Below are 132,333 nucleotides of genomic sequence, written 5' to 3'. Positions count from 1 at the left end.
TTTAGAGGAAGGTAAAAGGGGTTCAGGGGAATTTAATTGCAACAATGACTCAAAGCAGATGTACACAGCGGAAAAAATACATAAGGGCAGAAAAAGTGGTTTACAGACTGTTCCCAGAATTGGGAGAGTGTCCTGCTGCTTAGGGTCTCAAGTTTTCAAGGTTAAACTGCTTAATTTTATTTCAAGCTTTCTAATTAAATGTCATTTAACTAGGCTTTCTATTTATCCTACAATTTCTTTCTAGTCCGAGTCTAATCCCCAAACCTGCTTATTTGTTTTTACTTTCATTATAACCTTATCAGTGATTAACCTGCAATTGCACTTAATCTTTTTAAAAGATTGCTCTGACTATAAATACAGAGAAGCTACCTGCTCTGTTTTTATCCAGAAGAAAACAACTTCCTCCACAGTCAAATGTCTATGGTAGGTTATATTATTCCATTTCTAAGTTAATTTTTTGTATCAGAGACATTTGTCTTCTCTAATTTCACACAGGACATTAAATCAGTATCAGTTTTCTGAAAGATGTAACAGCACGGGCCACAAGGAATATGAATACACCTTCAGTGTAAAAGTTATACATACATACATATATTTCAAAGTGTGTGTATATATATATATAAATATATATATATATTTAGAAGTGTGTATATAAATAATGACAGTATATATAAAGCCTCCAGTAAAGATGCTGCTTGTGACAGTGAGGCAAAACTTCCCGTATTTGTACAGATCCAGCAACAGCAAGCTCTGCTCCTTCCTCCAGCAGTTACCTGTTCCACTTACTTCACTCAAAAGGAGATACAGATAAAATATTTTGCAAGAAAACCTGGTTTCCATGGCTATGGACTTCTGAGAAATCCGTTAATCAGAAATATAAGTCAGGAGGAAGACTGCAATGCAGAATTTCCAGGGTGCTGGACTGGCAATAAGACTGCCCAGCAAAATCCCCCAAATAGTGCATTAATATTATTAGAGGATCTCATATCGGATCAATCCAGCGCTTAAGGACATCAAAGTCGAATGAGCAAAAGCTAGTAAGAAATGCAGTAAAGGTACATGGAGCATTACCAAATCCATCAGGAACGTCACAAGGGCAGTGGAAGGAACAGACCGTGATAAGGGCATGCTGCAAGGTATTTACGGAACCAATGCAAAGGAAGCTCATTGCAAACACAGCAAAACTGGTAAATAAATGGAATGACAAAATTCAGCAGAAAGCCAGTTTATGGTAACCCCCAAAACAAGAGGCGCTAACTGAGCTGCCCATCTCCTTAGCCCACAGCAAATCGACCTAAGCTCAACTCTCCCACCCTGCCTGTCAGCCCAACCCAGCCTTGTAAGCCCAGCCCTACCTTGACCTTAATTAATACCTGGAAAATAATCTCTCTAAAGAACTAAAGCCATAAACAGATTGCAGAGGAGGATAATTTCAAATCTCCCCACCATTCCAGAATTACTAGTTATGTATCCTTCACCATCTAATGCTGCGTGTTGAAAACTAAGATCTTCAAGCATTTGCCACTTAATAAAGCTTTTTTTCCCTCCTGGTGGTTCAAACAATATTACAATTCACTACTGGCATTATGTGACCTCTGTGTCTCCAAAAACTTTGTTGGAAAATCTGTGAACCACGTGCAGGGGGGCTTCCCTGGCTCCATCAGCGCACCAGTGAGCAAAAAGATGGAAAACAACTGAAATTTTGAAATAAATCTATAGCAAATGAATGGTAATCTATGTTGTATTTATTGTAGATATAGTGAATTATGAAACCCATTACAGCCCACTATTTATTTAAACACTTCTTCTAAACCATATCAAATTAAAGCAGCAAATCAGAAACCCAGTTTGACTTTTGCACATTTCCTGGTTTGATCATATAAATATTTATATAGTGAAAAAAAGTATTTTGCACTCTCCACTGAAACCTTCTACCTAGCAGGAAACCACTTGCAAATGACTGAGGATGAGAAATATTTAGTGAGGTGTGGGTGAGCCCAGGTTTTCCACTGCAGCGTGGTGGCTTCTGACCCTTCTGCAGTATATTTGAGCTCATTAAATTTGTTTAAAAGAGAGCAAGCCATCGTTAATTAACACTAACATATATTCTGGCTTTTTCCACCACAGAAACCCTTCTACTTTGCAAGATGGGGAAAAAATGCAACAAAATAAGAAGACCCTGAAGGAGGTGAAGATCAGCCCCAGGCTGCTGATGGGAAGAAGCATCACCCACATACCGGGGCGATGCCAGCACTGACACCCTTCACGAAGTGCCCAGCTTTCTCACGGCCAGACCCGTGTAACCTGCAGCACAGCTTGCAGTATTTGCTGAACACCTGAAAAGTCCTTCGGCCGTGGCTGCTCCCTGCAGCAAAACCCGCCCCAGCTTTTCCTCCAGAGGATGGAAACTGGCTCCTCTCGATGGAGCCAGGGGTGGTGTCACAGAACCATGGCCAGCCAAAGCCTTGGGGAGGATCTGTGTCGTCTCACCTGGCACCATCTCACCCGGCACCATCTCACCCACTGTTTCTCGTCACCTCTCAGCTCACCAGCAACTCACTCCAGTTAGGTTCTGAGTTTGAGGGAGATGAGGAACTGGTGGTGCTGGAAGAAGACTGGACACCTTGAGCCATCAGCTGGGCATGCTGGCTGCTAACCAGGCATTCCCATCCAGCGCCTGGTCCCGGCACGGTTGGCAGTGTCTTCACAAGCACCCTGTTGCAGCAATGAGCAATACCAGAGCAGCTCCTCCATGGGAAACATGGCCTAGAGCCTGCCAAGTGACCGAAAGGGGCTGGAAATTGCTGGCTGGAAATGTGGCAGGTCACTGGGATCCAGGAATGAACACAGGGGACCACCTGCATGGCCATACGTGCTTGCTTGCACACCACAGGCTCTGACCTGACTGAAACACTGGCTGGGAGAGGAGAGCACTTACTGCACTTCTCTTCCCAGTCCCAGCTGGAAACCAGCACGGCTCCTGCCTTCCTGCACTCCATTTGTCCCTCCTGGCAGTGGCAGGTTGGGGCACCCATGGAAACCCAGGGCTGGATGGGATCTCCAGGAACATCTCATTCAGGATTGTGCTTCTCCATCCTTGAAAGTCACCCATCAAATCTCTCTGCAGCAGCCACCAGGGATGGAGAGCCCACCGCCTCCCCGGAACTCCTCTTCTTTCCACGGACAAACACAAGGTGGTCTTGGCATCACGCAGGGACTCTCAGGCACCTTGTGGTCTATGCACATGGGGACAGACCTTGGCATTCTTGTGACAGTGTGATTTGCTCTGTGCTCAGCCTGTGAGCACAGTCCACATCCTTTTTGGCTGAATCACTCTCCAGCTGCTGCTGACAACCTTGAGCCCAACAGAGAAACCTTGTTGGTTTTATTTTATCCCTGGTTGCTTCTGGCCAAGTGGTGATTCAGCTGTCAGAGGTGAATAACTCTTCACACTTTATAGGAACACTCATTAACCATCCAGAGCCATAAAAAGCAATTTCTTCAGGGCTCCCTCTCCGTAAGGATGGATTTCAGAGCAAGGGGGCTGGCCTGAGATTTAGTGGGAATGTTTGTGAAGAAGCTTAATAAAAATAGATCTCCAGAGCATTGAAACCTTGTACGGTTCTGGGTCATATGGCAGAGGGTTTTATCATTAACGACTGAAGGTCTAGGCAGAAAAGAAAGGCAGATCCTACCTGCAGCACTTAGCAAACCTACAGCCACTGCACGGCAACCATTAACGACAAAAAGCTTCTACCCCAGGTATTTGCCCAACTCCTAGTCCTGCCCCAGGACCTGCTTGTTTTTCATTCCTCTTCTTTTTCCTCTTCTTTCTCCGAAATCTCAGCAGCAAGGATTTCTTCATCTTCTTCTGCTGTAGAAATCACCCGAATGGTGACTAAACCATCAGAAGGTTTTGAGATTATTTCTTCTCCCGGGTGGGTGCTTGCTCTGTGGGAGATGACAGGCGATCTCTGGTGCACTGGTGATTTTGGTGGGATCGGACTAAAACTGGAACCCTGCAATCCCCCCCAAAAAAGGCAAAATCAACCTTGGCAGACTCTCGTCCGCTACCCCCAGCCATGGCATCTGCGCTGGGCAAAGCCAGGCAGGCGTTTTGCAGGCATTTACCGCACTGGACCTCACCACGGGGGTGTCAGCTTGCTGCCAGGGGTGAGTCCTGTGTGAGGGGCAGTGGGATTACACCCGGCATGCCCCCAGAGCAGTGCACAGACGTGAGCGCACCAAAGCTTTCTCACACCTACTGCGCCAGCTTTTGTTTTGCTCCTGAAGCGCCTGGAGGGGTTGATCTTAGCAAAAGCTTGACAGAAATGTTGCTGTGAGGGAGCAGCCCCGGACTGCCCTGCCCTAAAGCCTCCTTCAGAGAGGAGCCGCAGAACCCTCACCTGTGGGCATGCCATGGAGAGGGGTGCCCTTCAAACAGGGTCCTGCTAACCCTGCTGGAGGGGTCAGCCCCTCGTGCATCACTCGCCAGTGATGGACCTTGCTGCTGCTACTGGTGGCACACATGGTGCCACTGGTCACTGCTGCCTTTAGCGGGTTATAAACCAGCGCTAAGCACTGTGCTGTGTGGAGCCTCGTCATGTTTCTGCGAAGGAATGCAAAAATGTGGTTATGCTCAGTGTCTCCCTGGATATTTACCCAGACTCAAGGCCACTGCACACTCCCTATCAGCTGCGCTTTCACCTCCCTCTGCATGTTCAGATGTGACAGTCTGCGTAATTCTGTGCTGGGAAGAGTAACAGCAAGGTCTGCATGGAGATACAGTCTTTTTTACAAGTTTAGCAGAGATACTAAAAAGAGGAGGGCTGTTTTTCAGTGGTTCATCACAAAAAAGCAAGGGTGATTTCATTGCCGCTCAGGCGGAGCGAGCAGGATGGCACGTCTGCTGCTGGGGGCCTCTACCCCAGATGCCCTGTGAAAGCTTTGCAAATATTGACTGGCCTGTGGGTGCTGGATACCAGCATCACACTCCATCCCGCCAGCACATCGATTAATCGGCTCCGTCTCTGTGGCATGGAAGAGATGTTAATCTGTGGCTATAGCCCAGCTAGAAATTAGACTCAGGTTTAGCACAGCTGGGCAAAAAGTCGGTGTATTTCCCTTTTGTGTTGCAAAACAAACCCATGTGGGACAGTAACATTCTCCCAAGATGGTGTGTAAGGTGCTGGACGCCCCCTGCCCATCTGCCTACGCTACATCAGACCCCAATGAGCTGAGCTCACTCCTCTAAGGCACCTTAACAACACTCGGTCTCTGGAGCTGGTGGGCAAGAGCAGCGACTTGGCACCTAATGAAGCAAAACCAAGCTGCGATCCTTCCCATGCTGACCTGCATCTCCTGCATCGCCTTCAGCTTCTTCAGCCTCCACCTGAGCTGCGCCAGTGGCTCTTTGCCCCCCATCCTCCCTGTGGCGGCCAGGGCAGCTTGGAAGAGCTTCGGGGTGTCAGCTTTTGGGGGGATGATGACTGGGTCTCCAGGACCTCCTTTCTCATCTTTGGGTTTATTGCTGTTTTTCAGCATTTTCCTACAGCAAGAAAAAGGAGAGATGATTTAAGTCTGGGGATACGTTATGTTAGCTGCATTCTATAATGCAGAAAAATCAGACTGATTTAATAATTCTGAAAAATCAGAAAAATCAGGGCAGGGATTTTTTTTCTCCTTAGGAGGGCCATAACAACAAATCTAAGCAACGCTAAAAACTAAAGCACGTATTTGAATAGATTTTTAAAGGAATGAACTTTGGGCACGTTTGCTCCAGAGCTGCATCGCTTTTAGTGGTGGAGCTTTGCAGCAGGGCTGGGCTGGCTCTGGGCATCTCCAGCCTTGCCAGCCCAGCGGCGCGGGGTGGCTGCCCTCTGCCGAAGCACGGCAGCTCCAGCCCGGCTCTCCTCTGGGAGCGTGTGCCTAACGCCCGGCATCTGCAGCAGGAGCTTTCCCAGGGCTTTGCACAGAGAGAAACGTCTCCTGTGATTCTGAAACCCATACTCTGCTTTTTTTTAAAAACCCCACAGGCTAGAAAGCAGCAGCCCGATACGCACTTGGCTTTCTTACGCAGCAGCTTCTGAGACTCTGGGTAATGCACCAAAATCTCGTTCAAGTCCTTCTTATCCAAAATGAAAAGGTTAGCGAAGCCGTGAGCTATGACGTTTGCTGTTCGGCGATTTCCCCCTCCTGCCGCCAGCAAGCTGAGAGAGACGGGGTGAGATGTCAGCGCTGTTATTCACAGGCTCAGCATGACTGAAAGTCTCCCTTTTCATGTCTCCATATCTCTCTTTCAGAGGACTCAGAGTTTAATTTTCACCCCAATGAAATTCTTCAAGCCCAGTTTTTAAAGAATGATGGGAAGCATTGGCATGAAGCAGTATATAAAAAATTATTTGCCTGTTTGAAAGGTTTAAATACTGCATTTTACACCAGTCTAGTGCGTGCTGGGCTCTAGGGAGGCAAACTCTATCACTGTGTTGCAAATTGGTACAGGACTTCACATGCCCATGAAATGGGCGGGTTAATGGCTGGGGGGCTGTTTTACTGAAACATCTTTTTCTTATTCTTTTTCACATCCCTCCATATACCTCTGCTTACCGTTACCAGCTCCCAAGACAGAAAACAGCACAATGACAAAAAGACCAGAAAAACTCCAAGAAAAAAGCTGTAATCTCTGCAGCTGATGCTGTTCAGTGCTTGTGGCTTTCAATCACAAAGATTAATTAGGGTGTTGCTGATCTCCCCACTTCCCAACCCCCCCACCCAGAACCCGCCAGATGTGTTTCCCTGGCTCCCTGGCAATGTGTCACTCACCTGATTTCCCCAAACACAGAGCCAGCTTTCAGAGTCACCAGCACGGTTTTGCCATCAGCTCCCCCCAACACCTGCACTTGTCCCGCCTGGATAATGTACATCTCACGGCCAATTTCTCCCTGCAGTGGAGATGGTTGCTGTGTGGGGTGCCAGAAACAGGAAGACCTTACGGATGCCCTAACATGCATTTTGCCGGAACCCCCCATGACCATACTGCTCTCTCCAGGTTCTCACAGTGCTTTGTTCTGACGGTGCTCACTCCCAAGCACCCTCAAATAACCATCCCAAAGTCTCCTGCAGCTCAGCAAGCTCTTCCCTGCTCTCCTGCTGTTGGTGGCTGCAGCAGAAGAGCTCAGTTTTTGTAAAAGACCAGCTGTAATTGAGGATGTTTTTGTTCTGAATCCCCTCCCTGTGAAGCAGCTTGATGCCACGGTGATGGGCCAGGCCTGGCTTCCCTGCTTTGCATTGCCCTGCCATGACGCCAGGGACAGGAGGCCACCTGAGCATGTCATTACCTTCTTACACACGTAGTCGTTAGGCAGGTAGACCACCGATCGGAGCCGCTTCAGCATGTCGAAGATCATCTGCCTGTCACAGCCCTGAGCCAAAACAGAGCCAAGAGCGCTGTTAGTCTGCACCGGCACGGCAGGCTTCCCCAGCCAGGGTCTGCACTACAGAGGGTACCTGGAAGAGAGCCACTTTGCTCACGATGTTGTAGTTCACCTCAATGGCAAGGTCCAGCCTCATCTTGTCTGGCAGCTGCACCAGCAGCTCTGACTCATCTGTGAGACAAAGCAGAAAACTGGCTGTTCCCAGCACTCGATCCAAGAGCACATCCTTGGTGTGGCAGTGGGAAAGCAGGCTGCATCCTAGTGACAGAGGGCAGGAGCCAGCTCACCCAGAAGGGTCTCCTCCAGCCTCTGCCCACCCACCAACACGCAGGTCTAAAGCCCCCAGGTGGTGGAGAGCTGCCCTTTGCATTATCCCCGCCCTGAGGCTCTCCGAGGCAGAGCAGTGAGCCTGAGCCACATCAGCACCATCCTTGGCCAGGAGGGCAGGTGCAGAGGCCTGCCTGTGATTTACTGGTAGGGTGAGCTGGTGGACTTGCTGGTGGATGAGCTCTGGCCAGTGATTGCCAGTCACTGCCCTCTCCCCAGGGACCGGTGGGTGGGATGCTGGACTCCACCTGCTGTGAGTGATGCTGGGTCACTAAGGTGCTGCAGACAGGTGGCAGCCTATGTATTCTCTAGGTGGGCAAACAAGTTCCTATAGTGAAAGGTAAAGTAACCCACCCCCACCCTGAGCCTGTAGTGCTGTTTGGCAGTAATGTCTCAACTCTGCAAAGCAACCACAGTAAACCACATGCAGTGCTGTGCGGACACAGTGTTGACCATTGGAGAGGCTGGATCTTACCTAGCATGCCTTGTGAGTGCCATGTGTACTCATACCACATTTTCACCCGGTTCTGAACAGTTCTGGGGATTTTGTAGAAGTTCATGTATTTAATGGTACTGTCCATGCAGCTCCGATAGTAAGTTTGCCCTGCGGTAGCAGCACCGACCACATCTCTCATCTGAATGGGAGGAAGAGGTGGAAGAGATGTTTTAACTGCTGCCACTTATCCATCATGCAGATTAAGCACTCTAGAGAACAAACACCGAGTCCTAACAGCATCTGTCAAAACCTTTTTGTCTTCCACCAATGCTGAGCACGTCCTCACATGGGGAAAACAAACCTGGAGATGCAAACCTGTGGACTGACCCCACCGAAACCTTTCCTACCTGAGGCTGGGATCCCCCTACAACTCCCACTCACCTGCCCTATCATGACAGAGAAAGCAAAGACGCCCGTGAAGTAGTTCAGCAGCTGGAAGATGATCTCGAACAGCGTCTTGGGGTCTGGCAGGCCTCCGATGGTGATGAGGGTTTTGACTGCCCAGTAGTAGCAGCGGATGTAGCTGGGAAGGAGAGAGGAGGCAGCTCTGAAGGGGTTTCGGGCACAAAGGCCTGTTTCACCCCTCAGAACCCAGCCCACATCCTCTGGCCATGGTAGAGTTAATTGTGGGTGACAAAGGGAAAATTAAGGGGCTGCAGACACCCCACCACAGCTGCAGGTGCTTCTGGAGATGCTACAGGAGCAGGGGGATGTACAGACCCTGCAGAAACCTCCACACAGGAGGCTCAGCTGCTCTGGCTACTCCCATTTTTTGCTTCTTACAGCTCCACTGTCATAAACATAAAAGTATTTTCAGCAACATTTACACTTCTAGAAATAGTCGGGGGAAAAAAGGGGTTGAAAGTAAATTGTTGGCATAGGACTCAGGAGATGTCAAGTGAATTCTTGATTCACTGGTCTTGGGCCCTCCCTTGGATGTCCTAGTTACACCTAGAGAGAGATGCAGATATGTATATGACACAAAGTATCTACATAGCAGCAATGCTAACATGGGACGCTGAGCGCTCAAAGGGAAGGGAACACCTGCACTAAGGCTGCATGCGTGACAGTCATTTGTCCCCCCCCACACCCACACCTCAGGGTAAGTCTTTAACGCACTTGCCTGTGCCTTTTGCAGGAAACTCTTGTTTACTGCATGATGATGTATCAGTGAAACATTGCTCAATATTTTATTTTGCCTGTGTTGTACAATGTGCAGGTGTGGGCATTGGCTATGAGGTGGTGTTCGGCTCATGAGGCAAGTACTCTCCCTGTGGCATCCATCACTGACAACACGAGGGACATTTAACTCTTGTGTCTTGGAAATGCCATGGTGAGGGGATGGGGTGGTCACTGTCCCTGTCTCGCACCCTGGGAGTGAGGGTGCTGGGCTGACACACGGCACCCAGGACACACAGCTTCAAGCCTCCATCCCGACTTGGCAGCGAGTCAACATGAACAGAAGCAGGGTTCACACTGCCATCCTACCCAGCCAGGGAGCATTCCCTTGCTTCCCAGCACCAGGTTCCCAGTTTTTCAGCTTCTTCAGCCTGCCTCTGCCTTCCATCCTTGCCCAACTGCAGCCTCTTGTCTTGCAGCACCATATATTACCGCATATCCCATCCCTCCTAGCACCATCATTCTCCCTGGTTCCACAGCTTCTCCTGGTACCCCCCAACCCTTTGCTTCAGGGGTTTTTACAAACTCAGCTGCAGCCTAGCACCTCCCTTCCTGCTCCAGCTCCTCACAGCAATCTGTGCTATGCAAGGACCCGAGCCCTGGTTTGTACCTGTTTCCTTCCCCATCATAGACCCAGGTGGTAGAGCCCAGTCCTTCGTAGGCTGATGCCCAGTAATAGAGGCAGGAGTTCACATGCAAGCTGTACAGTAAATAGGCTGTGGTCCGAATTACTCTGGGGAAAAAAAAATTAAAAAAAATGGAGAGAGCCAAAAGGGAAATGATAGGGTGTCTGCTGGGAGAAGCACGTCAGATCTCCACCAGCATCACAAGGAGCTTTGAAGTGGTGAGCCAACTGTTAACCATGCAGGTTCTGCCAACGCAGGAACCACAGAGCACCCAAATGTGCAGCCCTGCTCCTCACTCCTGCAGCCCTGCAGCTCCAGAAGCGCCAGGAAAAGCATCTTCTCCACTGCTGGCTCCTCTTTGCTGTCAGCACCCCTGTCCCTGCTGGGTCAGGGAGAGGTGATCCTATCTATGCAGGCTCCAGGACCCCCTCATCCCACTTGCATCAGCCAACGTCCATGTCAGCCCAGTCCAGGGACAGCAGGAAAATAAATCAGAAACCCAGAGTGGGTGCACACCAGAATAAACCTCCTTCCCCAGTACCAAACAGCAGCTCCACACTCTCTCCCCACTTCCCTCCCTCCCCCTCACCTGTAGATGTACGCCTTGCTCAGGATAGCCTCCAGGCGGTTGTTGAACTCAAAGAAGGCCAGGTACTGGGAAGAGAAGGAAGGCAGCGTGCTCCAGCTTGCTGTGCCCCCCCCCTCCCAGGAGAGTTATGTCCCTGTAAAACCCCGCTCCCCCTCCACTTCCCTCCTGCAGCCCCTCCGCAGTGCAAACGGCCATGCACAGGTTTGGCTCCACCTGTAAGGGCCCTTCTATTCAAATGTGAGCGTGTCCTAGGACTGAAACGAAGGGTTTGACCCACGGCCCTGCAAAGCCTTCGGGACAAGACTTCCTGTCCTTTTTACAAACCTCTTGTCATCACTGATGAGCCTAGCAAGCTATACCTTACCCCACCGGCGTAGGACTCCTCCGCATCCACTGCAGCTGGTGTTCTGCCTGATTTTGTCAAGCTTCAACTCACCTTCAGACAGCGAGGAAAGCGCAGAAGTGGGTTGACACCGACTTTGAAGTAGAAGAAATCCAGGGGCAGGAGGCACACCACATCCATCTGAAATCCACACAAAGAGAGAAACCTCTGTGGGGACCTGCAGGCATGGTGGGGTGGAGCTGCAAGCCACAGTTCACATGAAAGATTCAGATTAATAAATAAAGTTATGTCAAACCTTAAATCGTTGTGATCGCAGGTAGTTCTCTTTCATGGCCTTTTTATCGCTCTGGTTGGGAATAGGAAGGAGAGAGAGAGAGAAGATCATTGATCATTGCTTACAGAAAGGAAAGTCATGGCCAACGTGGTCATGCCTGGTTTTCCTCTTCATGCCCAGGAAGAGGAGCAGAAGACCTGGCCGTATGCCATCTTCCCATCCTCTCTCATGTCATCCCGTGCTCGCTTTGCATCCCAGAGAAAGCACATCGCAATGCCAGCACCACAAAAATCAGAGTTCACGGGAGAAACCTCCCTGCCTGAGCATTGCACAGGCCATGGAAAGGTTGTACCCTCAAGGTCTTACTTTTCACGGCTTATTTAATTGGATACGGAAACAAAATCAAGGGCTTGCACTTATCTGAGGCGTGTGATCTATGTGTTCAGATTGCAATCATTTTTGTCGTATTGCTAAAGCATCCTGCCTAGCTGAGCTCCGGAAAATTAAACCCGGAGTTTATTATGCCGTCTGCTCATGCTTAGCAGCGTACAGCTGTGCCGGGGCTGGCTGGCATGCACCCTTGGCAGGGCTGCCCTGCAGAGCAGCGCCTTTTGAGCATCCCCACCCAAGAAGGGGGCTGCCACGGACCACGTGCTTTCTAGATAGGCTGGTATTGACTTTAGGGGGAAAACAGCATGTCTGCCAGACAAAAAAGACTGCCAGCTTATCCACTACATAGCAGGAGAGAAGCTCGCTATGTCCTCCAAGGGTCAATGCAGCCCTGGTGGCCACAGCCATGGTGGGAGAGCTTGGAGAGCTCCATTCAGAGGTCAGTGACAGCTCCATCCATGCCTCTTGGGGGGTGGGAATGGGAGATCCCCACGATGGGTCCCCAGCTGTGGGGTGCAGCGCGCTGCCACTCACGATTATGTCTCCCCCCTGCACAAACTGCAGCCGGGTCTGAAAGATGATGACGTCCAGCAGATAGATGAGGTCGCAGAGGTAGTCCATGAGCAGCCAGCAGTGGATGTTTGCTGGTGTCTGGTAAGGGAAAGCCCAGCGGACGGGGATCAACCAGCAGTTCCAGTTCCAGGCCATGACAACGAAGAACAGCCACAGCACGTACATCAGGTCTGCGCACAGGGAACCGCACCACAATTAGCTGGGCATGTGTCCCTTGTCTGCAGGAATCCACTATGCAAAGGAGTTTTCATCCCCTGCCCTGCCCCGACTGCAACAGGGAAACATGCAGGACATCTCTTGGTGACGGCATTTAATTGCAGGTGAGCTGGGCTCTAGATGCAAAGTGAATACCACCAGCTGCAGAGCACATTTTTATCAGAAAGCCTCTTCTCATTTTGCTGATCCAACTAGGTTTGCTCTTGCTTTGCTCCCACAATACCAACTTTCTTGCTTTGCTCTTTTCCCCTTGAGGTTGGGCCAATGGCTGCCTGAGCCCAGGGGCTTTGAGACGACTGTGGAATAGCACAGATGAAGTAAGGAGCTGGGTTCCTATGTGGTGTCCACTGGACAGTAAATTTTTCTTTTGTGATTTTTATTTTTATTTTTATATGGGGCGTCCACATCACAGGGACAGCCTTTGCCCACTACAAAGCCTGAAAAGGAGAAGGCAGCTGCCGCTTCCTTGCCTGGTCATGCTCCTGACACCCACAGCTATCGGGAAGCATTTTGGAAAGCCTGTGCCTTGCAGGGGAAGTGAAACCTCTGCTTTTTCAGTAGACAGGTGTAATCTAAATTGTTCCTTGTTTAGTTGCCCTCCCTCCCTCCTCTACAAAGTCTCACCTTTTAAACCTCTTCCCCTCCTTACCCCTGCCCCCCAGCTGCCCCAGCCCGGGCATGCAGCTGTGCTCCACCACTTACCGGTGAGTGGGTCGATGCTGCTGGGGAACCGGTAGTTTTTCAGGCGGTCCAGCCAGGGCTGGGTCTTGAATGTGCAGCACAGCATCTCACAGTAGTGCTCACCTCCCCCCGGCTTATCCCCCTCCGGCTCCCCTCCTGGGGGAGGCAGCGGTGCTGCTGCAGGTGCAGGCTTGGCAGGGGCTGCAAAAGGCCACACAGTTATTTTACAAGGCAGAAAAATCTCCTTACTGTCGTTTGTTTTAAGGTCTTTAACCTGTTAACAAAGCAGCTGTCTCCCTGGAAACACAGCATAGGTAGGGACCCCCCAGTTAAACGCTTCCAGCCCCACTTGAACTCACATGCTGCAGGGCTCTCCTCATCCGAGGTGACATCGGGGTCGATCAGCTTCTCCTTCACCTTCTCGGTCCTCTCTCGGAAGAGCTTCACCAGCTCCTGGAGCCGGTTGTTGATGATGGCACTGCTCAGGCTCGTGGCTGAACCGATGCGCTCAGGCAGGCTGCGAGGAGACCACCAGGCATTTCATGCAGGTGGGAAAGCCCAAGGGCAGGTTCATGACCCATTTTTTAACCTACAGGATCCTGAATTAGGAATTTTTAAATATTTTATATTATTTATATTTATTTTATTATTTTTATTTATGATATTTCTTTGGCTACAATGTAATCAGAAGAACATAAGTTAATGTTGGCTTCAGTAAAATACCACCAAGCAGCACCAGCCTGACCCTCACCCTTCCCTGGGGTGTGAGGTGCCCTCAGAGGGACGTGGGAAGCAGCAAGATCCCAGGCTGGATTGCATGAGCTTGGGAGAAGATTTTGGAAGAGCTGCAGGGTGAAAATGTGAATTTATAAACTGTATTTCCTTCTTTCAGCCTCTATTAAAAGTCGGTTGGATTCAGACCAGGATGCTTTACCTAGCACGACTGGGAATCGTCGCTAGGAGGGAGGACAGAAACAAGCTCTTTTGCTGTAGCTCTGGGCTGGTTCATTGCCCAGTTTCTGCCCAGGAAGGCGGCAAATCCCTGCACTGTGTGGAGGTGCAGACCCTCCCCAAGGATTTGCTTCTGAGGGAGAGCATTGTTATTTTTGATTGTTATTTTTGGAGAGGGGGTCCATTACTTGTTACACAGCATCAGGCTCACTGTGGGCACGGCTCCCTCTCTCTTTGGTATCCCAGCAATTCTAGGATCTTTGTTATTTCCACCCAAGCCCCAGGACCTGAACCCCTGGGAGCTCAGCTGATCCGGAGCCCCTCGATCCCCCCCACCCCACACCTTTCCCTCTGCTCCTCGTCGCAGCTCAGCCATGCTCGGGTGGGGGACTGGCTCACTGGTCCCTCTTCCATACCATCCTCCTGGGCCAGTAGCTTCCTCCTGTGGACACAAACACAGTAACCGAGGCTTCCCTTGTCCCCCGTGCTCAGTCAGCTCCTCTCCCTCCTCCCTCTCCCAGGCCTTATCTGTTTTCCACTTCCCCTTCTCCTACCAGGGTCAGTTCCCCCCTAACTTTTGGCATTGCCTGAAGTAAATGGGAGCAAACCACCCTACTCCTTTGCTGCTAAAGTCCTGTTTCTTCTTGGGCATCACCAAGCCCATGGCTGCACGGGCACACAGCCGTCCAGCCCATTTCACAACCCACTCTGGGCACCTGGCAAGACGCACGGAAGGCAGGCACTGCTCTGTGCTCGTCCCCAGTGCAGCACTGTCACACTGCTGCGCTTGGAGAGGCAGGCAAGAAAAATGTGATACTGGTAAGGTGGAGCAAGGAAGTGGAACTTGGAAAAAGAGGAAGGCACTGGGGACACCGCCTGGCTCTGAGCTGGCTCCGTAGGGCCTTAAACCCCCAAGATAAAGAGTGAATCGCAGAGCTGCAGGTGCATAACATGGACCCTCTAAAGGCTGCCAATACCTGCAAAGCCAAGTGCAAAGTGCAACTGCTGAGAGCAGCTCCAGGTTCAAGAGGAGCCCTAGAAATGCTGATCCTGGCCACGCTGAGCCAGCGGCAGCTGATGTCTTCCTAGAAGATGTGTCCTAACACAGCTGGTGACTCCCTTTGGCACAGATGGGTTTCTGTGACAACTTCCTTACATGTGGGCAAGCAAGGTAGCAGAAGGAGAGCTGAATATGAAGATGACAATCATAGCAAAAAATCTGCACGGGTTTGCGAAACTGCAGCCAAGTCCAGAGTTTTAACTGTGACAAAGAAATTGTCTTCTGCCACCACAGCTGTTGCTCTAAATTAACCAGGATCTCACTGACCCTGGTGCAGAATGGCTCCGTGCTGCTTGTGGGGCAGGAGCAAGCAGGGTACTGAGGGAGGTTGTCCTGCCATCACAAGTCTCCTGAAGAAAGCCAAACGTTATGAACCCACCCACCTCCAGCCTCGCTGGCTCTCAGATGTGCCCTGCTGGGAAGGGGAACAGGTAAACAAGATCGATGAAATCTTCATTGCCCAAGCAACAGCCTAGGGGCAGAGAACACCACCACCACCACCCCCCCACCATTCAAGTACCCTCAGATGTGAATGGAAAGATTCCCAAAACCACATCAGTTTGGAGAAACAGTCCTGCCAAGGTCTGTGATATGCTGTTAGGACAACATCCATCACCTCTCACCAGTCTCCAGCTGCCCTTGCCCTGCCTCTGTCCCCTCCGGGCACCACGCTGCCCCATTGCCCGTCATCATTCACGAGCACTACACAGACAGCCCAGTGGCCCCTCGCTCTGTAAGGCAGACCCTGCAGAGAAGGTATCACCGTCCCCACTCGTTGCCTGTGGCGTGGCTTCCCATGGGCCACAGAGCTCATGTGGTTGTCCTCTGGGTGCATGAAAAGCTTCATGTGTTAGCATCCATCCAGGAAAATGCCTCTTTTTTCTTCAGATTAATGGATGCCCTTGGAAAGATGTAAAGGGAGATCAAAGTCCCCAAGAAGGTTGTAAATTCAGAGGAGCAGGAAACATCTCTTGATATTCTGTGGTGTCATCTGCGTTCCCAGCAGACACAGAACGAGAAGGAGCAGGAGCTACCCAAAAAGCAACCCAAACTTCAGTGGACTTTGGAAAAAGGGCTTAAAGAGAACCTGGAATGTCACATTAAGTCCCATAGAGAAGCTCACATATGTGTGCAAACCTAAGTCCAGAAAAATCCCAACAACAGCCCAAAAGCCATCAGCTTTCTCCAGCCTCATTTTTAAAGCTCAGTTTTAGTCCTTGTTCTCTCTGAGCAGCCTTGATCTGAAGGCACGAAACCCAGGGATGAGATGCTGCAAACCCTCCCAGCAAAAATGCAAGAAGAAAATTGTTGGTTTTTATGGTGAAGGCCCATATCCAGCACACAGACCCCCACACTCTGAATCTGGGACCACAGACATGTGGGGCAACAGACAAGCAGGATCTGACCACGGCAGGGGGATCTCCAGAAGCACACATGACAGGGTTGTCCCCAGCCCCCCAAAAGCTTTAAACAAAACGTAACCATTGAATTAAAAAATGCAAACAAGAGGCATCTTTTGCCTCCTCCCCTGCCTTGCACGGGGGTGACACCCACCGCACGCACATCACCCCTGCTCACTGCCCAAACCTGCCAGAAACAGGTTGCTCCATATGGTTGTATAAATTTTCCTGCACCAGCACTGGTGGGGGTGGAGGGGTGGTGAGACCCCCAGGAGCCAGGGACCATGCCTGGGCAGAGCCATACCTGGGGGATGCTGGCACTGTGCTGGGCACCAACAGTGTATTGGGAGCCCCAGCGCTGGGCACCAGTAAGTGGGTACCGTCACTCTCCACAGCATGGCCTCCACTGTCCGCATCCTTGATGTCCACGGTGGGGTAATTACCTGGCCCGTGGGGAAGGACAACAGGTGGAGGTGAGAGAGGCGCAGGGGTCTGCCTGCAGCTAGGGTGAGTCCCCAGGTCCCATCGCACCCGCGGAGCCACCCCCAAGCGCTGCAGCATGCTGGAAGAACTCTCCTTCTCCCTCCATTCACTTCTCGCCTGGAACTCCTTTCTCCTAATGGTTTGGAGCATTTCTTTCTCTTTTTTTGCCCAGTTTTTAACACTCTAAGAACTGCCACCCGCTTCCTTTCTATTCTCCCAGTTTGCAGGGATTGGAGCTACTCTGTGCGAATGTTGGGGTCCCACGGTTCAGAAAATGATGGAGACAAGGATTACCAGCTGCAGGTGTTAGGCAGGAACCCAGGATTTCCAGCAGCAAACCTGCCTCCAAGGGTTTAGAAAGTCTCCTGGGTTTTCTCAACATTAACTTAGGGAACGTGCAAGCTCCAAATTACATTAGCATTTGCTTTTCATGCAGAATAAGGCACAATTTAAATAAGCCCTTACAGCCTCTCTCTTTTGCAGAGGTAATAACTGCTTCCTGCCACAAGCAAGGTGAGAAGCAGGAGCACTGGATGTTTGTAGTAGGTGAAGAGAGATGCCAATTGCCCAAGGGATATCTTGTCTAGACCCTACAGCCAGCCGGCCTATGAAGCGTCATCTCTTTTCTTAGCTATATAACAAAAGGCAATGCGTTCCTGCAGCATTTCTTCTAAGGGGGAGGAGGTTCACACATCTGAAAGACCCCAGGTACCCCCTCCTGTCCCACGCTAACGTGGGACCTGTGGATCAGCATGTGGCTCCAACAAATCCCCGAGAAAAGGCCTGTTTGGGTTGCAAAGTTAAAATCCTGTTGTGCGTAAGGAAAAGCAGCAGAATTTGGTGTGCCGGTTGAAAACAAAGCAAAGCAAAGCTACAGAAAGATAATTTGTACTACTTCTGGGTTAAAAGGCAGAAAACTGTGAAGAGCAAACCTTCATCTTACAGTGCTCTTAGCATGAGTGGGTTGCATGAATACTAAGGAGAAAACTGCACGTGCAGCAGATGTTCAGCCTGCAGGTCCTCCGGGGGAGTTTCTGGCCAACATATAGCATACCATTTACGGATATTTACAAATGCTTTCTAGGGGTTAGCTAGAAAGGCATGTAGTGATGAGGTGGAAGCAGAAAAAAACATCAATTTTCTTCCCCAGCCTCTATGCTGCAACACAAAGGTGCTTTTATTTATTTATTTCCCCACCCTGAAAGCAACTACTCCAGGAATCACCCCTTGCCCCACTCAAGCTACGCAAGCCCATTGTCAAAGCCAACATCTCTAATACCTAGCGGGGATTGCTCCTCATTGCAAAAACTGGGGTTGACAACTCCAGCCTTTGGCTTGCTGGCGACAAGGATGGGGATGAGGGAGTCAGCAGTGGCTCGGTAGCTGGGGACATTGGGGAGCTGCTCTAGCATGCCATGGCCAGGAAGGGAGGCATCCCCGCCAGTGAGTGGCTCGTCATGCACCAGCTGATCTAGCTCAACATCTCGGGCACGCTTGGACATGCTGCTAGGCGCCTAGGTGCTTCAAGCAAAGTCAAGGCATCTGAAGCTGAAACAAAACAGAGTGGTGTGAGACAGGACAGTTATGTCAGGGCAGAGAAATGCATGGCTGCTGCGGTTTTTGTTGCTGCCTGCTGCTCACGGGTGTTGGTAGCACAGGATAGTGGCAGTGAGCATCCTACCACATGCTTTTCTAGCACTGCGGCAAGACCAGGGTGCTCTACAAGGGCTGTACAAGCAGAGAAATCTCCAGCCTGTACCAGGGCTCAGGTCAAGCCATCCCTTGTGCAACTTCCCCAATGTCAGTGGAGTTATGCCAGGACCTGCCTTTGCTCACTCAGGCTGCAATGGGAGCTCACCACCTAATTTTCATTACCAACCCATAACCTCCTAAAAGGTTACATTGCAATGCACTTTACACCACTGGTTATTTCCAAAATTGAGCAAAGTGGTAGAGAAAATCCTTTTTTATCCCCCCTATATTCTTCAGTTGAAGGAGAAACTCTTCACTTCAGAGGTTGCCTAATCAAGACTAAGTGCTGCGTGAGCATCAGCGTTTCAGAGCCGGCTCCAACTGATGACAATATTGTTAGGGAGCTCTGTCCGTGGGATGCTTAAGCAGCGAAAAGCCCCAGCTGCCCACGCTGCAGGAAACCCAGCTGCCCACGGGAAGGGAGAAGTTGCAGTTTCTCTTCGCTGGGCATTGCCTTGCCTGCTTTTCATCCTAATTTGACATTACACTGCTATATATTATACCTTCAGCATCAGTTTCAGCAGCTTCAGCTCTCTCCTCTTCCACCTTCAAAATGAAAAAAGCCATTTTAAGCAGAAAAAGACCTGCTCCACCAGTGAAAGAGCAGACTTTGCAGCTTGGTTGGGTGCCCTGTACCCCCTCCGCCCCCCGCCACTGCCAGCCTCTCAGCTTGTTGATCAGTGCCAACGTTTTAGGGTGGAAGCATCCCTCCCTTGGCACACAGCTGCTGCTGCTGCCTCAGGTTCAGAGGTGGGGACATCTTGGTGGGAAACATTTCCAGTTCTCATCCCGGTCCCTGCTCCTCCCCAGGGCGCTGCATCCCCCTGGGCAAGCTCTGAGCCCCGGGCACGTGCTGGCCAACAAGAGCTCATTGCAGACCTGAGCCCAAGCAGACAGTGAAGCCGTACCTGTACAAAAGCACCTCCAAGATCACTTATCTTAGCTTCTTCCAGCTGCTCAAACCTGAGGGCCTCCTCCGCCAAGCAGACATCATCCACACCCTCATCAGCAGTGAGACAAAGCGACCAGAGCAGGGGTCTGGGGTAGAGATCAAGCACAGACAAGCACCCGCGCTCGCTTTTGCCCTTTCTGAGGTGGGGCACGCTGTGGATGGGGGGCATCACGTCAATGGGGCCAATACACAGCCTCCCAGTTTCAGGGAGCACTGCTCCTCCAGCTGCACTGCATGCCTCATTTGCAGGCAAACGTCACCACAGAAACCTTAGTTTCATACAATAGTGGTACAAAAAAAAAAAAAAAAAAAAGAAAAAAACTGCTCCTTATGTTAGAAGGGCCTTGGAAAAAATACACTGTGGGAGCCCAGGTGAGAGGTGCATAAATAATGCAGGGTGCTACATATACATAAGCAAAAATTGCTTATGCAGAAATGTACAGGCAGTATGTTTCTTCTGCTGTGCATAATGATTTCTCGTATAATTAAAATATGTCACATGCCAAATAAAAAGCCAAGAGCCTAATTTCCAGGCAGGGCTGCCCCTGCAAGCACCATCCAAATTCTGAATTTGCCTGTGCAAGACAGCACCGGCACACATAATCCTCAGTTTCTTTCTGCAGCAAGCACAGACCTCAGCCCCGCAATTCTGACAAAGTGGGCTCACAAGATCCATTTTATTCATTTAATATAACTTTATAACTGCAAAAAAGCAAGCCTCATCATCTTGTTCTGTGTACTTATCTCCTGATTTGCTCTTTCCTGGCATGAAGTCCAAAGCAGGGATTGGGGATAATGAAAAAAGATTTAACACAGCTAAATGCATGAAAATTGAAAAAAACATCTTTCTGCATCCTTGGCACATCCTAAATCAGAAAAAGTATGTAACCAGCAGGGACTGCCTTTTCTCTTTTATCTCCATGTCTTGAAAAACTGCCATTTTCCAAGGTATTTTAAAAATTATTTTTAATAATCACCCTTCATCCCACCACCCCCTGGTTTTTTAAATTAGGCTTCCTTCAAACGCAATTGCAAGTCTTTTTATCCCAAGCTAGAAAACCTGTCGGTGTCTCTCTTTTCCCATAAACAGACAAACACATGGAAGGATGGAGCAGCATCTGACCCAACAACCGAAACTCAAGTTTCCATAGTGGAGCTCCAGGAACAGATTTAGAGGAAATAAAAATGTATGGGTTTAACACTGAATAATCACACGTTTTCAGCTTCTCCCTGAAAATCTAGCTACTTCAGAGAATTTAACAGAGAATAACATAGCACAAGGTAGTAAATCCCTAAATGTTTTATCTTGCGTGAAATCAGAGCAAACCACTAAACTAAGCAGAAAGATTTTTCTAAATACTATCTAGATCAAAGTCTCCACCTACAACAGCTGACAAGAACTCAGATATTTTCTACAACTGGAAGAAATGTAAAATTGTACCTACTTGTATTAAGTAGCATTTGCAGGTACAGCACATAATCCTGTATTTAAATTCAGCTCTGTAATACTCATAATACTCCCAACTGCCTTGAATTAATGGATATGGTTTTAAATAACGTGGACCAGCTCCTGATGAAGGCAGAAGGCAGGGCTCCTGCTCGGCCGAGCCGCCGGACCCTGTGGGAGGGGGTGGACAGGGGCCCGTAGCGCGGCTACGATGGAGATGGAGCCTGTGTCACCGGGAGACACTCGCCTGTCACCAGGTGCCGCGTCAGCAGCGCGCCCTGGAGCGAGCCAGCCTGCAAAAGCATCCCTCCTGAAGGCATCATCTGTCCTCCCGAACACATCCCTCCCAAACGCGTCTGTCCTCCGGAGCGCATCCCTCCCGAAAGCATCTGCCGCGCAGCCACCCGCCTGGCTGGGCAGCGCCGCTCCGCCGAGGGCAGCTGGCTGCTCCAGGGATGCTTCAGCCTCTCCAGCTTGTGAATCAGCTGAAACAGCAGCTGCATCCATGCTTGTTGCCAACAAAGCCATAAAGGCAACGGGAGCCACTCACCCTGCACTTTCCTCCACTTTCTCCTCCTCCTCCTTCTTCTCCTCCTCCTCCTCCTTCTTCTCCTCCTCCTCCTCCTCCTTCTTCTCCTCCTCTTCCTCTACCTCCTCCTCCTCCTTCTTCTTCTCCTCCTCTTCCTCTACCTCCTCCTCCTCCTTCTTCTCCTCCTCTTCCTCTACCTCCTCCTCCTTCTTCTTCTCCTCCTCTTCCTCTACCTCCTCCTCCTTTTCCTCTTCCTCTTTGGCAGTGCTCAGGGAGCACAACCACAGCCTGGGGAGAAGAAATTCGTTAGGTGAATTCTACAAGGTATGTTCGAACCTCACAAGAGGAGCACTGCCGGTCTCCGCAGCCCCTTTGGCTGGAGGTGCTCTCCCCACATCCTCCAGCCAAGATCTTGCCGGGGTGGACGCACTAGGGCACACTGGGCATATGCTGTTTCACAGCCCATGAGTGTCAGCAGCCCCAAACAGGTGGCAGGAAGAATAGGAAAAAGGTTTGGGAACACAAAACCAGAGTCCTTGAGCCTTCAGATTCCCCTTGTGGCACAGGGAGAGGATGTGCTTAGCGGTCACTTGTTGCTGATTTTGACCAAAACTTCCCTGCTAATGAAATTCACTCTCCAGCACAGGATGCACTTGCTGCCCACAGCATCCCAGGCTCATATACCAAGGGGAAAAAATCTGAAAAATATTTTTATAACATGTCCAGTATTTTCTGTCTGAGCAGAAGAGAGCTCTGCTGAGGAAACATAGCTCTGGGCATGGCTTGTGCTTAGTGCAGCTGAGCATCCCCGACACTGGAGCTGAGGAGCGCTGTGCTCACCCTCCCCTGCATGTATGCTGGGCTCAGGGAGCATCTTGGGGGGCTCCCAAACCCTTTGGCAGTCTGCATGGACATCTCTCAACACCTGCTGAAACGCAGCCTGCTGCCAGCTCTGAACGCATCGCCCAGCCCTCGGGAGGACCTCAGCAGGGGGTTCTTTTAGAAGAAGTAGGATGAATTATATAGAGAAGGCTACCATTTCCAAATATCATGACAGTGCGATGTGCAGTTGATAGGAATGAGGTCCCTCTTCCTTAGTGCCAAAATCTACTTACAGGAAGCCTAAAGCAGAGCATCCTTCAGCTGTCCTCTGCAGGGCAACGCAAAGCATTGCATTCATGGCTCTGCCACTGCCTGCTCCAACCCAAAATCTCAAGACCAGAAGGAAAGGCCGTTTGCTCAAACACCTTTTGGGTCCTTCTGGTGCTCCCCTCTTTGGAAACAGGCACCTCAGCTACCTGCTGCCAGCTCCACTGCCAGCTCTTTAAAGGAGATGACCAGAGAGCACATGGGGTTGCCCATCAACAGCATCTCCCTTCTCCTACCTGTTTTCTTCTTGAGCTTCCTCCTGTATGGGGGGAAGGGGATGAGCATCTGCCACCAGCTCAGCCTTGTGACACCAGGTCATCACCTCACACATGGTTTCATTAATCCAGTCATTGTTGATCTCTTCCAAGACAAGGTTGGTCTCCTCAGGTTCGCCAGGGACAATATGAACTGTAACAGGAACGAGGAAAGGGAGGTGAAGAAGTGGGAGCAACACATTTTCAAGGGGCTGGGGGCAGAGCCAGGGCAGATCCCACGTTTTAGCTACTTAATGGAGAGGTGCTGCCATATGCAAAAAGTGAAGAACCTCTCAGCCTGCACAGACCTGTGCAGCCCTGGTCCCCCCAAGCTGTGCCAGACAGATGCCTTGGGCCCTTTTGCCAGAAGGAAGAAGAAAATTCACCATTTTGTGCCAAACACAGCCAAAACCCTATGAAAACTGTAACCCTTTCCATATAGATGCCTGTTGGCTTCCCTACACACGTAGCAAGCTCCATCAGAAGACAACCTGGCCCATCTCCAGGCCACATTTTGGCTCTCCTTGTAAACAGAAGCAGCTGTGGGAAGAGCCCAAAGCCTTTCCCCTTGCCAACCCCAGGTCAAACACCGTGCTAGCACAGCCCGAGGGCCCTGGTTTTTGCAGAGCAAGACTCAGCCCAGAGCCCACATTGCAACACCCTGAGCACCACGCCACATCCTCTCCAAACAGTCCTCCAGGCATAGTGTAGGACAAATCCTGCATGCCCTGCCACTTCCCAGCATCACTGGGGGAAAACCCAGATCAGGTTACTGGGGAGACTGTAAGACCAGCTGCAAAGCAAAGAGCACAGGACTGACCCACAACAAGCCCTCTCCATGTCCCAGGGGTACCCATCCTACCAAGTCAGGCACACATCGGAGAAACAGGAGAAGGAAGCACATCTGCATACTGTACAAACAGTTTATTTTGAGGTTTGCCTGACAACAAAACTTACATGTCCACAGCGAAGCTAATAGGAAACATGCAAATTCGACTACAGAAGGCAGGAAACCCACCCACAGCCAGCTCTGTACTGTATTTACCCACCCCACAGTGCCACATTGCCTTTAGCCCTTTCCCTCTCGCGCTCCATTAATTAAAATGCTGGACAGCAATCGGCAGGATGGCTTTTAAAATGCACCACAGCTCTGGGATACATTATATGAAAATGGGGCAAATACTAAAACTGTAGCCTGGTACTCGCAGGGTTTGTTATAAACACAGGGGCTGGATCTCATGTTGGTTGCTCGGTTCATGACCCATTGTTACAGCTGCCTAGATTGTCCTGAAGAGATGCAAGGAGATGGTGGGACACCTTAACATGGCCTTTCAGTATATCAAGGGGGCTTATACAAAACATGGAGGAAGACTTTTTACCAGGACAAGGAGCAATGGTTTTAAACCAAAAGACAGTAGATTTAGATTGGACATAAGGAAGAAATGTTTTATGATAAGAGTGGTGAGACACTGGTTGCCCAGAGAAGCTGTGGCTGCCCCATCTTTGGAAGTGCTGAAGGTCAGGTTGGATGGGACTTTGAGCAACCTGATCTAGTGGCAGGTGTCCCTGCCCATGGCTGGAGGGTTGGACTGGATCATCTTCAGAGGTCCCTCCCAACCCAACCCATACTGTGATGGGTTCTGCACAGGGGGTCTCACCCCATGCAGCCCGGTGTGCCTGCGCTGGCTAAGCCTGCCTGCACAACTCCGGGCTCGAGACAACCCCTGGGATCCCTTCCCTGCCAGGACACTCCTGCCACCACAGTTAGTGCTGCACCCAAGCAGCCGTGAGCTTTGGGAGGGAGCAGCTGCAGTTGTGGGTAAGGAGAGCCCGGGGTAAGTTATTCTATAAGGAGAGCCCGGGCAAAGGCTTTTAACCATTAACTCCTACTTATTCACTTAAAGATTAATCTCACCCGCCTGCATTTGTTGCTGCAAACTGGAGTCCTTTCCACTTGCTGAGAGAAAACAGTTAATGGAAGAAAAGAAATGAGCAGCTGACAAGAGCTTAGAACTTTATAATGTTACACCTTGGAGGCAGAAGTCTACTAAAAGAAGCCTGTGGGCTTCAGCTGGAGATCTCAGTGGTGAATGTTTGGATGTTGGGGGCAGGGGCATTGAGAGGGCCAGGAGTGCTAGGAGGCTGCAGCACAAGGCTTTCTGCCTTCAAGGTGTCCTGAGTGATACTTTTCTACCCTCCTATAAATTGTAGCCTGTCTTATAGACATCACCCTGCAAAACCAACAGCTCTGGTTCCTGGAGCCAAGAGGGAGCTGGGACGGGACAGCCCTGGGACCAGGGACACGCAGCCAGCATCCCTGCACCAGTCTCAGGTCCCTGCCACCCTTGGGTGGGAAGGAGCTAGAAACCATTTGCAGATTCCCCTTTGCTTTTCCTCCCCAGCTGCGCTTTCTCCTCAGGCTGGTCTTGTTTGGTTGAGGGAAGGGCTGGCTCACCATGGTCTTCGTTTTCCATTTGTTTCAGAGGTGCTAAGCCCCTTTGCCCCCTGAAACAAAAGGAGAAGGAAAACATTAATGAGCGTGCTGGCAGTTTGATGCTGGGGCAGATCTCTTCTCAACCCAATTGCTCCCTTCCTTGGGCAGATTAAGTGACTTTGAGACGCCTCAAGGCACCAAAGCAAGCTGTAATGCAAGCAGCTGCGCACAAAGGGTGCGACTGCCCTGCACATGCAGCAGCTTCCCACTGACTTTGCCTCTTTCCAAGCTCCACAGTAGCACTCGGGTCTCCGGTTCGTACAACCACGTGGAGAAATGCCTTCCTGCAGGGTTTCACACTCCAAGATCCCACCAAGTGGCTGCTGTCTTGGTGGGAGCAACCTCGCGCATGCCCCTGGGGCAATGCACAGCCTCTGCATGCCGAGGCAGGTCCCTGCTGCCATCCTGCTGTGTGGCTGGTGCAGGGAGCCAAACCTGTCTGCCTGCAGAGCTGCCACTTGTTGCCCTTCAGAGGCAGGCAAGCAGTAGTGTGAACCCCACAATGGTTTCCTACAACCATGCAGGCTCACGCCTAACACATCTAACCCCATGATTTTGTTTTCCCAAAGTATCTCCCTAGATGTCTCACACGGGCTCAGCAGCAAACATGCCAAAGGGGGTGATGAAGGCGGCAGGTTTGAATTCCCTTGTAATTCTTTTATCAAATCACACTGTAATTCTTTTATCAAATCCCACCGGCCTGGCAAACATCTTCTGGCACAGCTTGAGGACAGACCTTGTCATCAGCACTAACAGCTGGGACCCGAGGATGTGGGCTGCTGTACTTGGAGACCTGCACAGCCTGGGTTTTACCAAGCCCACGCCACAACTCCGGGTCTGCTCCCACATCTCAAGCAGCAGCAGCCTGTCATGGCCTCCCTGGGGGATTTCAGGGGCTCCTGAGATGGCACCCAGGGCAGATCGGGGGTAGGAAGGAGCTGCCAGCAGCCCCTCTTCCCAATAAATTTTCTGACCTCAGCAAGCTAACCAGCACAGTGAGATAGAGCAACCACTTACTTTCTTCCACGGCACTTGAGTTTGCTGCGGCCACTAGCTGCCAGGAGGAAAAGGGAAAACGTGAGATATTGCCCATTTTCAGTAACCCTAAATTTTTACCCTAAATGCAGTAAATTCAATAAATGCAGCACTTGTGCCCTGAATACCCGATGTGATTTCTTGGGTCATGTTGGATGGCTTGGTCGTGGGCACAAGCATCCTCACACACGATGTTAAAGGGCAAGAGCACATCAGTGAACTTGCCTGTGTGCAAGGGAAGGAGAGGACAGTATGTACAACTGCTGCTTCTCCCCAGAGCTGGACTGTACCTGGGTGAGGTGCCAGGGCCTGCACATCACCCAGTGCTGCACAAAAAGGCAAGGAAATAGTAAAGAAAGCACATTCTGTGGGGGTCTTGCTACTTAGAAGCCAAATCCTGGGTTTCACCAGCTAAGCAGGCCGTGCGGATTTGTTTTTTTGAAGGAGGTGAGTGACAGCCCAAACCACAGCAGGTCCTGGCACTGGTATGTGGTGGCACCTGCATGGCAGCGAATGCCCTCCCCACCAGGGACATGGTGTTCACATGTCCTTTGCCTATCCAGCAGACAGCATACCTGTTCACCCTGCTTCTCCCTGGTCACTGGCTGTGGCATCACCTTCTCCATCCCTTGGAGCAACCAGGCAAACATCCTGGTGACCAGAAACCACTGTTAGACCTGGCTGCCAGAGCCTTTGCTCCCACAGTAGCCGTCCCTCTGGCCACAGTACCCATGCAGAAGTTGCCACTGTGGTTACCTGCTGCCATCCTCAGCCAGGGACCAAGGGATGACAGTGGTCACCGGCTGTGGCTGCCCCTTGGCCACTGCTGGCTCCACTGCTGCTGCGGTGCTCTGGGTGGCTGAAGCGTTGCTTTCTGACTTTTCCTGGGTTTTAGTCCCTTTTGTGCCTGCTCAGGTATATTCGGAATGAGAAGGGGGATTGGCAACACAGCAGTCATCTTATAAATTGTTGGGGAAGGGGAGCAAGCAAAGAAGGGTCACCTCCCACAGGGGGACAGGCTTAGGGGACCTCCCTGGCAGCCCCTACCCTGTGGACCCAGCCTGGGATGAGGACCCAGGTGGTCTGGGGACAGCTGTGGTGCAGGGGCAGCACTGTGATGCTGGGACCCGGCAGGCCCACCCTGGCCACCCTGGCACAGCCAGCACCCCTTGGGAGGGCAGTCCCCACGCTGGTGCCAGCCTGCACCTGGGTGCTCAAAGGCAGAGTGTCTCCTCCGAAAGGGCCACCCAGGGAAGGGGGTCGCTCACCTGCTGTGGCGTTGCATTTCTGCTCCTTTGGCTCTGCCTGCAGAGGGACAGAGGGATGTGGCAAAGCACTGTCTGCAGCCCCGTGCCACCCTGGGTGGGCACATCCCCCACCTCAAGGGGACCCACGCACAGAACCCTACACACCCTCTGCTGTGGTTTTGGCCCCATTTCCTTGACAAGGGCCATTAAACAGACTCCGGTGTTGTCAGCACCAGTGAGCCCCAAATGGAGGGTCCTCGCTGTGTGCAGCCAGGCTGGGGAGCACCGGCACGGCACAAGGTCTCTCTTTTGCTCTGCTGAATTCCCCTGGGATTTTCATCCCAGGGTCCCATCCAGGGTCCCACCCAGGGTCCCAAGACAGGGAGCCCACTCAGCTGTCACCTCTGCCCAGTAGCCCCCTGTCCTCCCCCAGCCAGGCAGTGCTCACCTCCAACTTTTTCAGCATCCTTGGCTGTGGCACCACCCTCTCGAAGCCCTGCACCAGCCAGTTGAGCACCCGTGCTCCCGCCCTGTGGGAGAGCACGCCATGGTTGGGGAGCTTGTCCTGCACCCCTTCTGATCGCCTGCACCCCCCTACCAGCCTCCCTGGGAACCCACCGCTCTTCCTTGCTGGGATCTGTGCCATCTTCAGAGTCATAGCCGTCCAGATTGTCCTCCTCTGGATCTAAGGGGGTTATCTCTGCAAGGAGAGCAGTGCCATGGGCATGGGGGAGAGCCACTGCTGGGAGCTCCTGGTCCCCCCACCAGGCAGCTCAAGGGGACAACAGTGCCAGCATCACCAGCTGGGGAGGTGAGATGTGGGAGTCCCAGAAAGGCCCCTGGGATGCTGCAAGCTGCGCGCTCCCAGCTCTCCTTACCCAAAGCATCCTCTTCCTCGTCCCTGAGGATCTGGACCTCCGTCTGAAAAGCCAAAGAGACCATCGCCTACCCAGCAACTGAAGGGGGGCTTATCCTACCATGTGGGGAGGGAAACCTGCCCTTTCCCCAGGGATGGATGAAGGCAGAAGCCCATGCAGGGCAGGTTTAAGTGCTCCCAGTTAGGATGAGGAGTGTGATAGGAAGGAAAAAAAAAAAAAAAAAAAAAGAAGAAGAAAAGGTAATAAAAGCTAGAACCTCAAATATGCCAGATAGTTGCCTGGATCTGTCACTTACCTGATCAGGAATATCAATGCTTGTCTCAAAGCTCTTCCCAAGATCCTGCAGTGTCCCTGGGGTTGGGACCGGCTGGGGAATCACCTTCTCTAGCCCCTGGGAGAGCCAGGACAACACACTGCTCCCCACACTGCCAGGGAAGGGGGTGAGTCAGGCTGGGACCCCCTGTCCCAGGCATCCAGTCCCCAACTGAAAGCAAAATCCCAAGCAAACCACGCTGCATGCTGGAAGGTGCAAGAGCAATACCTCTCAAACACAGAGGCTGAGTCCTCAGCGACTGTAAATCCCACCTTCTTTTCCACTTTTTCAATGGCAGCAGGAAAATAAAAAGAAAGCTCCCATCACCACTCTGCAAGCCCGGGTGTGCTGGATGGGGGGGGACCAGCTGGTAAAGTAACAGCTACTGCCCAAACCAGTGTATTTCCTCACGGCGGGGGCTTACCCTCAGTGTGTGCATGGTCACAGGCATCCCTGGGGTCACCAGCCTTCCCCATCAGTGCCTTCAGGGTAAAAGGCAGAAGATGTCAAAGAATGAGGCAGGGGGGATGGTGTCACCCACTCAAAGGCAGCTGCAAACCCCAGGGACTCCCCATCCTTCCTGCTGCCTCCCGGCAGCTCAGAGGAGAGGTGCATCCTGGCCCCATTCCTCCCAGGGATGCTGCAGAGCATCTGGGTGCCACTCACAGGGTCCCTGGTACCCCCCAACTGGCTCCCTGCTCACCTTGGCTGGCTCTGGGTCCCGCATCGGCGCTGGGGGTGTCTCCTCTGTCAGATGGGGCACCGGGGGCTGGGGAACCACCCGTTCGATCCAGCCCAGCATCCCTCCACCTGCAGGTAGAGAGGAGGGGTCTCCAGCCGATGAGAGGCCAGCAGCAGTGATGAACACTCCCCAGAGAATACCAGGTGCACCAGCCACTAACGCTGTCCCCAGGGAAGCCCAAAAGCTCCTTGGCATCCTTCAGTTTCCACATCCTGCTTGGGAAACGTGCCAGTGCAGCACAGCCAGACAAAACCTGGCTCGACCCCGACCCCTCGCCATCACCATGAGAAAACTACGCCCTCAATTTTAAGCTCACAGGCTCAGTTAAACTTGCTTTTCCTAAATGTAAACGCTCATCTAGGGGTTCTTCTGCACAGCCCTCCATGCAGAATGCCTTCAAATCCCTTGAGATGGTTCCTTGGGGGCTGCCTAGCATCTTAAATCTTAATGCGCTGAGGTTCCTGGGTGGCGTGATGTGTGTCCTCGGGTCTTTGCTTGCCCCCACCTTGTGCAAGCCCAGGAGCCAGATTTGGATGTGACCAAAGAATCATCCCATGTGGCATCCGCAGCCCCTGGTGCACCACAGGCAGGCTCAGCCCTCCCAGAGACCCCACATCCTGAAAGCAGGACAGGGTGGCTATCAAACACCTCCCAGGAGGCTTGATGAGCAGAAACCAGTTAGGAAATTGCCTTTAACCTTCCACTGGGTATAAGGGATTAAGGAGCTGCACATGCCCTGGGAACAGCACGGAAAGCCTGGCAGTGCTGTGCAGCACAGTGGCATTTCCACCCGTGCTTCAGGACCTTTGCAGGTCCCAGAGAAGCCTGGGGCTGACATACATCACTGCGCCCAAACGAGCCCAGAGAAAGCCCTCCAGGGCTAGAGCGAGCCCCCCACAACAGGTCTCCTCCTCTCTTGACATAAGCTTGGGCAGCTGCAGAAGCCTGGAGCTTAAGCCTGTCCTTGGTCTGAGAAGGAAACTGGAGGACCAGGACCACTCCTCCAGTGCACCTGAGCAAGACAGGGGCAGAAACATTTGCAGGTCCCTAAAAAACTAGTTGCTGGCAGAAACAGGAACAAGCAGCCAGTGTTTGCCTGTGATGGCACCAAAGAGCAGGCAGCCGTGTGCAATCCCCCCATGTCACAGGCAACGGCCCCTCGTGCCAGCTCTGCGGGGCTTGTGCCAGTGGGTGAAAGACCTTAGCCTCCAACAGCAACAAGTGAGGTGCAGACCTGCCATCCCCATTCAGAGCAGGGAGCACCGTGGCCTTTCCCTCATCTCCAGCATCAGATCAAGCCCCTCCACATCACCCAGCTCCATCGCCCTTGTGGCATTGCTCCCCATGGGCCTGACCCACTGCTCCCTCACCATCAACCCGCACCCCTGCTGCAGCTCATCCTCCGGCTCTTTTTCAGAGGTGGTCCTGCAGAAACCCCAGCCGCGTCCCCCACCTCCACTGCTGCCACTTACCCCAGTACATCCAGCACCACTTCTCCGGGAAGCCACCCCTGGCACGCACAGGCTCTCCCAGCCACTGCAGCTCACCACTGACCCCCACAAACCCACCCCAATCCGCTCAGGGCTCTGCAAGGATTAGCCCAGCGCTGCCTGTAAATGGGATTACTGGCACCCAGCTGTCCCGAATGCCTCAGCTTCCAGCAGCCAGCCTAGTTTTGGTGCAGGATAGTGTAAAGAAAACCCAAACATCCAGTAGGTTTGAGTATCCTCAAAATCCCTGGAGACACCAAAGCTACCCCAGGCACTCACCAGCTGGGTGCAAGCCCAGCAGTGCTGCAGGGAAGGTCTGCCTGCCACAGCCCAGGAGCAGGTGGGCGCAGGGACACGTGGATGATCAGCAATGGGGCTGCTGAAACCCCGTGGGGTGATGCAAAGGCTGAGGGTGATATGCCCAAGGATGCTCCACTTGCAGCTCTACCCCGATCCCAGAGGATATGGGGAAGGAGGTAGCAAATCTGTGCCAAGCTGAGCTAAGCCTCCCCTTGCTGAGCCTGCCAATTGCTGCCTGATCCGTTTACCTCCAGCCCTGCGTAACTGCCCACCTCTCCCATCACCCCTAATCTCGGCCATGGTCACACCCTGGAATCCTGGCACTGGATTCACTGCTTGATGTCTGGCCCGAGCTTCTGTCTTTGGCCAGAGCCCCCTGGCCCGATTCCTCCTTCCCCAGCCCTGCAGGTGTTCCCAGCCCAGCGAGCAACAAGTCTCCATCCTGCCCGGCCCCGGCACAGCACCTCTGCAGCTTTGATTCACAGCTAGGGAACCCGGGGCATGGAGCAGTGGTCTCCCAAATCGCACCTCATTCCCCGCCTGTCAGGCCCAGGGAAGCTGACCCACAGGCATCCCTGTATTTCTGAGGTACCGTTCACTCTGAAGCAGAGTGATGACTGCTTACAGCTCAGCACTGGCCACTGATTTTAACAGCAGAAACAAGACTCAAAGGTGCTTGCTGTTACCCAGCCTCGGCTCTCCAGATTTTGCTCCTTGTGACTCCAGCCAGCAGAGCGGTCTCTGCCCCAGCAGGAATCCGCAGCAAACCCTCCACAGTGGCCAGGAGAGGACCTCAGGGCTCCCGTACCAGGCCAGGCAGCCCCCACCACCCCAGTTTCCCCCTCCTTGGGGTGGGCTCAGAAGCCCACAGCTGGAACAGCACCCGCTTGCAAACCTCCATCCCCCATAGCCCAATGGGATCAGGGTTACCCCGTGTGTCCTTCACTCCCCCAGCCACTCACACCCCCTCCAGCCCTGGCACAGTCCCTGCGTGGTGGTGCCAAGGGGCGAGCGAGGCAAACTGTGTCCCTAAATGCGCCAGAGTCCTGTACATGCGTGTCACATGGAGCGGGCAGGCCACCGCCGCTCCTCCCCTGGCCCAGCCTGCCCTGGGAAACAGGCTGAGCCCAGATGTCCTGGTTTCGGCTGGGACAGTTAATTTTCTTCCCAGTAGCTGGTACAATGCTGTGGTTTGGGTTTGAGAATAACATTGATAACACAGTGATGTTTTTAGTTGTTAAGTAATTTTTATACTAAGCCAAGGATTCTTCAGTTGCTTGGGCCCTGCCAGTAAGAAGGCTGGAGTGGCACAAGAACTGGGAGGGGACACAGCCAGGACGGCTGACCCGAACTATCCAAAGGGATGTTCCATCCCACAGAGCGTCATGCTGAGCTGGCTGGTTGTGTGATGAGAAGATGGCACTGCCTGAAAGAGCAAAGTGATGCAGGGACAGTTTCAGGTGGACTTTTGCAGGCTCAGGCTTGTGAAAACCTGCAGCGAGGGGTTCAAAAAAAGCAGATCTGATGATGGCTAAACCTGCACCCCCTCCAGGGACGCTCTGGAGACACCTCATCTTCAAGCCAGACCTGTGTGCAAAGGTCTTCGACTTAGTTCTGCAAGCATATTCCCAGGAGGAACCCCAGGATGGAAGGGGAAAGTTCTGCTCCTTACCTGGGCAATGCTTCCAGTACTCCTGGCGCATTTGCTGCACTATTTTCCATCCGTTTCTGTCATCCTTTAATTTGCATACTGTGGATAACTGGCTAGCTGAAAAGGGTCACATAGACATAGTCCAGCTGGCTGGACAAAAATGCACATCGCTCTCAGCTTACCTGAAGTAAAGCAAAAATACACTGTCCTTGGCTGTTCTTGTTACACAATAACAGGAAGATCGCGGTGGGAAAAGAATGTTGCAGGTGGGAACAGATAACTACAGAAGAGAAACTAGGGGCGGGCTTGGTAATTTAGGCAACTAACCAATAATGAGCTTAACTTTTGTAATATGTATGAGCTAATTATAACAAGGCATAAAAGGTGACTGTAAGGGACAATAAACGAAGTCTGCTGATCACTCATATTGAGTGACTGCGTCTTCCCTCCGTCGCAACAGCATACCTACCTTTTACATTTGTGGGGTAAGGCAGGAGGGACTGGCAACGATACCTGCACAGAAAACAGTTGCCAAGCAGGCAACACCTTCTGGAAACGCAGCCAGTCCTTAAGGGGCTCTTGGCAAGGTGCTGAGAGGATGCTGCTCCCACCAGCCACTCCTGGTCCTCCCCTAGCCAGAGCCTGGGGCTCCAGCACGTGCAAAAGTTACATGGCTTTGCTGTCATTTGGGGAAATGAAAGATGAGAAGGTAAAAGCCTGTGTGAAGCACTGGTGGTGTCAATGCAGTTTACTTGCCTGCCCTGAGGATATGGAGTATTTCCTCAAACCACAAAGTTCAAACACAGGCATAGTTAGGACTGTTGTTGACTGTGCTTTAACTTTCATCTTCCCATGGAAATCATCCAGCCAGGAATAAGAAATCAGGGCAGCTGGGAAAGGTATCCCCCTTCTGCCACCAGGCACGATCCTGCTCAGTGGCACTAACACCCTCCCAGGGCTCAGCACAGCTGGCACAGAGGGACCAGTAACCTGGTATCAGCGTCAGCCAAAGGGACGGGGGTCCCGCCCCTTCCCTGAGATGTGGGCATCTCTCCTCTTCCTCCCGAGCACCTCTCCCCTGTAACTTAAGAGCTCTGAACACAGCAGTCAGCCAAGAAGGGATGCCAAGATGTCTCCCAGCCACAGGATCCTGGATCTCAAGATTTTGGTTTCCCATCCCATTCCCTTCCTAAACCTTCCACCGGAAGCACTTTTTCAGTGATCCAGAGACAAACACTCATCTCACCTGGCCTCGGCATGATCATCATCAAGTCAGGTCATCTGCAGATAGCAAGCTCTTCTCTTGCTATTGCAGGACTGGGGGATGCAAAAAAAACAAAACCTGGGAAAGCTGTAGAGTCATGCATGGGGCTTAGAGCACAACATGCATCAGCTTCTGCCTCCTGAACAGGCACTCCTTTTTCTGGCAGGCACGGAATCCTGCTTGCTTCTGCCCTGAAGCCCCAGCAGCAACCTCTGACGTGGGGAGGGAATGGTCCACCTCTAGCAAGAGGCAAAACCACACTACAGATTCTGCTTGCTGGGAGCCTGTCCGTACCTTGCATCTCAACTTCTGGTTATCAGGCAGATGGACCGTCACTTCTCTATCAAAAAAAGTTCAGGGGAAAGAAAGAAAACATGAACAAAAATATGAAGAGGAGCCAGACACAGCACAAAGACAGACAGGGGAGGCAGAGCTCAGCACATGGCCTCTGCTCCAGAAATCTTACACACCCACAGGAAGGTATAAATAACTATAAATTTATTAGTAAAGCAAAAACATTTGACACTCACACAGAAGAGCGGGATGTGTTAATACAATATATATACACACATACATGGAGTATCGTCTTAGAAACACACGGAGAGCAGTGTTAAAGGCACTGCAAGCCACACAAACCTCATCATCCCTGGCCACAACTTCCCATGGCCCTGGGAACTCCACCAGAGGCACGAGCACAGGTTAGGAGAAGCCCGAGAACTTCAGTGGCCATGAAATCCCTTGGATCCACGGCTCAGAGGCATTCAGAGACAAGCCCATCGTCCAGCTCCCACCTGGGGTCCTGCTCTCCCTGTTGAACATCCCAGGCATGCTGCGAGAGCAGCAGCTTCACATCCAGAAAGCAGTGGAGGTGACTGCTGGGAGGTGCCGCAGAGAAAGCCTGGCAGCTGGGAGAAGCTGTGCTCACCGGGGCCTGGGGGAGAGCCGCCGTTCCCGAACCTGGCTGCCCTGCCGTTATTGCATCTCAGCATTATGCCTGCATGTGCAGGAACCTTCCTGCCGGTGAACTGGCCACCCAATGGAGGAAGAGTCAAACTCTGAAGAACAAGGGGGTTTTTGCTTATTATTAATAGCCAGGCTCCAGCTGCAGCCTGGACTTGATGGTAAATACCCCAGGGAAGCATAGAAAGTGCTCTTCTCCCTTTTATCAGTGCAAGGCCAGGCTTGAGTGCCCAGAGATGGTCCCAAATCACTGCCAGAAGACCGTTTGCCCCTTGCCTCCCACTCCAGCGCGTGGGCCCCAAGACCAGAGTGCACACATCTTCCCACCCAGACCGCAGGGGTGGCATCTGCTCCCCAGAGAGCTGGCATGGCTGCCTCGACATACCCACTGTCCCAGGGGTGTCCATGACACAGCTAACTCAGCTCAGCCACCTGCCTGATGCACACAGCTGCTCTGCAAACATTCCCAGGGGAACTAGGGGGCCTGACCCTACTCCAGCGCTGCGACTTCTCTCCAGGAACATCTCACAGCCCTCTGCGGACTTAACTCCCAGCCCTGGAGATGTGGCAAAGGGACTCAGCACAGAAATGGCCACTCTCACCTCAGTGCCCATCTCCTACAGCTCTGCTCTGGCACCTGGTCCTGGCTCAGACTTGCTTGCCAGAGCCACCTGTACCACACACATGATCCAGCCAAGCCAAGCTGCCAGGCCACAGGCACTGCCCATGCCCAGCAAGACGGACAGCCTCATGGCAGGAAGGACCAGAAGCACCCACTGGATTCCAGCAACATTTGGGTCCCAAACACCTGATCTCATCACCAGTGGTCTGGCATCACCTGGATCCAGCCACAGCCTGGGAGAGGAATTTGGGGTGAGGGGATGGGGGGGAAAGGGGGAAGAGACCTTGCAATCAAAATGGAAAAAATGGATGAAAACCAAACCACTGCTTACAAATGAAGAATTTAACAAAGGGCAAAGAAGCCAAGAAGGTCTTACAAAGGTATAAGCAAAACAGCTGTGGAAGGGAAGGGGCTGAGACACAGATAAAGGCATCCTGTAGGTAGGGTTAAGGGGAAGTGAAAATCAGAGAAAAGCCCAGGTAACAGACTAGCTTCCTGGACCCAGGAAGCCAGGGGAACTGCACCCCTAGAAAGCGAGATTTATCTCCCAGACAACATCCATGCCATCTTCGGCCAGCCCAACCCTCCCCGCTGCCTCCCCAGCAGCATCCTATGCTCAAGCTGCCTGCCAAAGAGAACAACCCTTCGGGAGGGACCATCTTAAGTAGGGGCCACCTACTCAATGATACTCTAATGCCACATCACGATGTTTTCAGATCTGGAGACACCTACTCACAGGCACTGGCTAACGAACTGGACCTGTGCTTGTCCCTGCCAAGTTCCACGCAGCATCCCCTCTCCCCCAGGCACAAGGCCTCAAATGCAGAGCCTGACTATGCTCTCTCTACCTAGGGCACTGCTTAGCTGCTGCCACATCCTAAGCAGAGCCAGAGCTCCCTGCTGGGACACCAAGGGCTTTCCCAGCTGCTCAGCACAAGGGAAACGCTCCCCATCAGTCCCTGTGCCCAGCTGGTACCAAATGGGCATGATACGGCATTCTGTGGCCAGCACATGGTGTGGAGCTGTGTCCAGGGCCCCTCCCCTAACCAGCAGCTGCGCCAGAAAGAAGTACAGCCACAAAAGCCTCGGGAGGCTCCAGCAGCCTCCATTTCACACCTTCCTACTCAAGATGAGCCTCTCTGCAAGCTCCCAGCTCTGGGCACCGGTATCCTGGGTGCCACGGCAGTGCTCAAGCGTCAGGGCGACCACTGAACCCCTGGCTCTGTGGGACCCGCGGCAGCTGCGCTGGGCTGCTTCACACAAAACCGTGGCGGCCCAAGGCAGGAAGAGAGCGGGGGTTCAGGTGGGTGCCACGCTCCCTGGCTGGCCCCAGCCCCACGCTCACAGCCTCTGTCACCACCAAGCCCTTCTGTAAAGACAGGATTAGCCTTCCTTGGTTTAGACTAATTTATACCCTACAGTAAAGCATACACTGAACTTACTACATATTAAACAGCAAAAACCAGCTACCTAGAACCAAAGAGCTCTTTAAAAATCCAAATTATCACATCTTTTTTTTTTAAAAGATCCAGTATGACATCAAGTTAAACTATACAGTATTTTTTAATGAATATTAACAAACTGCTTAAAAAAAAGGAAAAAGAAACACAGAAAACTCAGTAGGAAGTTCTACATCTTTGAGGCAGCATGAAATAAGATAACCATCAGTCCCTCTTCCTTGGGCAGCAGAAAGCAAGGTCTGCTTTAATCTCTTTAAAGCTGCGTATGAAGAAGACTCAGCCTCAGGGTCAGACCTGTCACTGAACTGTCCCAGCCCCCGAAAATGCACCCAGTTCCCCCTCACTGTGCTGGAAATGGAAACGAAAGCCTTTCTCCACCTTTTAAATGGGCATCCCCTACAAGCAACGCAAGTACAGCCCAACTCTCTGCAAGGTTCATCTGTCTATACTTGCCATGGACAGCGTCTATTGAACTTGTCCTAAACACCTGTGCAGCACATGAGCAACTTGCTGGCTGTGGTTCACTAATCACAGCTCATCACACTTCTACCTCATACGAGGGCCAGCCAAGATCACAGAAGAGCTGAGGCTGGCAGAGACCTCTGGAGATCATGCAGCCCAACCCCCTGCTCACACAGGGTCAGCTACAGCATCTCGTCCAGGACCACATCCAGTTAGGGCTTGAATATCTCCACAGATGGATATTCAACATCCTAATATCTCCAATGGCATAATGGGGAAGGCTGGTGGGCAACCAGGTAAGCATGCCTTCAACCTCCAAAGCATCTAACTGGCATGTAATAGGTCCCTCAGAAGCCAGCAAATTCCTGCAGAGGAAAACACCTGAGGCTGCATCGACCTTGCTAGGGGAAATTTATTTTTAAGTGATGTTTACAAGAACTGTGCAAAACCTGAAAAATACAGAAGAGGTAAAGAAAGAGTAAAGGGGTAAAACAGGACTCCCACAAGAGGGGAAAAAAATACACTTCCCCTTAACCCATTGCTCAGCTTCGCCTCCCCACGGAGCAGGGCCTGCAGCCAGGAAGGATTCTCCTGGCTCGCTCTGGTTCCCCCCAGCAAATCAGACACCAAGGCCCTGGCCACGGGGTGGGTTACCACTGGCAATGGTAACACCTCCAAAGTTGCAGGTTATTACTAGTGTTCATCTCACCCCTTAGCGTTCCAACTGCTGGGACGACCTTTGCCTGACCCCCCTGGAGGTACGCTAACAGCCCAAGTGGTGCAGAGAGGGAAGGGGCCTGGGGACTGGAGGTAAGTCTGGCAGGAGAGCTAGGTCCCTCAGGAAGCAGCTCTTAACTGCCAGGCTCTCAGCCAGCAGTAGGGCACAGAGGCTCTCCTCACCACGCTCTCCGGTAGCAGTGCAGTGCCTGCTACTCTTCCTTGCGCTGCTGACAGGGATAGGGGGTGGGCAGGCTCACTCAGAACCCTTGCAGAGTGTGACAGCCAGCAACTGCAAAAGCAGCAATGCCAAAGTGCTTTTTGGAGCTGTGAAGCCCCATGGCTTTTCCCTTTCTACACTCTAGAAAAGAGGGAGAGCAGAGGAGGTCGGGGCAGTCAATCAACGCTAGCGATCTGAAATGGTCCTCTCAACTGAGCTCGGACCAGGAAAGCTGGGAGACCCCAGCAGTGGAAACCTGCTACTTCCTTGCCAAGCAGCACGCCCCGGGAAAAGGGAGGGCTGGCTCTGCCTTGCTCCCAAGCCCTCTCCGGGAGGAGGGCTACCCAGCCCTCCCTGCCAACCCCACCAGGCAGGGCAGGGGAAAAAGGCCGCATGTGAAGGGCTGGTGCCCACAGTGGGCAGCTGAGCTCCCAGCACTGGAACTGCAGGTACAGCGTGAACTACAGTCCAGGGGATGCGAGGCAGCTACAGGCATCATTTCCTCTCCCCACCTCCCTCCTTTCCACCCCTTCAAGATTTCCACATTGTCCATCGCCCCTGCAGTATAGGGGGCATATCAACCACAGAGGCCAGAGGAAAGTTTACCTGCCCACCCACCGTACCTCACCTTTCCCCCAAACTCCCTGGAGGCTGCCTACAACCAAGGACAGGGAAGGGGAGTCCGAGGCTCAGGAGCATCACATGCAAGCTGAAAGCCGCTGAGGGGCAAGAGGCTCACGGCAAGCAGGCAGCCACCTGGTAGGCGCCCTCGGCCGTGTGCTGGACGCTGTGCTCCTGCAGCAGGCCCAAGTCCAGAAACCGTTCCCCACACCACATGCACTTGTACTGCTGCTCCCGAGCGTGCACGCTGTGGTGTTTGTTGAGGTGCTCGCGCTGCTTGAAGGCCTTCTCACAGGAGGGGCACTTGTAGGGCTTCTCACCCGTGTGCACACGCCGGTGACGCTGCAGGTCCGAGGCGTACTTGAACCGCTTTTCACAGTCAGGGCACTTGAGGGGCTTCTCACGGGCCGGGTCGCAGCGGTGCTGCACAAACTCGGAGGAGGAGAAGAAACGTCTCTCACAGAGCGTGCATTTCAGTGGCTTCTCAGCACAGTGGGCCAGCTGGTGCTTCTGCAGAGCTGAGGCCCGCTTGTAGGACTTGTTGCACACTGCACACTTGAAGGGCCGCTCCGCATTCTGCACACATTTATGCCGCAGCAGCTCTGAGGATTGATTGAAGCCTTTCTGGCACACGTTGCACTTGAAGAGGTTTTCTATGCCATGCACGTGCTGGTGGTACACCAAGTGCGAGGGCTGCACGAAGCCCTTCTCGCACAGGTTGCACTTGAAGGGCTCCTCGGCCTTGTGTGTGCGGCGATGGCGCATGAGTGCATACTGCTGCTTGAAGCTCATCTGGCAGAGGTCACACTTGAAGGGCCGCTCCTCGCTGTGTGTGCGCTCATGCTGCCGCAGGTCCGAGGGGCGCTTGAAGGCCTTCTGGCACTCACCGCAGCGGAAGGGCCGCTCCCCGCTGGGTGTGCAGGGGTGCTGCAGCAGCTCCGATGACTCCTTGAAGTGCAGCTCGCAGACGTTGCACTTGAAAAGGTGCTCCCCTGAGTGTGCGTACATGTGGCGCACCAGGTGGGAGCGGTGCTTGAAGCTCTTCTCGCACACAGTGCACTTGTAGGGTCGCTCTGAGCTGTGTGTCCGTTTGTGGTGCACCAGGTGGGATGACTGGCTGAAGCTCTTGTCGCACAGCGTGCACTTGTACGGCTTCTCACCTGTGTGGATGCGCTCATGTCGGGACAACTCCGAGAGGTGCTTGAAGGTTTTCTGACAGATGGAGCAGCTGTAGGGCTTCTCCGAGGGGTCAATAGGCTGCGAATGCTCTGCCTCTGGAGGCTTGTAGGTCTTCTCACAGATAGAGCACTTCATGGCGTTGCCGTTGTGGACATTGTGGTGCTGCGCCAGCGAGGTCAGGAGGGAAAAGCCCATCTTGCAGACGCCACACACAAAGGGCTTCTGCTCCACCTGGATGCACTGGTGTTCGAGGAGGTCCGTGGCCTGGTGGAAGATCTTCAGGCACTGGGTACACTGGAAAGAGCGGTCATGGCCTGGCAAGCACTGGTGCTCATGGGGGTTGGAGAGATGAGCGAGGTCGTGGCCACACACACCACATTTGTGAGATGGCTCTCCAGCCTGAATGGGGGCGTGCTGGTGGTGCTGCAGACCAGGGTCCGGCTGGAGCAGGATGCCGTAGACGGCACAACCCAAGGGGTTTTCAGCAGTGCTGGGTGGGATGGAGTGCTCTGGGAGGGTGGCTGCCCCAGCGTGGTGCTGCTGCGGTGGTGGCGGCTGTTGTGGTTGCTGCTGTTGCTGCTGCCAGCTTTCTGACATGCTTGGGAAAAAAAACCGGGATTTTAGCGGTGACAGCTTCAGCTTCTCGGTTGAAAGGGTTCAAGTAAAAACAAAAATTGAAAGTATCCAAGATCCTGATATCCTGTAGCTAATCCCCTGAAGTCGAGGGCAGAAAATCCAGCCCACACCCAGGATCTCGGGAAGAAAAGAGGTGACTGAGACTCCAGAACTGCCTTCTTAGATGAGCACAAGTTCTTTGTCCGTTTTGGTTTGGCTGCTTCTTTTTTGGACAAAAGAACAGAAGGCAGAAGCAAGCGCCTTGAAGACAAGAGGAGGCCTTTCTCCGTGCTGGCTGTGATGTGTTCACATTTGGGATGGGCGAGGGAAGCAGCCCAGGGAACAGCTCTCTCTGCAAGGAAGAAGACAGCTCATGTCAGGTCTTGGAGGAAAGACGGGCAACCTCCTGCCACAGCTCACTTTGAAAACTCTCCTGCATCCCTGCAAAGCTACCCAGAAGCCAGCGTAGCAGAGCTAACCAGAAACGGAGCCCTCCTTGCTGCTGTGCAAAGGGCCCAGGACAAGGCGCGCTCAGCCTGCAAAGGGTTGGGCTCTGCCTGGCCACAGCCAGGTATGCATTCGAGTGGCATTCTCTCACAAGAGGCTGCACAACTGCCCAGGTACCAGTCAGCTCAGCTGTTATGCTGTACACCGTCAGTCACCCGACGTCCCAGCCCTGCTAGGGGCACTGGCTGAGAACATCAGTCTCTCTGCACAGGCTGTGGTACACCAAATGCTGTGCAATCAAGATGCTGCTGGGTTAGATTTTACCAATACCAAGGCAGATCCCACCCTGGCTGAAACACCCCTGTGAAGCAGTTCTGCTCAGTCTGCAGCTTGCACATCGGGCACATTACCCAAGGGGCATGTGTAAGCGATTTCCCCCTCTCTGGGCAGCACTGGTAGACTAGGAAGAGCAAAGGAGCTCACGGGAAGGTTTGCCCTCAACATTATCCTATCTGCAGACAAAACACAGAACCCACAGGTATCATGCACAGCACCCTCTGTGAAGATAAAAGAAGTGTTAGAGCAACGGCTCACCTGAACCTCCTACTAAACCATGAAATAAAAGCACGCTGGAGCTGAACAACCTACACCAGAGGTGCTGCCTGGCCTTACTACAATGCATTGCAGGGGGTTTACTCACTGAAAGGTTTGTCTTCTAGAGAAAGAAGAGTATAACTCACCAGTGAGCAGCAGACAGCAGCAGTGCCAACACACCTCAAGAGAGAGGAAGGGTCCAGGCCTTGACAAGCAGCAGCAGTTAGCACTCCTGGGCCACAAGCCCTGGACCTCGCAAGAGCACACTCATATCTGCATCAAACTGCCTGCCCTCACCCAAGGTAAGTAAAAACTCAGTACTCCAGGAAAATGTTTGTTGTATTTTAAATTAAGCAATAAGGAGCATCAGAGAAACCCATTTCCTAGCATCCCCACCTCCCCCAGTGCTCAGCCAAGACCAGACAGTGCCCCACAGCCTAGGCAGAGCTGCAGCTCGCTTCTGCCTATGGTGACACTGCATGACTGTCTGCCGGCACAATTCTGGGCAGTAAAATGCCCAAAGACCTCATTGCAGCCCTGCCAGCTGGCAGGATCCCTTCTTTCTCCTGCGCAGCTCACCTTAGCTGTCGCCAGGAAGGGAGGGCTCACAGTTACAACAGCTAGCCCCGAGCTCAATGGGACACACAACTTCAGCGCAGCACAGCCGCCACCTCCCCGCACAGGCAACGTCTACTGTGGCTGGCATGACCCGACAGTGACGGCACCCCAGACCAGCCGGCCCAGCAGGGAGGGGATGCTCCTGTCCCCCCGGCAGGGAAAAATAAGAAATACCAACCTTGGCTTACCGAGGGCTCTGCACGGGTACCCAAGCTGCTGCCAGCTCCGAGCCTAACTCATCCCTCCGTGGGAGGTGGGAAGCGACAACCATTTAAGGAGAGAAGACGGGAGAACAGAGGTACTTTCAAACTGGAGAAGCGGCCCGTGGCACGGCCTGCTCCGGCATGGTCCGGCCCGCCTCCCGCCTCCCACCGGCTCCCCGCCGTCCGGGCCTGCCGCTGCCGGGCCCAGGCCGCCTCAGGGAGAGGTGCAGCGGGCCCGCGGGGCGCGGGGGCGGCCGGGGAGCTCGGAAGCCAGCCGCCGCCGCCGCAGCCCGCGGTGAGGCCCGTCCCGCCGCCCGCCGCCCCCCATGGGACGGCTGCTCCGGCCCCGCCGGCCCGCGGCCGAACGCGATGACAGCGCCCCGAGGCCTTCAGCGCCGCCGCCGCGCCAGGAGGCCGCGCGGGGAGACGGGGGTCCCTGCCCGGCCGGGGCCGCCCCCGCCCCGGCGAGGCCCACACAAAGGGCGGTGGCGGCGACGGCCGGGCCCCTCACCTGCGGCGAGAGGCCCCTGTCAGCCCGCTCGCCGCCGGCGGGGCCGCGGCCTGCGCGCTCCGCCCGAGCCCCGCGCTAGCGTGGCGGCGGAAGCCGGGAGGAAGGGAAGGGGGCGCCGGTGCCGGAGGCGGGCGGGCGGCGGCCGCGGGGTGCCGGAGGAGGGAGCGGGCGGGCCGGGCCGGCCGCGGCGGCGGCGGAGGAGGCGGGGCGGGGCGGGCCGCGGCGGCTGCCCCCTGCCGGGCCGCGCCGACAACAGCGCCCCCGCCCGCCGGCACCGCCGGGGGGGGCGGTGGCGGGGCAGCGGCGGCCGCGGGCCGGCCATGAGGGCCGCGCTGGTGGGGTACAGCAGCTCGGAGGAGGAGGAGGAGGAGGAGGAAGGGGGGTGCCGGGGCAGCGGCGCGCAGGGCCCCCCCCGGGCCAGGTGGGTGCAGCGGGGGGACGAGGCCCTGGCGCGGGGGGGGGGGGGGCGGCGGCGGGACGCGCGGCCTTCCTCACCCGCCCTCACCCTTCCTCACCTTCCCGTCTGGTCCCCGCAGCGCCGGCCGCCCCCGCCTGCCCGCCCCCGTCGGCCTGCCGGACGGCCCGGAGCAGGCCACCAGCGACGACAGCTCCCGGCACGGCGGCCGCGTCCGCGGCTTCCCCCACGAGAGGGGCAACTGGGCCACCCACGTCTACCTGCCCTGTAAGTACCGATACCGGGAGGGGGCGGGGCAGGGGCGGCCCGGCCAGGTGAGGCCCCGGAGCCCCCGGGGCGCGGCGGGGACTGCAGCCCTGGGCCACCTGCCCGCCCCGGGGGCCCGGCCCTGACCGCCCGCCTGCCCCGCAGACAACGCCGAGGACGAGTTCCTGGAGCTGCTGGAGCTGCTGGTGGCCCACGCTCGCGCCCACGTCCCCTCGCTGGCTGCCATGGAGGAGTTCCACCTCAGCCTCTCGCAGTGCGTGGTGCTGCGCTACCACTGGATAGACCCCTTCGTCCGCTCGCTCCGGGAGCACCTGGCTTCCTTCCACAGGTGGGAGCGGGGCCGCGGGAAGGCTCCTCAAGCCCTTCCCTCTCCCTCAGGGTCTCTGTTTGGCGGCATCGCACCGAGCCGCCGCCTCTGGCAGCGGGTGCTGCACCAGCAGGGGCCTGGGCGCTTTTCCTCGCTGCCTGGGGCTGCGACGCCGGGCTAGTTGGGCCTCAGCTGTCAAGGACGAGGCTGGAGCCCTGCTCTCCTCTAAACCACCAGTGGTTTCATCGATCATGGCTCAGGCACCTGCTGAGCATCAGCCGCTCTGGGGCTTCTGTTGCCCTCCAGGCTTTGCCGGATTGGAAACCAGGGAGGACGGGTTAATTTGAGCCCAGAAATGTTCGGCTTTCACTGGTTCGGTCCGACATTTGCCATTATCTTTCCACAGCTCACTAGAAACCCTGTCCCCTCCCATTTTCTGCTTTCTTCTTTTCTTCTTTTTTTTTTTTTTTTTTTTCCCCACCAGCTGAAATAGGATCTTTCTTCTTTCAGGTTCTTCTGTGTGGCTGACCAGGTGAAAGTTTACACCAACCAGAACAAAACCAGGTGAGTGAGCAGTGGGGCATCCTGCCTGCCTTGGGAGAAGGCTGGGCAAGGTACTGTGTGGATGGGAAGTATTACCCTGCCTGCCTCATAGTGACTGGGCTGAGCTGTGTGACAGGGCAGTATGCAATCACCTTGTCTCCAGAGATTTCACACCTTTCCCCAGCCACTTGCACAAATTTTTAGCTTCAGTGCTGATTCTCTGCAAGCCGTTGGGTGATCCTCAAGCTGCAGGATTTCAGTCTTCTAAAGAGAGGTGATTTGCTCACAGCATGACCTGAGGCAGGCCCTTCCACTGGGGTTAGATTCATGCTATGGTCTCACAGCAGCTAAAGAGGCAGCCACATTTGCTGCCATCTCCAACCATTTGGTTGGTTCTGCGGTTTTGCAAACCCTTGTGCCAGTGTGAGCAGCTGGTGGTGAGCAGAGCTGAGGGCCGACTCTTCTGGCGGCAGTGCTGTTCATGAAATTGTAGTGCAAGTCTTTCAAGAGCTGGAGAGAAATAGTTCAGATGGTGCTAATTCTCATGGGTGTCAGTTCAGAAGACTGATTCCAATTGAATGCAATTAAGTAGTTTAAATGTCAAAGCAAAGGTGATTAAAATTGCAAAAAGTTGCTGAATCTAGCAGGAATGGTAGCCCACAATAGTCATGAGTGGGATGAAGTGGATCCTGGGTAAGACTTAGTCTTCTCCCCTTCTGGCATCTAGAAAATGTCATCTAGACAGTCCTTGAAGAGATACCTCTTTGTCACATCTCTCCAGCTTGGTACTTCCCATTCCCTGCTTCCTCTCCCGCCGCAAAACCCCTCCAGCGGCAACTACTGCTTTTTGCGTGCAGCTTCTGCACAGGCACAGCACTCTGCTGAAATATCTATCCTCAAGCATGTCCTTTGCCTGGAAAATGAGTTCTTATGTCCCAAAAGGTGCTGAGTTAATCTAGTAAATCTCTGTGGCCCTGCTTCTTTCTGCTACCACATCTTTATTTCTGTTTTTCTTCAGAATATAGTCCTCTCGTTCTTGAATGCTTAAATCTGGCATTCCTCAAATTGTCTTTTGTTGGGGGTTAGGGAATTCACCCAGCAGGCATGCAGGGCTAAGTATGCTTAAGGCAGCTGAAGCGAAAGGACCTCGGCTGTAGTGAAAGGACGGCTGTAGCATGAAAGGACAAGGACGTTTGCTGTCTCTCATCTTTCTTTAGGACTTTTATTGGCTTGGAGGTCTCTGCTGGGCATTTCCAACTGCTGGAGCTGGTCTCAGAGGTGGACAGAGTTCTGGAGGAATTTGACCTTCCCACGTTCTACAAGGTGAGGCGTCTCCCACTTAACTTCCCTGCTGATCTGGACATGCCAGCTGAGGTTCTTGAAATGTTCACCTCAAGTAAACAGGAGCAGGGAGGTCTCCTCTGGGCTGGTCAGTGATGTTCGTACTTAACACCCTGAACACAATCCTGCTGAGACTGGGAAGAGCACAAGTCTATGACTTCTGCGTCACATCTTGTGCAGGAGAGTAAGGATATTAACTATCTGGTGGTCTCTTGAGAATCAGGTTTCTGGGATGAAGGGCCAGAGCATACATCATGGTTGCTGCCCTGCTGTGCATGGAAGCAGTGTTGTACTAGGACAGAATGGGCTTAGGGTGAGCACTATGGGACTGAGGGCAATGCTTGTGCCTCTTCCTTGGGCAGTTTCCTGGAGCATCGGTCCAGCCTCTTTGCTTGGTACTAGCTTTGGGGACAGGTTTTGGTTTTTGAAGGACCAAACCCTGATCTCTGTGTCTCCAAGAGTTGAGCAGGGGGCTCCTGTGGGTTATTTGGAAGTGACCTTACCTGCTCCAGGACCGGCCATGAGAGGTTCTCTGTGCAGCTGGAAAAACTTCTGCAGAGTTGATGATGGGGAGGCTGGGAAGAAGGCAGCCTTGCCCACTGGTGTCCAAAAAGGCTGGGGTGGGAGAACCAGGCCTCGCCTCACCTCCAGCACTGTCCATATCAGCTCTGCAGCCACTGAGCACAGCTCCCAGCTGTGGGATCCTCCCACCCCTGCATCCCAGCCAGGGCAGCATCGCACCACGTCTCCCACTGAAGCTCTGTGCATTGAGCAAAGCACAGGTCCTTTAGTCCTTGTGATCTGATCCCTGTTTTCCTTCAGGACCCATCGTTCCATATCAGCTTGGCCTGGTGTGTCGGGGACCTGTCTGGAAGGCTGGAAGGGCAGTGTCTACGGGAGCTCCAGGTGTGTCCCCATGCAGCATGGAAAGCAGGGGAAAAGCAGAGCTGGCATCCAGCCACATCTCCCTGCCGAGTGCAGAGGGTGGGAGATCCTCTTCACCGAGAAAGGCAAACTTCACTGGGTTGAAAGAAGAGAAGCTTTTGTGAGGAGCATGAGTTAAATTACCCTTCTGAAGGAAGTCGGAGGCTTCCAGCTGCAAATGGCTTCGTCTCTGACTTGGTTCAGAGAGGGGAGCTGCTGACTCCATCCTCTGGCAGATCCACCTTCCTGGTACTGACTCCTGTATCTGTTTTCCAGGACATTGTGGATGGGTTTGAGGACTCTGCACACCTGCTGCGTGTCCAATGGGAGCAAATCCGCTGCAAGTCAGGGAACAAGTACTTCTCCTTCCCCTTGAGGTAGGGGCCGATGGGGCTGTGCATTTCAGAGCCTCAGAGAGCCTGATGTTCAACCAAGGACTGTTCTCCAGCACAGCTCTGAGCAGTACACACACCTCCCGTGCTCTTCTTGCCTGCTCAACATCTCTGGGGTGTTTGTGGCCAAAGTCGGGCTACTTCCAAGTGTGAGTTGCTGGCTGAAGAAATGTGTGTTTGTAGCAGGTTTTGTCCTTGCTGCTGAATATACTGCAGTCAGCACTGGCGGGTTCCAGCCATTCCACAGTTGGTAATTTTGCAGATTTTTTTTTTTTTTTTAAAGGAGGAAAAAAAATCTCTGTAAAAGCCACAGATGCCTTATGGGAAGGAGGAAGAAGGTAGCATGGGAAGCTGTTGCTAAAGGAGAGTGTGTCTCACATGGTTGGAAATAGCACTGCCGGATTGTCAGGAGACTCCGAGCACGGTTTGAGTAGCAAGAGGCAAGGACACAGAGTTGGACTGTCTTGCCAGAGCATCTCCCTACTGTAAGCCAGCTCAGACAAGTTCCTGAGTCATGTTGTGTGCGCTCTCACACTGCTGCTGCCTCTATATTCAGCATCGGATCCTTTTGCTAGACAGCAAAAGATGAAAGCTGGAGGGGAGAGGCTAGCAGCTCCTTGTGTTTCGGTGCTCCAGGCTGGGTGTAAAAGAAGAACTTTAAGATTGTGTATGCCATAAACCCAGGACTTTTTTTGGCTGGGCTGCTTCTCCGGGGAAGCTTGCTGCCGCGTGTGTGCGAGCCCAGGAGAGGGCAGTGTCAGCTTTGGCCTGGGCTGGAAGGGCAGTGCCCCTGCGCGAGAGTTGCTGCGTGCTTTTCCCCCGGGGAACAGCCCCTCCGCTGCCACGGTGACCCTGGGGACGATGACCCTGGGGACGGCAGGCTGGACTTTGGCTCTGGGGAGAAGCTTCTTTCCAACCCTTTTGTTCCTGTGGGGCGGTCTGCAGCGCTGCAGCCTCTCGGGTATTCGGAGCAGGATGCCTGTGTGCTGCCCTGAATCTTTCATTCCCCGTCTGTCTGATGAAAGACTGCAGGACTTAAGAGCAGTAAAAATCTCTCCTCATGCCATAAAGTTGTGCCTGTGGTGTATTTCAGCCGTGCCTTTCAGTCATGCCCGGCTCCCACACGGCTCGGCTGAGGCGGTACCTGCCAGCGGCCCTGCCAGCTCGGTGCCGCCCCTGCAACGGGAGCCGGGGGGGGGGGGGGTGTCGTGGCCGCGGGGGCATCTCGGCAGGGGGTCTGCCCCGCCACCACCCACGCCACGGCTGTTCTCCACAGCCGTGACCCAGCCCTGCGCGGACGGCAGCCGGTTAGTTTGCGGGCCTGGTTCTGCGTGAGGAGGCGTGTGAATGCGGCCCGGGCTCGCTTTAGGGGAAGGAAAACAGACCCGGCGCGGCGCGCTGAGCCCCTGGGTGAGGGAGAGCCCGGGGAAACCGCCTCCGGTACGACCGGGCCCCCCTCCCGGCCCGGCATGGCGCGGCACGCTCGGGCGGCTGGCGGGCGGGGCCACGGCCCGGGAACGGCAGGCCGCCCGACATGGCGGGGACAGCGCGGGGGGCGGGCAGCCGCGGCCCCGCCGCCGGAGCAGGTGGCGGGGGGCGGAGCGACGGCGCCGCGGCCCCCGCCCCCATCCCGGCCCCGCCCGAGCCGAGCCGAGCCGAGCCGCGCTGCGCCGCCGCGCCCGCGTCCCTCCGCCCCGCGCCGCGCCGCGCCGCCAGCGGGCAGGGCACGGGAGCCGAGCCGCGCCGCGGGGGCCGCCCATGCGCCCTGCGCGGCCGGCCTGATCTCGCACACAAAGGCGGGCCGGGAGGCGACGGGCCGCGCCTGGCAGCGCCGCCCATGCACCGTGTGCAGCCCCCCGCGGCGGCCCGGGCCCGGGCCATGAGGGCGGTGTAGCTCCGACACCGCCGCGCTCGGCCCGGCCCGGCCCGGCCCGGCGCGGCTTGGGGCAGCCGCAAACCGGCGGCGGCGGCGCGGCATGGCAGGAGGTGGCGGCGCCCCCTGCCGGGCGGGCGGAGCGCTGCGAGCGGGCGGGCGGGCGCCGCTGCGGGTGCTGCTGGCGCTGCTGCTGGCGGCGGCGGCGGCGGGCGAGGAGATCAACGCGGAGGTGAGCGGGGGGCGCGGGGCGGGGCGGGGGGCTGCCCCGGGACACCCGGCCCGCACCTGCGGCCGCCGCTGCTGCCGGCCCCTGGGGCGCCGGCCGGGCCCGCAGGTGCAGGCGGGGGGGGCCGGGTCGCCCTCGGGGGCGGCGGGCGGCAGCGGCGGGGGGAGGAAGCGCTTTGTGCCGACGCGGGGCCGCGGCGGGGGAGCGGGTGAAAGGGCCTTTGATAAAGTCTCCGCTCCGCCACCCTGCCGGGGGGGTGGGGACCGTGGTAAAAAAAAAATAATCATAAAAGATTAAAAATTTTTCAATATTGAAATGTAATAACGAAAAAATAACAAGTTAAAATGAGTATAGAAAAAAGTTGTGAAAATTGGAAATTAAAAAGGAAAAATACCCCCAACCGTAGAAAATTGAAAAGAGGAAAATGAAAAAAAAACCAAACAAAAGAGCAATAATAAAAAGAAACAATTTTTTTAAAAAGGAATTTAAAAAGACAAGAGAGGTGGAGGCTGGTGCAGGAAGGAAGAGCCCCAGCGCGCCCCAGCAGCCCTCCTGCCCCTGGGAGCCGCTGCGCTGCTGGCCCTGCAGCACAGAAGCCCCTTTGTGGGTAGAGGCCAGGGCGGGGGTCCTGGGCGGCCTGGCCCCACGTCCCTCTGCAGCTCCCGGGGGACACCCCGGAGGAGCCCACAGGCAGGCTGGTCCCCCGCCAGCTGTCTTCTCCCTGGGGTCAGGGTGGCCGACAGCCCCCCGAGATCGATCAGAGGGTCCCCCACGCACCTCGCGGGGCAGGGCTGGGGCTCTGTTCCCTGCCTACCAGACACTGCCCACATGCTCTGGCTTGCCTGTGCTGCCTGCCCTGCCTGCCCGGGTGTGGCATTCACCCCTGGCAGCTGGCACAGATGCCCCATGGCAGGGGATAGGGCTTGGGGGCAGCAGGCCAGATCCTGCCCCATTGGGGTCTCAAGGAGCCCAGGTCCCCCGCCACGGCCTCACGCTCGGCTCTCCCCGGCATAGGCATGGCTGCGGCTCTATGGCTACCTGCCGCAGCCCAGCCGGCAGATGTCCACCATGCGCTCAGCTCAGACCTTCTCCTTGGCCCTCGCTGAGATGCAGAAGTTTTACGGCATCACCGTCACCGGTGTCCTGGACGAGGAGACCAAGGCGTGAGTTTCTCCGTGTCCCCTTGCTCTAGCAAGAAGGCAGCTCCACTTCCTGGCTCCTTGGCTTTGCCTGCCAAGCCCTGGAGCACTGCCTGCATCTGGAAGTGTGGGTGCTGTCTCCCATGGGAGCTGTGTCTCCCCTCTTGGGGACTGCACCCCTGCAGCCAGGACACCACCCTTGCCGCCCATGGCTGCTGCAGTCCCTCAGGGACCTTGGCTGCAGGGGGCTGAGCCCTGGCTCCATGCCCTCCTGGCAGGTGGATGAAACGTCCCCGCTGTGGGGTGCCAGACCAGTTTGGGGCACGGACAAAGTCCAACATGCGGCGGAAGCGGTACGCACTGACAGGGCGGCGCTGGAGCCAGAGTCATCTCACTTTCAGGTACCCAGCACCTCCAGGGCTTCCCACCCCCGCAGGCCATGGAGAGCTGTGGACCCCTTGGGCAGCACATGCTGTCCTGGGCCATTGCCAGTGAGCTCTGTACCCTCAGCATCCAAAACTACACGGAGAAGCTGGGTCGGTACCACTCGTATGAGGCTGTCCGCCGAGCTTTCCAGGTGTGGGAGCAAGCCACTCCGCTGGTTTTCCGGGAAGTGCCCTTCGAGGACATCCGGCAGAAGCGGAAGAAGGAGGCAGACATCATGGTGCTCTTCGCCTCTGGCTTCCATGGAGACAGCTCCCCCTTCGACGGCGTCGGGGGATTTTTGGCTCACGCCTATTTTCCTGGTGCTGGCATGGGGGGGGACACGCATTTCGATTTGGACGAGCCCTGGACACTGGAGAACACGGATGTGTCTGGTGAGCTGAAGGCCAGGGAGGTGATGAAGGCAACCAGAGGAGCCTGGTGACCCCTGAGTTTGAGGGGGGGGGGGATGCACTGGCGTGGTCAGGAGTGGCAGGGAGAGCAGCTCTACCATGGGTGATGCAGGCAGCTCCCACCGGAGCACCCTCATCATGGGGTGCTGGGGTCAAGGACCCACCCCATGCATCATGTCCTTTACCCCGTCTTGCTGATGGTGCCTTTCCCTGCAGGGAACAACCTTTTCTTGGTGGCCGTGCACGAGCTGGGGCACTCGCTGGGCTTGGAGCACTCCAGCAATCCCAGCGCTATCATGGCCCCCTTCTACCAGTGGATGGACACGGAGAACTTCCAGCTGCCCGAGGATGACCTCAAGGGCATCCAGCAGCTGTACGGTGAGGAGCTGGGTGGGGGATGAGCCCAGAGGCAGGATGCTGGGCATGTGCATGGGGAAACTGAGGCATGGACAGTGCTGGTCTGCATCACCCCATCCTGTCTCTTGCCTGCCCGATTCAGGTACTGTGGATGGGCACCCTCAGCCCACCAAGCCTTTGCCCACCGTTACACCCCGGAGACCTGGCAGGCCAGAACAGAGACCCCCTAAGCCACCCCCTCCAAGGAAACCAGAGCGACCCCCCAAACCTGGCAGTCCAGACCGACCTGACCAGTACGGCCCCAACATCTGTGACGGGAACTTTGACACAGTGGCAGTGCTGCGTGGGGAGATGTTTGTGTTCAAGGTACCTGCTGGGACTCCCTCCTGCCCCTTCCCTGGGGATGTGGTGGGTCCCTGGGTGGGAGGACACAGACACAGGCGGACAATCCCCCCCACACACGCCCCCTGACAAGATGCCAGGCACTGGGGCTGTGTCCCTGTGTCCTCCCCATCTTCTGCCAACACGCCATTTCCCACCAGGGCCGGTGGTTCTGGAGGGTCCGGCATAACCGGGTGCTGGACAACTACCCCATGCCCATCGGGCACTTCTGGCGGGGCCTCCCCGGGGACATTGATGCTGCCTATGAGAGGCATGATGGGAAGTTTGTCTTCTTTAAAGGTGAGCAGGGAAGCTGGGTGGGAGGGCCAAGGTGGAGGGGGGACCCCAGCGTCCCCCTGCCAGGCTGCTGAGAGCTGGCTAACTTCATCCCATCCTGATCCAGCCAGAGCTGCTGTCTGGTCCCAAAGGGAGGGGTTGGCTGCAGGTGTCCTATCCACATGTGCACCTGCCACTGCAGCTGGGCATTGCTGCTTCACCCCCCTTCTCCATCACCTCTCCCTCCAGGTGACCGGTACTGGCTCTTCCGAGAAGCCAACCTGGAGCCTGGGTACCCACAGCCCCTGGTCACCTACGGGCAGGGCATCCCCTATGACAGCATCGACACGGCCGTCTGGTGGGAACCCACGGGGCACACCTTCTTCTTCCGTGGCGACAGGTGAGTGTCTGTGGGGGTCCTCCTCCCTGTTATGCCACCTCCTGGTCCCTGGCAGTGGGGAGACATGGCAGGCAGTGGAGACCCCCATGCTCCTCACTTGCTTACTGCCTCCCTCCCCTAGATACTGGCGCTTTAATGAGGACACCCGCTCAGTGGACCCTGGGTACCCGAAGCCCATCTCCGTCTGGGTGGGCATCCCTCCGTCACCCAAGGGTGCCTTCCTCAGCCCAGATGCCTGTAAGTAGAGGATGAGAAGAGGGGTGGGCAGCAGGGGAGGGGACCAGTGGGGATAGGGTCACCCCTCTGGCTGCCTGGCCATGGGCGATGGAGGCCGGGAGGCTGCCCGGAAGTCAGCAGTGAAGCCCCTTCTGAAGGGTCTCACCAGTCCCAGGGCAAAATCTGCTGTCCTGGGCAAACTGCAGAGGTGCCCAGGCTGCGGGGTGCCCTGCACCTGCCCACTTACCCCTTGCTTCCATTTTCTACCTCCACCCCCAGCCTCCACCTACTTCTACAGAGGCACAAAGTACTGGAAATTTGACAACGAGCGGCTCAAGACAGAACCAGGTTATCCCAAATCCATCCTACGGGACTTCATGGGCTGTCATACGGAGCTGGTCCCAGACCCTCATCCCCGCTGGCCTGATGTGGACCGACCCCCCTTCAACCCCGATGGGGATGAGCGGGCTGAAGGCAAAGAGGAGGAGGAGGAGGAAGATGAGGAAGATTACAGCAAGGGTGGCCGCCAGCCAGGCGGGGACGTGGATGTTGTGGTGCAGATTGATGAGTACACACGCACCATGAGCGTCGTTATGGTGCTGGTGCTGTTGGTGCTGCTGCTCTGCATCCTCGGCCTCATCTACGTCATTGTCCAAATGCAGAGGAAGGGTGCACCCCGAATGCTCTTATACTGCAAGCGCTCCTTGCAGGAGTGGGTCTGACCCTGGCTCCCTCCCCAAACTGCCCCCACCACCATGGTGCTAACAAGGGACCTGACCTCCCCCTCCCCATGGCCCACCCCATGGCCTTAGCACCTCTGTCCCATTGTTGCTTGATGTCTCCAGCCTTAGAAAAGGGGAGGTATGCCCACCCCTCCCAGCCCCCTCTAGAGCAGCCAAGCTGGGACCAGGGGCTGGTCACAGGGAGGGGGCTGGAAGGACAATTCAGGTCCTGCCTGCTCCCCGGTACCTGCACCCCCCACCAGCCATGACCCTCAGGTTGCCACCCATCATGTTGCACCTGCCTCTGCCACAGGGTCCCAGCAGGGTCCCTTCCTCCTGCTTGAACCTGCTGCGGCTGTGCCTGTGCGGCAGGGGGGGTGGCGAGCAGGTTGGGGGCTGCTAGTGAGTGCCATGAGCTGGCAGGTCTCAGCTGCCAGCACCCGCAATGGCACGGAAGAGCGAGAGGAAGGGAGGGCTGAGCTAGAGACCATGGTTCCTGTTGAAGTGGGGGATGTGGTGCCTAAAGACAGTGTGAGGGGCAAAAGACACCACTGCTGCAACCCCCTGTGGGCTCAGCTCAGCCTGGACCCTGCCGCCACTGTGGGGTGAAGCCCTGGGGACACGCAGTCCTGTGGGCAGGCGGTGGCCGTGGCCATGGCCATTTGTACGCGCATTAAAGGGGTCAGGTGCGTGGAGAGCCATGGTGCCGTCCTTTCTGCTGCGGGCTGGGGGCAGGAGCCACGGGGGCTGTTCTGTGTGAGATCTGTGGTAAGGGGGGCTTGCTTGGGGTGCCACCCTGCCTGGCACCCACAGGCTGGGTGCCATGCTAGGGGATGCGGGGAAGAAGCCAGCATTGCTGGCAATGATGTCCCCCTCAGTGTCCCTGCCCTGGGGCTACCACAATTTTTTTTTGGGGGGGGGGTGGGGTCGGTGGGGTGTCAGCAAAAGCATTACCATCTTCCGCACAGCAGTGGACAGAGCTGTCTTTCACCAGCTCCCACGGCAGTGGCAATGGCCTCACCGGGAACACAGCGTGCCTTGTTCTCCCCTGGCTGGCACTGTGCTCCAGCCCCAGGGCAGCCACCTCCTGTCCCCGGGGCAGGCCCGGTGGCCGCGGCAGCTGGGGGACGGGGCACAGTCCCTCCTGGAACCAGTTCACCGGGTGCTCCAGCTCCCTGTCCCTGTGCGGCCCCAGCCGGTTTCCTGGGGGGAAGGGGATGGCCATATCCTGCCTCGCTACTGTCTCGCAGAGGAAAGCGGGAGGAGTTGTGACCACTGCAGCCATCAGGGCAATAATCACGGGAGTGGGAAAGATGAGACCTGGGGAGTAGGAAATTGGCGTTATCCAGTGAAAAACATTGCTCAAGTCTGTAATGGGAAGGACGAGCATGCAGAAGTGATGGATGTGGCCATTTCCTGCCCCTGCTGGGTGATGCTCCCCAGGGTGCTGAGCCAGCGCAGGCTTTGCTCTGGAGCCACAGGGGCAGCCCAGGAAGCTGCAGGGTGGGCGGCAGAGGCCTGGCCCATTAATGTCACCAGTGGGAGGCAGGCCATGGCAGGCAGGGGTGGCGTAGGTCTGACCCACCCTGATGGGCCTGGGCTCCAGCCAGCATCCCCTTTCCTCCACCTGCCGCCGCCGCAGCAGGACAGGACCAGCACCCGTGACCTCCCCCTTTCCCTGTGGGGCTGGTGGTTTGGACACAGGGCTTGGTGCAGGGAGCATTAACTTGCCCCAACAAGGTCTCCCCTCCCCGGGGCCCTGGCTGCTCCTCTGCCCCCATCCCCACCCTGCCAGCCCTGGCAGGAGAGGAGCCCCCTCTGCAGGGGTGGGGATGAAGCTTTTGCGCCTCCTCACCATCCTTCCCCCTCCCCAGGACTCAGAGCTGCTGGCTTAGTGCCCAAGACTCAGTTACAGCCACTTCCTGGCACTAAATTACCTGTGAGCTGCTCTACCACTCATCAGCCACTAATTACTTTGAAAAGCGAAGGAGCTACGGTGGCTCTCACCCTGCTTTCCCGGGGCTGCCGGGGGGGCACGGCCTGGGCCACATGTCCCTTGCCCTGGTCTCCCATCTCTGCCCACACTGGGCAGAAATTCCCAGCCTTTAGCTGATTCTCTGGGAAACACGCTTGACTCGGACTCAGCACATTGCAGGCACCAAGCAAGCAGCCAACATCAGGGTCAGAAAAACCCTGAAGAATTGGGGGTGGAAGGCGGGGCGGGGAGGGAGCGGAAAGGTCTCAAGTGGCTCTGGGCTATTGTAGTCCATCAGCCAGGCTGTGCTGGGTCACACTCCTTGGCTTTTAACTCCTTTCAATTCGGTTTTGACCATTTTGCCCAGATTTGTGCTGGGTGGGTCCTCCGGGGGGACCTACAGCTCTGCTGGACTGGGAGCCCTGCCGTGGGGCAGCAAAACACCCCAGCCTCTTCTGGGGCACTTGGGGTGCTGAGGTAGCCAAACCGGCACCGGCAGCTACCAAAAGGCACGAACCTGGCCAAAAGGCAAGGCAGTGGGAAAGCGTGGCCAGGACTTGCCACTCTCCACCCCCGCAAACGCGGCTCCAGAGGCCGGCGCAGATGCATTTCCCACGCTAGATGCACTTCCCGTGGCAGATGCATTTCCAACACCGCATTTCTTTCCCACGGCAGCTGTGTTTCCTCTCTCTCCCAGGGGTGCTGAGGGCTCAGTGGGATGCAGGGGTGGGGACCCTGAAGCCTGGTACCTGGAGAGAGGCCTGCCTCACAGGGAAAGCCAGCTAGAACAGCCAAGGATGCGCAGGGCCAGATGCTCGCGGCATCCCCTTCCTTGGGCAGCCCTGCCATGGCAGGGTAGGGGGCTCCCTGCTGATTCGGGGGGGGGGGGGACGGGGGCTGGAAGCAATACCCCAGGGGGAGTTGGGGGTACTGGCAGCAGAGGTCCAGGCTGCCTCGGTTTGACGAGCTAGGACATCACTTCCCACCCCCCTCCTGCTTTTCCCCAGATGCTGCAGTGGAGCCCGTGCCAGAGCCTGGGGCCATCTGGGAACACTCAAGGGCAGCAGTGAGGGACCCCGCCGGAGATAAAGCCCAGCGTCTCGGCAAGGCCCCAGCTCTTCGCCGGAGGCTCCTGCTCTGCCCTGCGTGCCCACAGCAGGGTGGGCCTCCGGCCACCCAAGGACACAAGAGCCCAGGGAGGGCAGGGATGCACCTGCTGCAAGGGACAGGGCTTTTGGTGGCTGGGGGGAGTGCAAGCGCTGCTCAGTGCTGCCAGGCAGCTCTGCCAGGATCCACCCCTACCAGGCAACTCCCAGCTTCCCAAAAATAGTCTGGAGAAGCCTGACCTGGAAAAGACACGGAGTGCTCAGCGTCCTCCAGGCTAGGCCAGGCCAGGCCATGCCATGCCAGGGCAGTGCTGGCCACTGCAGGATTTGGTTCCACATGCTGCTGGAGTGTGGGTGACGGGGGTGACCAGGGCTGGCAGGGGCTCTCTCTGCCTCCTTGGCATCACCACAGAGAAACCACGCTTCCTCCTGCCTCCTCCTCTTCCTCTGCAAGCTAGGGCACAACCTCCCGTGCACTGCTGAGGAGACGACCCGGAAAGCGGAGAGGAAGCTGCGCTTGGTGCAGAGGAAGAACTGGGGCTGGGATATGTTAATTAGTGACCAGGCAGCCTCAAGGCCAGAGGAAACTACACTTGAGGACAGAGAGAACTGCCGTGGGGCACTCAGAGGGGCTGAAACCGCTGCCGGTGTGCGCTGCAGGCAGGACTGAGGCTCTGGGTGCTGCCTGGGCAGGGGTTAGCGCCAGCACAGCCCTGCTGGGGACACCCCGGCCAGCCACACTGAGCTCAGCACCCATCTGCGCTGCTCATGCCTGTCATCTCCCATCACACCCACTGCGCAGTCACCAACCTGCTCCCCACGGTGCCAGACCCTTCATCTCACAGGGAGGAAAACTGTTTCTGGGGCCGCAGGGGCGACATGTGAGGTGACGGCGCAGCAGAGGCAGGTCTGCTTCAGCACAACGTAGCATCCATAATCTCACTTCTAGCAGCTCCGAGGCTTTCCTCCTCATATCCCAGGGTAGCTCTCGGGGCACACAGCTCCTCCCTGATCCAAATAAAATCTTGCTTGGGTGGTCCCATTTTGCAGCTTACTACCAGGGGAAGCTGCCGGGTAGGTCCCCCTGCAGGTGCCGGCGGGGCAGGAAGATCGGTTCTCCCTGCGTGCAGAAGTACCCGAAGTCCCCAGCACGGTCACCCATCTTTCCGGAGCGGTCACCAACGGCAAAACTCAAAACAAGTATTTCCCTGCCCTCCAGCACTGCCTGCCCCACGCCGGACTAGCACAGCACTGGAGGTATAATCCCTCTACAAAGATGACAACATTTGGCCCAGGACATCCGGGAAGATGCAGAATGGGAGACACAGGTCAAGGAGCAGAGAGTTTGGCCCAGATGTTTTTTGATTCCTGCGTATCACCTCTGTGATCAGAGATCTGTGCTTTATGTCAGGATCCGCTTGAGAGGAAGGAGACAAAGCGCAAGGGGACAGTCACAGGCAGGGACAGAAGCCCGTACCAGTGTCCCGCCACTCCTCTGGGCTGGACTCTCACCCAGGCCGATTCTGCCCCAGCAGCAGAGCAAACAAGACAGCAAGCTTTCCAGGAAACCCCTGCTGTCTGTGTCGCCTGCTTCCCCTGCCAGCTGCTGCCACCTGCCCAGGCAGAGCTACCGGAGCTGAGGATGTCCCAGCCCCCGGAGCGGAGGGATGTCCCAGCCCTGGCTTGCACCACATGGTGACTGCCAGCTGCTCCAGCTCGGTCTGAGCACACGTGCTCCCGGGTCCAAGCCGGGGAGGGTCACCCTCCCACCCCTTGCTTCCAGGTGCTGCAGCCCACGCACTCGCTGTCCTTCAGTGGTCGAGATTCCAAAGGGAAGCTTTACCTTTGACGCAGAAAGCAGGCTCCCAGCACTGCGTCTTAAGAAGAAGGTGAAAAGCCAGCAGAGGCAAGGAAAATTCACCTTTGGGCAGGCCCCGCTCTGCCCTGGGTTGAGTACAGGGCTCCCTGCAAAGAAAGATGCCGTTCTCTCCCACTAGACATGAACTGCAGGAAGGACTTAAGCAGGAAGGACGGAGAAGGCCACCCACAGAAACGTGAACAAGGAGATACTTAAGACCTTTTCTCCACAGGCTGCCTGCACTGAACCAGGACTGCCACTCCATTCACCCCTCATACCAACAGCAGCCATCCTCTGGGCAGACTCCCATCTCTGCACCCTCGTCCTTCCTGCCTTCCTCCATGCTCTCCACATAGGAGAACGCTGTGTCCCAGCCAGGTCAAGAGCCAGAACCAAAGCAGCAAGAAGCTGGGTGCTCCATCACAGTTCTGCATACGTACACTTACTCTAGGAAACGACCGCTGACGGGATGCCCGTGACACTTGGACCATTCCACCAGCAGCGTCCTCCCATCCCGCAGGGAGAGCATCCAAACTCCAGTCATCTTCAGCCAGATGGTTGAAGTTTTGATGTGAGAGGGGGATTAGAAGAGGAAGATTTTTGAAGAACACCGTGTAAATCCACCACTGTCTGGCCTAAAGGAAAGGGCCAGTATCTGATGGTGCTCCACACTGTACAGCAAGTAAACAGGAAGATTCAGTATTTTGTTTCATATTAAAAAATACACAAGAGGGTCCAAATGGAGGTAAGGGTTTACAGCTGGGAGTTTATTCCAGCAAATCTGCTGGCACAGCTCCTACAGGTCAGGCAGGAATTGGCAGCAGGGCGCATCTAATCTCTCTGCAGAGGCAGCCAGCTCAGGCCCCGGGAAGCCCAGCCCCTCTTAACGCATTAAGGTCACTCAGAGCAAGCCCAGCTCCTTGAGGACAAGGGGTGACTCCAACACGGGCCCCAGTGGGGCAGGGAAAGGCAGCGACAGCTCCTGGTGGGTGCTCAGCCACCAACGACTGCCAGAAACACATGCTCATGAGCCAGGCCTTGTGGGAAAGGATGCACGCTCTAGCCTGCCGGGGTCTGACGGATTCCCTCAGCAGCTTCCCCCCAGCCCCGGCAAGCCTTGCAAACATGGCAGGAAAGCCTTGCCATGGACTTCATTAAGGCTAATCCTTGGCACACGATACAGCGTGATTCCACTTAACAAATCTCAAGTCCGGCCAAGCTTCAACAACGTCAAAGCACGAGAGATGGGGCCTTTCCACGTGGGCTTACTTGGCCTGACTCCTTAGAACTACCAAGCTATCCCACTGCTACAAAAATTGGAAAGATCCTCTCCAGAAAGCCTTCTGCAAGCGCAGCTCAGCACCACACGGCAGCATGGGGTCAGCACCTCCCGTTCAAAGCCCAGTAGCTTTCAAGGTGCAAATAAGGCAGCTGCACTACAGGTGTCCCAGGAGCCTTCACAGAGGTAAAGTGGGCTCTGCACAGAGGAGGGGCTGCCTGTCAGGGCGCACAGACATGCCAAACCTTTCAGCCAGGTGGAGCCAGCAGTCAGGATTAAACCCGCAATCTGGGGCAGATGTCCCCCAACAAGCTCTCCTCCTCCTGGGTGAGACCAGCTTTGTTTTCTGGGACAATAATGAAAGCGAAGCCTTCCCTATTCACTGCACAGGCCAACACTAGGGAAGGATCAGTACCCGCCTCAGGCACCCACCCACCAGAGTAGCCGGTGGGGGGGTGGGGGGCTTGGCCCTGGGGAGGAAAGGCATCAGCTGCTCCCAGACGCTCTCTGTTACTGGCGAGGGCTGCAGCCTCCCCTCAACAAAGGCAGGCTGGTTTAAGGCAGGGAAGGGCAGCTTCAGCACAGGAAAAGACTTCCGCTCCTGTTATGCTGCTTTGCTAAACCTCCCCTCGGATCCCTGGGGAAAGGGACAATTTGGCAGCTGGAAGACTATTGTGTGCCTCTGGCTATAAGTAGCTGCTACAGGCTTGGTTGAGAGCTAAAGCCAGTTGTTTAACTACACAGCGAACAAAGCTGTGCCAAGACAGACAGGTTAAGACCAATTTGTCGCTGCTGGAAAAATGCCTTCAAGTAAGAAGAGAAAGAAAAACCCATTTCCACGTACTAAAAGTGAACAGCACGAGTTTTTGTCATAGGTAGAGCCACAGACCCCATGGACTGCAGGCAGATCCTGTCCATGGAGGGAAACCTTACTATTTTTCCTCTCTCCAGACTGCTGCTGTTCACATCTGTGCTATCCCTTAAAAAAAAAAGTGAGACTCCAAACAAAGCCAAATGCAGAGGCAAATTCTACCATCTGGGTTCCTAAAGAAATTCTTTGGCACTTTCCAAAGCACTAACACGTGCAAGTTAAAGGATCCATCAAAAGAGGAAGAAGCTAGAAGCAGACATAGTCAAATGTTTAATAACTTTCCAAGAGTGAGTATTACATCCATATTTAGAGTATATATAAAATAAAAGATGGAAAATAAGGAAACAAAAAAGAAAACCTCTCTGTGCAACACAAGACTGGGTACCAGGCCACTTGCAGTGTTCAGGCTCAACACTTTACGAACAGCTAGGAAAACTCTGATTCTGTGCAACTCACACACCAACAACGTAGTCCCAGACCTGTTACACGGTTCATTGTGTCCCGTCCAGAAAAAGGATCCCAGATGAATCAAAGTTACCCTAGGCAAGGTGAGCTGATCTAAAACTTGGTCTCAGCAGGGCCTTCTCTTCCACCCGACCCCAAACATTTCTTGCATCTCTTCCCAACGCGGAGTTATTGCTGGACAGAGCAGGGAGAAGAAAGGACACACTTATTAGACTCGGCAGCACCAAGACAACTGTACCGGCAGGGCTCCAAGTGTTCCCCAGACACCCCCGGGAGGCTGCTACAGCCCAGAAGGCAGCGACAGGCTCCCCAGAGGTATTGCCTACTGTCAACACTGCCTTCCACCTCCCACTAGGATCAGCACCCAACACCCTCCCTCAGCTCCTTGAAATCTTGCCCAGGAATCTTCTCTGCTTAAGAGCAGCATCCGCACTGGGCCAGGCTGGCCCTGGCAAAGAAAGTGCCTCCTTACAAGCCTCCAGACTGCTGCCAATATGCCAGGGACTCCTCTCCCATCACCATTAAGAGCAGACCTTGGCACATCCTCCAGCTGGGCAGCCACAACCTCGCTTGTGCCCTTCCCACCGCACAGCACCACCACCTGCACTGGGCAGGGAAGAGATCAGAGGGCAGTACATTTGGGCTAGAGGGATACAAACAGCATCTCTCCTGCAAGACAAGCGTGGAGCTGCCACTAGCTCTGAAGAGCAAGGGCGCTGTGCTGAGTCATGGGTGAAAGCTCCAGAGAGATGCTGGGAGCCTGCCACCCTGTCCAGAGTCCTTCAACACCAACAGGGAGGACGTGGGGAGCAGGTGCACAGCTCACCCTGCTCCTAGATGGGAATGACAACTTCCACATGTTGTAGCAGGAAAGCCACCCAGCAAGGCACCCCTACCAGACTGCTCACCCTGACAACACTGAGGTGCTCCCTGGCTGACAGCCAAAGCTGGCCAGAGCTCTGCTGCTAGAAGACACTCTGCATTGTGAAGGCAGCAGGAGGAGGAAGAGGATGGCTGGCCTGGCCCAGCGGCTGCTCCCACCCTCCTCGCCCACAGCTAGCTCACCTTGGCCTTGTTCTGGACAGGCAGGTAGAGTTTGAACTCAGCTGGGAGCTCATCCTCAGAGTAGAGCCGGTCAGAGAAGTACACCCGTCGGATGCGACAGTTGGCATGGATCTGAGAGTCAAAACAAAGAGTCAGTTCACCTTCCCTATGCTCTTTCCACATCCAGCTTTGCTGTCGTGCAGCAGCATGGATTCCTTGGCTTAGCAGCTGGAGAAAAGACCTCACTGCTTCTCTCTGAATCTGGCAGGGCATGAGAAGAAAGTGGCCTGTCCCCTCTGCTTCCATTAGATGCTCTCTCCAGTGATGCAACCTGGCTCAAGAGATTTGGCCAAGCTCTGGCATCTCTGCAAACTGGCATCTGCCTTAGCTTAGAGGGTTCCTTGCTGTGAACCCACCTCTGCTTCTCCACTGGTATCAGCAACTGCCACCACACTCAGCCTCAGCTTGCCGCATTTTCAACACTCCCTCTGAGGGGCCTCCCTGAGGTCAGGAATGAGACTGTCTGGTCTGAGCTGCCTCCACTATCAGCTGGCAGCAAAGAAGTCGCCCCAGTCCCCCTCACGGCTATGTGAGAAGGCAGACATTTCCCAGTTGACTGTCTGTATCTCTCAGGGCAACCCCACTAGGAGCTGCAGCAGCCCCACCATACGAAGGCATGCTCCGCACACAGGCATTCCTCAAAATAATGCTGGGCACAGTGAACACGAATCCCTAGCACGTGGAACAAGTTTCACAACTTCAGCAGAAACAAACGCCACGTGAGCTCTGGCCCAAGGCACTCAGTGAAGGCAGGGTCACTCCACCCGCACTAGGAAACAAGCCTGACGGGAGATAGGGACCCTAACACCCTGGGTCCTTACCAGCAAGGCTCCTACCTGGCCAGCTGCTGTCTGGCATGCCTGAACAGCAAGGCAGCCCACAGCTAATTCCCAGCAGCCCTCCACCCAGCAGGATGCACGGCATGCCACAGGGAACGTCAGGTGGACAGCAACTCTTACCCTAACTGACAGCCAGCAAGAGAAACAAGATGGAAATGGGCTCCTTCGTCCCAGTCCAGTCCAGTGAAGTGAAGGACACCAAGACTGCCTCAGTCAGGCCTTTGCTCCCCTCCCGCAGTGCTCTGCAAAGAGCAGGACTGGCAGAGGAACCAGCCCGGGCTAAATCCAGATTCCCAATCTACAGCAAGGCTGTCCCAGCCAGCAGGAAGGCTACCAACCATCGGTTTCTGTGGGCAGGACATGCCTCCCTCTCACCTGAACTCTCAGGGTCTCGATGTAATTTGTCCCGTAAGCTCGGCGCGTGAAGTCCGACAGGTTGAGCTGGATTTGGTTCCAGCCATCATCCAGCCGCATGGGCATGGTACAGATGAAGGGCTTCACCCGAGTTGTCCTATGGTAGGTACTCGCCCGGAAACGCCGGCGCATGTTCTTATCATCCAGCACCTGGGGCAAGGAAGGCAGGGTGCTGACCCCAGGCATTAGGGGGCCCCAGCTCCCCAGGACAGCAGCTGCTCTAGACTCAGGTTCTTACCCATCTCTGAGAGAGGGCTCTCCTAGTCCCATCCCTCCATTTCACAGCAGAAGTATCTTTAACACAGGAAACAGACCCATTTTCAGGAATAGCAACAATGTGCTTGTGACCTGACCGATGCCCCCATAGCAGAAGAGCTGACACATCACACGGCCAAGAAAGCAAAACTGTTTTGGGGAAAGCCCCAGCCTAAGACTGCAGGCTCCCTGGCTCCTTCTCCTCACTGGCCCTGGCGGGCCTCCTTCGCTGCATAAGTGCTCCTCACCTGCACTTCAAAAGTGAAGTATTTCTTCAGGTTCTTGACGATCATCACTAGGAAAGGTAGTGCGATGCCCAGGGTCTCATTTGGGTCAGCAGGGCACGTGATGTATGTGGTACTGAGCAGGACAAAAAAACACATTAGCATCTCACATAGCACAAAGTGCACAGCCTGAGTCCCAAGTCTCTCCCTTGACCTAATGCAGTCTTGCAGGACAGGCAGAAAAAGACAGCTGTGACTGCAAGATCCTAGCAACAACCAGGGCCTCCTGTAACAGGAGGGACAGTTTCAGAGGTAGCTGCAGGGGGAACAAGATAAAAGGGCCACAGAATGCATTCCAAATGTCACTGTTCTCACACAGGGCGTGAAACACCTTCCTGGACAGCTTCACCTCCCCCATTTCAAGGTCATGTCAGCACTGTTTCTTAAGACAACCTCCTCCTACCCTTGACTGAACAGGTAGGGCCCTCCAGAGCACAGCAGAGGTCACGAACCCTAAAAGCACACGTCACGCCTGGCAAGTTCTGTATCAACACATGTTGGGAGGAAGCAAAGCCTTGGCTCAGCCTGCCTGCAGGAGAGGAGTCTCTGCGGCCCTTACAAGGAGCTCCCTGCTCTGAAACACCCCTGGAGAAGCCCTGGAGACTGGGAACCCACTCATGGAGCTGGCATCTCTCTTCCTGGGCGATGGAGACAAGGTTGCCAAGTGAAGCACCTTAAGCAACTCCCCTCATAAATCTCCCTTTGATCTTCCTGCTGTTGGGAGAACAGCAGAGCAGGCCAGGCCTAAGACAATACAAGGTGCAGGAGGCAGTGCTGCTTTCTTAGTAGTCAGCGGCACTGACTAGGGACCAGGTATCAAATACAGCTTTCTTTGCCCACATGATGGAAAAATAAAGGGACTTAATTTTTATACTTTAGCCTCAGCAAGGATTACAGAGCGCCCTACAAGCACTTCCAGGGAAAGGCACAGTACAGTGCCAGAGAGGGGTATCAGTGATCTGACCCCAGATCACGTTCTTCAATTTACTGACAAAGAGATTGTAGTAGAGTCTAGAGGAGACATCTGCTGGGCACCAACACCTTTCACGCTGCTCCAGGGCCAAGCCCCCAGAGCGCACTAGGGCAGAAGAACATGCCTTCTCCTACCTGACATTATCTCCTTTGATCTCCAGCACCAGCGACTGAATGTCATTGTCAGTGATTCGCTTGATATGGCCATTGCGCACCTGGACAAAAAGTGGGGCAGACAGCACAGACGTTACTTGAGAGGCACCCACAGCTCTACTGAGGGGGCAGGCGGGGGAAGATCCCAGGAGGGCACATCTACGTTCACTTGGCTCCCATTGTCCTGGACATTGCTGTTCCCAAGGCTTTGATCACTGCCCCAGCGTGCCAGGACTCCAAAACAAGAGTTCGTGACCCAGCATGCTGCATGGAAACCGAGTGCAAGACTTTGACCTATCAAAACACACTACAGCAAACACAATCACTCGAGCCTCATGTTAGAGGTCCAAACAACCATACAAGCGTCAGAGCAAGACCAGCCTAGCGTGGGATAAGGGGCAGAAACAAGTATGAGCTATCCAGGGCCAAGCAAAAGATGCCACCAGCCAGCCACTGGTCACCAAGGGGTCTTAGTCTCTACTGCTGGATATGCCTGACTGCCTCTGTGGAAGAGCAGGACCAGATGACAGCTTGGTTAAAATTTTTCATAATTACACCACATGCAAGCACAGAGCCAGCATCTCCTCTGCCGAGGGTCACAGGGATTTGGCTACTCAGATGCAGCCAGCTCCCCACGGAGCTCAGGGCCAGAACCAGAAGCCAACACCATTCATTTTTCTCTAGAAGCAATATGGCTGAATCCCAGGGTCTGAGGATTTTTTTTTTTAAAGGAAGCAGCTCACTTCCCAACAAATTTATCTCCATTTAAGACACTTTTGCTAATTAACCCCTCTGCTCTTCCCCAATGCTAGATCAGCAGATTGCAACGCTCCTTCCAGCTCCACAAATTAACTTCTTTGGCACCTATCACCACTGCTAACGTATAGGATACATTAAGCTTCTAATGGGACGGTTCCGGTCATGAGCTACAAAATGATTTACAGGTTTAGCAACTAACGTTCAAAGCTCATTCCAGGGCCAGACTGCAGCAGAACACTTCCTCCCAGGCCTACGTAGCTCAGTGTAAGTTTTCACAAGCTGCACTACCGCCCGGCTGCAGGGAGATGGTGGCCAGGTCACGCAGGCGCCCTTCTGCACAAAAGCCAGCCTGCCTGCACGTGCCTGCAGCCAGCGCGGGCAGAGCAGACACACAGACACCATCCAGTGTCGGCTGGATCAGGCAGCCAAGCAGCCTCACCATTTTGTAAGAGAAGGCTGAACGGCACCAGAAGCACTCGCTGCCAGTGGGGGCTCAAAGCGCTGCCCTCCAGGACTCTGTGGTGCCAAAGCCCCAGCTTGGCCCCTCGGCTTGCTGCAGAGCCCGGCTCCGTGTCAGAGGCTGAGCTCCCCTCCTGCCTGCCTTGGGGACCACCCCCCTGACAGAGGACATGTTTGGGTCACAGCCAGAGGAGCACATTTCTTCCCCCGCCACCTCCGAGGGCCCCTTCGCAAGGAGCTCGCACAGACCAAGAGGTGACCTCCAGCTCTACCAGGCACAGCTGCCAGCTCTGTGCGGCACAGGGTGGGAGGGATGGTCCTGCTGTGCTCACAGTGGCTGCTCAGCAAGAGCTCGGTCTTCAGGGGCTTTGCCTTACCTCATGGAAGCTCAGAAGGATAAGATTTCAGAAAATTTTAGGAATCTGAACAAAACACTCCACATTTCTACTTGGCCAATATTTTCTGGCTATCTTAAGGCTAAGAAGGTGGATTTTTGAAGCTAGCAAAAAAGGGTAACAGCCCTCTTAAGAAAATAAAAGTTCTTCAAAAGCCTAATAGTCTCTGAATCAGGATAACTGTGAAGTTACTTGCTGTCTAAAGACAATAGAAAAGCTTTTGCAGATGCAAACCTTAAATCCCTCAGGGTTTGGAGGGAATCGTGGCTACACAGACAGTTGCGTCCGAACATAGGCGTTTCTGCAGGCTGCCATTGCTGCTAGCAACACTAGTCAAATGCAACAAAGACCAGAGGAAAAGCAGCAGCCAGAAGCAATCCCCCCCAGGCGCAGGCACCCGCCCACCCACCGGCAGATGGGACACCACGGTCCGAGGCCGACCTCTGGAGGCTCGCTCCCGCATCGTTGCCAGCCACCAGTCGTTAGGCGACGGGCTTGTGCCAGCAACAGCAAACTGGCCATCACCCAGACTACTGGAGGCATGGGTGCACTTTCTCCTCAGCACAGGCCAGCAAGTCTCACAGCCAGCGGTGGATCCGGAACAGGCACGAGGCCTTTTTGCCACCTCCCTCCTCCAAGAAGGGAGAGGAGGGGCAAAACAAGAGGCAAAAGCAGGAGCTACCTGGCTCTGCTGTAGCACTCGGTACACACAGATTGGAGGAGTGAGCAGCATGGCCTGCCTGTATTGGAGGTGCGGAGATTTGGGGCACCACAGACAAGGATGCTGTGCGACAGAACTAACAAGTCAGAAGGGCTGCAAGAGAGGACCTGAAGACTGGTCAGTATGTCCCCATGCATCGCTGGGGGGACCGTAGTGGCAGGATGCTGCAGAAATAAACAGATGACTCTGACCAACAAAGCGCTGGAAGGCAAACACGTCTCCAAACCAGACACGCAGTGCTGGAAGGCAGAAGACAGCACAGCCCAGCAGTTACCGGCTCTAGGCAGATGAGAGTGAAGGAGGAACCTCTGCCTGCAGGTACGGTGGGACAGTCACCGTCCTCTTCCCAAGGCCCGGACACTTCAGCCCTGCCAGAGTCCTCTGGAACAGGATGCTGGCGGCCAGGACAGATTGGGCTTGGCTGGGTTTGCTGCCAAGGCCTACACAGAGCCTACCCACAGCCCCTGAGGGAGAAGGCAGAGAAGGGAACGACTGTATCCTACCGCTCAGAGGGAGGTTTACAAATGCTCACAACAAGGAAAGGCTTCCAGCAGCCCATTTCTATCGACACCTTTTTCAAATGAAGAAGCCTCTATGTCACACTGTCTCCATCAGCACAAGCAGTACACATCCTACTAGGGCTGAACAAAATACGGTTTTCCCCATGTCAGAAAAGCTCGAGTTTCCCCAGGAGCTGAAAACAAATAAATCACTGTCTGCTGGTACTTTTTGCAAAGATAAGAGTCTATGTTAGGACAGCTGTGAATCCAGTAGCCAGGGCATTCACCTAGGACGCGGGAGAACATCAGATCCCTTGTTTCCAGTTCGGACCAAAACAACAGGTGCGTTTCATGCAGCCCTGAAGAGGGCAGCAATCACTTACTGCAAAGTTCCGGTTGCTTTCCCAACTTCCAGAAACCCCAACCATAACCCTCTCCTCTAGTGATGCCAGAGCTGGACCATTCCTGGGATGTCTGCATTTGGACAGATCAGTATTTTCCAAGAAATAAACCCAGGGGGAAAACCCCTTACCGTTTCTGGACTTTGACTCATACCATGAAGGTGCTGCCCAAGCCAGCTGCCAGCCTGGCTCTCTGCAGCTGGCCCGGCAGGTTCTTGCACCAAGTCAGAGAGGCTTTGTTAGCAACTTAGCAGCCAGCTCCCGACTTGCAGCAGGCCATCAGCACCCAGACCATCAGTGGCACTTCCCCACACTAAGTTCACTCAGTCTTCACACTGCCCAACGCGTGAGTCAGCAGCATCAGCAGGATTTTCTGAAGGTGCTGAGCAAGTGAGATGACACCCATGCGTGGTGGAGTAAAGACCCAAGGGACTCCTCAGCTCCAAGACAGCAAGATGCCGCCCTTCACCTTCCAGTGCTGCGAACACACCAAGGGCGTCAGATCAGAAATGCCAAAGCTATTACGAACCCACTGCCCCAACTCCTTTTAAACGGAAAAGCCAGGTGAAAGAGCGAGCCATGCTGATATCCACAAGCAAAGAAGTCAGAAACCCCACGCTGGTTGCACACCTTTGTGAGCAGGGCAATCCTTGCAACAGGCTCGCCCAAGCTGGCCACGCTTCCTCAGGACAGACCTCTAAGCAAGGAAGAGCACCCACACACAGGGCTGCTGCTGCTGCCAGAGGAGCTCAGCCACACGCAAGTCCTGCAGCAAGCGATGGAAACAGCCTGCACACCCAGCTCCTGATCTTGGCAACAGCAGTGGCAATTTTTTGTCAGTCTTTTCGGGCCAATCCGGCAACAACTGCACCCAAATGGACCACTGCTTATGTCCACCACGCAAGCAGAGCTCCTGCTGGCTACCCCACATGCAGCATGATTGCAGCAGTATCACCCCGCCAGGACGATTCACACTGGGAAGTCTCCAGTCCAACCTCCACCTCTAAGCAGGGTCAGCCCACATTACTCATGGCTTTATCCAGTCTGGAGGCACGCTGCATCCCTTTGTCTAAGGGTCTTTAACGTATCCCATCCTCACACCATCCAAATAAGCTGCCAATCCTTTTCTAAAGTCATGAATACTTGTGCAAAAGCCCGAAAGTAGGCACACGCACATGGCCAGGCTATTCAAGGCAACCCACTTCTTGCAGAGTTGCATGGGCCCCCCACTGATGGGAAACAGGACAGTTCTGTGTTGCCTGTCACAAATGCTCACGCAAACCCACTGTGGTCAAACACTACTGCTGCCCGCTGAGCTGCCTCAAAGGCTTTCATTCCTGCTGAAACCACAAGAAATTCAGGTTAGCTTCAAGCACAAGCAAATGAATACACGTTGCAACCTCCGAGAGGAACGCCTACTCCAAGAGCGTAACAAGCGTTGTGCAGAAACACCTTCAGGTAGCAACAGAACCACGGATGGTTTGCGGAGGGGAGGAAGCAGCAGATCCCAACGCCTCCAGACTTCCTGATACGGGCTCCCTGCGGCAAGGTACCTGGGGGAGGGCAGAGGACCCTCAACAGAACCACTCTAGAAACCACAGAGAAGAAAAACAAACAGATGAAAAACTCATGACTTCCTGGACACCCTAGAAGCCACCGTGCTGCCTACCTTTAAATACCTTTAGCTAGTCTGTCTAAAAAATAGGTCACACACGAGAAAAGACCCCCATCTCAGTTACGCCCAGCCACCACGGCAGAGCTGCCTTATGCGTCGAAGGGTCACGTTGTTTTCTGCTGCTTATTTCCAGCGTCCAACGGTTTTTGTAGCCTCTTGCGGCGCTGCAGCGCCTGACAACGGGCTGGCCGCGCCGCCGGCGGAGCTCTTCTGCTCGGCAAGGGAGAAGACACCTGTATAATAACATGTTTTCCTCAAAAACCAAAAAATAATGCGGGGCGGGGGGGGGGGCGGTAACCCGGTGCGGGCGGCTCAGGCCCCGGCGGCCTGCCCAGAGCATCCCCGCGGTGCCGGCCTGGCCTCACGTCACCTCACGCCCCGCGCAGCCCCGGGAGGCTGAGGGGAGCAGCCGCGCCACTCGCCGGTCCCGCCGCCTCACCTTTTGGTCCCAGATCCGGAGCGGGTGGCTGCCGATGCTGTACAGGATCGAGAGGAACCCGCTCTGGAAGGTGTTCTTGAACATGGCGGCGCCGAGGCGGGCCAGGCCGGGCCGAGCGCCGCTGTCCCGCGGCCGCGCTGCGCAAGGCCACGGCGCTGCTACGCGCGGTCCACAGATCCCTCCGCGCCAACCTGCGCTTCCGGGTCGCGGCGCCGCCGTCACCAGGGAAGTACTTTCCGCGGCCGCCGCTGCGGGCACGGCCCGGGCTGGGGCTGGGGGCGCTCCGATTCTGTCACCGAAACCAGGAACCAAACCTGGTCACACCAGCGCAGCATTAAGAAGCAGGCGCTCCCTTATTGCAGCGCTGGGCGCTCGGGGGCGTCTCCGCACATCAAGCACACCTGTCTAATGTCACCGTTACATTTAGACACAAAATTACAAGGCCGTACACTCCCAGTTGCAACGACGGGTTAGTAATTTGCATATAACTGTAATATTTGCTGTGTCACCCTTTCCTGTTGCTAGGCTTGCTCAGGGGAAGGGTCTTTGCCTGGGCAAGGGTCTTCTTGACCTGTGGGCGTGATTTTTAGTGTTATAATGAAGGGAGTTCCCTTCAGGATGCCTTAAAAGTACGTTTTGTTGCCAGGTTGGGCGGCTGGATATCGGCCTTGCCAAGCTGTCCAGTAACTCATCCTACACACACTAGAACCTGGGCGCTCTGGTTGTGGCCTGCAGGGTAAGGACTAAGGGTACTGTGGTCTATGGCACGGGGACTCCCAGTAACCGTCTGGGATAACAGGCAGCACAGCGATCACACCTCACTGGTCAATAAGTGCTAACAAAATCCTAACATGGAGGTTAACTCCTTAAAATCAAAATGCTCTTATAACTAACTGTTACATAAACACAAAATATAGAAAGATTCCGTAAAATCATAAGATAATCTGCAAAACCCAAAACATCCTTTGCAGAGCTTGACAGGCCATACAACACCCATTGAGAGCCTACAGATCAATATGAATGAGAAGCTCATTGTCGCAGGGTCCCAGTCAGGGTCCATTCGAGTTTGGGACTTGGAAGCTGCCAAAAGTACGTTTCTGTGAGTTTTCACTTCTGTTAATGCACGCTTTTTGGAATATCCTTATGCTCGATATGTATACTGACCCAGAAGAGTACTTCACTCAAGGAACAGGAGCCTGGCATTGCTTTCATCTTAATTTCCAGCCCTCTCAGAGGGCTTTTGTGCGCTTCCTACTGAGACTGCAGAGCTGCGTGTGCACGCTCAAACAGAAATTTGTACGTGTATTGTGGATACTGATCTGAGGAACTAGCTGCCAGGGTTTTGACCTGAGTATGTTTGAAAACTATATCCCACATCAGTTTCCATGCATGTATAGTGTAACTAGGCGTATGGAATTTGTATTCGGTCTCCTTGTCAACATCAATAAAGGGATCGAAAATCAGATTGGAAGATTTAAGTATATTAGGTTTTGTACAAGTCCAGGAATCCCCTGCTTGCTGGCCTCTTATTCTCATTCTTAGGCTCTAACTTTTCTTTTTTCCCCTCAAGTGATTTTTCTCTTTTGCTCTTGTGTAACCATATAAATTAAGACATAATTTTAATAATAATTATGATCTCTGATTTTAATAAAAATTATATATAATTTTGTATTGTATATATTTTTCTATTTTATATATAATTTATGTATTTATATAAATATATAAATTATTTAATATAAATTAATAAAAATAAAATAGATTGAGCTCTGATCCTTGAAAGACCAACTGTTGAGTCATGCTTTATTTACTGTATTTTTCTCAAATCCTAGAACAAGTTTGCAAAGGTACCATGAAGCACTTGAGTGCATTCCAGGAGGAATACCATAAAATGACTGAAGACTTCTTACAGGTTGCTACTTGTTCATAGAAAGGATATGTAATGGAAATGGACTTACACTGGATGAGCTAAGAAGGCAAATGGCATAAATAATAAAAAGCACTTTTGTTGTTCAGATGGTTAGAATGTCTTCAGTTATAAAATAAGTTTGGCTATACCAGTGAGTGGAGAGTAACTGATCTGGCTGAATTGATGAGGAGACCTGTGAGCCAGTGTCTATGCAAATGACCGCTCCAGGTCTGGCTCTAATGCTGAAAAACCTTGGAATGAAGAAAACTGCTAAGAGATTTTTTGTACTTTTAGCAGCAAGGTATTGATTTTCTGCGCAGGAGAGGAGGTGGTTTGCACCACAGAAACTTGTTCCAAAGCAGAGGTGTGAAACAGGCTAATTTATACATTTGACATACATGATTGTGACATTTTCTCATACATTATTCACGTAAATGCAAAGTCTCATTACATATTAATGATGGGCAGAGTCTAGGTGGGGCCTGGGTGGAGTTTAGGCAGAGTCTTCTCTTGGCATCAATTTTGAGAGGGTCCTTCCGGCCTTCGGCCCCGCTCAGGCGAACGGGGGCTGGGATATGTTAATTAGTGACCAGGCAGCCTCAAGGCCAGAGGAAACCACTTGAGGACAGAGAGAACTGCCGTGGGGCACTCAGAGGGGCTGAAACCGCTGCCGGTGTGCGCTGCAGGCAGGACTGAGGCTCTGGGTGCTGCCTGGGCAGGGGTTAGCGCCAGCACAGCCCTGCTGGGGACACCCCGGCCAGCCACACTGAGCTCAGCACCCATCTGCGCTGCTCATGCCTGTCATCTCCCATCACACCCACTGCGCAGTCACCAACCTGCTCCCCACGGTGCCAGACCCTTCATCTCACAGGGAGGAAAACTGTTTCTGGGGCCGCAGGGGCGACATGTGAGGTGACGGCGCAGCAGAGGCAGGTCTGCTTCAGCACAACGTAGCATCCATAATCTCACTTCTAGCAGCTCCGAGGCTTTCCTCCTCATATCCCAGGGTAGCTCTCGGGGCACACAGCTCCTCCCTGATCCAAATAAAATCTTGCTTGGGTGGTCCCATTTTGCAGCTTACTACCAGGGGAAGCTGCCGGGTAGGTCCCCCTGCAGGTGCCGGCGGGGCAGGAAGATCGGTTCTCCCTGCGTGCAGAAGTACCCGAAGTCCCCAGCACGGTCACCCATCTTTCCGGAGCGGTCACCAACGGCAAAACTCAAAACAAGTATTTCCCTGCCCTCCAGCACTGCCTGCCCCACGCCGGACTAGCACAGCACTGGAGGTATAATCCCTCTACAAAGATGACAACATTTGGCCCAGGACATCCGGGAAGATGCAGAATGGGAGACACAGGTCAAGGAGCAGAGAGTTTGGCCCAGATGTTTTTTGATTCCTGCGTATCACCTCTGTGATCAGAGATCTGTGCTTTATGTCAGGATCCGCTTGAGAGGAAGGAGACAAAGCGCAAGGGGACAGTCACAGGCAGGGACAGAAGCCCGTACCAGTGTCCCGCCACTCCTCTGGGCTGGACTCTCACCCAGGCCGATTCTGCCCCAGCAGCAGAGCAAACAAGACAGCAAGCTTTCCAGGAAACCCCTGCTGTCTGTGTCGCCTGCTTCCCCTGCCAGCTGCTGCCACCTGCCCAGGCAGAGCTACCGGAGCTGAGGATGTCCCAGCCCCCGGAGCGGAGGGATGTCCCAGCCCTGGCTTGCACCACATGGTGACTGCCAGCTGCTCCAGCTCGGTCTGAGCACACGTGCTCCCGGGTCCAAGCCGGGGAGGGTCACCCTCCCACCCCTTGCTTCCAGGTGCTGCAGCCCACGCACTCGCTGTCCTTCAGTGGTCGAGATTCCAAAGGGAAGCTTTACCTTTGACGCAGAAAGCAGGCTCCCAGCACTGCGTCTTAAGAAGAAGGTGAAAAGCCAGCAGAGGCAAGGAAAATTCACCTTTGGGCAGGCCCCGCTCTGCCCTGGGTTGAGTACAGGGCTCCCTGCAAAGAAAGATGCCGTTCTCTCCCACTAGACATGAACTGCAGGAAGGACTTAAGCAGGAAGGACGGAGAAGGCCACCCACAGAAACGTGAACAAGGAGATACTTAAGACCTTTTCTCCACAGGCTGCCTGCACTGAACCAGGACTGCCACTCCATTCACCCCTCATACCAACAGCAGCCATCCTCTGGGCAGACTCCCATCTCTGCACCCTCGTCCTTCCTGCCTTCCTCCATGCTCTCCACATAGGAGAACGCTGTGTCCCAGCCAGGTCAAGAGCCAGAACCAAAGCAGCAAGAAGCTGGGTGCTCCATCACAGTTCTGCATACGTACACTTACTCTAGGAAACGACCGCTGACGGGATGCCCGTGACACTTGGACCATTCCACCAGCAGCATCCTCCCATCCCGCAGGGAGAGCATCCAAACTCCAGTCATCTTCAGCCAGATGGTTGAAGTTTTGATGTGAGAGGGGGATTAGAAGAGGAAGATTTTTGAAGAACACCGTGTAAATCCACCACTGTCTGGCCTAAAGGAAAGGGCCAGTATCTGATGGTGCTCCACACTGTACAGCAAGTAAACAGGAAGATTCAGTATTTTGTTTCATATTAAAAAATACACAAGAGGGTCCAAATGGAGGTAAGGGTTTACAGCTGGGAGTTTATTCCAGCAAATCTGCTGGCACAGCTCCTACAGGTCAGGCAGGAATTGGCAGCAGGGCGTATCTAATCTCTCTGCAGAGGCAGCCAGCTCAGGCCCCGGGAAGCCCAGCCCCTCTTAACGCATTAAGGTCACTCAGAGCAAGCCCAGCTCCTTGAGGACAAGGGGTGACTCCAACACGGGCCCCAGTGGGGCAGGGAAAGGCAGCGACAGCTCCTGGTGGGTGCTCAGCCACCAACGACTGCCAGAAACACATGCTCATGAGCCAGGCCTTGTGGGAAAGGATGCACGCTCTAGCCTGCCGGGGTCTGACGGATTCCCTCAGCAGCTTCCCCCCAGCCCCGGCAAGCCTTGCAAACATGGCAGGAAAGCCTTGCCATGGACTTCATTAAGGCTAATCCTTGGCACACGATACAGCGTGATTCCACTTAACAAATCTCAAGTCCGGCCAAGCTTCAACAACGTCAAAGCACGAGAGATGGGGCCTTTCCACGTGGGCTTACTTGGCCTGACTCCTTAGAACTACCAAGCTATCCCACTGCTACAAAAATTGGAAAGATCCTCTCCAGAAAGCCTTCTGCAAGCGCAGCTCAGCACCACACGGCAGCATGGGGTCAGCACCTCCCGTTCAAAGCCCAGTAGCTTTCAAGGTGCAAATAAGGCAGCTGCACTACAGGTGTCCCAGGAGCCTTCACAGAGGTAAAGTGGGCTCTGCACAGAGGAGGGGCTGCCTGTCAGGGCGCACAGACATGCCAAACCTTTCAGCCAGGTGGAGCCAGCAGTCAGGATTAAACCCGCAATCTGGGGCAGATGTCCCCCAACAAGCTCTCCTCCTCCTGGGTGAGACCAGCTTTGTTTTCTGGGACAATAATGAAAGCGAAGCCTTCCCTATTCACTGCACAGGCCAACACTAGGGAAGGATCAGTACCCGCCTCAGGCACCCACCCACCAGAGTAGCCGGTGGGGGGGTGGGGGGCTTGGCCCTGGGGAGGAAAGGCATCAGCTGCTCCCAGACGCTCTCTGTTACTGGCGAGGGCTGCAGCCTCCCCTCAACAAAGGCAGGCTGGTTTAAGGCAGGGAAGGGCAGCTTCAGCACAGGAAAAGACTTCCGCTCCTGTTATGCTGCTTTGCTAAACCTCCCCTCGGATCCCTGGGGAAAGGGACAATTTGGCAGCTGGAAGACTATTGTGTGCCTCTGGCTATAAGTAGCTGCTACAGGCTTGGTTGAGAGCTAAAGCCAGTTGTTTAACTACACAGCGAACAAAGCTGTGCCAAGACAGACAGGTTAAGACCAATTTGTCGCCGCTGGAAAAATGCCTTCAAGTAAGAAGAGAAAGAAAAACCCATTTCCACGTACTAAAAGTGAACAGCACGAGTTTTTGTCATAGGTAGAGCCACAGACCCCATGGACTGCAGGCAGATCCTGTCCATGGAGGGAAACCTTACTATTTTTCCTCTCTCCAGACTGCTGCTGTTCACATCTGTGCTATCCCTTAAAAAAAAAAGTGAGACTCCAAACAAAGCCAAATGCAGAGGCAAATTCTACCATCTGGGTTCCTAAAGAAATTCTTTGGCACTTTCCAAAGCACTAACACGTGCAAGTTAAAGGATCCATCAAAAGAGGAAGAAGCTAGAAGCAGACATAGTCAAATGTTTAATAACTTTCCAAGAGTGAGTATTACATCCATATTTAGAGTATATATAAAATAAAAGATGGAAAATAAGGAAACAAAAAAGAAAACCTCTCTGTGCAACACAAGACTGGGTACCAGGCCACTTGCAGTGTTCAGGCTCAACACTTTACGAACAGCTAGGAAAACTCTGATTCTGTGCAACTCACACACCAACAACGTAGTCCCAGACCTGTTACACGGTTCATTGTGTCCCGTCCAGAAAAAGGATCCCAGATGAATCAAAGTTACCCTAGGCAAGGTGAGCTGATCTAAAACTTGGTCTCAGCAGGGCCTTCTCTTCCACCCGACCCCAAACATTTCTTGCATCTCTTCCCAACGCGGAGTTATTGCTGGACAGAGCAGGGAGAAGAAAGGACACACTTATTAGACTCGGCAGCACCAAGACAACTGTACCGGCAGGGCTCCAAGTGTTCCCCAGACACCCCCGGGAGGCTGCTACAGCCCAGAAGGCAGCGACAGGCTCCCCAGAGGTATTGCCTACTGTCAACACTGCCTTCCACCTCCCACTAGGATCAGCACCCAACACCCTCCCTCAGCTCCTTGAAATCTTGCCCAGGAATCTTCTCTGCTTAAGAGCAGCATCCGCACTGGGCCAGGCTGGCCCTGGCAAAGAAAGTGCCTCCTTACAAGCCTCCAGACTGCTGCCAATATGCCAGGGACTCCTCTCCCATCACCATTAAGAGCAGACCTTGGCACATCCTCCAGCTGGGCAGCCACAACCTCGCTTGTGCCCTTCCCACCGCACAGCACCACCACCTGCACTGGGCAGGGAAGAGATCAGAGGGCAGTACATTTGGGCTAGAGGGATACAAACAGCATCTCTCCTGCAAGACAAGCGTGGAGCTGCCACTAGCTCTGAAGAGCAAGGGCGCTGTGCTGAGTCATGGGTGAAAGCTCCAGAGAGATGCTGGGAGCCTGCCACCCTGTCCAGAGTCCTTCAACACCAACAGGGAGGACGTGGGGAGCAGGTGCACAGCTCACCCTGCTCCTAGATGGGAATGACAACTTCCACATGTTGTAGCAGGAAAGCCACCCAGCAAGGCACCCCTACCAGACTGCTCACCCTGACAACACTGAGGTGCTCCCTGGCTGACAGCCAAAGCTGGCCAGAGCTCTGCTGCTAGAAGACACTCTGCATTGTGAAGGCAGCAGGAGGAGGAAGAGGATGGCTGGCCTGGCCCAGCGGCTGCTCCCACCCTCCTCGCCCACAGCTAGCTCACCTTGGCCTTGTTCTGGACAGGCAGGTAGAGTTTGAACTCAGCTGGGAGCTCATCCTCAGAGTAGAGCCGGTCAGAGAAGTACACCCGTCGGATGCGACAGTTGGCATGGATCTGAGAGTCAAAACAAAGAGTCAGTTCACCTTCCCTATGCTCTTTCCACATCCAGCTTTGCTGTCGTGCAGCAGCATGGATTCCTTGGCTTAGCAGCTGGAGAAAAGACCTCACTGCTTCTCTCTGAATCTGGCAGGGCATGAGAAGAAAGTGGCCTGTCCCCTCTGCTTCCATTAGATGCTCTCTCCAGTGATGCAACCTGGCTCAAGAGATTTGGCCAAGCTCTGGCATCTCTGCAAACTGGCATCTGCCTTAGCTTAGAGGGTTCCTTGCTGTGAACCCACCTCTGCTTCTCCACTGGTATCAGCAACTGCCACCACACTCAGCCTCAGCTTGCCGCATTTTCAACACTCCCTCTGAGGGGCCTCCCTGAGGTCAGGAATGAGACTGTCTGGTCTGAGCTGCCTCCACTATCAGCTGGCAGCAAAGAAGTCGCCCCAGTCCCCCTCACGGCTATGTGAGAAGGCAGACATTTCCCAGTTGACTGTCTGTACCTCTCGGGGCAACCCCACTAGGAGCTGCAGCAGCCCCACCATACGAAGGCATGCTCCGCACACAGGCATTCCTCAAAATAATGCTGGGCACAGTGAACACGAATCCCTAGCACGTGGAACAAGTTTCACAACTTCAGCAGAAACAAACGCCGCGTGAGCTCTGGCCCAAGGCACTCAGTGAAGGCAGGGTCACTCCACCCGCACTAGGAAACAAGCCTGACGGGAGATAGGGACCCTAACACCCTGGGTCCTTACCAGCAAGGCTCCTACCTGGCCAGCTGCTGTCTGGCATGCCTGAACAGCAAGGCAGCCCACAGCTAATTCCCAGCAGCCCTCCACCCAGCAGGATGCACGGCATGCCACAGGGAACGTCAGGTGGACAGCAACTCTTACCCTAACTGACAGCCAGCAAGAGAAACAAGATGGAAATGGGCTCCTTCGTCCCAGTCCAGTCCAGTGAAGTGAAGGACACCAAGACTGCCTCAGTCAGGCCTTTGCTCCCCTCCCGCAGTGCTCTGCAAAGAGCAGGACTGGCAGAGGAACCAGCCCGGGCTAAATCCAGATTCCCAATCTACAGCAAGGCTGTCCCAGCCAGCAGGAAGGCTACCAACCATCGGTTTCTGTGGGCAGGACATGCCTCCCTCTCACCTGAACTCTCAGGGTCTCGATGTAATTTGTCCCGTAAGCTCGGCGCGTGAAGTCCGACAGGTTGAACTGGATTTGGTTCCAGCCATCATCCAGCCGCATGGGCATGGTACAGATGAAGGGCTTCACCCGAGTTGTGCTCTGGTAGTTACTTGCCCGGAAACGCCGGCGTATGTTCTTATCATCCAGCACCTGGGGCAAGGAAGGCAGGGTGCTGACCCCAGGCATTAGGGGGCCCCAGCTCCCCAGGACAGCAGCTGCTCTAGACTCAGGTTCTTACCCATCTCTGAGAGAGGGCTCTCCTAGTCCCATCCCTCCATTTCACAGCAGAAGTATCTTTAACACAGGAAACAGACCCATTTTCAGGAATAGCAACAATGTGCTTGTGACCTGACCGATGCCCCCATAGCAGAAGAGCTGACACATCACACGGCCAAGAAAGCAAAACTGTTTTGGGGAAAGCCCCAGCCTAAGACTGCAGGCTCCCTGGCTCCTTCTCCTCACTGGCCCTGGCGGGCCTCCTTCGCTGCATAAGTGCTCCTCACCTGCACTTCAAAAGTGAAGTATTTCTTCAGGTTCTTGACGATCATCACTAGGAAATGTAGTTTGATGCCCAGGGTCTTCTTGGGGTCAGCAGGGCACGTGATGTATGTGGTACTGAGCGGGACAAAAAACACATTAGCATCTCACATAGCACAAAGTGCACAGCCTGAGTCCCAAGTCTCTCCCTTGACCTAATGCAGTCTTGCAGGACAGGCAGAAAAAGACAGCTGTGACTGCAAGATCCTAGCAACAACCAGGGCCTCCTGTAACAGGAGGGACAGTTTCAGAGGTAGCTGCAGGGGGAACAAGATAAAAGGGCCACAGAATGCATTCCAAATGTCACTGTTCTCACACAGGGCGTGAAACACCTTCCTGGACAGCTTCACCTCCCCCATTTCAAGGTCATGTCAGCACTGTTTCTTAAGACAACCTCCTCCTACCCTTGACTGAACAGGTAGGGCCCTCCAGAGCACAGCAGAGGTCACGAACCCTAAAAGCACACGTCACGCCTGGCAAGTTCTGTATCAACACATGTTGGGAGGAAGCAAAGCCTTGGCTCAGCCTGCCTGCAGGAGAGGAGTCTCTGCGGCCCTTACAAGGAGCTCCCTGCTCTGAAACACCCCTGGAGAAGCCCTGGAGACTGGGAACCCACTCATGGAGCTGGCATCTCTCTTCCTGGGCGATGGAGACAAGGTTGCCAAGTGAAGCACCTTAAGCAACTCCCCTCATAAATCTCCCTTTGATCTTCCTGCTGTTGGGAGAACAGCAGAGCAGGCCAGGCCTAAGACAATACAAGGTGCAGGAGGCAGTGCTGCTTTCTTAGTAGTCAGCGGCACTGACTAGGGACCAGGTATCAAATACAGCTTTCTTTGCCCACATGATGGAAAAATAAAGGGACTTAATTTTTATACTTTAGCCTCAGCAAGGATTACAGAGCGCCCTACAAGCACTTCCAGGGAAAGGCACAGTACAGTGCCAGAGAGGGGTATCAGTGATCTGACCCCAGATCACGTTCTTCAATTTACTGACAAAGAGATTGTAGTAGAGTCTAGAGGAGACATCTGCTGGGCACCAACACCTTTCACGCTGCTCCAGGGCCAAGCCCCCAGAGCGCACTAGGGCAGAAGAACATGCCTTCTCCTACCTGACATTAGTTCCTTCGATCTCCAGCACCAGCGACTGAATGTCATTGTCAGTGATTCGCTTGATATGGCCATTGCGCACCTGGAAGAAAAGTGGGGCACACAGGACAGATGTTACTTGTAGAGGCACCCACAGCTCTACTGAGGGGGCAGGCAGGGGAAGATCCCAGGAGGGCACATCTACGTTCACTTGGCTCCCATTGTCCTGGACATTGCTGTTCCCAAGGCTTTGATCACTGCCCCAGCGTGCCAGGACTCCAAAACAAGAGTTCGTGACCCAGCATGCTGCATGGAAACCGAGTGCAAGACTTTGACCTATCAAAACACACTACAGCAAACACAATCACTCGAGCCTCATGTTAGAGGTCCAAACAACCATACAAGCGTCAGAGCAAGACCAGCCTAGCGTGGGATAAGGGGCAGAAACAAGTATGAGCTATCCAGGGCCAAGCAAAAGATGCCACCAGCCAGCCACTGGTCACCAAGGGGTCTTAGTCTCTACTGCTGGATATGCCTGACTGCCTCTGTGGAAGAGCAGGACCAGATGACAGCTTGGTTAAAATTCTTCATAATTACACCACATGCAAGCACAGAGCCAGCATCTCCTCTGCCGAGGGTCACAGGGATTTGGCTACTCAGATGCAGCCAGCTCCCCACGGAGCTCAGGGCCAGAACCAGAAGCCAACACCATTCATTTTTCTCTAGAAGCAATATGGCTGAATCCCAGGGTCTGAGGATTTTTTTTTTTTAAAGGAAGCAGCTCACTTCCCAACAAATTTATCTCCATTTAAGACACTTTTGCTAATTAACCCCTCTGCTCTTCCCCAATGCTAGATCAGCAGATTGCAACGCTCCTTCCAGCTCCACAAATTAACTTCTTTGGCACCTATCACCACTGCTAACGTATAGGATACATTAAGCTTCTAATGGGACGGTTCCGGTCATGAGCTACAAAATGATTTACAGGTTTAGCAACTAACGTTCAAAGCTCATTCCAGGGCCAGACTGCAGCAGAACCCTTCCTCCCAGGCCTACGTAGCTCAGTGTAAGTTTTCACAAGCTGCACTACCGCCCGGCTGCAGGGAGATGGTGGCCAGGTCACGCAGGCGCCCTTCTGCACAAAAGCCAGCCTGCCTGCACGTGCCTGCAGCCAGCGCGGGCAGAGCAGACACACAGACACCATCCAGTGTCGGCTGGATCAGGCGGCCAAGCAGCCTCACCATTTTGTAAGAGAAGGCTGAACGGCACCAGAAGCACTCGCTGCCAGTGGGGGCTCAAAGCGCTGCCCTCCAGGACTCTGTGGTGCCAAAGCCCCAGCTTGGCCCCTCGGCTTGCTGCAGAGCCCGGCTCCGTGTCAGAGGCTGAGCTCCCCTCCTGCCTGCCTTGGGGACCACCCCCCTGACAGAGGACATGTTTGGGTCACAGCCAGAGGAGCACATTTCTTCCCCCGCCACCTCCGAGGGCCCCTTCGCAAGGAGCTCGCACAGACCAAGAGGTGACCTCCAGCTCTACCAGGCACAGCTGCCAGCTCTGTGCGGCACAGGGTGGGAGGGATGGTCCTGCTGTGCTCACAGTGGCTGCTCAGCAAGAGCTCGGTCTTCAGGGGCTTTGCCTTACCTCATGGAAGCTCAGAAGGATAAGATTTCAGAAAATTTTAGGAATCTGAACAAAACACTCCACATTTCTACTTGGCCAATATTTTCTGGCTATCTTAAGGCTAAGAAGGTGGATTTTTGAAGCTAGCAAAAAAGGGTAACAGCCCTCTTAAGAAAATAAAAGTTCTTCAAAAGCCTAATAGTCTCTGAATCAGGATAACTGTGAAGTTACTTGCTGTCTAAAGACAATAGAAAAGCTTTTGCAGATGCAAACCTTAAATCCCTCAGGGTTTGGAGGGAATCGTGGCTACACAGACAGTTGCGTCCGAACATAGGCGTTTCTGCAGGCTGCCATTGCTGCTAGCAACACTAGTCAAATGCAACAAAGACCAGAGGAAAAGCAGCAGCCAGAAGCAATCCCCCCCAGGCGCAGGCACCCGCCCACCCACCGGCAGATGGGACACCACGGTCCGAGGCCGACCTCTGGAGGCTCGCTCCCGCATCGTTGCCAGCCACCAGTCGTTAGGCGACGGGCTTGTGCCAGCAACAGCAAACTGGCCATCACCCAGACTACTGGAGGCATGGGTGCACTTTCTCCTCAGCACAGGCCAGCAAGTCTCACAGCCAGCGGTGGATCCGGAACAGGCACGAGGCCTTTTTGCCACCTCCCTCCTCCAAGAAGGGAGAGGAGGGGCAAAACAAGAGGCAAAAGCAGGAGCTACCTGGCTCTGCTGTAGCACTCGGTACACACAGATTGGAGGAGTGAGCAGCATGGCCTGCCTGTATTGGAGGTGCGGAGATTTGGGGCACCACAGACAAGGATGCTGTGCGACAGAACTAACAAGTCAGAAGGGCTGCAAGAGAGGACCTGAAGACTGGTCAGTATGTCCCCATGCATCGCTGGGGGGACCGTAGTGGCAGGATGCTGCAGAAATAAACAGATGACTCTGACCAACAAAGCGCTGGAAGGCAAACACGTCTCCAAACCAGACACGCAGTGCTGGAAGGCAGAAGACAGCACAGCCCAGCAGTTACCGGCTCTAGGCAGATGAGAGTGAAGGAGGAACCTCTGCCTGCAGGTACGGTGGGACAGTCACCGTCCTCTTCCCAAGGCCCGGACACTTCAGCCCTGCCAGAGTCCTCTGGAACAGGATGCTGGCGGCCAGGACAGATTGGGCTTGGCTGGGTTTGCTGCCAAGGCCTACCCAGAGCCTACCCACAGCCCCTGAGGGAGAAGGCAGAGAAGGGAACGACTGTATCCTACCGCTCAGAGGGAGGTTTACAAATGCTCACAACAAGGAAAGGCTTCCAGCAGCCCATTTCTATCGACACCTTTTTCAAATGAAGAAGCCTCTATGTCACACTGTCTCCATCAGCACAAGCAGTACACATCCTACTAGGGCTGAACAAAATACGGTTTTCCCCATGTCAGAAAAGCTTGAGTTTCCCCAGGAGCTGAAAACAAATAAATCACTGTCTGCTGGTACTTTTTGCAAAGATAAGAGTCTATGTTAGGACAGCTGTGAATCCAGTAGCCAGGGCATTCACCTAGGACGCGGGAGAACATCAGATCCCTTGTTTCCAGTTCGGACCAAAACAACAGGTGCGTTTCATGCAGCCCTGAAGAGGGCAGCAATCACTTACTGCAAAGTTCCGGTTGCTTTCCCAACTTCCAGAAACCCCAACCATAACCCTCTCCTCTAGTGATGCCAGAGCTGGACCATTCCTGGGATGTCTGCATTTGGACAGATCAGTATTTTCCAAGAAATAAACCCAGGGGGAAAACCCCTTACCGTTTCTGGACTTTGACTCATACCATGAAGGTGCTGCCCAAGCCAGCTGCCAGCCTGGCTCTCTGCAGCTGGCCTGGCAGGTTCTTGCACCAAGTCAGAGAGGCTTTGTTAGCAACTTAGCAGCCAGCTCCCGACTTGCAGCAGGCCATCAGCACCCAGACCATCAGTGGCACTTCCCCACACTAAGTTCACTCAGTCTTCACACTGCCCAACGCGTGAGTCAGCAGCATCAGCAGGATTTTCTGAAGGTGCTGAGCAAGTGAGATGACACCCATGCGTGGTGGAGTAAAGACCCAAGGGACTCCTCAGCTCCAAGACAGCAAGATGCCGCCCTTCACCTTCCAGTGCTGCGAACACACCAAGGGCGTCAGATCAGAAATGCCAAAGCTATTACGAACCCACTGCCCCAACTCCTTTTAAACGGAAAAGCCAGGTGAAAGAGCGAGCCATGCTGATATCCACAGGCAAAGAAGTCAGAAACCCCACTCTGGTTGCACACCTTTGTGAGCAGGGCAATCCTTGCAACAGGCTCGCCCAAGCTGGCCACGCTTCCTCAGGACAGACCTCTAAGCAAGGAAGAGCACCCACACACAGGGCTGCTGCTGCTGCCAGAGGAGCTCAGCCACACGCAAGTCCTGCAGCAAGCGATGGAAACAGCCTGCACACCCAGCTCCTGATCTTGGCAACAGCAGTGGCAATTTTTTGTCAGTCTTTTCGGGCCAATCCGGCAACAACTGCACCCAAATGGACCACTGCTTATGTCCACCACGCAAGCAGAGCTCCTGCTGGCTACCCCACATGCAGCATGATTGCAGCAGTATCACCCCGCCAGGACGATTCACACTGGGAAGTCTCCAGTCCAACCTCCACCTCTAAGCAGGGTCAGCCCACATTACTCATGGCTTTATCCAGTCTGGAGGCACGCTGCATCCCTTTGTCTAAGGGTCTTTAACGTATCCCATCCTCACACCATCCAAATAAGCTGCCAATCCTTTTCTAAAGTCATGAATACTTGTGCAAAAGCCCAAAAGTAGGCACACGCACACGGCCAGGCTATTCAAGGCAACCCACTTCTTGCAGAGTTGCATGGGCCCCCCACTGATGGGAAACAGGACAGTTCTGTGTTGCCTGTCACAAATGCTCACGCAAACCCACTGTGGTCAAACACTACTGCTGCCCGCTGAGCTGCCTCAAAGGCTTTCATTCCTGCTGAAACCACAAGAAATTCAGGTTAGCTTCAAGCACAAGCAAATGAATACACGTTGCAACCTCCGAGAGGAACGCCTACTCTCAAGAGCGTAACAAGCGTTGTGCAGAAACACCTTCAGGTAGCAACAGAACCACGGATGGTTTGCGGAGGGGAGGAAGCAGCAGATCCCAACGCCTCCAGACTTCCTGATACGGGCTCCCTGCGGCAAGGTACCTGGGGGAGGGCAGAGGACCCTCAACAGAACCACTCTAGAAACCACAGAGAAGAAAAACAAACAGATGAAAAACTCATGACTTCCTGGACACCCTAGAAGCCACCGTGCTGCCTACCTTTAAATACCTTTAGCTAGTCTGTCTAAAAAATAGGTCACACACGAGAAAAGACCCCCATCTCAGTTACGCCCAGCCACCACGGCAGAGCTGCCTTATGCGTCGAAGGGTCACGTTGTTTTCTGCTGCTTATTTCCAGCGTCCAACGGTTTTTGTAGCCTCTTGCGGCGCTGCAGCGCCTGACAACGGGCTGGCCGCGCCGCCGGCGGAGCTCTTCTGCTCGGCAAGGGAGAAGACACCTGTATAATAACATGTTTTCCTCAAAAAAACCCCCCAAACAAATCCGGGGGGGTCCCGGTAACCCGGTGCGGGCAGCTCTGGCCCCGGCGGCCTGCCCAGAGCATCCCCGCGGTGCCGGCCGCGGCCTGGCCTCACCTCACCTCACCTCTCCTCACCTCACCTCACGCCCCGCGCAGCCCCGGGAGGCGCCGCCTCACCTTTTTGTCCCAGATCTGGAGCGGCTTGCTGCCGATGCTGTACAGGATCGAGAGGAACCCGCTCTGGAAGGTGTTCTTGAACATGGCGGCGCCGCGGCGGTGCAGTCCGGTGCAGTCCAGTCCAGTCCAGTCCAGTCCGGTTCAGTCCGGGCCGGGCCGGCCCGAGCGCCGCTGTCCCGCGGCCGCGCTGCGCAAGGCCACGGCGCTGCTACGCGCGGTCCACAGATCCCTCCGCGCCAACCTGCGCTTCCGGGTCGCGGCGCCGCCGTCACCAGGGAAGTACTTTCCGCGGCCGCCGCTGCTGTGGGGCGACGCGGCAGGGCGGGCCGGCGCAGCCCCGGGCAGGCGCTGGCGGGGCACGGCCCCCAGCGCGGAGCGGCGGCGGGCGCGGCCCTGCCTGGGGCTGGGGGCGCCCCGGTTCTGCCTCCCGCGCCCGGCGGCGGCGCTCGGTGCTCACAGCGCGGGCTGCAGGGTCGGGCCTGGGGCCGGGGGGGTCCCTGTCGGAGCCGGCCTCCGGGGCGGCCTGGCGGCAGGGGCTGTGGGGCGGCCGGGGCCGCGGTGGGCGCCGCGGCCGGCAGGGAAGGCCTGAGCGCGGCAGGACTCCGGCCTGGCAGGGCCGTGCCCGGCTGCTGAGCCCTGGGCCCCCGGCCGCCCCGCAGGCCGCGCCGGCCGGGAGCAGCGCGCCTCGGTGAAGCCTTGGCTGTGCAAGGCCGCGCCGTAGTGAATGCGCTGGCGGTACCGCATCTACTGAACGTTTGGAGCTTAGGTGGGCACGTTTTTAAAACCTCCCAGCTCTCCCCCTGCGATTCACAACGACCAGACAACAGGGAACACTGTGGGTTGCTGTTTCCGATGCCAAGCTTTGCTCACAGAGTGTTTTTCAGCCTGGGCTCTGCTGCTTTCTCCCAGACCTTCCATTCCTCTGCTGGTTTTACAAGACTGCAGTGTCCGGACAGCGTTTGCTCCACTCTTTGCTGCTTCCTTCAGCCCCAGTCTTGCTCCCATGTTCCCCAGCTTCATTTGCCCCAGCAGGTAACACCATCCATCCCCCTCCGGGTGCTGCTCAGAGCAGCCTGTGTGCGGCCGCAGGTACACGTGCCCGTCGGAAATCCTGTGTGACTATCGATGCCAGTAGTTCCATTAAAATGAGAGTGATAAATGCTCACGGCTCAGCCCCATGTCTGTGGACGTGCATTATTGGGTAGTGCTACCGTGAGGTGTGAGCACCAGAAATCAGCTCCTGTCACTCCCAAGCTGTTTCCTGACTCAGGTCTTCAAAGATGTGGCCAGGCCCTTTCCCGTACCTCTGTGGCCAAGGGAAAGGCCAGCACCTTTGATGGCAGGGGAAGTGAAGGGTGTTTCGGTCACACAGTGGCAGTGGGTACATCCCACCCTCAACCAAGCCATTTCCCAGCCACCTGATGCCACCCTGGCTGGAGCTGGCTGCAGCCATGTGCTTGGAGCTCTGTTACTGCATGTGCTGGTGTAGCACAAAGAGGGACACTCTGGTGCTGGAGGAAACCGCTGGGATGTCTGGAAAGCCCAGAGGAGCCTCCTGTGCATCGGCCAGTGCAGGAGGCTGTCCCAGTACTGTGTCATGCCTGCTGTCACAGTGGCATTTCATCAGACAGCATTTCAGGCCAGAACTGCTCCATCTCCATGTGGAAATGGGCCAGATTCTGAACTCACTGATACCAGAGATACCTGTCATGAGGCAGACTGGCCATGGTAGGAGGAAGGGGCAGGAAAGCTCTCAAACACAGCAACATTGTCATTGTGGTACCTTTAGCTTCTCCTTGATGCTCCAAGCCAGCCGGGGATACCAGTGCTGTTCAAGGGTCTTCCCCATGGGAGACAGGCAGCAGCTCCAGCCGTCTGGCTTGTTTGAGCAGGAAGGTGCTGATCCGTGCCCATGGGGGAAATCTGGATTTTTGGATTAGTGGAAAGAGGAATCTTTGCCTTCCTGGAGAAGCACCAGCCCCTGGGCCCAGGAGTACTACATAAGCACAGAGGGACTGCAGTGCACAGTGCTGGGAGGTGGGCAAGACTCCGCAGGGGCTCAGAGAGAGCTGTGTCAGACCCAGCCCCTGCCAATGTCTGTGGGGGTACCCAGCTCAGCCCATGCAGTACCGAAACTCAAGCATGAATTTATTTGCTCGAGGAAATAAAGGTGCCCAAGGAGTGAACCTCTGGAAAAAACTTTCCCAAAAGCAAAAAACCAAAGCAGCTTTCGACAAATGTGAGAAACAGATGACACGGTGTGGCTGCACACACTCTCCCTCCCTGCCCTCCACCAGCTGCCACTCTTCAAGACAAAATGGTGCCTCTGCCTTTTGCCAATACCAGTTGGCGAAACCCTTTGCAATCAGGATTCACAAAACTCCTTGCACATGAGCACACAGGTGTGCACAGTCCTGTCCCTGCTGTGTCTGCTGCCTGGCTGCCAAGGGACCATTTATTTGTCCAGGACGTGAGTCAAACCCAGCACATTTCAGAAGCAGCCCTTACGTGAGCAGGGGTAGAAGTGGCAGTGCGCACTGTACAATCCCAAGTTTTCATGCTGTTTACTTATCCCTTTTAAATTGTTCCTGCTTTCAGCCTCCAATAGAAAGCTTTATCTGTCAGAGTATGTTCGCCTTCGTGCTCTGAGATCACTGTGCCAGTGATAACCCTTGTCTCTTACTGCATGACTGCAAAGAAACGTGCTATTTTTTTCCTTTTGTGAGCTGGGATAAGATGCAGTACCTTGACGATATAAGGCGTGGGGGGCTGAGGTACAGCTTTACTGGTGTGAAAATGCTTTTCAGGCCTTGCATGGCTGAAGAGGCTTAACGGAACAGTCTGGGCTAAAAATCCCATTTTTAAACTGAAATATATTACATTTCTTCCTGCTGTAATATACCCATAGCATCTATTTTCAAAGTATAGACACTAAACAACATAAAAAATACTATCCTGCATGAGCTTTACGGTCCTTCAGTTTAACTCCAGGCCCCTGTGTAGCTCTTGTTGCTAATGAATGCCCCAATCCAAATCCTGCTGACAACCACAATGTTGCCTGCCGGTTGTGCTTGTCTCTCCCTTGGGCTACGGACGCTCTGACTGTACTAACCATGCATTCCCTTGCAGCACCCGGCTTAGCAGCACTTTCTCCTTTGTTTACAGTGCCTCACACAAACAAGTGGAGCACACAAAAAGCAAGGCATTATTTAGAAATGATCGGCTATATTTAGTCAGTGGGTTACAGTATACTTCATATGGCACAATTAAATAACTTGTTCCCTTAATCAGATGGCAAGAGACAACTGGGATAAATATCCAGCTGCCATTCCTGAACAGCCTGCTCATTCACATGCTCTCCACTTACCATTTTAATGGCATGTTTTGCTGCAAGTGATGCACGTAGAAATATGTTGCGGTTTGAAATTGTCGCTATTTCTCAATGACTTTTAACAAAAAATAATAGCTGTTGACTCTCCTCCCTCCCCAGGCATGGCTGGGCTAAAGGAGAGGGCAGAAAGAGGGAAGCCTAATGAGATGTTAACACATGTTGGTAGCCAAGGCTGGCATTTGGGAAGGGGCCTCTGGGAGATGTATTTTGATGAGATTCACGCACTGACGTTACCCACCTGGAAGATGTTGGTATGTTATATCAACCCTGTTCCCAGTTCCCAGGGTGTAGAGGGATTGGATTTTGAGGAGCAGGTGGAGGAAAAGGCCCATCCTAAAAGAATAATCTGGTCCGAGAAGTAAACAGAGGATGCCCGCTCCAGAAATAACTGTCCACTAAAGCACTTCCTGCCCTTCAGAGTTCCCAGCAATCCGATGCCTTCCGAGGAACAGGATATTTGGGAAGCTCCTGGAATGCCGCTCCTCTGAAGTTTCACATTGCTGGGTGCAGTTGCTACAGAATAACACAACAGCTCTCTCCAGTATCACTGAGCCTGCGCTTGCCTTATTGCACACAGCCCAGGATCATGGCTTGGGACATCCTAACCTGGAGCATCACTCTCTTGGCTTAAGCCATTGCTGGAGAGCTGGTGCCTGGGGCTGGCTGCGTGGTCCAGTGGGCCGGCTGGAAGGGCAGTGCCTGGACCAGTAAAACCAGAACTGGATTCAGTCAGTACCTCTGTGAGCCAAAAGCCTTCACTGCATGACAAAAAGAACAAAGCAATGACTTTGTGTCATTGAGCGTGTGGTCCTGGGATTTATCCAGATGACTCCAGCCATCTTTCCCAGCCTGGATTTTCCTACAGGAGCAGGACTGGATGAAGGGCAGCTATAATAAGGAAAGCAAAAAGGGAATTAGGCAGGAGATCCATAGCCACCACATACAAGAGGAGGCAAGGCACGCGACTGGCTTTGGATGCTGAGGGAACTCAAAGGACCTCATGCTGGCTGAATGCTGAGCAGCACAAGAGGAGGAAGCTGGGCTGCTGCTGAGCAAGACAGAAAAGCAGAGGGATGTAAATATCAGTGAGTGCAGGCGGCAGTGCTAGCATGTGCTGGAGCTCTTTGGCAGAGAAAGTTGAGGAAGGAGGACCTGCTGCCTCGGTGGGATCACTGTGCAGTGGATGTCACGGTGCGGCAATGGGTGAGAATGAACAGAACCTTTCTGACCCTGGACAAACTGGACACAAAAAATGGGCAGGCAAAGAGTTGATTTTTGACAAGCAACAGTTAAAAAGAGTCATTGAGAGCATCCTTTAGAGACTAGCTGTTGACCTGGAGAGGACCTGGGCTGCAGCAGGTGGGAATGGGGGACATGACTCAACGGTGTTAGGAGAGCGATGGATGAGGTAGCAACAGCACTTGGATGTGCCACCATGCTGCAGGGACCTCACTTCAGTGTATGCTCATAGCGCTGCTTCCGCCCAGCGCACATGGCCCTCAGGTGGACTCTGCCATGGGGTCCTCCCTGCAGGGACAGGCTCTCACTGCTGGCCAGAGCTATACCAGCTAAAAAGAGTCGTGCTGAATCTAAGCACCACATCAGCACGGTCCTGAATACAACAGGGCTGTCGTTACACCATGCCTCAGCAACGGACCAAGCCCTGCCTCACAGTGCCAGTAGCTTCAACTTACCTGATGTACACGTCCCTAGCTGGCCTCACATCATCACATCTCCAGGTGTGGCACATGAAGACAGAGTGGGCAAATTTCCACTTGCAGGCTTTGTGTAAGGACTTGCTCCTGCATTTCCACTTCAGCCACTGCCCAGGGCTGGGCAAGAGCAGCACCTTTGTGGTTCTGTGCCAGCAGGAGCTCGCAGCTCACCTTACCTGAGCTCCCCTCCCTGAGAACTAGCCACGGGTCTGGCTTTCCCAGTGAAGAGCCTCGTCTCAGAGGTACCCTTAGCCTGGGCAGCTTCAGTATAGGGGAAAACCGTGCAGGGATAAACACACGAGCAGTGAAGGAATGGGACAATGGAAGAGAAATGACTGCGTACAGTCATACAGAGTCCAGCTGCAGGTTTTTAGACCAGAGTTTCAAGTGGTTACTTAACATCTAAGACCAGAGCACAGCTTGGACAACCACAGCATTGCAGCCAGGCTCCCCTGAGAACTGCTGGTGAAGCACCACATCTGTAGGGGAACTCCTGCAATGTAGAGGCCTACAGGCAAGAGTTCCATGCTCAGGGCTTTGCAGTGATGGTGCTGAGAAGGAGAAAAGTCTCAGTCCATGAAAACAGAAATTATGGGAGCTCCTGCAGTGCAGAGGCAGAGCTGTGCCCAAACCCCATGGGCGGGGAGAAGCAGGTACCAGTTTTAGCGCCCAGGCCACCACCCAGGCAGGCACCTCCAGAAGAGTGTAGGGACCTAAAGAGGGACACCCCAAAGGTGGCAGGCGGCTCCTTTGCCTCTGCCCAGTGATTTTGTACAACCAGCTCCTCCTGCTCTCCTTGCCCCACCTGTCCCAGCAGGGCACAGGGAATGGCTCACACTGCCAGCGTTCTCCAGTGTGGCCGGTCCTGCCCCACAGCTCCCTCCCCACTGAATACTCCTCTTCGACTGCTTCTTTTAAAACTTTTATTCAACAATATAGAGTTCTTTCAATTATCATAGAGAACTGTCCATCGTGATACTACACCCCTGTGCCCTGGCAGAGTGAGGCGCAAGCTGGCCAGCCATGGTCTGTCAGAGGTTGTGGGGGAACAGCCAGGATGGAGGAAGGAAAAACTAACCAACTGCTTTGCACACCCTTCACATTTCCATGCTTTCTGGGTCAGGAAGAGCTCAACAAGGAACCAAAGGCAGAAGAACCTTTAACACTTGGAGGGAAGGGCTGCAGTCACAAAGAGGCGAGTGCCATCCAGCCAGGCGTGCTGCCCCGCTGTCAGCCCTGCCTGCGCCGCACAGTCTGCCCGCCGTCACTCTACACGCGCCGGTAGGATGTTTGATTTGGTTCGCATTCTGCTTATGGAAAATTGGGAGCAACAGCATCGGACCTGAGGAGAGATGGGAGGAGGGAAGTGAGCATTACAGGGCACTGCCAGCTTGACACAGCGCTCCTCCGGCAGCAGGTGACAAGGAGACAGATGAGCATGTCACCCCACGTCCTGCCGCCCTGCTCCCAGCCAGCCCAGCTGCCCTGCGTGCCCCTCCGGACACGGGGACAGCAGGGGATTCTCAGCCTGCTTTGGAAGGCTGGCAGCGTGAGAGGGGAAGGCAGAGCCAAGCAAGGAGACAGAGTCCAACAAACCAGCACTTTGATGTGCAGCCATACACAAACTTGGACTTTTTTCTCCCTAACCTCCAGTGTTAAGTCTCCCTCCGCTGCTGCAAACATCTCCACCAAAGGCTTCTGTTGTGCCATAGCACACTTGCAACAGGCACAGACAAGCTGGAGAAGTTGCTTACCGCATCCCTCAATAGCTGCTGTGGTTCTGGTTTTGAGCCTTTCCTCTTATAAGGCACTCAGCCAAACTTGTGCTCCACCTCTGCTAGGGAGCTGGGGCCAGGCCAGCCGAAAGGCCAGGATGTGCACCAGGACTCTCCCAACTTTCTCCAGGAGAAAGCATATGAAGATGCACATTCTCCAGTCTCCTTACTTCCTAAGGACAAGACACCACAGTCTCCTCCAGCTCCTGGGGCTGTCCCTACGGGCAGGATGCCACTTTGCTAAGGTCCGAGGAAAGCAGGGCTGCCTGCTCCCAGTGCTGGAGGGGCCGATGGCTGCAGGAACTGGCCCGAGCTGCAGCCAAGCATCCCCCGCCCCGGGATCAGGAGACTCCACGCCCTCCTTGCTTCCAGGCTACACTTGCTCAGCTGCCACATTTCCCTCTGGGATGAATCTGTCACAGCTTATCCTACTCTAGAACTGGGGTAGGGATGCAGAGAGATACACGGCAGGTTGTTCCAGCCCTTCTGGTTACCGCAGCCAGGGAAAGCCATTTACCCATTTCACTCACTGGGAAAAGCATCCCTCTTCCTCTGCTTAAGGGTACCAGGAAAGAATTTCTGACTCAGGCTTACAGAACTGATACTTCCCGAAGCACCACCCTAAAACTCCACCATCAGGTTCGGCCACTGTCAAGCACTCGTACAGAATGATCAACATTTTTCACCTACCCAAATTCCCACACTGAACCCACTGTTCTTCCCCACGCCTCTTGTGCCTTGGCTCTCTGGAAGTTGGGAATGGCAACACAAAGGAACTGGAAAATGGGTGAGTTTCCCTCATAGCAACTTGGACAGGCCACAAGAAACATCCACTCCTTCCTCAACTCAACAGAGCAATTAAATACATGTTTAAAATCAGTTCAGAAATTGATGTCAAACTCGCAAACGATCCCTGCTGGTATTAGCACAGCTTAAGAGCAGAAGAGACCCACATCTCAGGCCAGGCAGCCTGCATGTTGGGCAGATGGAAGAACAGAGGGCTGGAAACACTCGCCGAAGCCTTCAGCAGCATCTGCAGGAGAGTTAACGCTAAGAAGGGTCCTGTGGCACAGACGGCTCCTCAGCCTTGACACTGATAACTGAGACCATGCACTGGTCACACCTCAGGGTGCGAGGAAAGAGCTACTCCCTGCTCAGCACATCTGCAGAAAATGCCATCAACTCAGGCTGCAAGGAGACAAGCATGGGGGAACGCACATGGAGAACCCCCTGCCTCCAGCCATGCATTGGTGACTTCTCATCTGACCAGCCACGGAACAGACCGACCGAGACACGGGCCAAGCCCAGGGTACCACCACAGCCAACTCCCATGCTGTACCCAAAATCTTGCACCTCCTCTGCGGCCCCACAGAAGCGGAGACAATCTGCCACAGTGAAACTCTCAGGGCTGACAGCATGAGGAATTGCAACCAAAGGCTAAGAGGTCTGAAAATACTCAGACAAGAGGGGCTGGAAAAGCCAACCTGCCCTCCTCAAGGAGGCAATGCCTTCAGCTCTCACCCTTTCTGACTATCCCATAGATTTGAGACGGCAGACGTTCAGACGTATAGATATTTATTGGTTTCAGTGAATTATACAAATGGATTGACCTGCTATCGATGCCAATAGAACTTTATTAGAATATGGAATGTAAACAGATGTTTCAAATAGAAACATTGTAACCTTATAAAAAATTAACTATTTCGACAATGCCGCAGAAGGAAATTCTGTGTTTAGGTGCTGGTGGGAAAACACTATCTCCAGCTTCTACATTTGAGTGTCACCAGAACCACTTGATGAAGTTACACACAGAACCAGTAGAGGAGGCAACTGTGAATTGTGGGGCTATAAAGCCATCGAGGGATCTGATGAAAGAATCCACAAGACGAACCCCCCACCCCCCACAACATGACCCCAGAATTCAACAAATGGCTGACTGTTAAAACACTACATTGGATCCCAAGTCCTGGATCAGTAGCTGCACAGCCCCCCTCCCCGACAGACCACGCCGCTGTTTGCTGACCCCTGCCCCTCCCTGTGCTCTCCTCCCTGTCCTCCTCTCCACTCCCCCATCCTGCGGTGCTGGATTGAACCGCTCCAGAGCTGTGCTCTGGCACAAGTCTGCAGATGGCATGAATTCTCATGGGAGCCACGTCATGAGGTACGTGGTTGCACACCTATCACAAGAAATCTTGCAACACTGACTTTCCTGAGCTCGGTGGGAAAGTCTGGATAGCCCCTCCCCTCTCCTGCCACAAGAGCAGCTCTCACATTCACAAGTTTCCAAAGCAGGTCTATTGAGTTTCTTCTCAGAGTGAGCCTTTGTCAAACACACCTGGAGGGGGGATCCACCTCCCCCCAGCAGCCTGGATCAGCGCCTTTGTTTTAATGCTCTAAACCAATCCTGAGATGCTGCTGGGTTTGTGGGCTGTTTTTTGTTGACACCCCCCCCCCCACCTCCCCCCTTTCCCCCAACATTTGCAATTGAAACTAGAATTCAAGGGCCAAATTCAAGCCCAGAGTGAGCAGTAGGACTTGGACCTCAAAACAGAGTTGCACCTGCTGACCCCCAGCCTGAATTTGGTTCGTCCAGAGTTTACAAGTCAGAAAGGCATGTTTAGTAAGAGGCATGCTAAGGGCTGATGGTGGAACGACCAAGTTGTCCCCACCAGCACGGTGGGGAAGGCTGGACTGAGAAGGAAGAGAAAGATCCATAGAGATGTGAACCAGAATCAGTTGTGTTGAGCCCTGGGGGTATCACTACATGTTTAGCTCTTGCAAGACCATTTGCCCAGGGCTTTGGTACCACAGGGTTAGAGTTACATTAACCACAACCACCAGAGAGGAACTGAGGTTTATGACACACACACCCCCCAAGGTTAGATTTCTGCTGAGTATAAAGGGGAGGGGAAGGGGGGTGTCCTTGGTTCTTTTCCCTTCACTGTGTGACCGAAGGTTTTGCTTTTATTTGTAAACATCTTGAATTACCCGTCGTTTTCCAGTCTTCATCGCGCTGTTGTCAGGCCACTGGAGAGCACAGCGTTTTCAGAGCTGGGCTGGGACTGCTCCTTCACCACTGGATCTGGAGGAGACACAAACCAAGCAGGAAGGGGAAACAGCATTTTAATAAAGTGGAAGCTCCACCCTGGCAAACACTTCCAAAGAAACTGCCCTCAAAGCCCACAGAGCTGCTAAGGCTTTCACAGAGCAGGGAGCCCAAATTTTCCCCCAGAACCCAAGACCCCTCTCCATCCAAGCTGGCCCCAGCTTCTCCACACTCACAGAAATAGGGGTGCTCCATCGCCTCCTTCGCAGTCAACCTTTGTTGATGGTCATATCGCAGGAGCTTGTCCAGGAGGTCTAGGACTTCAGGACTGACCAGGTGTCTGTTCTCACTGTGGATGAAGTTCTCCCAGCGCTTCCGGGAATGCCTGCAAAGGGACCAGCTCTCACTGCCCAGCTCTGACCTGCACAACGGTACCCAGAGGTCCCAGGAGAATCACCCGCCACTATCCGCTTCTGAAAAGGGACGGCTGTGACAGACTGCCTGCAGCTCTTCCTGGCACAAGCTACTGCTCAGCCAGCACTTGCCCAAGGGGTAAAACCCCATTCTTTAGGTACACAGTTGTGAGGATGCTCTGTGCCTGGGAAAGGCACAATATTGCACATTCCCTTCTGTTTACAGGCATGAGACAACAGCATGCAGCAGGCAGGGTGACACCCTTGGGACCAGAAGTGCTCTGGCTAGCCAGCCAGCCTCACAGAAGCTGTCCTCACTATCCCATCCACCTCCAGTCCTTTTCAGAAATCTCAACTGGGAGATTTTGAGCCCCTCAGGCCACACTCAACTCCAGTGTCTACATCTCCCACTTCTAAGATGTCAATGAGCAGGAGAAGGAAGAAACAGCAGATGGCTTGTGGCTCCCGGGAGAGACAAAGGCAAAGAGCCTGCACTTCAGCGACCTCCTGAGATGCCATCAGCAGCCAGATGGGAGATCTGCAAGCAGCACTGTGACTCAGAAGATCAAAGCAGGCCCTTGTTGAGAGTCCTTCAAGGGGACGGACACCTGCTTATCTCCCTCTCTGTGTTACAAGGAAAAAAGGCAGCACTTCTCTACTTACTGGCCCAGGATATCATTGAAGTGTGGGTCCAGTTCTATGTGGTATTTCTTGAGATACCCATACAGCTCATCTGTGCCCAGGACCTTTGCGATGCGAACCAGCTGAAACAAAAGGCATGTTGAGAGAGAGCAGAAGGGCAGGCCACCACTCTTCTGCACAGGCAGAGCTGCCCAAATCTAAGAGCCCTCCTGGGAACATCCCAGATGGAAGGAATATCTCGCTTGAAACGTGTTTTTGCAACATGTGCAGAAAACAAGTCTCCTACACAAGGCAGTGAAGCATAATCCCAGATGACTTAACTAAGCACATAGCAACATCCTCCCAGCCTGGTGGTCCAGTCCCCAGAACCTCCCCCCTATACACGCAGAGATGAGGCAGCGACAAATGTCTCATGAAGTAAGCCAGGTAGCAAAGTCTTTACTTGATCATAATTGTCCTGGCCGTGGAAGAAGGGCTCCTTTCGGAAGATCATGCTTGCCAGCATACAGCCTAAGCTCCACATGTCTAAGCTGTAGTCATACATCTGAGGGGAAAAAGGAGAAGCTGTCAGGAAAGGCATGCTCACTACAGCCTGGTTCCCCAGCCACACAGGCAACCTCAGCCTTTTCACTTCACAGCCAGCCTCCTTCCAGCCTAGGCAATGCCCTGGGAGGCAAAACCAGACAACCCAAAGGTGGCCAAAGTGCAACCACAAGTGGTATCACTGGCTAGCAAGGAGGAAGCAGACTCTTACTTGGTAGTCCACAAGGAGCTCCGGTCCTTTGAAGTACCTAGAGGCCACACGGACATTGTATTCCTGAGCTGGATGGTAGAATTCGGCTAGACCCCAGTCTATGAGCCGCAGCTGAACATGCAATAAAGAGACACAAAGTCAGGAGCCGGTTAGGCTGAAGCCACATTGGCCAAACCTCTCGATCCCGTGATTGAATCCCAAGCATGGAGCTTGGGATGCAGGGAGGTGCACCGAGGACAGAAGATGCTCTCAGCAGCACTCTGATCAGGGTCTTCTCCTTATCACCAGCTGGTGGGGCAAAGCCCAGCTTAGGGAGCTCCTCTGCCTCCCGAGTCCAAGCACACTGTTACTGCTGGGCAACTGGGTCCTTAACCAGTGCCACCAGCCACAGCGGACAGGTCATCGTATACTAGGAAACAGGCAAAAGCCAGTTGTCTTATCCCACTGCTTAGAGGGGCTGGGCCAAAGGCAGTGTTCCTTTTAACTGGAGGCTGAGAGCAGGAAATGAGGCGGGAGGGGGGGCCCACCACGTTCTGCAAGGCAGACCATCTTGTCCACAGCCACAGGGATGGATGACCTGCCATGTTACTGAAGGACAGCAGTTGTAGTAAGAGATTTCCCCCTCCTTATAAACCTTGCTTGTACAGCCACCGCTGACCGACAGGCAGGGACCTATGGACCAGCAACCAATTTGCTGCTGCAGATCCCAGGTGCCCGGGGAGACAGGGACGCACAGCACCTGATGAGGTACAAGTACCACGATGGGGCTGGGGGCAGCTCCCTGTGCTGCCCATTTCCATGATAGCAAGTTGGGTACAAAAGTTTTCTGTGACCCAACTAGCACACCCCAGAAGTGAGAAAGCCACTGCGGGACAAGCAGGCTGTACCACAGGAGGAGCTTATGTTCCCTAGGTAAAAATATCCACGTGTATTTCAGACAAGGCCACCCTTCTGTTCCCTACTGCCACACCTCCCCAGGTGGAGATTAACAGCCCAGGCCTCATCTTCTAAGCAAAGAAACCCAGCATGGGTGGCTGCAGGGAGAAGAGCAACCTCCAAGCCGTGGGCTCCCACTGTAGTGCTCCCCAGTGGGACTTTGGCCATCTCCTAATGCTGGCACGAGCGGAGGGAAGCCGGTAAAGAAAGGTTAAAGGGGTAAGTACAGCTGCCCAGGCTATGGGTACAGAGGTGTCAGAATTTCAAGTTTCCCTGGAAAAACCGTACTTGTAAGCCCTGGTGCCACAATACCTTTTTCTGTTGGTGGTCTATCATGACGTTGTGGGGTTTGACATCCCTGTGCATGATCCCCATGCTGTGACAGTAATCCAGGGCCTGGCAGACACACGTACATACATTAGACATGTCTGTAACCACAGCACAGCATTAGAAATAGACAGTTCTGGGCCAGGAGCAAGAGCGCCCCATTCATGAGGAAGTGCTGCAGCCCTGGCACAAGAAACTGGCATTTTCAGCTCTTATGCTGCAGATGATGAAGTGACAAGGTGGCAACAAGACTATTGATTTAATGTATTGCAGTCACAGGTCCTGGAACAGTGTTCCCTGCACAGGAGCTTCGATGCTCCTTGAAGAACACGATGCAGAGAGGTGTCCCACCTGGTGGCAAGCCCAGTGCTCCAACCCTGTGTAGCCCTGTACTTCCTAGGCCATGTTCTCTTCCCCAGAAGGGGATGATTCTTACATGCATATATAGTTTTATGGCCTTCCAGTGCAGCTTTCCACCTGTGTCCAAAAACACACATATGCTAGAAAGTCCCCTCTGCCCTGCTCATTCGAGCCAAACCTGCACTTACAAAAGGCAAGTGACAGCACGCAAGGGAGAGTGAAGCTGCTTAAAGCTCAAAGGCAGGAGGCACACATAAGCTCTCCAGTTCTGTGACCTTGCACCACTTGCCCCCCCATGCAGCTGTTCCCTTGAGCAAGGGGGCGAGCATGTTTTCTCATCTCCAAGGGGGAGGGAGATCCATCTATCAATATATATCAGATGCTCAGAGATCTCCAGCAGCACGAAAGGAGGGTACAGCCTGCAGTCATTCAATATCCAAGACATCAGTGCCAGGGAAGTAACACTGTCCTTGGGCCCCTGCCGCAGTGGGAAGCACAGGAGGCGACAGCTTCCATCACAGCAAGACCTCAGGGAGTACCCCTGCAACGGCACACGGCCTTGCAACCAACAGGAGTCACAGCAAACAGTGGTCCTGGGATACAGGAAATCTCTAACAGGTTGGACAAACTGCTTCCAGGGATGAAGCTGTCCTAGAGTCTTGCTTGTCTCAAGGCTGGATCATCTAAACCTCATCACCCCTCCTCCCACCCTAATCCCAGGCTGCCTCAGGCTCCCTCCAGCCTTCAGTAGGAAGGTGTTTCACTTGCGGACAGGTGCAGCAAGCATGGGGGTGCAGAGAAGAAAGCCTCCCTCAAGCCCACTAGATCTGTTTCAGGAAGTCTCCTGCAGTCACCAAGTCCTGGAGCACAACGGGCTTTCCCTAGCCTGTCCCACTCATTTCCAGAGGCAGGGGACCTGCAAAGAGCCAGCTGAAAAGTTCTGAGGCCCTGCTAGGACCTGACACAGCCAAGCTGCTGCTCCAGCAGGTCAGTGCAGAAAAGCCCTGGGATCAGCTGAAATCTGTAAGCTCTCCCTAATGCCCTGCTGCCTCCTGTGTCCTGCAGCTAGAGACCCCAGAGAGGCATCGCAGCAGATCTCACAGATATGCCATGCAGCTCCGGGAGCATTTCCATGGGGAGGGGCAAGCTAGGCTAGTAAAGAGGAGGTATTTACGGCACTCCTCACCCTTCATCAGAGGGGCAGGGAAAGCTTTGGCTGGGAGTCTCAAAGGAAAATACCAACATTACAACAACATACAACAGCCAGCATAATCAGAAGCTTTGCTCCTCAAGACCACATTCATGGGGTTCTGGGCCCACAGGGCACTGAGCTGGTCAGCTTGTTCTTGAAGTGTCCTAGATGGCCCACCCAGAGACACAGAGGTCTAAGACCAAGTGGGCAGAAGTCACCTTCCGGGGCTGCATTTGAATACAGCAGCAGAAGAAAGCCTGGAGCTGGCAATCCCTCTCTTCCACTCTCCCTAGCATGCTAAAGCGTCCCCAGTTCCCCAGCCCCGCAAAGACCTCTCAGTGCTGGGTCTGGCTGGAAGGGAGTTGATTTTCCTCATGGCAACCCAAAGGTGCTAGACATCAAGCACAGCCCTACCTGGCAACTAACAGTCACAAATGCCTCACGGGGAAAGAACAGACCCCAGAGAATGTGAGACTCTTTGCAGGTAACCAAAGGTCCCCAGTTTGGCTGTAATACCTCACAACAAGCCAGATAACCAGGGAAGGTTTGGGAAGAGACCTGGTTATGAGACATGGACTCTGCATTGAACACAAGAGAAATAACTGCTTAGCAGCACTACCCCACGAGCCCCGCTACTGCCTTTCTTATTCCTGGTCTCCCCATCCAGACTGCCATATGCAATTCAACTCACCTTCAGCAGCTCATACATATAAAACCGAATATCAAAGTCTGTCAGGATCTGGTACAGTTGCTGAAACAGATTTGGGGAGGGAGGGAACGGGGGCGGGGGGGGGGGAGGGGGGAAGAGAAACAAAAATAAATACTCCAGATTAGGATTAGTTTTGTTTCCTGCACCCCACCTGTCTCCAATCACTGACCCCATTCCAGATCCCCTGTGAACGTTGTCACTCCCGAGGGCTGTCCTGGCCTCAGATCTGCCAGGGTTACATGCTAGGAGATCCAGAGAGGACACAAGAGCTCCTGTGAAATGCTACCAGGATCATTCAGACCTATCATGACTTCTTTCCAGCAGGAGACAGGCAGGCTGTCTGTCCAAGGAGAAGAGAGCAAGCTCTTCAGAGCATGCTGGAGTTGCCACAGATGATCTTGCCTCTCTGTTCACATGCACAGTCATCACAGTGATCTGACAACACCAACAACAGGATTCAGAGGAGGCAGGCTGGGAACACATGGGTAAGGTTTCTGAGTGCTCAAGGTGGGGCAGGGAGAGGAAATCATTAACCAAGGAGCGTGGGCTGGGGAAGCACAAAGGGTAGACACAGCCTCAGAGCTGCGGAGGCTCCCCTCTATCCCAGGATAAAGGCTAACGCAACTCGACAGCACAGAATGCTCGTGGGGCTCAGAGGGCACAGCTCCGAGTCTCAGGGAAGCACTTGTTGCCCGCGCATTTGCCACCCACCCCTCCTCTGCTGTCCTTCTGTGGCTGTTCATGCAGAAGTGACAAAGATCCAGGGTGCACTTTAACCTGCACCGTGCCACCAGCACCATCGCTGGAGAGAACTCATCATCCTGCTGCTCCCACACCAGGTCACAATTGGCCCCAAATCTACCTTCTGCTCTGTATCTGTCCGTGGCAGCAGTGCCAGCCTGACCCTACCGGACTGTGCCCTCATCCAGGGAAAGCAAGGTGAGACACCAGGACAGGGCAAGGAAGGACATTCACAGGGCAGCAGTAGAACCAGACCCCTCTGCCCTCTCTAACCAATAAGGATCATCTCACAGCTCAGTCAAATCACCAATTGCATCAGCACTGGAGCCAGCTGCCCATCATGGGCACCACTTGGCAGCTTCAGGAAAAATCTGAGAACAACGGACTAAAATTCGCACTCCAAGAAAGCAGCCCTGGTCCTGGATTCCCTCCAGGCCCACAGAGAGATCCTCAGGATCCTCTCTTACTTAGGGTCAGCTCCAAACAGCCCCACCACCCCCAGTACTGCTCTGGGAAATCATTTGACAACATACAAGTATCACTTACACACACAGAGCTTTAAGAGCTTCCAGGACACAAGGTGCGTTGTATTCTCATGAGCTGGGATGATGCTAATGCTTCGGAGCAACCCACTGAAGCAGGGAGCAAAAAAGACATAGCCAGAAGCTACAGCAGGGATAGATTTCCTGACTTGGTTGCACATGGCTCTGATGCACGGCCCAGGGCCAGCAGAGGACAACTGAGCCCTTCCAGGAGCCCATATAAATGGCTTGCTTAGGTAACGAACACTATGGGGGGGACAGAGATGCTTAAAACATCTTTCTGGGAATCACTACCCTATTCAGCTTCAGCTGGCGACATCAATGCACCTGGGAAGGAGAAGGGCAGGAGAGGCAGCAGCAGAACAAGGCTAGATCCCATCTTCCCCATTCCCAGGCTTCTCTACCTCTGGCTGCCTATAAGCAGGGAGGGGATGGAAGGGAGGTCACCAGTGCGTTTCTTCTCAGGCCCACGATGCTGTAGCTTCACTGACCCATAGCCTCCAGCAGAGGTAGTGGCTGGGCAGCCAGCTTTCAACAGACTTCCCTGGAAAAGCTGCCTGTGAAATCCAGCACACCTGACCCTCCCGCTGCGCCAAGGCTGACAGTGGCTGGCAGCGCCCAGGCTCCGCTTGCTGCAGGACCAGTCCCTGCAGAGGCACGCTCAGCCTCGCCACGGGCAGCCGGGGGATGCAGAAGGCTTTGAAGCCAAGGGAGCCAAGGCTTCCACGGCAAGTGGGTCCCACACAGCGGCTGCCCCAAGAAGGCTTTGACAGTGGGCTCCAAATCCCCTTCGCTCAGCCTAGCAGGGCAGAGCAGACACTTCCTTAACAGACACATCCCACACTCTGCTCTTACAGCTGACCCTTTGGAGTAAAACCATCAGAAATGTCACTGTGGGGATCACTCAGACCCAGCTAAATATCTGCTCTGCTAGTTGCCAGCACTAAGGATCACACAAGGCCTCAGAGACCTGGGCTGGTCTCCTTTCTCCATACAGAGCGTGAGGAACGGCCAACCTCACCCACAGTCAGCCTCTACCCCTCTCCAGCTTTCAGTGATATTTTGGCACATGTCACGTAACCCACTGTGGACTAATCCCGTTAGTGCCCAAGGAGGCAGAGACATGCTTCCCCTCTCCATGGGGCTGACAGGGGTTGAATACTTATTCTTCGCCCTTGACTAACACAGCTGGCTAATTGCAGGAAGCAGCACCTGCAAAGCAACAGGGTGGCTGCAAGGAGCTGTCGGAGGAGAGAGACACTGCTTTGGGGTGCGGGGTAGGCAGCAGCAAAAGAAAAGGGAACAGTTCCCAAATCATCCTGGCCTCGGCAGCCATGCAAGGGAGGAGAATTCTTCATACTTCTCCATTGCCTATGCAGGGCAAGAACTATTTTTTAAAATAACCCTAGATGTACAAGGATAAAACTCATGAACACATTTCCTTCACAGCAATTTGGCCTGAAAACTGACCATGGTGTAGGCTAAGTGGAAGATTTGACTCAAAAGCCTGCTGTCCCCACAACTCCCGCAGGCAGAACATCCTGAGGCAACCTTTCATTGCTCACCTTCCTTGCCCATCAAGGAGCAGCCCACCTTCAGCTGCAAACCTGCTGGTGTGTTTTAAGAACAAACCAGCAAACTCAACCGTCTGCTCCCTTCTTTCCTGAGGGATTTGCCTCTTCAGGGCTACAAATGGCACAGAACCAGGTATGCACACAGACTACACAAAATGTGTGACAGCTGACAGTGGCTGAAGGATAGGTGCCTCATTTCTAGTTTGAAACCAATCAGCCAAAGACATTAAATTTCACAAGTTACTCAACTGACTGCGTTACTCTGCAGCACAGCTATCATTTAAGGCAGATGATTATGGGTAGCCTAAGTGCTCACAGACAACAAGTAATATAGTAGGTCTGAAGAGAAATACTAGCCCTGTACACAAGCTGCCATCCTCATGCAGCAGAATATGCATTTAGTCTAGTTCCAACTCTTCATCCCTGCAAGTGCAAAGCCATCACTTTCACAAGAGCCTAACCAGGTAATTGAAGAAAATGTAATCAGCTCCTTGGAGCTACCATCTAATTCTCCTGTTTATACCATCATTTAAAAACAGCCAAACCCTGTGGAATACCAAGCTTGCACTTCTCATCCAGAATCATCCACAGCCATGGCTTAGGCCCCACAGAACTGCAGGTTCTGCCCATGGACAGAGTGCTGAGGAAACCCAGCAGCCATCGGCATGGGACATGAACAGTTTCCTGCCATTTGAATGGGCAAAAGGGTGAAAGTATTAACATTAACCAAAAAATAATAATGTTGAAGGAAAGAAATTGCCAGAAAGGAGACAACTGAGGACCCATCCAAACTCGTGAGCGACTATTGCCAACAGGACAGAGAAAAACACAATCCTGTAAAATGGTCAGCAATCACTTGCTGTACACAGGTCGCCCTAAGAACCCCCTCACACACCCTGAAGGTGATTTGCCAGCAGGATGCACGGTGCTCGTCAGTACTGCTGAATCCAGAAGTCAATGCAGAGATGGGCAGATCAGCAGCAGCCATGCCAAAACAAAGAAAAGAGGTCCCTGTCACCAGGATTAGCTCACATGACACTTCAACAGAATTCGGCTGCCTGAGGAGATCAGGACTGTGGAGCAGAGGGGACAACGACTGGGTGCTCTCCAGCTGCTTCATGTATAGAGGTATAGGGCAGGCCAAGACCTCCAGCACAAGTGGTCTCATCTACTCTGTGCACTCTCTGCATGCCGAGGCACCTCAGAGCAAGGGAAGAGACAGCTTGAGAGCCTCTGTATAGAAGAAGATATCCATAGGTACCCATGAGTAGCAGCAGCTCTGTAACCTGCCAGTTAGCTGCGGCCCCCAAAACCTACCCAAACAGGCAGCAGAGCTCATGGGAGTGTAGCTCAAATAACCCACGTGCCCCATAGTAGCTACTGAAATTCAGGTTACAAATCAACTCCGAACACAAGCAGTCACACTGCATGCCCTGGGGGACACACTTGCATTTCCAAGACAAGTTATTCCTGCCTTGTACCAATCAGCATCAAAAGCATCAGTACTTTCTGTCTTGGACTTGTACAGCTGGGAACCTGGACTTCCTTGAGGAGCCAGGCTTTCTACTAGGAGCCTAGAAATGATCCGCTGCAAACTCATGTATTTGCCTCTAATGCAACAGCCAGAGCTAAGCACTGTTACTTCTGCTGCGGCCAGACCAATGCTGCCTTACCGGCTGCAACAGTGCCTGCAATGGCTCTCGGCGCGGCTGGGATGGCTGACGTACCACGTGCCCCAAGCCCTGCATTTCTCACTTAGGAGTCCCTGTTGGCCACCGGCCTGAAGTCACTACTTAACACTCCACTTTGTCAATACATTTCAGTTACTGGGTACCATCTTTGATGATAATTTTTTTCCTCTAACGACATGACAGAGTGGTGTAATCACATTTTGACTAGGAGACACACAAAGCAATCCTCAGCAAGGTGTGCTGCTGCCCTAGCAACCTATTTTATCTCAAGCCATATATCAAAAATAAAGTTAAAAACTTTCCCGCATCAGACTTGTGAAGAGTCCCTGGGTCACCAGGAGAAGCACAGGGGCACATTCCCAACGCACACGCAGTGTTGGAACAGCCCAGCTGATGTCAATGAAGTTCAGGCAAACCAAGCCTGCTTTAATTAGCCCTGAAATTCCACCTCATAGCACTCCTCTCAGGGCTATTTACTTGATGGAGGCGACACTCATTCTCCCCAATCAGAGCTGTCTGGGCAGACACTGCTGTGACTGTTATTCTAGCTTCTGCAGTAGGTCTATACAGGAGGGCACTACAACTGCCACCGCCAGTACGGCTGTGCACAGGGTCCCACCCAGCAGGATTCAGCTCACCAGACCAACCCCAGAGGGACAGAAACAACACATGCTGCCTCCCAGCATGCAGGGCTGCAGGTAAGATTGTCCACGGGCCAGCTGACAAGCTGCCCTCTTTCCACTGACACCAACCCAGGGTCCTTCTCTGGGCGTTTGGTGTATCTGCTGAAACGGCATCCTACAAGGCACGTACCTACACAATGCTCTGGCACCGTCCCGCTACATGGAACAGAAGAGATCTCTGCAGGAGGGGATGACTGCTGGCTTTCTAATGGCAACTACTCACTTAATTCTCCACCAGTGACTTAATGACTGAGGGTACAGATTCACAAGAGGGAAGCAAAGATACCATTAAGACGGGTGTGCCTGCTTAATAATATATCGCTTTTGTGTATCAGCTTGCTGCTGCAAGCCAGAAGCGTTTCAGTAGCACAGGCAGCTTGTAGCTGCACTCAGACAGAAAGACCCCAGTTTTGGGAAGGAGTGATACCACTTGGAGCACCCCAGAAATCTGGAGCACCACAGCCTCTGGCAAGCAGAAGAGCTCTCGATACGCATCCATGACTGCTCAGCCCCTCCCCCCAGGCCCACTAACAGTGGGAGACAGGCTCTCCAGCCTCTGCCACCCCACACTCCCCAGGTCTGAGGGATTCCAGCCCAGATCAGTGTCACCTGCTCCATCAACTGCACTGCTGTAAATAGAGCATCACAGCACATGGATTAACATGACTAAACTGAGAGGGGACTAAGAATACCTAACCTGTTGAACTTATTCCTCGAAGCTGGGAGGAGATTCAGCACACAAGTTTTTTATTTCTTCCCATCTAGAGGTTTCTCATTTACAGGGGGAATGAAGGTCAAGCTGACATAGGTGAAAACTCCGAACTCCCCCATAGCCTGAGGAACATCTGACAACCCAAGACCACAGCACTCGACAGAAATGGGAAGCCTCCCCCCTCCACACTCAGGCAGACTCACCTTAAAATCTGTGTTATTGATGTACTCAAACACCAGAGCAGGGGTCTTTGACTGCAAGAGAGAGAGAGAGTCATGGTTTAAAACAGCCTCTTGACCTTTCTTTGCTCCAAGAGACCTGGCAAAGCTTTTGCTTCCTACCCAACCTTCACTGTGAAGAGCGAGGCAAGAGCAGGACAGGAAGAGAAACACAGCCCTGGTACGGCAGCAGAGGCAAGCCCCGCTTATAGCCCACACATCAAGCACCCACACAGAATTTTGGCCAGTGCTGCTCCTCCCCACGCTATGGGGAAGAGACAGCTGAGACGTGGGCAAGGCAGAAGATGTCATCAGGGGCTAAGGCCTCACAGCCCATCGCAGGAGGAAGGTCAGCCAGGACTGCCAATGCTACACCAGCATCATTTCCTCTTCATGGCTGCCAGCCGGGAGTCACAGTCCTCAGCCAGCTGCTAGTCAGAGAAAACTTCCCGGGAACGGGGTAACTGTGGCAATGCAGACAAAGGATACGACCTCTGGTCACTGGGCAGGACAGCAACCAGAAGGATGAAGAGTACTTAATGCCCAGTTGCCCTGGCAGATACTTACATCCCAGATGCCAGACAGAGCCGGAAGGCTACAGGCTCTGCTTTCCTACAGAAAACTTGTAGGGCTACAAAACTACTCCCCAGCCAACCACGGGAAACTCACAGAAGGGGTGTAAAAGGGTCTGGGAAACACAGAGAGGAACATGAGCCCATCCAAACCAACCCACCTCAGGAGACCCTAATGAGCTGGACACTGCTCACCCCTGGCTGCCACGAAGGCACAGGCAGAGGCAGCACCTAACCTAAGCTCAGAGCAGAAGTTACGGGGCGGTGCCTGCCCCATGCCTGCAGCCAGTGGGGAGGCAAGCCCACCACACACAATGTGACACACAGGCACCTACCACTGGATCCTTGACAGTGTCAATCAGGTTAATGATGTTGGTGCCACCACGTAGATTCTCCAGAATCTTAACCTCACGTTTTATCTTCTTTTTCTTCACTGGCTTAAATAGACAAAAGAAATTAGAAGTGAGAGTCCTTTCAGAAATTAACACTGATTTCTGCCACCAATTTTGACTGGAATACATTACCTCCCCTCCTCTCTCTGCTCCCACCCTCACAAGGGAACGTTTTTAGCTTCAGAGAGGAGACAGACACATTGCATGAACTAGCATCTCTCTCTCGTCAGTGAAAGGTTTCCACTCACCAGGGGAAAATGAAACCACTCTAGACAAACATAATTGTGACTCCAGTAACTGTGGTTAAAAGCACCTTGGACTGCAATGTAGAAATCTCAACACACTCATTCTATGTTATACATTTAGAGCCACAGGACAAGCACGGTGGAGCTCGTATCTCAGGTTTTGTTTACCAGCACAAACCATTTTTTTAGTCCTTAATCCCACCCCATTTCCCAAAGAGTACTTTAATTCAATGAAGCGACAGCTGAGAGTCTCCAACACCAAGACTTCTAGTAAGCTCAGACACTGCTATGCCTAACTATGTGCACGTGTCTTTTGCAACCACCTCAAGAGCACAGACCCAACTGCACTGCATGCCATTGCATCCATATCCCATGATTATTTTTAAAGCCTACAGACATCTGAACAGTTTTTGACTCCTCCTCGAATCTGCGCAATCCCAGGAACTCACTTTGCAATGTAAGCTTTTCTCTGGACATCACCCTGCAGAGAGTGACAAAGAACAGCTGGTCCCAAGGCAGGGGCTTGGAGGTTGGGTTAGCTTTTACACTCACTGATCCAGGTTCACTTCAATGCAAATGAACAATCATTTTTGTAACTCATCCACTCCTGGGACAACTCTAGCTCTGTGCCTGCTTGAAAGGAAAGGCAGCTTGGAGCAACTAAGCGGTGAGGCTTTTTAAATGAGCCTTGGCTAGTGATTGATGTGGACACCACCAGCTGCAAGTCACTGAGTCTAGCAGCCCTTCACTGCAGAGCTGGACATCCCCCCTGCACCAGCGGGACCACTGCAGAGCCACCTTGCATTGCCGCTGCCCTACCTCTGAGGTTTGATGATGAAAATCACTCCTCTCCAGACATGTAACTTTCTGAAACATTCACCATCCAGCATGGGGTCTGGTGTGCGAGAAGGGGAGCAACAGGGAATGGCAATGAGGTATGAGGCACCTTATTACCAAAGTGACGCATGTGATCAGATGTCTGTGTGAAGGACAAGGAGCCACAAGAGCTCAACAGCTCGTGCTCACTGCCTTGCCTCTGCCGCAGCCTCCCACTCCAGTGATGGTTGCAGAGTGCTGATGGGGCAACTCACACTCCTGTTACAGGCAAACCCAAGGCAAGTCCTGGTTTCAGACCCCTCACAAGAATGTACGAGCAGATGGGAGAAGGAACAGAAGCTTTTTATGCAGTGGGAAAATATGGCATTTATGTAAGTGATAAAATATGCCATCTTTCTAGGCTCTTCAGGTGGATGAAACCTTCAGATTCGAATCCTGCCCTTCTCCTCTTCCAAGTTAAAAAGCCGGAACTAGACTTTCAAGCCAAAAGATGAGAATCTCAGCCTGAAGCAAAGTGCCAAAAATAACACCAATGCCGGCACAGGGAGCGTCAGCACCTCGTAAAGACACTGCGGAAAATGGCAGCAAGGCCACCACAGCTGTCAGCCAGCACTGGAGCGGCGCAGGGCAGGGGTCACTGGGGAGGGAGTGTCAAACAGCCCTGGGGCAGTACCTAGGCACGGCTGGAGCTGGAATCAGCAGAAGTGAGGGAGGGCTACATTTCTGAACCTGAAAGGAAGATGCTTCATTAGGGACTAATTTAATTTATGTCAGCATGGGAACAGACACCACCCTCGCATCGCCCACACGCACTGATCTTACCAGAAGGCCAAGATGGAATTAGAGGATGTGATTCGGTTATTCTGTTCGTCCAGCGAGGCAGATGCACACACAGGCTATTTTCCAAGGAATTTCAAAGAGGGAGTTGAGTGACAGCCATCCTGAAGACACTCGCTGAATGGCCTGGCTACCAAGAGATACGCATCACAGCCTCTCTACTGCAACACCGGCACCTGACGAGGAGCCGAAACAGTGCCTGAACACAGCCAAGAGGACCCCAAGCCCACTCTGAAATGCCTTTTCCTTAGTACTGTAGTTATTTCAAGGGCCTTTTGCATGAGCTAAGTAGGGGAAGATATCCCTCTGAGATTTCCCTTTCTCCTTCCATAGCAACACCACTCCCACTGGGGCAGGTGACGTTGTCTTCCAGTCACTTCCATGTTTCCACCTTTTTCAGGATGGCAAAATGATGCCCTGCGTGATCTCCACCAGAAATATACCCCTACCCACAGCACACTTATTAAAAGACATGAGCAGACAGAATCAGAGACTTTTGGAAAAAAGGGGGGGGGGGGGGGGAAAGGAAGTTGGTAATTTTTTAATGAAATGCCTGCAGATAATCACCACCAGCAGCATCTCTGACATCACTGGGGGAAGACACTCCAGCACATACTGTCTCAGAAAGAGGGAGAGTTACAAGCCACTCACTGTTTGTGCATTTTCCTGCTAAGCCGCAGCAGCACAGAGCTCAGGCCAGGTTATCCACACATGGTAACGCTACCTCCACACTGTAAGCAGCCCATCATCAGAGCACTCTCCCTGCCTGCAGCCAGTGGTCAGGACAGCGTGTTCCATCACAGGTAAACAGGGATGAGGTAGGGAGAAATGCCATGGGCTGTAACGTCATCTTGCAGGAAAAGATGTTGCCTGGAAGTTTCCTCAGAGAGCAATGCAGGGGAACAGAGTACTTCCCCATTTCAGATTTGCAGGCAAAAAACAGTGGCAACTGCTGGCCTCCACCCCACCCCACACACCCTACCAGCCTACCCAGCCACACACCCCCTCCTGTCCCATGCCATTGCTCCAGCCAGAACTGCAAATGCCCTCTACTACCCAAAAGCACATCACCAGGGCTCTGGTTTTGCCCAGTAACTGAATCCAAGCCCAAGCATCGGGCAAGTCAAACACCTTGGTGCAAACCACTCCAGCATGCAGCCAGTACTGAACTGGAACTAACTGTTCACAACCAGAGAAACTCTGCTGACTTCCCTCCTGTCCCCAGACCCCATACCACTGAAACCACAGGCAGTCAGCAGCATATCCTCCAAGGACCAGGATTAAGTCTGGGTTGCTACAACTGTCTCTCAGAATCACTCGATCTGTCTCTCCAAGGATGCTGACTCCAAACACACATGGATTAAATGTGAACGGAAGCTATTATGGCCTCCAACCATCTGCCTTTCCCAGCAGGGGTGGCTTCTAAAACACCAGCCCTTGCAGCCAGAGTATTTTTAGCAATACTCATTCAAGGCTATTTTATTAAACCAGTCTATGAACAGCAGCATTTCAAGTTGTGTTTCCTACATGGCTCAGCCCCCCTGCCCTGGGAGGGGGATTTCCAGCAGAGGAACGGAGCAGGAACCTAGTGGACAAAATCAACTGCTCCCAAGTGTGATCCACCTGTGTTTGCAAGGTGACATTTCATACAGGTGGAGACTCCAACTTGATTTGTTCCCACAGCAGAGGCATTCCAAAGCTTTCCTCCATGCTGGGATTCTCCAGTGACCAGTATGAGTCAAACCCTCACTGCAGCCTTTCCCTCTGAGACAGGCTCCAACAGAGCCCCTCTGCTCTATGCAAACACTTATTTCCATGAAATCTGTAGAAACTTGACAGCTTGGAGACTTCTGTTGTATTTGGTTGAAATTGGCCAACCAGTGCATAAACTACTGGGGGGGGAGGAGGGGGAGAAAGTCTGACAGACAGCAGGATTGCATAAGGCTCGTTTCCATAGGAAACCAGGCTAAAAGACATGTCTCAGTTTAACTGTGTCTGCACTGGGAGGGGTTTAATTACTTCAACTGCAGCAGTACTCTTAGAACAACAGGACTGTCTAGCACAAGCCAGTTTTCCAGTTTCCCAGGAAATTGCTTCCTTCCTCAGGCAAACTGGAAGTGAGGTGGCTGTAGACAGTGGAGACAAAACATGCAGCTCACGGCTGCCCACTATGCTGAGTGCCCAGAGCAGAGGGACAAGGTGACCTCCAGCCACAGAATGGTCTCTGCTAGACCTGGCAGCTCTGACTCGACTGTCCCCAGCCAGCCACCCTCTGCTGCAGGTCTCCCACCCTACCAGGCAAAAGGATCCCACAAGCCCTTTCAATCCACTCAAAAATCAGGCAGAAGAGGCGATGACAGTGGCCTTTGCTCTCTCAACTGCCTTTGCCCAAAAATCACAGAGCATCAAGCGATGGCATCCCCTCTGCAGAAGTGAGAAATAACATGGGATAAGTAGTTGCTTTGCAGTCAGGTACATGCAGAAGAAAACACCTCTCCGTGACCAAAAGATCAGATCCTCAAGTCATTTTCCATGAAATCATATAAGCTTGTAAGCAGGGAAGGAGTCCAGCTGCAGCAAACACCAGCTGGGAAAATTAACATTGTTTGCTAAAATAAACTTTTAAATACAAGGCTGCAACCATCACTTCCTGTCTTGAACGAATAAATGGCTGCCTGTTTAATCATCTTTTTTGCTTGGTTTCTAAAGCAAAGGGAGTACACTCTTCCATCAGATGCTTCAGTTCAAGCCTTCCCCACCAACCTGGGGACCCACCGCCTGAATTCAAGCGAAAAGAGAAAATAAATTTGTTATCCAAAGTTCTCTGCACTCTTCCACAATGAGAAAGAAAAGTATGACCAGGAAGGCATGTGAAATATGAGTTAAATCCAAAGCATAAAAATAATTTTCATTAGCCAAAAGCAGACCGCCAGGCAGTGCACACGCACTGCTAGCTGAGAAGCACACGTACTGCTCTGAAGGAGTCACCGAAGGTGCAGGGTTTTGCCCAGCAGGTGCTCTGAAAAAGAACTGGGGTTAGCGCAGCGGGGAAGAAGGTTTAGCAGTCAAAAGATACAAATCCATGAGAAACTAAAGGAATTTATTCCACTACCCTGTAAAGAAAAAGATTTATTCTCTGCTCACCAAAACTGAATAGCCCAGAAACACCACGATGCTTCCAGTGAACAAGCTAGGCAATCTCAACACACAACATCCAGGACCAGCAAAAGGCTTGAGCAGCATCCTTATGACAGGCTTTAAACATTTAAAAGCCAGCACAAGCAGCTCATTCGTCTCTAGCAAGTATTATTGAAAGGATCACAATAATCGGCCTATAAAGCCTGATGCCAATTACTCAATAGGAAAATTGGCTTCGGAGCAGCAGTGCTTATTTTGCCAGACATCAGCTGGGAAACCAAATAATCGTATTCACAAGAGCTACAAAATCAAGGAGCCCACTTAGGTTAATATTCTGTTGGTTGTTTGCACCTTACAACTTCCATTATGGGCACTCAAACTTTCCCGAGCTGCTCTTGAATTTTAGAAAAGAGGGGAGAAAAACCTACCCTGAAACTGCTAAAGCACTTTTGCTTTTTTATTTAAGTTTGGTAGAAGACACCAGCACGTGTTTTGAGGGTAGTGCCATTCTTTCCCTCAGAGTGCCTTCCCTCCCCTCACAGCTCATCCCGAAACAACCCTCCTGGGGCTTCAGGACTGCCCATGACACATCGAGACTTCTGCAGTCAGCTAAAAGGGAGATGCCAAAAGGACCAAGCCCCGATCCCCACCACCAGCGTTACAAGGGATGAGAATCATTCTTTCAGACTCTGCCCAAGGCCACTGCGAACAGACAGGTGCAGTAACTCACCCTCCCCCACGCAGGAGCCACAGTTTCGCAGCTCACCAGCTCCTCGGTGCTAGAACACCACCACAAGAGTTATCACCTGCGTCTCCAGGCCTCTGCGAGACACTTGGTACCGTCTCAGTTGGTCGCAACTCTGAACAAGGCTGGACTCCAGCAGGCAAGTGTGCCAAGCTCAGTGTGGGCAACTGGTGTTCAAAAGAGAAGAGCTGTGTACCCAGCTCTCTTGCAAAAGGGCTCATTTCAAGACTGCCAGAGGAGGAAGTGGGCCAGGGAGAGCTGATTCAGTGCATGCAAATGCAGGAGGAGCAAGAGACGCAGACAGCTACCAGGAGCAGGCATTGAACAGCTTTGATGGAAGGTCACCGATGCAGTCAAAAGCTCCAGCCTGAGGGCCCAACATCATCCAATGCTATTTCCCTGTGCAATCCCTTCTGCACACTAGCACAGAAGTCAGTTCAGCCCCCATCTAGAACACGCTGCTGACCTATGTGGGCTTTAAAGCTTTTAGAGACAAAATTCACCAGAGCCATAGGGCTACCTCCCCCAAATGGTTCTCTAGCTACCAGAGTGATAATTTGAGTTCAACGTTGGCAGGACCTTGCAGCAGTGCCCATTATGAGCTGCAGCTCTGGAGGGTTCACACAGCCCTAAAAGGGGGAACAGGGGAAAAACAAACCCAAACAAACAAGAATGCATTTGTGAAACCACGTACATGGTTGAAAGTTCCAGTTCACGGAGTCAGCACAGAGGGACAAAAGCCACCAAAGGGGAAAGGGGCTATTTCATCACTGCTGCAGAACCTCCATTTCACTGGTCCCTCTCCTTGTAACTGCATTCTTCCCCTAACCTCCGCCTGCGTGTTGTGCCTATGCAGACAGTAACTATACAAGGAGACAAAACAGTCTCTTTATGTGATAGGTTTAATGCTCCACAGGCAAGTAGAGTGTACATAGAAACATACGTGCATCAGGAAAGCAAGAGGACTCTGCACAGAGCTGACAATATGGATGCTGTAATCTCCACCTTGAGCGGACACTCTGATGGTAATCGGTACAACAGAACGGGCTGCGAAAGGCGCTGTGGTACAACTGAAGCTCACTGACAGCTGTAACTGTAGGTAACTTTAACAGCAGCATTCTTGCCATAAAGAATCTCCCATAGAAGTTACAAGCAACATGGAGAGTTTATCTTTGGCTTTTACAGTGGCAACTTGCAATGCTTGTTCGCATCCCCCAAGAACACCGCTACCCGAGAACAGAGGATTCACTTTTCAGGCACGCAAGGAGACTGGCAGACACTTCGGAGCTGCAGCAGAAGAAGCAGCGAAATGAGAAGTTCATCAGAGACAGCACAAAGGCTTCAGACTGACCTCAGCAGCCCACCAAAACTCTAAATCTATGTGGCTAGGTATGAAAGAGCAGAGGTGTGCTTTAGATACCTGCACTGGATGTAGACAACACATGATTCACTGGAAACAAAGTCTCAAACTTCCTTTGTACATGTCAAGGAAAGTCAGACCTCATCCTGGGAGACAAACCTTAGTGTCACATTTAAGCAAGACACAAAAGCACATACAGAATGTGTTCACACATTCCCTCTTCCTGGCTTGGCCCGCCCCTTAGCATGTAGGACGCATGCCCACAGCTGTACCGAGGCCAGCCACATTAAAAAGCCTACAGAAACCTCTTACACCAGCTAGGGACTGCAGGAGCACAGCTGTGGGCTAACTCCATGACCTACTACCCATGAGGGGGTAGAAGGATCAGTTCAGTGCAGAGTCCTCCACTACCTACCAAGGTGACTTCAGCCCCATGGCTTTTTTTGCTGAACCTTTGCTCCCTAAACAGGCTGAAAAAGTGGGGAGTTGCCCTCTGCCTCACTTCTCAAAATAAAAGCTTTTGGAGGATGCTTGGCAGGGGGCGTCTGTGTGGCAAACCAGGGCTCCTGCCTCACTGCTTTGCACACACTGTCCTACCACAGCATGTCCTGAAGTCTAGAAGCGACCTGCTTTTGCCTCTTTTTAGAAGAGCTGCAGAATTTTCTGGGAAAAGTGACATTAAGAGCATCATAACTGCGAAGAAAGGCACTTGACCCAGGGAACAGTAATGATAGTCATCTGCGTGACCTTAATTCTGCTCCTCTGCTGACACATGTTATGACCACAACTACCGACACGAGCACACCCCATTTTCCTGTACGATTATGCCCAGTCCTGCACTTGGGGTAGCAAAAGAAAAAGGCAACACTGGGTACTCTCCAGGGAAACGAGGCATCTTGCTTTATGCAAGCCCAAAACGCCTGGGCCACTGTGATACCAGAGCCATTAGCTCCCTGGCCTTGTCCAGTGCTAAAGTCTTCATAGGGCACTTAAACAAGGCAAGTGGCTGCCAGAAGAGGAAGAGCAGTTATCTTGTTCATGCAGCACTAGACTAGGACCTATGCTCTAGTCTCAGCTTTGTTGAGGCTAAGGGACTTGCCCAAAGTCACACAGGAAATCTCTGTGGCTCAGTTCTGCATCAGAGAAGGGGTGATAAAATTTCCTGACCTCTCTGGAGGCGGGTACAAGATGTTCAGGTAGCACAGCACCAAAGAAGAGGAGGAAAAAAAAGGCGGCAGAAGTACTTGCTACACACCAACTTGAGCTCAGTAAGGATAAGCTGCTTCAAAGAGCAAGGCTGGGAAGACACATCAGTCACCTCCCATGAGCCATAGATATTAAAACAGTGACTCTTGATAAAAATCACTCTAACACGTAACATAAATTGTCCTCTCCAAAAACGTTAAAGAGAAAGGAGCAATCCATTGCCCAGCAACAGCAACAGTCTTCCCCTTTGTCCCAACCCTACAGCCACACAAAAACGTGAAAACTTTCGGTTGCATTCCCCACCTCACAGGATCCAGCCTGAATCAGCAGGAACAGAGACACCCAGCCTCTTTGCTAAGGCTCCACTGTAGATACATGCAATTATGATTGCAATTAAGTTTGAGTCTAGCTACAGGAAACCAGAGGCACTTTCCACAGATCAGAGTGATGTTATTGCCACACTTCATGTGTTTTCATAACGCACACAACACGGTGCTCTGAAACTCACTTTTCACTGACCCACTTTCCAGTGAGAAGAAAGTTCATCTTTATTTATCTGGACTTTCTGCTTTTCCTTGCTCACTCACAGGAATGCTGTCTGCATGCTAATGCAAGGGGGGGGAGAGCCAGGGGAACTGGTAGCAATACCATCCACTTCAAATCTGGGACAATCCGGTCCCCTGCTCGCAGGGCATTAAGGCAACACATTCAGGCCCCAAGGAGAAGGAGCACCCAGCCGCCCTCAGATGACTCTTGCCAGCTGACTCACAGCCCAATGCTGACAGGCTCCCTAGACATGACAGAGCTCGGCTGCCACGGGGATAGGAGCATTGCTCCAGGGGAGGCTCTTTAGGCTGGAAAGAGTAAAGGAAGAAAATTTCTGACTACTTTCCCTGCAGTCTCTTCTAAGCCTCATTGTGCATTTCTGCATGGGACAAGGCCTAGGATCTCAGCAAACCACAGCAGTCCCGAAGACACCATCAGGGGGTCCACAGCAGCATGCAGAAGCGCATTTCCCCCAGCCAAGCCACAAGCCATCTCACCTCAAAAGCCTGCTTTGCACTGGCTACCTTTGACTACTCACTCATAGCAGAAACTCCTGCCTGCCCCTGCTTAAAAAAACAAAACTCAAAACCACGTTAGCATCCAAAGGAGGAGGCAGCCCAAACAGCATGCCAGCGGAACTCAGCTCTGTGAGGACGAGTGAGCTTCAGCACTCTGCCCTGATGTCAGGCTCAGCCACAGGTGCTCTCCCAAACAGCTCACCTGGCCACCACCTTTACCACAGCCAAAGCACGGGTATGCGTACTTCCTCCCAGAGGCAGACAGGAGGTCGTACCTTGCCTCGGAGCGGTGCTGGACAAACCATAACAAGTTCTCTCAGAAGCCAAAGAAGATCCCAAGGAAGCAGGCACAGTGAGCGAGTGAGGATATCAGCAGAGACAACCAGCCACACTATTGGAGCAATGTGGCAAATGCCTTAAGGCTACAGCCCTGCAGAGAGACTCGTGTCCTAGGTAGCTGCTGTGCTAGTCTTAGTGGCTGCAAGGGCAGATTAAGCTCAAACTCCCCTGCACGCTGCAAACCAACGTGTGCCCAAATTCTCTGGAATACCCATGGTCAGACGCTGGCTTCCATGTGCCCCTGGGGAACGAGTGACAAGTGTTGCTGGTTCAACAAGTGACAGCCACAAGTGTCAGCCAAGCTGAAACCAAAAGCACCCCAACTCTAACCTTCCATTTCTGTTTTTAACACCCCCAGATCAGCAACACAGATTGCTGCTAGGACAGTTACCACAGCTCACCACGAGCCTGCTGCTTCAGTGCTGAGCACAGTGAGGTGTGCCCTGCAGTGGCTAACCCATGCTTTCAGCCATCCCAAACTCCAACCCATTACTGTCGCACAAAGCTCCCCACATGCTGACCCCACTAAGGCCAACACATCAGAATACGGGTTACTGATGCTGACAAACTTCAGATGGCCTCTTTCGGTCTCCTCAAGTTTCCATGCTGTTTTTGGCCTGCCTGTGGTGAAGTTCTTTTGCATGTCAGATCCTCTAAAGGACAGAATATAAAATTTTGCCTGCTTTTTTGACTGCTGAGCACCCCACAGCCTGGCTCTGAAAAGGCCATATGCCAGCTGCCTGGAGGTTAAGAGAAGGATTCCCCCCTCCAGGCTTCACGTCCCTATTGACACGGCAGTGCCTGGGCTGTTTTGGACAGGCATTGCCAGATACGATTTACTAAACGCCGGCAGCACATGCAATGCTATTCAAATGGCAGAACTCATGGCTCTCCTCCTCCAGAGGAGGTCTCAGCCCAGAGCTGTCTGTGCTGGACAGAAGAGGTGGCGACATCAAAACATCACTACAGCACACGGGACACCGAATCCATTTCCAAACCCACCATCTCGATGTCCTTAATGGGAAAACACGAGTTCTGGGATGAGGGAGGAGCCGGCACAGTCCTTTGGCCCGGCCAACCCAACCCTCTTCCCCTCGCTTCCCGCCACCGGCAGCGCCATCACCATCAACGGGACACTCACCTTGAGGATCTTCACGACAACCCTCTCGTTGTTGGTGATGTTGATGGCCTCAAAGACCTCGCTGTACTTCCCTCGCCCGAGCTTGCGGACCAGCTGGTAGTCGTCCTGATTGCTGCAGGCACCGAAAGGGGGGGTAGAGGATAACTGACAGGGCAGCAGGCCGGGGATGGGGGAGGGGGCCTCTCCCAGCCCCCCCGCAGCCCCCCCGGGACGCCCCAACACGGCGGGGGACGGGACACGGACACACGACGGGGGACTGGGAACCCGCCCCGAGGGCTAAGGCCCGCGGGAGGGTGCGGGACTGCCGGCGGCCCGAGGAGGGGGGGGGTCCCCGCGGGGCGCTTTACCCCCAGCTCGGGACGTGCGCCTCGTAGTCCCAGTACTCGCGGCTCCTCAGGCTGTTCACCTCGGCGTACACCCGCGCCCGGCTGCCGGCGGCCGGGCCGGGCATGGCGGCGCCGGGCGGCGGCTGCAGGAGGAGGAGGAGGGCGCGGGGCCGGCGCGGGAGGCCGGCGAGGCGGGGCGCGGCGCGCAGGAGGGCGACGGCGGGCGGCGGCAGGGCCAGGCCGGAGCGAGGCGGGGCGGGGCCAGCCCGGGGGCGGCGGGCGCGGGGCCCGCGCGGAGCGTGCCGAGGCCCGGGCCCGGTGCCGGCGGCGGCGGCTGCACCCTGGCCCGGCCCCGAGCGCCGCGCAGCCAACCCGGAAACGGCGCCGCCGCGCGAGGCCCCCACTCGCCGCCGCCCCGTTGCCCGCCGCGCAGCGCCCCCTGGCGGCGCGGAGGCCTGGCCATCCCGCCCCCGCCCCCCGCCGCTCACCCACCTGCCCCCCCCACTCCCCCTCAGCCCACGGGCAGGTGACCCAAACCCTCCCCATCCCGCCACCCACCCAGCCTCCTCCCGTCCCCATCCCGGCTTCGTCGCACCCCGCCGCCCCCTCGCAGCCTGTCGCAGGCCCCGCCCCCGGCCCCCGCCCAGCCCCGTCCCCCCGCACCCCACCGTCCCCTGCCGCAGCCCCTCGCCGCCCTCTGCCACTCGCCTCCCTGTGCCACGGCCCGGGGGGGGGGGGGGGGGGGCGGGGGCAGGAGGGAGCCCCACCGGCCACGGGATGCCGGCGGCGAGGCCGATCCGAGCCCTCCGCCCCAGCACGGCTGCCCGCCGCCGGCGGCCGAGGACCCTGCCCCAAACCCTGCCCCGGGACCCTGCCCCGGAACCCTGCCCCAAACCCTGCCCCGGGACCCTGCCCCGGGACCCTGCCCCAAACCCTGCCCCAAACCCTGCCCCGGGACCCTGACCCGGGACCCTGACCCAAACCCTGCCCCAAACCCTGCCCCGGGACCCTGCCCCAAACCCTGCCCCGGGACCTTGCCCCGGAACCCTGCCCCAAACCCTGCCCCGGGACCCTGACCCGGGACCCTGACCCAAACCCTGCCCCAAACCCTGCCCCGGGACCCTGCCCCAAACCCTGCCCCGGGACCTTGCCCCGGAACCCTGCCCCAAACCCTGCCCCGGGACCCTGCCCCGGGACCCTGCCCCAAACCCTGCCCCAAACCCTGCCCCGGGACCCTGCCCCAGGACCTTGCCCCGGAACCCTGCCCCAAACCCTGCCCCGGGACCCTGCCCCAAACCCTGCCCCGGGACCCTGCCCCAAACCCTGCCCCGGACCCTGCCCGGGGACCCTGTCCAGGCAGTTACTGGTACCTGCTGCTGCGGCCGCCCTGCGCAGCCCATGCCACTGCTCGGTCACCCCCACAGTGAAAACGCGTCCCCCGATGTCCAGGGGGAACCTGCTGCGACCCACTTTGTGCCCGTGGCCTCTGGTCCTGGCACGGGCCGCCACTGGGAAAAGCCTGGTTCCCTCTTCTTCGCTCCCCCCTCCAGTCCCTCATCCACCTTTGTGGTCCTTCACTGGGGTCTCCCCACAGCTCCCTGCCCCTCTTGTGCGGGGGAGCCCAGCACAGGGCACAGCACTCCAGGGGTGGCCCCACCATCGCTGAGCAGCGGGGAAGGGTCCCCTCCCTCCACCTCCTGGCAGTATTTTGCCTAATGCAGCCCAGGACACCATTACTCTTCTTTGTGGTTTAGGTCCAGCTTGGTGTCTGCTAAGACCCTCAGGTCCTTTTCAGCCAAGCTGCTTCCCAGCTGGGTGACCCCCAGCCTGTATCGGTGCCTGGGGCTGTCCCTCCGCTCAGGCAGGACTTCACATGGCTCTTTGCTGGGGAGAACTTCAGCAGGTTCCCACCAGCCCATCCAGGTCCCTCTGGATAACAGCATGACCCTCTGGAGTATCAGCCACTCCTCCCGGTTTGGTATCACCTGCTGAGGGTGCCCTGCCCCACCATCTGGATCATTAATGAAGATGACTCGACTGGCAGAGCCCAGGAGACCATTCACCTTCTTTGCAGCAATGGCACGTTGCTGGCTCACATTCAGCTTCCTGCCCAACAGGACCCCCAGCTCCTTTCCAGAAAAGCCGCTTCCCAACAGGGCTGGACTCAGTATTGACCCCTGGGGTACACCACTAGCGACTGGCCTCCAACTAGACTCTTTGCCACTAACCACCATGCTCCAGGCCAGTTTTCAACCCAGCTCACACCCTCACCCCCCAGCGCCCAGTGAATCCCAGGAGACCTGCCAGCTCCAGCCCTTCCCCAAGTCCGTGCTGTCTGCGTGCACCTGGGTCTCAGCACCAGCCACCAGTCCACGAGGTGACAGAGCAGAGCCTGCAACACAAGTTGCTCGGTCTTACTCTGGCACTGCTCCTGGCTGGCCTCCAAACATCAGCTTAGGCTCAGCAGGAAAGCAGACTTGGCTCCAGGCTGGTTCATGCCAGCTGCCAAGGAGCCTTTCCAGCCATCAGTTCACAGGTCCACCAGGCCACTGCTGTCCTTCAAGTGCACTTTCAAGTCAACGCCAAGGCAAGATTGGAGCCTTCAAACAGTGTGTAGATTTTGCACTTCTTGGTATTGCTATTAATGGGAAAAGCAGCACTTGGTAAACCAAAGAGATAAGCCTTAGGCTGCTCTCCCTGATGGAAGTACACAGAGAGATGAGTCTCTTTTCCTTTGGGTGCTAAGAAAGGAAAAGGACCCACAGGGTCCTCAATTCACAGGGCTAAAGCTGATGTGAGTGCTGGGCTTTGAGACTTTGAGGTAACGTCAGGAAACTGTCCCTGGAAAGAAAAGCATGCGGAGTCAACTGTGCACTGCAAAACCCAGTGAGCTTTCCATGTGCCTGAGACTGAATGATGAGGAAGCCCGAGACTTTACCATTTTATATTCTGGGTCCTAACCAGACACAGTCCAGGCAAGACTTTTGCAGGATCTTTGGAAAACAAGGAAGATGTGTTCAAAATGCTCGTTCTCCCAGGGCACACAGCACCAGAGAAGAAAGGCAAGCTCAATGCCCGTTCCTGCTAAACCTGTCTTGGCAAAGCAAGAGGAAAATCAGCTGTCCTTGAGGAAGTCTGACACATCCACAGCCCAGCTGACTGGCCTCTTCCTACCAGACCTGCAGAGCAAAGATGAAGCTCATCACCCGGAGGAGATGCAGTAATGCATAAACAAAGCAGGCAGCCCTTGCATCAACTAGAATTTATGACAGCATATGCAAAGGCATTGAATCATAGGTTTAAAGTGGTGCTGTGATACTGGCGTGTGCGTATGGCTTTTTCACAGAGCGAAACGGCTAGAGCTGCATCACTACACAGTGGAGACATTCATCTCTCCCAGTAAATTCTGCACAGGACCACAGTAAAATCCTGCATTAAAAGGGAGATTTGCTTTCCACAAGGTGCTGCTGTTTGGGCATAGGTGCTCAAACATTGAGTTGGCTAAAATTTTTCTGAAGGATCATTTTCCTGGCAGAGTATCCCGGGTTGTCAGAGCAGTTTCACCATCGGTGACATCTTCCTCGGTGCTTTCCGGTGGGACACAGGCAGGCTACTGAACTGGTTTGCCGTGCTGATTTCTGGCAGAACAGCCAGCTGGTGCACTGCCAGCTCCTCCAGCTGGTGCCTCGGCTGCCCAGCTGCAGAACTGGGGCTGCCTTCTGGTTTCTGATGCTGCCCAGCGTTTCCCACAGTAAAACGCCCTGTTTGCAGTTAGGGGGAAGTTTGCCAAGCTTTACCTACTTTCTCTGAAATTATAATAATAAGCTGTTTTTATTATTACTATTTTCAAATCTTACCAGAAAGGTCCAGCTGTTTCCCAGAGCAGTCAGGGGAAATATGTTTCCAGCCACTAAAAACACCTGGAGGTCCTGTTCTGAAGGTACTTCAGAGCTCTGGAGCCTGGCATTTGGCAAGGGACAAATCTTCTAGCAGAGATGTGCTGAGTCTCCTGCTGACCTCTGAAAAGCTTTGTGCAGCTGGACAGAGCGATAAACTTCCTAAAAACTGTACTCCGTGTTCCTGCAGCTGCGAAATCTCCGGCACAATGCTACTGGACCCTCCAGAGATGCTGTACCTGCCACCACCCTGTCATGGCTCCCCTGGGTCACCCAGCTGCCCTTCCCCATCCTACTGAACGATGACATACTGGCTGTCTTAGGTTGAAGCATCACAAAATGTGGGCTGGGGCAAAGACCTGTTGTTGTAACTATCTCTGCAGTCTTAATCAGCCAGCTTACACAAGCGCTGCTTTTAACACAACTTTTAATTCATGACCCCGTGTTAAGCTTTTTCATGGGATCCCCATCCCACCCTGTGCACAAAAAGGACCTCTGGGCTTGTGTCACATACATGCTGTCCCCTCATCATCATCTCAAACCACTGGATTTCTGGCATCAAATTCTGCAGGTGGTGAAGATCCTGCAGCGAGGGGTGTTCACAGCTGCATCCAACAAGACTGGGAAGCAGGGTTCCCCCATGGATTGGATGCAGTTATGACTCAAGATGCTTTTTGAAGATGAGTTTTGACATGTTCTGGCCAGAAATAGGACTGGCATTGCCAAGGCCTTGATTTTTCTCCTGTTTATGTAATTAGATTGACTTGCATCCCTCAACCCAGAAAAGCTGTGGAGATGCATCACTGGCCACCTCATCAACTTTTGGGGGAGAGATGCATGTTTAAACAGACCTGCCACCTGCTGCCATTGGTTCTGAGCATCTGGCACAGGGAAGGCAAAGCACGTTGTTGTGCCATGGTCCGGATCCAGCCACAGGGACGCTTAGAAACAATGCTCCACACCCGCACAAAGCTCCTAAAATTAGGCATGCCTGTGGGCGCAGCAGCCTTCAGGTGCTGCTGTTCCCCTGGGGTTTTACAGCCAGACCGGGATAAAGCAGAGGCTGTAAGGGGAAGATTGCAGCGTCACAGGCAGAGTAACCCTCACTGTGGTGCAGATGTAACCTGAACATGAGCTGGGGCCTGCGCTTGCCCACACACCTTCAGGGGCTTTGCTGCCCAGCGGATGGGCTGGATCCTGTTTGGCTTGTTTGGGAAGGAGGACCCATGAGGCAGCGGCCAACCAGGAGCTTCTGGGAACAGGCACTGCAGGAGCAGTCCTGTGCACTCCAGGAGACCACCAGGATGGTTGCCCCTTTGGCATCACCCCCCGCATCCCTCCAGCCAACCCCCCACGGGTGCCTTTGTACTACACACACCTCGCTGGGGCTCAGGGATGCCCCCGAGCTGCAGCCCCTTGGGTGGGGGCCAGCTGTGTCACTGGGCAGCTATCTCCCTTTGCACCCTTCCAGCAGCACCTTTCCCTCACCCTGGAGGCCTGCAGGACCCCCCAAGGACCCCACTGTGGATAGGGAAGTGGGACCTGAGCTGCACGTGTGTGTGACCTTGTGTCAGTGTGTGTGTGCATGCACACGTGTGCCCAGGTGTGTATCTGCATGTGCGTGTACATGAGACCCCATGTGTGTCCACACCTGTGTGTCCTCGTGTGCCCACACAGAACCACAGGATCATTCAGGTTGGAAAAGACCCTCAAGACCATAGAGTCCACCCGCTAACCCAGCGCTGCCAAGGCCACCACTAGCCCACGGCCCCAGGCACCCTGTCCAGGCGTGGTTTAAACACCGCCAGGGATGGGCCCTGCGGGGGCCCCTGCTGCCGCCTCGCCGCGGTCGGGGTCCGGTGCCGGGCTGCCCCGCTCTGCCGGCCCAGACGCCGGGGGGGCCCCGTGCCCCCGGCTCTGTCGGCTGCTTCGGGCCCGGGGGGAGCGGGCCCGGCCGCGGTGGTGCCGCCCGCCCGGGCTGCCCGCGGAGCGCTGCGGCCGCCGGCTCGGGCTCAGGCGCGGCCCGGCGCGGTGCCTTGCTCGGCCGAGGGCTCAGCCCGACCCCCGTCCCACAGCCGCGACGTCGCCCAGCTCCAGGCGGCGGTGGAAATGCCTGAGGGACGCTGCCGCGCCATGGAGCTCCGCAACCGCCCGCCGCAACTGCCGCCTGAGCCTGCCGCGACCCCCGCCGCAGCCCCCGGCCTCAGGCGCGGCCCCTGGCTGGAAACGGGGCGAAGACGCTCCCCCGGCCGCCCCCCTGCGAGAGGACGGGCCCCTCCGGCGGGAGCGAGGCCGCGGGCCGCCCCCTGCCCCCCGCGGGCGCTGGCGGTGCCCGGTGCTACAGCGCGGCAGCGCCGTGTCCCCCGTGTCCCCGCGCGGCGAGTGCCAGGCCGGGCTGGAACCCGTTAACCCCCGCGCAGCGTCGTTTGAGGCAGAAGTGCAGCGGGGAGGCCGTGCGGGGGAACGGGGGCTCAGCGCCTCGCCCCGCCGGGGGATGCTCGCCTCCCCCCCCCCGCAGGTGCGCGCCGCTCGCGTCCTTTTCGCCGGAGCCCCGGCGCTGGGTGCCAGCGCCTGCCCGAGCCTGAAGCAGCTGCTGCCCGGGCGGCCCCAGGCAGCCCTTAGCAACTTTGCCCTTGGCCAGGTGGGCGCTGGCCCCCTGCAGAGCAGTGCCTGCCCCCCTGTGTCCCCCCAGCGCAGGGCATTGCTCTGGAGCAATGTCGGGTCAGCTGAGAGCACGCTGCAGCCCGCCTGTGCTGCAGCAAGCTCGGCTCCTCACTGACCCAGGCAGTGCTAGAAGACTCCATCTGCCCTACACAGCAACTGGCAACTTTGCTACGAAGAGGTGTTTTGCCTGCCCACGTGAAGCTGTCATGTTGGCTTTAACCTCTAGCTCTGGAGCTGCCTGCTGAACTGACCTGCAGGCTGGCGTAGGAGGGCCCAGTGGGTGGGTTGGAGGACAGGTGGGGTCAGCCCAGGTGTGGCCCTGAGTCACCTCTCCTCTGTAGAGGCCTCCTTGTCCTTGCTGTCAACTGGAATCCCTCTAACGTGAGTTGAGGTTGTTTTCTTTTTGAATGCAGGAAAATGCAGTAACAGTTGGCCAGCGCTGGCTTTCTAACAGCATCTGTGTTGTTCCTTGGTTGTTGCAGACACCTGGCAAGCACAAATCCAAGTTGCACGGTGCAGTGGGCTATGGTATAGGCCTGACAGTGGAGCAGAAATGTGAGCTGGCTGAGCAGGAGCTGCCTGAAACGAAGAATGAGATTCAGGACCTCGAGGTATGGCTCTGCAGGACCCTTACGATTACCAAGGTGTCAAGCAGTCCTGTTACTTTTCATGCCTCTTTCAACGTACCATCCCTTAGGCAGCGAGACAGACCTGCTTGGTGAGGGCTGTTCACAGCAGAGCATTGATGTGAGTGGTCCTGAGTTGACAGTAGGAGCCAGAACTGTGCTCTCACGTCACCCCTTCCTTAAAGGCAAGTACGCTAACAGAGATCAGAGGTGCCCAGTCTCTAAAGACGGCTCTTACTCTGACAGGAACAGACATACAGTTGAGGGGAGGACTTTTAGGTAGAGGAGCTCACATCTGCAGTGTGAGATGAAGAAGTCAACGCTCAAAAGAATCTCCTTCTGTTAGCTTCTTGAAGGTGTGCCCTCTGTGCTAGACATATTTTGCATTCTAGCAGCTCCCAGAAGCTTCCTGGTTTGGCTGGGCTCCGTGCAGCCCTCTCTGGGGTCTGCCTTTCCACTGCCTCTGGGATTTCAGAGCGTGCTCCAAGTCTCCAAGAGTGCATTCCTGCTGCAGGCTCCTTGTGGCTGTATCACCATCTCTGCCTGCCCTGTGCTCAGGGAAGACTGCCAGGACCTGCGATGGCAGGGATGCTTGGGAGCTTTTGGGGAAGAAGCGACCTCTGCATTTGGTTCAGGCCACTGATGGTGCCTGCAGTGGCCAGGAGAGATGAAGCAGGTAGCTGGTCCCTCTCCTGTGGCCACAGGATGTAATGCAGTAAACAAAGGGTAGTAACTTGTGTTGGTTTAGTCAGACTGGCAACGTTTGTTGGTCAGGATGGAGCAGCAGATGTTGAAGCTCAGGCACGTGAGAGATTTCTTTCTTGTTCTTTTTGAGTCAGTGAACTAGCAGTGCTGTGTGAGCCTGCACCATGTGCCCTGAGCTGCACAGGGTGGAACTCAGCACTCCCACAGGAGAAATGCTAGTAAAGCCAGCAGAGATCATGCCTGGTCCTTTCCAGTGTTCTCTGTTCCCAAAGCAGTTTGAAGGAGGGAAGTTAGAACCTCTTGACTGTTACGTGACTTTATTTCTACAGGCAGTCATTGGAGAAGCGGATGTTTGGTGGACTGATGTTAAGCAAGCCATCAGTGACTTTGAGACAGACAGCAGCAGCAGCATCTCCAGCAAGAAAGAGAGTATCCCAGCTTCTGAGAAGCTGCTGAGATACATGGAGGAGAAGAACCGACAGAAGGTCAGTGCATCATGGAAAATTCTGAGGCTGGTCTGTCATCTGACAAGTATGTTGGTTAGGGAAAATTCTAGTTCCCATACTCCTGTGTGGCCTACGTCATGTTTTCAGACTGTCTTAGCAAGTCTTCTTGGACAGCCCTTGTCGCACTTGCTACTCGGTGACTGGCACAGGTGCTCATCAGGCTGCTGAGCTGCAGCACTGCAGTGAGCACAGATGATGCAGGGCCCTTAGCGGAGCCTGGGAAAGTGCACTGCCATGTCCCCACATTTGGGGCAGGGTGATGCTGAGCAGCATTTCTCACTGGGCTTCTTTCTAAACCAGCAGTGAAGGCTGCAGCGTGGATGCGATGATGGGGAACCACACCATGAGGAGTGAGGTCTGGGTGCTCTGTCTTCTCCAAGGCTCTGCTGTCTTTCCTTCGGATCTGCTGAGTGAGAAGCTGTGCTTCACAAATCATTTGCTCAGAAGTTACAAGAAGAAGCTGCAGCCGCAGCTCGGGCAGGTGCATGCAGCAGTTGAGGAAAAGCAGGGACTAGATGGCCCCTTGAGGAACGAAAGGAGTACAGCCCAGTGCAGATGCAGGGCCTGCTCCCTGTAGAGATGCAGGGCTCTCCCCTGCATCCCCTTCCTCCTTTGCTTCTGGACTTGCTGCCTTTGTCAGAGGGCACTGTCGCCTGCCCAGGTTCAAACCTGGCACATGACCATGTGTGTGGGATGAGACCAGGAGTCTCACAGGGTGGAAGCTGGCAGATCTCTCTGTGCCCTGGGAAAGATGTGTGGTGGATCAGACCAGTTCCCTGGGGACTGGCTGCCGCTGGTATGGCAGGAGCCTTGCCAGAGGGGACCTGTCTGCTCTGCTTGGGCCCTCTAAGCTGGGACGCAGAGCACAGGCTCAGTGGCACACTGTCTTGCATTTCTCCTCGAGCCCTAGGTTTGCAGTCAGGCTGAAGACCCTGTTCTTTAGGTTTGCTTTCCCCACAGAGCAAAGCTCTCTTACTTGGGGTGCAGCTTTGGTCAGCAACGTACAGCTCTGCTTCCTTGGGGTTTGCAGAAGAGGCAGATGGGAGAGGCGCTCCATGATGTCCGTTCGGAGTAGCTGCAGCTTAGCAATGCCCTGTACCAGGAGAAGATCGATGAGAAGAACCAGGAGCTGCTTCAGCTAAAACTGACCTCAGGGAAGAATGTCCAAGCCCTTAACCTCTATGGAGTGAGTAAGCCTCCCAGCACCTCTGTTTTGCCTTTCTTCTGTTCCCAAGGATCACATGTGAGCTGATTAACAGGTCTTGCATTCTTCCCTTTCTCAGCTGGAGGGTGCTGAACGCCTCTCTGCTTTCCCCCTGACAGCAGTTCAGTTGGGAGGTTTGCCTGACACACCAAAAGCAGTGATGCCCTCATTCATGTTTGGCTGCAGCCTGATGATGGGCTTCACGCTTCACAGCATGGTTATTTTACACCCCAGGGGAAAAGTCCAGTAGAAATGAGCTTTGGTGGTGACTTGCACTGGAAAAAGGCATTTTTTATGTAACCTGTGACATTTGAAAAGATGTCATGAGCTGCAGCTGTCACTCTCTCTGCTTTTATCAGTGAAAAACACTTCTCAGCTGGGTGCATTTGCTTCTCTCGGATCAGCCGTTGTGTCCAGGTCAGTCCTAAACCCACTGGCTGCTGTGCGGTGGGTTGTGCTGCAGTCTGACACAGAAGACATGACGAAGCAGCAGCTGCGTGAGCAGGGCATGATGCTGCCTTCTGCAGGGGACAGGTGATGCCACAGAGCTCCCTTGGAAGCAGAGCTCCTGCACCGCCAGCTGGGACCAAGCTGGGGGAGTAGAGGGGCGGCTTTGCAGGTGGCTGGGAGCTGCTGCTGCGCCTGTTGATGCTGTCCTGCTCTCGTGTTCAGGGGAAGTTGGAGCATGCCATAGAAATATCCATGTCTCTGACGAAAGGCATCTCCCAGACGAAGCAGCTGCTGGAGAAAATTGAAAGAGAAGCTGCTGTGGTGGAGGAGGTAACAGGATGAATTGGGAGGCCCTGAGATTTCACTTGGGAGTACTGTTTTGAGGTACTTCTTGTGCTGTGTTGGGTACCAATGCCTGTTCGAGGTCTGGCAATGAGATGGGTAACTGGGTGGCTTTCTGGGTCTGAGCAAGTCCCTGGGCTCCTACCTGTGCCAGTGAGTAAGGGAAGGTTTAGAGAACAGGCGTGTTGTGAATTTTGGCCCTGGCTTCACAGCGACCTCCCACTGTCTTCTGGAAATTCTGTTTCCTTGAACTTTTGATCAGCGGTGTCCTCCGCAGGGAGAAGTGGCACTGTTGTCAATGCCAGCCTGGGGACACAGAGCCTGGCGGGGACACCACAGCTTTAGGAAGTGGGTTCAAGGGGCTCCCTAGCAGTGCTGCCTGGCAGGGATGGAGGCACTGGTGGTTGTATTCCACTGCTTCCCTGCAGCGCTGTGTGGTTTAATTTACCTGCCTCCCTGGAGGACTGGCTGCCAGCTGGCAGAGGGGCATTTCCCAGGGATGTCCTTGCACTCTGTCCCTATTTCTCCAGCAGAAATGAGCTGAAGCTGAGCGTTTGAAACAGCAGCTGCAGAAGCTGCTCTCAGACAGTGTCCCTCCTGTGCTGAGTTACATGCAGAACAAGACAGCTGTTACTGACCTCGGTAAAAAGCCTCAGGGCTTGGGAGAGCAAGGTGGCAGGCGCTGAGGTGAGCAAGGCCAGCCTGGGTGTGCAGAAGCCTGGACATGTGCCAGCCAGGAGCTGCATCTCCGCCTGCCCACCTGCAGCCGCCCCCGGGGACCGGAGCGCTTGTTTCTGACCCACCAGGGAGCCCTGCAAGAGCTGCTGCAGTGTCGCCTGCGCCTGGCAGAGCCAGAGGCTCTTCCTGTTGACAGCGCGGTGATCACTCCCTACCCTGAGGACAGAGGCTGAGTTTTAATGACTGAGCTCAGAGGGGAAGCCAAAGCAAGGGCAGTGCTTGTAATTGGACGGGAAGCACAGCCAGGCTGTTGCTGTACTGAAACCTGTTGTGTGTGTAAGGAGAAGGGGACACATGGCAGCCCAACACATTTCTGCCTCTGCATATATAACCTGTGGCAGCCTTTTCCCGTGCCCCGGATGGCTCCCCAGTGGTGGTAGTCCTTTTTGTTGATCTCAGACATTTTTTACTCGCTTGTATCTTGGCTCCTCCCTGATAAGGAAAGGCTGGCCAAGATCCAAACATGAGTGCATGGCAAAGTTGCAAGAATATCTTTGATCTTCTCCTGCAGCCTAGGAGGG

General features: G+C 54.2%; 7 protein-coding genes across 14 annotated transcripts; 2 read left to right on the top strand and 5 right to left on the bottom strand.

The window, feature by feature from the left end:
* Window positions 1-3,383: 3,383 nt before the first annotated feature.
* On the bottom strand, window positions 3,384-30,951 carry CNGB1 (cyclic nucleotide gated channel subunit beta 1). The gene is made up of 35 exons (XM_055819007.1): window positions 30,319-30,951; window positions 29,775-29,881; window positions 29,496-29,553; window positions 29,300-29,354; window positions 29,054-29,183; window positions 28,759-28,801; window positions 28,499-28,580; window positions 28,329-28,410; window positions 27,902-27,938; window positions 27,390-27,540; window positions 27,209-27,284; window positions 26,616-26,652; window positions 23,087-23,258; window positions 22,817-22,823; window positions 21,723-22,018; window positions 19,682-19,811; window positions 19,260-19,319; window positions 18,301-18,535; window positions 16,843-16,981; window positions 14,422-14,520; window positions 13,487-13,644; window positions 13,149-13,328; window positions 12,192-12,400; window positions 11,289-11,339; window positions 11,087-11,173; window positions 10,651-10,715; window positions 10,046-10,168; window positions 8,638-8,779; window positions 8,236-8,395; window positions 7,507-7,604; window positions 7,338-7,421; window positions 6,823-6,941; window positions 6,063-6,209; window positions 5,353-5,548; window positions 3,384-4,019 (listed from the first exon to the last, which is right to left on the bottom strand). Exons 1-35 carry the CDS (start codon window positions 30,374-30,376, stop codon window positions 3,807-3,809), a joined length of 4,086 nt encoding a protein of 1,361 aa, XP_055674982.1. The 5' UTR covers window positions 30,377-30,951; the 3' UTR covers window positions 3,384-3,806.
* Window positions 30,952-34,998: 4,047 nt separating this feature from the next.
* On the bottom strand, window positions 34,999-43,401 carry ZNF319 (zinc finger protein 319). Of its 3 annotated transcripts, none has more exons than XM_027782347.2 (2): window positions 43,212-43,401; window positions 34,999-41,726 (listed from the first exon to the last, which is right to left on the bottom strand). In XM_027782347.2, exon 2 carries the CDS (start codon window positions 41,354-41,356, stop codon window positions 39,695-39,697), a length of 1,662 nt encoding a protein of 553 aa, XP_027638148.1. In that variant the 5' UTR covers window positions 41,357-41,726; window positions 43,212-43,401; the 3' UTR covers window positions 34,999-39,694. The 3 variants fall into 3 exon arrangements, with proteins under 3 accessions (XP_027638148.1, XP_027638154.1, XP_027638155.1); XM_027782353.2 differs by having other exon boundaries at window positions 43,222-43,401; XM_027782354.2 differs by lacking the exon at window positions 43,212-43,401 and adding an exon at window positions 42,562-43,146.
* Window positions 43,402-43,976: 575 nt separating this feature from the next.
* Window positions 43,977-49,006, top strand: USB1 (U6 snRNA biogenesis phosphodiesterase 1). 2 transcript variants are annotated; one of them, XM_055819115.1, is made up of 7 exons: window positions 43,994-44,168; window positions 44,284-44,429; window positions 44,574-44,757; window positions 45,247-45,300; window positions 46,497-46,602; window positions 47,443-47,526; window positions 47,821-49,006. In XM_055819115.1, exons 1-7 carry the CDS (start codon window positions 44,068-44,070, stop codon window positions 47,923-47,925), a joined length of 780 nt encoding a protein of 259 aa, XP_055675090.1. In that variant the 5' UTR covers window positions 43,994-44,067; the 3' UTR covers window positions 47,926-49,006. The 2 variants fall into 2 exon arrangements, with proteins under 2 accessions (XP_055675089.1, XP_055675090.1); XM_055819114.1 differs by lacking the exon at window positions 47,821-49,006 and having other exon boundaries at window positions 43,977-44,168; window positions 47,443-47,814.
* A 583-nt stretch (window positions 49,007-49,589) lies between these two features.
* Window positions 49,590-55,060, top strand: MMP15 (matrix metallopeptidase 15). The gene is made up of 10 exons (XM_055819097.1): window positions 49,590-50,041; window positions 51,053-51,201; window positions 51,456-51,578; window positions 51,688-51,995; window positions 52,230-52,391; window positions 52,513-52,736; window positions 52,913-53,051; window positions 53,277-53,427; window positions 53,549-53,664; window positions 53,923-55,060. The coding sequence occupies exons 1-10, from the start codon at window positions 49,913-49,915 to the stop codon at window positions 54,363-54,365; spliced, it is 1,944 nt and encodes a 647-aa protein (XP_055675072.1). The 5' UTR covers window positions 49,590-49,912; the 3' UTR covers window positions 54,366-55,060.
* A 6,653-nt stretch (window positions 55,061-61,713) lies between these two features.
* LOC101923325 (cilia- and flagella-associated protein 20) lies at window positions 61,714-71,645 on the bottom strand. 2 transcript variants are annotated; one of them, XM_005229209.4, is made up of 6 exons: window positions 71,290-71,475; window positions 65,923-66,002; window positions 64,780-64,891; window positions 64,238-64,426; window positions 62,985-63,095; window positions 61,714-62,093 (listed from the first exon to the last, which is right to left on the bottom strand). In XM_005229209.4, the coding sequence occupies exons 1-6, from the start codon at window positions 71,371-71,373 to the stop codon at window positions 62,088-62,090; spliced, it is 582 nt and encodes a 193-aa protein (XP_005229266.2). In that variant the 5' UTR covers window positions 71,374-71,475; the 3' UTR covers window positions 61,714-62,087. The 2 variants fall into 2 exon arrangements, with proteins under 2 accessions (XP_005229266.2, XP_005229265.2); XM_005229208.4 differs by lacking the exon at window positions 61,714-62,093 and having other exon boundaries at window positions 62,976-63,095; window positions 71,290-71,645.
* A 5,843-nt stretch (window positions 71,646-77,488) lies between these two features.
* Window positions 77,489-87,354, bottom strand: LOC129785718 (cilia- and flagella-associated protein 20). 2 transcript variants are annotated; one of them, XM_055819157.1, is made up of 6 exons: window positions 87,059-87,330; window positions 81,697-81,776; window positions 80,555-80,666; window positions 80,013-80,201; window positions 78,760-78,870; window positions 77,489-77,868 (listed from the first exon to the last, which is right to left on the bottom strand). In XM_055819157.1, the coding sequence occupies exons 1-6, from the start codon at window positions 87,140-87,142 to the stop codon at window positions 77,863-77,865; spliced, it is 582 nt and encodes a 193-aa protein (XP_055675132.1). In that variant the 5' UTR covers window positions 87,143-87,330; the 3' UTR covers window positions 77,489-77,862. The 2 variants fall into 2 exon arrangements, with proteins under 2 accessions (XP_055675132.1, XP_055675131.1); XM_055819156.1 differs by lacking the exon at window positions 77,489-77,868 and having other exon boundaries at window positions 78,751-78,870; window positions 87,059-87,354.
* Window positions 87,355-93,073: 5,719 nt separating this feature from the next.
* On the bottom strand, window positions 93,074-121,058 carry CSNK2A2 (casein kinase 2 alpha 2). 3 transcript variants are annotated; one of them, XM_005233621.4, is made up of 12 exons: window positions 120,703-120,947; window positions 120,356-120,467; window positions 109,387-109,488; window positions 108,465-108,515; window positions 102,301-102,360; window positions 100,043-100,126; window positions 98,795-98,905; window positions 98,483-98,584; window positions 98,062-98,162; window positions 97,222-97,370; window positions 96,928-97,021; window positions 93,074-93,506 (listed from the first exon to the last, which is right to left on the bottom strand). In XM_005233621.4, exons 1-11 carry the CDS (start codon window positions 120,804-120,806, stop codon window positions 96,945-96,947), a joined length of 1,053 nt encoding a protein of 350 aa, XP_005233678.2. In that variant the 5' UTR covers window positions 120,807-120,947; the 3' UTR covers window positions 93,074-93,506; window positions 96,928-96,944. The 3 variants fall into 3 exon arrangements, with proteins under 3 accessions (XP_005233678.2, XP_027637068.1, XP_055675112.1); XM_027781267.2 differs by lacking the exon at window positions 93,074-93,506 and having other exon boundaries at window positions 95,502-97,021; window positions 120,762-121,058; XM_055819137.1 differs by lacking the exons at window positions 93,074-93,506; window positions 120,356-120,467; window positions 120,703-120,947 and adding an exon at window positions 115,307-115,481 and having other exon boundaries at window positions 95,502-97,021; window positions 109,387-109,484.
* Window positions 121,059-132,333: the final 11,275 nt, after the last annotated feature.

The sequence above is a fragment of the Falco peregrinus genome, chromosome 14, assembly GCF_023634155.1.
Source record: "Falco peregrinus isolate bFalPer1 chromosome 14, bFalPer1.pri, whole genome shotgun sequence".
In the NCBI taxonomy this organism is placed as follows: domain Eukaryota; kingdom Metazoa; phylum Chordata; class Aves; order Falconiformes; family Falconidae; genus Falco; species Falco peregrinus.
The sequence above is the reverse complement of the archived record's forward strand: the minus strand, read 5'-3'. Positions and strand labels throughout refer to the sequence as shown.

Excerpts from the sequence above, each read along its gene's own strand:
- USB1 (XM_055819114.1), top strand. The coding sequence starts at position 44,068 with ATGAGGGCCGCGCTGGTGGGGTACAGCAGCTCGGAGGAGGAGGAGGAG. Across the intron at positions 44,169-44,283 it reads CAGGGCCCCCCCCGGGCCAG|CGCCGGCCGCCCCCGCCTGC; the intron begins GTGGGTGCAGCG and ends TGGTCCCCGCAG. Across the intron at positions 46,603-47,442 it reads ACCTTCCCACGTTCTACAAG|GACCCATCGTTCCATATCAG; the intron begins GTGAGGCGTCTC and ends GTTTTCCTTCAG.
- ZNF319 (XM_027782347.2), bottom strand. The coding sequence starts at position 41,356 with ATGTCAGAAAGCTGGCAGCAGCAACAGCAGCAACCACAACAGCCGCCA.
- CSNK2A2 (XM_005233621.4), bottom strand. The coding sequence starts at position 120,806 with ATGCCCGGCCCGGCCGCCGGCAGCCGGGCGCGGGTGTACGCCGAGGTG. Across the intron at positions 100,127-102,300 it reads ATATGTATGAGCTGCTGAAG|GCCCTGGATTACTGTCACAG; the intron begins GTGAGTTGAATT and ends TGTGTCTGCCAG. Across the intron at positions 97,371-98,061 it reads TTCAATGATATCCTGGGCCA|GCATTCCCGGAAGCGCTGGG; the intron begins GTAAGTAGAGAA and ends GTCCCTTTGCAG.
- MMP15 (XM_055819097.1), top strand. The coding sequence starts at position 49,913 with ATGGCAGGAGGTGGCGGCGCCCCCTGCCGGGCGGGCGGAGCGCTGCGA. Across the intron at positions 51,202-51,455 it reads CTGGACGAGGAGACCAAGGC|GTGGATGAAACGTCCCCGCT; the intron begins GTGAGTTTCTCC and ends CCCTCCTGGCAG. Across the intron at positions 53,428-53,548 it reads TTCTTCTTCCGTGGCGACAG|ATACTGGCGCTTTAATGAGG; the intron begins GTGAGTGTCTGT and ends TCCCTCCCCTAG.
- CNGB1 (XM_055819007.1), bottom strand. The coding sequence starts at position 30,376 with ATGCCACATGGGATGATTCTTTGGTCACATCCAAATCTGGCTCCTGGG. Across the intron at positions 12,401-13,148 it reads CAGCATCGACCCACTCACCG|ACCTGATGTACGTGCTGTGG; the intron begins GTAAGTGGTGGA and ends CCCTGTGCGCAG. Across the intron at positions 11,174-11,288 it reads TGCGATCACAACGATTTAAG|ATGGATGTGGTGTGCCTCCT; the intron begins GTTTGACATAAC and ends TGTGGATTTCAG.
- LOC129785718 (XM_055819156.1), bottom strand. The coding sequence starts at position 87,142 with ATGTTCAAGAACACCTTCCAGAGCGGGTTCCTCTCGATCCTGTACAGC. Across the intron at positions 81,777-87,058 it reads TCCAGATCTGGGACAAAAAG|GTGCGCAATGGCCATATCAA; the intron begins GTGAGGCGGCGC and ends CTTTTCTTCCAG. Across the intron at positions 80,667-81,696 it reads ATCGAAGGAACTAATGTCAG|TACCACATACATCACGTGCC; the intron begins GTAGGAGAAGGC and ends TGTCCCGCTCAG.
- LOC101923325 (XM_005229208.4), bottom strand. The coding sequence starts at position 71,373 with ATGTTCAAGAACACCTTCCAGAGCGGGTTCCTCTCGATCCTGTACAGC. Across the intron at positions 64,892-65,922 it reads ATCAAAGGAGATAATGTCAG|TACCACATACATCACGTGCC; the intron begins GTAGGAGAAGGC and ends TGTCCTGCTCAG. Across the intron at positions 64,427-64,779 it reads ACTTCACTTTTGAAGTGCAG|GTGCTGGATGATAAGAACAT; the intron begins GTGAGGAGCACT and ends TCCTTGCCCCAG.